Genomic DNA, 144,179 nt, shown 5'->3' with positions numbered 1-144,179 from the left:
TATGCAGGCTGCTGCAGGTAGGATTTTGGGGCTTCTGCTTAAATTTGTAATTGTGGTGGACGATAGCTATGTTTTAAGTTGAGATTTTGATTTGGGACTGGAGGTCTTTAATTTACTGTTGGCTCCCACAAAGGTAGGAGCTGATTTAGGCACTTTCAAATAACTTTCAGTTAACTAATATTTCAGTGCTAATCTTTGGCACTGGGCTATACTTAACACTGTATTTTGGATTCTGTTTAGGATTTCAGTACATATTACTGAGGAATGGAGGGATTGAAGGTTATGTTTACTGTTAGGATCTAGAAGGTTTATAGGTCTACAGTGGAATTAGCAGAGTGGCATGTTTAGTGTTTTGAGCTCTTCTGTGTGACAGGTGTATTGTGAAACTTTAGGTTAAGGTTGGGGGTCAGGGTTAAGCATAAGAAGAGAAGTGGTCAAGGAGCTTGTTTTACTCTTCCAAAGAGTATTCACACAGGATGAGGACTGCTGGTCAGAGTGTTACATACCTCATACTATGCTTTGACTCCGCTCTTTAGATTCTTCAAGGTCTGCATCTTTATGAATAGCTGTTGTGATTTAATTTTAGTATCTGGTTCTGGTGCTTTTATGTGTAATATCACATTAATACTAGGATTAGGGACCTGTTTAAAAAAGATCAGAGTTCAAGATGGGAAGGGATTTAAGTGTTTGGTATATTTATATGTTCTTCAGGGCTGGAGCACTGATTCCTGCTGCTTTTTTTGGCTTATGTTAGTTTTGGTGCAGTTGTTTGTCACTGAGCTCTGTTTGTCACTAAGCTCTGCTTCAGATACCGGATCTGGTGATGTGATATCTGAAGCTCTGCTTCTTTTTGTACCCTGCAGTGGGGGGACAATGTGTTGAAGGTTCTGAGAGGGTGTTTCATGTCATCTGACATGTATGGTCTTCCTTGGCCATAGCTCTGCCACAGAGGGGGCATGGGCCACTGTTTTTAAAGGCTGTACAGAGCATGCTTTCCTGGTTTAGGATCATTGTTGTTTGAATCTAAAAAACACCTTAAGATTTAATCTTTCATTATGATGGGAGATTACCTTAAGCATTTGCAGATGTTAAGCAACAGTATTTTATTTGATAATAAGGAGGTGAAGTAAGTTTCCTTTTAAGTGTTGTACCTTTACTCCTGATTTCCATTCTCCTCTCTTGAGTCATTATTTCCTGCACAATGTTTTCTTTGATGATATGCCATGGAACATTGAGTAAGGACAAAATGGTGAGTAGGAAGGTAATCGAATTTATTGAGACGTGCCCCATAAGAATCCATTTAATTTTTTTCAAAAATTTCAGACTTCATAGATATGGTATTGTTTGGAAAGAGCAAACCTTAACAGCATCCAATAAAACATATATGTATTTAATTTTACCTGAGGTACATAGCTGTCCTATACAAGAATTACAATTCTAACTTGAATAATTTTGTACCAGTGACCATATTTCATACCTCAGACCACATCAAGAAATGGGATTCTGAGATTACCTGTCACTTTGGTCTTCAATATTTCATGAAGTTCCAAGGCCAAAAATTGTTAAAACAACTCACTGAGCAGTGGAAAAAAGAAAATATGCATGATCTGATTTGTTCTGTTTAAATCCTAAAAATACTACGTGCAGACTGCAGATGTTACTGGAAGGAGTTAGATGGCCATATGTTGATGTAAGAAATGCTGTAACTATTAGCAATGTTGTTGTGTTTCTCTGTCTCAATTCAGGTGCTCACTGGACAAAAGGGATGCACGACATCTCTCTCATTCTCAGCTCTTCCTTGTGCCCTTTTGAAGGGAATAAATAGCTAAGTCTTCCCCTTGCTTGCTTGGAGAACAAAGCACTGGTGGGCTATAGCATAGGCCTCTTCCTGAGCTCTTGCTTAGGGTATTCTGCCCAAAGGCAAGGAAGTGGCTATGCTTCCCTCACCAAGTTTCTAGCCCCTCTATTCATGTCATGGATCTGTGCCTGTTGTGTAGATTGCTTCCAACTGCAGTAAATGCTCTTTAACACTGTGACATGTGCGAGTTCTTGTATTTCTTCATCGAAGCATCACATTTCAAATTGCTCCATTCATTCCTTTGATTTTGAACTTAACTGTGACTCAGCAAGCCATGCAGAAATGTGTGTTTAGATTGCAATGGATTTTGGGACCTAAGCTGTGAGAGGCTTTGTTGTGGGAGCCTTTGGTAGGTGAAGTGCTGCAGGGAACATCTGGCTGTTTCAAGTGCAGAAGCACTTAAGAACTTTCTACCTTCCTTTAAAATAAAACCTGTGACTTACAGGACTTCTGCACTCCAAAGCTTTGCTTTGCCAAAGTATGTAGTTTCAATAAGGATAAAATGAATTAAATAAGACAAGCAGTCACACTCTTCTAGTCTGTTTCAGAGTATTTTGTAATTCAGAAGGAAAAGTAAGTTTGCAAAGACAATCCAGTACAGGCTGATTTCAGCAGTCAGGATGACTCAAGTAGCAACTGGAAAGGAATAATTCCTGTCTGGCATGCATAGTTAAATCATAGACCAGTTCGTGGCTGCCTTCTCCTTGTAACTGCGGAAGAGAGTACAAAACTTATCTATTGCTCTCTGCCCCTCCACCACCCCCACCCCCTTCAGCTAATGAAACCAGGAAATCAGTTTCCATTCATTCGTTATGTCCATAAACAGACGCTCAGCTGTCCATGTGGTTGTATGTCTTTAATTTGGGGGAGAAGTCCTCTGAAATTTGTCTGTGAATCAGCAAAGGCCTTCTACTGTGGGCAAAGTGCTGGTGTCACTCTTAGCACTTCCCTTTATTTCAGCTGAGTTAGTATTCTTGAGATAATAATGTTGCTTATTGGAGAAGACCTCGCTGAAACTGCACTGGTGTTGCTCAGAGGGATTTGATTAGTAACTGGTTTCTGTAACTTGCACATATGGCCCTCTTGCATTAATGGGTAGAGAGGTTCACATTGCTTAGGCTTATCTTTCTGCACATCCCCGTTTGCTGGCTGGTTTGAGTTTAAAGTGTTAGTTTTAAAAGTAGGTTTGTTTTAGCTGGGAGAATTGTACGTGATCAGGAATGGGGCTAACAGCAAGGCTTAGTTAATTGCCTGCGCTTGCATGGCAGAGAAGATAAGCCTGTAAGAACTTGTAAGTGCATCTATCAGCACCCCCACATGTTGACCAGAGCAGTTATGTGATGAGGGATGTTTTTTGCACTAAAGTCTCCTGTAAGGAGAGAGCAGTAAAGTAAATCAAGAGTAAATTAACTAATTACTTTCTTTTTAACTTCCAGCTGTTTTTTCAGGAGATAGTCTATTGCAGAAGATAGAAAAAGAACAGAAACTGAAGTCGTTCACAGTGGTAAGGTAGCTTTTATATCTGTCTTTGCTAATCATTGTGACTGACATGTGACTGGGTAAGTTCAGAAACTTGTAAGTCACACTTGAAATCATAGCACCACATTCCACAGTGATCATGGGTGTGGGGGCCAGACAAAATGGACAGAAAATTGCAACAACTAGTGAAATGGTGCTTTCAGAATTCCTTACTGTGTAGCTTTGACTTCTTACAAAGACACAGATTAGTGGCTAAGCACATCTGCTTTCACATTGTGCATCTGCTTGATGGGTAACAAATAGGAAGGTACTTTATTTATAGGTCTGTCAGTTTGGGGACAAGAAGCCAGGAATTTTGGGGGCTCCTTTCACCAGGGCAGTGGAGTCTATCTGAATGTCTTGGAAGCTGCTTTGGTTCCCTTTTTGCTTGCAGTCTTTTATCTTTCATCACTGCTGATAAATTTGTTTCCTTTATCTTCTTTCTCTGTGTCACTAAGTTGACCAGCTCATAGTATATTGTCCTACAGTTTCTCCTCATCCTTTTTTAATTGTGTGACCTGCTGTAAAAATGTATCATGGTTTGCAGCTGAAAGTCCTGCTGAACTGGTGTTCTGAAATCATCTCTCACTTAGTCCAAGGTGATGTTCAGGTAGGAAAGGGCAGTTTCATAGTAATAGAAAAAATTAAATTGGATAAACCTCCAGACTAAAAAACTGAGAAATGTGGTCTCTGCAATTGCCTCAGTTCAGAGATTGTCTGAACCAACTGCTTTTGTTCTGAAGAAAATACTTGTTTAAACATAACAAGCGTTCCTTTTGCTGTTGTGTCTGAAAGTAGGCATTTTCTGTCTGTCCAGCATATTACAAAAGCAGAAGTCTGTTTCAAACCCGAATCTAACAAGTGGGCTCATGACCTCATCATTCTGTGTAATTCTAGTGGGAATGACCATTTTTTCCGAATGTCTTCAAGGTTCTCCAGTTTTCTTGCAGCTTAGGACATCTGGATTGTGTTCCCTATGAACAGTTTCCTGAGAAATCTTCAGTGAATCGCTTCATGCCTCATTTTTAAATCTGTAAAATGAGATAACAGTACTCCTGCACTTGAGTATGGGTGTCAAGATGATAAATAGGTTATGTACTGAGGTTCATAAAATACTCAGACTTTATAATAACCAGGCAGGAGGGGGACTCATTTGCACATTACTCACTGCACGCACACTGTTTCTTTAGTGGAGGGCACTTACACTGTTTCTTAAGGATTTCCTTTCTGCTTGAATTTTATTTTCTTTAACAGTTGCTACATGGCAAAATTCCAAAGCTTTTGGTAATGGGAGGCTTGCAGGGCAGGGAGTGGCTGCCTAGAATCAATCTGTTGGTTAATAGTTCAGTGTGCTGAACTCAGTAGTGTTTTCTACTGAAACAGTGTGCGACTTCCTCAAAGGAAAGAATAAAAAAAGATATGGATGCCCAGAGTAGTCCTTGCACATCTGCTGATCCCAAGTGTGGCCAAGTGCGTGATGAAATATTACTTGTCTGGCTATGAGCTTTATTTACTACAGCTAAGTGAATCATCGGGTCAGTTCCTGACCAGACCCTGAGCTTTCAGAAACAGATGGCCTGCCTAGAGAGCAAGATACCTTGGAAGCATCTCCACCCTTGTCAGCAGTGTTACGCAGCACAGGGATTTCTCAGAAGAGCAGTGCTGGCGTTCAATGATTGCAGTGAAAAGAGGGTAGTTTTTCAGCTATTCTTGGTCTTCTACATCAGAATAGTGTCTTGTGGCTCTGAAAATAAGGAGATTGTTGCTGGCTTGTTAGTGAAGATCCACATTTGTGAACCAGGTCGTGTACTTGCCGGGGCAGTAGTAGGGAGGTCAATGAAGCCTTCTTGTTTTCCGGTTCTGAGAAACCTTCAGGTTGCTGTTAAAAGGTGGCTGGTGCGTATGAATGTTCTTCCTGGAAATGAGGCCAAACTTCTAATCAACTCTGAAAATCTTTTTCCATAGACTATCTTGACCTCTCTACCCATCAGTAAAGTGATGTTAATAATAAATGCTTCCCCAGGCTGTAGAGTTGTGCTGAAGATTACACTCAGCTCAGATACTTGGATGTGAAGTGCCGCACAAATACCTACAGAATTAATAGAATATTGTAGACAGTGAATACTGAGGCAAGTTCTACATCAACCTGAGAACAGTGTTGTACACCAATCTGGAGTGGGTTTCCTGTATGTGATGGGTTTACCCTGGCCAGCAGCCAGGCACCCACATAGCTCCTTGCTCATTCCTCACCAGCTCTCCACAGTGGGACAAGGGGAGAAAACAGGAAGAACAAAAATCAAGAAAAGACTTGAGTTTTGAGTGGAAAACAGTCAAAAAACAAACAAACAAAAAAACTCCACCACAACAACAACAAAAAAAAACCAGTTAAATAAGTGAAGAAAATGGGGATGTGAGGGACATGGAAGGACAACACACACAAGCGGAGCAAAGGAGATCAAATACTGTCTCTCATAGGCAGACCAATACCCAAGCAGTCTCTAAACAGCCACTTTGGAAGCAAACCCCCATCTTTTCCTTCCTCTACCCCAGTTTATATTCTATTTCTGAGGATGCATGGTATGGAATGTCCCTTTGGCCAGTCTGGTCCAGCTGTCCCAGCCGTATGCCCTGCCAGCCTCTTGCCCACCCTCAGCCTACTTTCTGTGGGGTAGTGGGAAGCAGAGAAGGCCTTGGCAGTGCAAGCACAGCTCAGCAATAGCCACAACACTGGTGTGTTATCAGCGCTGTTGTAGCACAGCACCACTTGGGCTACTGTGGAGGAAGTTAACTTCATCTCAGCCAGACTCAGTATGCTTACTTAATTTTTAATGTATTTAAATTTTAATGTATTCTAAATGAAGAATTATTAGAAGAACAAAAACCTATTGTAAGATCATAAAAACAGTTTTCTTGATTAAAAACATTTTCTAGTATGTGCGTATGTGACATTTTCAGTAGTATCATGGGTACTTCTGAAACAGTTCAAAAAGTAGTTGTTGAAGCTCATTTTTCTCTGAAAAATGTCTCAAAAGATCTGTTTAAATTTAATGGAATGTCATGGAATTCAGTAGCACTTAAGTGCTTTTCTGAATAGAGGCTGTATGTCCAAGCTGGCTGTCCTGCAAAATCAATTCTGAAGAAAGGTCCAGTGTTCACACTGAGCAAGTTATCTCAGAAGTGGGTAGTTCTGTAATTAAACTATAGATGCATCTTGTTCATATAAATCTGAGTTTTCTGCCTTTTGATTATGTATGCTGCTGTCAATAAAGAAAAACTGGCAGCTGTGTGGCATAGAGAGCTCAAGAAATAATTCAGATTATATTTCAGTGATCGCTTCGATCAATATCAAAGTGTGAAACTGAAGGTTGAGCTTTCACAGCATTTTCTGAGGAAATCATCGAGGTTGAAGGAGGCTCTTGAGATTCTTTATTTTTAGCAGCTTGGACTGCTCTGTTGTTACTGCTGTCCCCTTTTTGTTCCACTTCTGTTAATGTTAAGATGGATAAAGCATTTGTTCCTATGGTGAAAACATTGCAAAGGCTTTGGTAAATGTATAGCAGTGTGACCAGTCTGAAAGTAAGACTTTGAAGTGGCCATCTTCAAATCTCTTACTGGATTTGTCAGTTAATGCTGTTCAATTCCGGGAGAGAGATGATGTGAGATTTGGTTGGTCACGTGGTGAAACTGGAATTTCAATGTCTTCATAAAAGGTGGTATGTAATTTCTCATGGCTTGTCAATACTGAAGCACTGACTTGAATGAAGGTTTCCTTGAATGATGGGGAAGAGTGAAATGATAAAAAAGCATCCTACAGTGAAGGCAGGGCAGAACTGCTCCTCTCCGTTATGTTCGGAAATAGTTCATACTATAAGGGTTCATAATCGGAGCAAATAGTTTTTCTTTGCCAGTGGTAGCTTGTGTTTTTGTCTTCTTTATGGAGCAGGCAGGATTAGGTTGGAAGACCTGTGCATACCTTTATCCTCAGCAGCAGATGAACAAACACCTTCTCTGAGGGTGGTAGGATGGAGTGTGCGTTCTGCTAGAATGGAGGACCAAGACAGTGATTTGTGCCCTGTCCAAAAGCAGGGTGTATGTGGGGATAAACTGGTGAAAGAGTTCTTGTATTTTTCCTCCAACTGCAGTTGGAGGAAAGTTCAGGCAGTTTTAGAAAGAGCCAGAGCATTCTCTATTTGCTGTGCTGTGATTGTGAGCAAGGTTGCTAGACTGTCTGGTCTCAGTTAATGAGCAGAACCCCTGGAAAAAATAATGATGGATAAAGTTCAGCTCTTGGAACAGCTCTACCTCTGTCAATATTATTGGGAACTTGCACAGTTTAAGGAAGACAGCCAGTGAGGCTGAGTCTCATCCTGTGTGAATTGCTTCTCACAGTCCTCTGTAAATTGCTTCTCATACATGGGTCTTTTTTTCCTTTACTTTCTTCTTTCTTCCCACCTCCCTGCTCACTGTTGGGGAGGAGAGTCCAAATATTGAGCAGTTATAAAGCTAACTCTCTCCAGCTGAAATCCTTGGTTCTGTGGATGCCAGTGATAGAGCTCTGTTAACCACGGAATCTGGTTGCAGCTCACATCTGCTGAGCGCAGAGCCAGCCCTGTGTGTTTTGGTATGTGGCTAAATGTGAATCTGTGGAGGTTCTGACTACGTGGTTCTGCTTGCAGTAAGAAATGAGTGCGAGTGACTGCCAGCGACTGATGCTGTGTGTGAATGAAGATAACTTAGTGCATGGCCTCATGAAAATATAGTCAGGCACTTAAAAGACTAGCTGTTCAGGAATAATTACCTTTGCCTTTACTTTGAATGGCTCTTGAAGGGTGGAGGAAAGGCATAACTGATGTAAGGCCTTATTTGACAATAATGACTGGTCAGCTCTTCTGCTTCTGACTTGAATGCACAAGCCACAGTAACTTCCTGCTTTGATAAGTTGAACTTCACTTATCCCAAGTTTTTCTGTGGGATCCGGAGAAGGATAACTGGCTCATAGGGAATTTGATTAGGTTTTTTGGAGAAGCCTTGTTCAGCAGATGTTTGAGAAATGTTTCAGTTATGATGAAGTAACTCCACTCCCCCCATCAAAACCCCGGTTTGATTGCAAAATTTCTGGCCAGCCCGTTTATTGTCTGCCAGTTCTTACTGCTTACAGGATGGTTAGGGCAAGTTGAGATCCTGAGCTTAGTGTGGTAACTCTGTTAACTGCCACTGTTTCTTTGATAGTGCCTGCATCAATATATAGGAGCTTGTAAGTGCTATTCTAATGTCGCTAATTAACAGTGGTGGGAAGAGGCATTTAGCAGTTAGGGCAACCTTGAAGTTCCATACAAAACATGCTTTTCTGTGCACTTCTGGTGAGTTGATCCTGACTGGATGCCAGGTGCCTGCCAAAGCTGCTTTATCATTCCCTCTCCTTAACTGGACAAGTGGAGAGTTAAAACAGCAAAACACTCATGGGTCAAGATGAGCACAGGGAGATCACTGAGCAATTAGCATCACGGGCAAAGCAGACCAATCGAATCAGAGCAGGATATTGAGAAATAAACCCTAAATCTTAAAACACCTTCCCCCCACCCCTCCCTTCTTCAAGGGCTTAACTTTACTCCTGAGTTCTCTATCTTCTTTCTGCCAGGCAGCATAGGGGGATGGGGAATGGGGGTTGCGGTCATTTCATCACATATTATCTGCCTCTTCAAGGGGAGGACTCTTCATGCTCTTCCCCTGCTCCAGCATGGGGTTCATGCCATGGGAGGTGGGTCCCTTCCATGGGTGCAGTCCTTCAGGAGCAGGTTGCTTCATGGGGTCACAAGTCCTGCCAGCAAACCTGTCCCAGCATGGGCTTCTCTCAGCATGGGTCCACAGGTCCTCCCAAGAGCTTACTTCAGTGCAGGCTTCACACACTTGCTGCAGCATGGGGTCTTCCATGGGCTTCAGGTGGATATCTGCTCTCCCATTATCCTCCATGGGCTGCATGGGCACAGCCTGCCTCACCACAGTCTTTCCCCAGGGGCTGCAGAGGAGTCTTGGCTCTGGTGCCTGGAGAACCTCCTCGCCTCCCTCTGCACTGATCTTGAAGTGTGCAGAGCTGTTACTCTTGCATATTCTCATTCCTCTCTCCAATTGCAATCGCTGCTGCTCAGTAGCTCTTTTCCCTTCTTAAATATGCTATCATGGTAATGCTACCACCATTGCAGGTGGGTCTGTCTTGGAGCCAGCTGGCATTGGTTCTATTGGACATAGGGGATGCTTCTAGCAGCTTCTCACAGAAGCCACTCCTGTAGCCCCCCACTACCAAAACCTTGCCACACAAACCCAATACAGCACTTACTGAAATGTGCTGCTGTTCATTTTTGCCTAAGAAAAGTGGAAATGGTATCCTTTAGCACGCTGACAGTTTCAACAGGTAGGGCCTTGCTGGTAACTGCAAAAGAGAGCTTAATTTGATGCTTTTGAACAATGGATTCTGTGGAGGAAATGGTATGTTATTCATCCTAGAAAGCTATGCTAAATATTCCTTTGCAGAAATTCTGGAAAGATGCAAAGTAAAGATCTGTTTAATGTGCCACAGATTTTATCAGTTCATGGGTTCTGGCATGCCAAAGATTGCCTCCAGTGAACGGGCAAAAACAGAGGAGCTGAGAAATGCCCAAGAGTTATGTATCTATGCTGTATAGTGTAACTGATCTTACCTGTCTTCAAAATAAAGCATACATTATTCTCTTTAAAATGTTCCTCAACAGATGAACAAAATACCTTCTTTTTATTCCATTGATAAAATGACTCCATTTGCTGCCCATATGTTCATTCCCATGGCTAGTCAAACAGCTTTTTGTATCAGGATTGCCTTTGCCAAGTTAAGAAATGTGTAGTTTTTTCTTCTTGAAAGCCCCTCATGCCTGGCTAAACAAGGGCCTCAGTTCATGCGTATCAGGCAACACTGCATGTGCTGCTGACCTCCAGAAGCAGGCAAGTTTTCTGGCATTGTCTTCTGACTGTTGGGGTGGGTGTGGGAGGAGAGCCTGGTTGAGGTGCCTTTGCGTATCTTTGGCAGTACCCAGTCTGCATTGAGTGACTGTACTTTTACAATTAATTTTGATGTGCCTGGGTAGTGTGGGTTTCAGCTGGAAAGAATAACACATTTCCTTTTTGCTCTAAGAAAAGGGCAGTTCAAAGTCCAGTAAATACTGTAAAAGACACTTATTTCAATGTGTAATAGTAATTAGGTTGGAGGGCTGTCTGAACAATAAGTAATTATAGGTTAATTTGTTTATATGCTGCTGTTGTTGTTTCCAGGAATAGCTTTTGTTAACATAGAAAATCACCATTTTCCTTGGGAGTAGGAAGGTAGGGGAGGAGAAGGCATCTAGCATTTGTTGTAAATCTGGGACTACCAAAATGTCAGAGGTATTGTTTCCAGTGTAGTCTGTGACTCCCTATGGGTGCTGTTAACATGGGAATACTGCTGGGCCTGTGTCTCATTATCGCGGACATACGTTGGGTCATTTTAATAGAGGAACTTGTAAGCATTTTTAAGAGTTTATGTACATGCATTTTGTGTGTGTGTATATATATATAAAATAACACAGAATATTGTTCAAGGAAAACTTTGCATCTTCTTCAAAGGACCTATGTGGAGTGACTTGGTCTTAGAAAATTAAAGGCTGCATTTAATTTTAGTGTTCAGTTTTGGAACGTTCAGACTGCTCTGACACATTTAAATCAAATACTTACCTTCAAGCATATGCATAAACTCAGTGAATCATAGAGTATGCTTATATAGACTTTGAACATACGTTAGTCACCTGGGGCTGGCTGCATTAGGGCCTTCAGTTGAGTGTCTGGCTTTATCAGTTTTCATCAAAGGCACTTTATTTCAGGGAGCTCTCTCAGAGCTCTGGTAAAGTTCTTCCCCAAGCTCACCATAAACTTGCCAACCCATCATCATGAGTGTGGTGCTTCCATGTGTGCTTGGCCAGCCCAGCTCTGCCAACTGTGCTCAAAATGCCACTGTCCAGAGGCTCTTCCTCTGTGTCTGCAGCCAGGGCTGGGGTGGGTGGTGTTCTACTGTTTTGTCCTGTGGGACTAGCAAGAAGCTGGTTCAAGTCCATGTAGCTCCTTGAACTGAAAAGGAGTTGCTCCAGTCTGCCTTTGCTGAGAAATCAGCCCTGTGCATCTAACAATGGTAAACTGGCTCTTCAGAGAAGTCTGAGCAAGAAGGAATGGTGGTGAGGACTTGGAAGACTTAATAGAAAGAAGCCCGAAATGTGAATAGCTCCAGGACTTTCTTTGAACCTGATATTTATTCCAAGATTGAGAATTTACTATAACACACTGTACCAGGCTGCTGGTAGAAGTTTAATTCCTTGTGGTAATTTTATTTCTTAACATCTAAAGTGTAAATTTGAACTTCTGGCATTCACTTTTGTCCCTTTGCTCTTACTGTTTAGGGAAACCACTGTGATTGAGGCAAGGTATACTACTCCATTACTGTTAGTGTTCACATGCCATATGCTTCTAGCAGTCCATGTTTGGGCAACTGCAGAAGCAAATTAACTGGCACTGTCTCTTGGCATGCTGTTCTGAGCTGAAATAGGAGCCAACATAAATGACTTGTAATGATTTGAGCACCTGGCAAGAATGACTTGGACGATACTACCTAGTAGGTAAAAATTGAAAGCTAACCTTCTGTATTGTCTTTTGGTTTTGCAGGGAGTTCATGCAAATGTAGAATTTGAGTAGATCGTATTTGACTATTTCACCGTTCCTTATCAGTACATTTGGCAAGCTTCCTTCAGGTGCTTAAAGAAGAACAAGATGCTGATGTTTATCTTGGCAAGCACTGCTGTAGAAAGAGAATTTTCTCGGTCAGAAGCTTTCTTTCCATATCTTCCATCCTTCCTGCGTACCAGAGAGGACCATTTTGCTGGTTGTGTAGCTGAATCCAGATATTCTGAATTGGGCTCAGCCCTGCTAGTGAGATATATGTAGTAAATGCACGAATTTTTGCCATCTTAAGTTTATGCTAAATCAAAGTGATGCTCCTCTAGGATGCCAGCCAGCAGAACATAGGCTCTAGGTCCCCAGCAGTGATTCTGTGGCTGAATGGGGAGGGTATTAAAGCCCATGGGTGCCGTCCCTAGAGTGGAGAGCATTGGGAGCCAAGCAAGTTGCTACTTTATCCTGAGCACCCACTGGTAGATGTGGTATTGATGGAGTGATGCTGGGATTTTTGCCTTTGGACCTCTGGAGTGGGGAAATGCCTTTGCTGGCTCTTTACTGGTTCTAGGAAACTAGTAAATGGGTTTGAGGAGATGATGAAAAATATTTAGAGAAATTCCCCTTAAGAATGGCCCCGGGGTTAAGCACAATTCTAGTGCAGCAGGAGACTTGTTTGGAACATGTACCTAGATCTTCAGTATTTGTAGGCTAGAGACATTGTCTTGTCACTGGGCTGCTGGGATGATTTTTTTTTTTTTTTAAGTCTCTTCTGTTTGAACTGTTTCATTTTGGTTAAATATCAGATGGATTTATAGGACAGGACTCCTCATTCTTTCTGAAGTTCTTATTTTAATGAACTGATGATTTCCTACTCCGAAATGAAAAATCGTTGGGAGATCTCCTGACTCATCATATTTCAGTGTTTCTGTATTTTTGTAGTTCAGTATAGCTTCTTAATGTGGAGTAGAGTTTTGGTGCCACTGCTGAGTGTTTCCTTGTTAGGTAAAAGGCTGGTATAAATTGTATGGGTCAAAAAGAATGGGAAACACTGTCACCTCAGTTTTGAACTGGAAGTGCATTCAACCACTCGCATCCTGTCAGTGACATACTTGATAGTTATTCAGATCAAATCAGATCATGTACCTCAGCAAGGACACAAAACCAAATGGATAGGGAGTTCAGACACATGATGAGATCTATACCAGTCGAGGTGGGAAACTTGGCTTTCAGCTTTCTGGCACTCCGCTTCAAATGACAAGTTGTGCAGCTTTCGAGAGGGTCTGGCTCGAAATTTTTGGCTACTGATCAGTGTGATAAAGAGGTCGGGAGAAATTTTCAGCTTTTAAGTCACTTGGTTGTTCACTAGGAAACAGCTCTTACATCGTGTAAATACCCTTTCATAGAAAGGCCTGGTATTGTGCAACAAGACTCCCAGGAATTTTACCTTTTTTGAATCTGAATTACTAGTTTACTTTAAGAAATATACTGTTACATATGTTTTGGGAATGTTTTTTAGTGTTTAGAATGCCTTTTTTTTTTAATAACTGTACTTATTTTCAAATTTATTTTACTTAAAGTATGCTTGTTTCATAAAACATTTTATTACATTCATAGTTTCCGAACACTGAACTACAACTGAACTCTCTAGAATGTGTTCCTAGAATGCGCCAAGTAAACTTCTAATATCCAGTCTTTAACAAAGACTTGATTAGCTTTTTTTATAGCAGAATATGGCTTCATGAAATCTGAACGCCTCTTCATCCGTATTATCTCATCTGAACAAAGATGGAGGGTGGGAGATTCATCTGCAGCTTATCTCTGATTTTGCCAACAGCATGACATAATCTTTTGGTTTTAACTCATAACATCATTAGAACTGCCATGATTGAATGAAATGCAATTTAATACAAGTTTGTCAAATAGCAGAAAAGAGAAAGTGGGCAGTAATGAACTTCACAGGTCTCAGGACTTGTAATTGCTTGCCCACCATGCAAAGAGATTGGGGATCGCTCATCCTAAGTTCATTTCCACCCTGGAATACTTGATGCCATCCTCTAGGCTCAGTGAATGGATCATAATAGGCCACACAGAATCAGTCTTGGATATTTGTACTATGTGGATTTTTAATGCACAGATGCAGAATCTGAGGTAATGAATCAAAGACCCTTTTTATGGATGGGAGCCAAATAGCCATCAAAGGAAGCAGTACTGTTCCCATCGCATGGAAGCAAATTGTTTACTAACTGTGTTAAGTACAGAAGGTGACTGCTGGTGTAAGAATGTATGTGTATTCCTATGGAATATATGTATACCCTCATAAGAGGGTTGCTGGACAGGGGAAGTAAATGTTTTTTTCCTAGTGAAACTTAGATGCTGTGATGACTCTTTGTCAGACAGTAAAAAATAGGTGCATATATATGTATGTGTACACACACATGCACCATATTATATACCTTGGCTCATGGGTTATCACAGAATAACTTAGTGGAAGTAGCACTTCCGAACGTGCATATGTATCTGCCTACATACATGTCAGCAGTCACAGGGTATCTACTTTGTACTGGTACCTGTCTGTTGCAGTATGGTACTTGCTCTGCACAGAACATACATGTCCCTTTCTGTCGCCCAGTTCTTCATTCCAGTAACTTGCTGTAATTAATGCAGAGCTGGCCTTTCTCTCCACTTAGCGGTGGGGTGGGTTTTTTTGTGTTTTGTTTTACTTTTTTTTTTTTTTACAAAAAAAGTATTTCTGTTGCTCAGATGCAAGATGGTGTTTAATGACCTAAATGAAAGCAACTGGTTTGAATCCTTCTCAGCCCAAGGTATAGTCTACAAAGTTAACAGATTCTGATACTTACACATATCTGGGATGGTAACTCACATGGTGTCAGTCACTTGGCACAAATGAACATTTTAGTTCATTTTAGCTTAGTACAGTGACAGTCACTGATCTCTTGCAGAAGCCACACTGAAACTTGTGTTAAAGAAGAGCTTAGCTTGGATAAGACAGATCCAGCATTTGAAGACTGTACAACAAGAGAATTTGCAAGCAGCCTTTGCTGTAGTAACAAGGGTGTGTTGTGGACCAATGATAGGAAAAAACCAGACAATCTTTTTTGATATATTAAGATATGGTCATACCACTGAATACTTTTGAATTGTTTGGATGAAATAGTAATGGAGCTTGGGAAAGATGCCAGTCAAATACTTTTTTCTCAGACCCTCTCTCAAACTGACCTTTATAAGGGTTGGAACGTTCCTCTGCAGAAGTCTCACAGTGAGGGCAGCAGCACCAGGTGTTTAGAGGACCTGAGCATCCATCACAGCACATTGTGCTCTCTCCAGCATGAAAGCATAGATGCCTGTAGTGCCCACATATGTAGTGGCCTGGTTTTGCAAAGTGTTATATCAGAGTGAGGTACAGGACTTGTGGGTGCCTGACCATTTTGTTGTGACACTGGTTGGACATCACAGTGTTACCGCTATAGCTGCTGCTTTCTCGGATTGTAATGTTAGTCATTCCAGAAATCGTTGGGGAGGAGGCGATAAGTCATGGGAGAGCATAAGCCTCTTTTCTGTAGGAATTCAGATCTACATGTGGAATCAGTGAGACGTTTTATCTCCTGCATCCTGTTTCCGGCTCTGCCGCCAGGAGGTTTCAGTCAGAGTGTGGTGACCATCAGGGGAATTGGACTGCATTAGCTGAGCAGAGGGGAGAATGCAGAAGCAACAGCTGCATTTTGTGGTTCAAACAAGCATGACAATGGGGTGGTAGTGGGTCTGGGCTCTGCAGATGGGGAATATTCTGGAATGTTTATGCATGCCTTTAAAGAGAAGGATACTAAAGGGCTCAGATATAATCAGACATACCCAGAGGCACTTAACTAGCCTGAAGTGGCTAATTTAAAACTTTTGAAAACCTGGAAATACAAAATGGTAGTGTGCCATTTCTGGATACAGTCTTTAAAAAGGCTATAAAACAGCACTGGAAAAATAGCAGTTTTGTATTAATTATACTTTACATTGGTTTTAGTAAGTGCATTCATTTATCATGACACAGAAGGCTAAAAGGACAGCTTGGGAGGACACTCAGTAATACGTCCTACATGCTTTTGATGCTGGTTATGTTTATGCTTTCTTTTCTCGTATGTATCTTTAGTCATTAGACTACAGCAAATAAAAAATTACACCCATTGCTAACCTGAAGTCAGTGAAGATGTGTCTAAATCTCATGCTGTCTCTTGCAGCATTGCAACCACAATGGCGGGGCTTTGTGCGCAGCTAATGGCACTAATTCTTGTAACTTACAATCATATGCACTCTAATGTTTGGCCTTTGACCTCATGAGGTCATTTTTTCTTCTCCTATTTAAATAAAATCTGAAGATGAGAAGAATGCCTTTCAGAAATACTTGAGTTTTGGAATCACACTCTTGCACTTTTGTTAGTCTTTCTGATACAATAATGTTAACTTAAAACTGCATTAGAAAAAGTGTCTTCATCCCAGCCTTCAGCTGCAATTCTTCAGTGGCAGCTCTTTATAATAAAAGACAAAGTAAAATGTGGAATGGAGGACATGTGTCTCTGATTTTGCTGGTTTTGTCTTTACCTCTGCAAGCAAAGGAGTGTAATATAATACATGTAGGTAATTAGGAATCCCATTTAAAAATGAGATTTAATTCTGTAGAGGCAGTAGAAGTGCAGGCAATGAAAGTAAAGTTCAGGCTGCTACAATCTGATTAGATACTGGCATGGTTTAACTGCAGCTGGCAACTAAGCCGCACACAGCCACTTGCTCACTTCCCCCTAATGGGAGGGGGGGGAGAATTGGAAGGGTAAAAGTGAGAAAACTCACGGGTTGGGATAGAGACAGTTTAATAGATGAAGCAAAAGCTGTGTGCACAAGCAAAGCCAGCAATTCATTCACTCTTTTCCATGGTCAGGCAGGTGTTCAGCCATCTCCAGGAACTCAGGGCTCCATCACACGTAACAGTTACCTGGGAAGATTAAACAGCATCACTCCATCCCCCCAGCTCTTTCTTCCCCCAGCTTTATAGGCTGAGCTGTGTCCCCTCCCAGCTCCTTGTGCACCCCCAGCTTACTTGCTGCGGGGTGATGTGAGAAGCAGAAAAGGCCTTGACTCTGTGCAAGCGCTGCTCAAGCAGTAACTAAAACATCCCTGTGTTATCAACTCAGTTTCTCTCACAAATCCAAAACATAGCCCCATACTGGCTTCTATGAAGAAAAATAACTGTTCCATCCAAAACCAGCACAAATACTTAACATTTACATGTTTGGGTTTTTTTAATTGTCTCCAAAATTGTGATTGCTTTGTTCCACCAATACCTTGCATGCTGACTCTTTGGAGCTGGGGGATTTTGACTGAACTATTTGGAATTGAGTAAATGATCCTTAATTAAAAATAAAAGATCCGTATTCTAGCACTGATCTATTTTATGAACGTATTTGAGTGACAAAATTGTAAACTCCAGTTGCTCTGTTAACAGTGAAAGCTTATTCAGTGACTGAGTGTGCATAGCCTTGCTTGGTAGGGCTCATAAATGGATCCCTGGCCCTACCACTGGTAAACTTACCTCATGCTTTGTGGTGTTGTGATTTCACTCAAAGCATCTGTAGTTATGGAATTGCTGGACTTGGAAGAGGAGGGCAGTGCAGAAGAGCCTGGCAGTGGGTTTTTAGGCAGTGCTGTGTGTAACTTTGAAAAGGTTAGCCATGGGACATCTGAAAGAAATTGGCACAGGGTGCAGCAGGTGAATGCAGAAGCAGATAGGGACTAAAGAAGCCTTGACAAGAGTTAAGTCAGACCTGGCATTCCTGTTGTGCTGTCATGGAGGGAGGCATTAAAGGAGATGGTTGCAGTGGGCGGATGAGCAAATATGTTATCTCCGGGGTGTAGGAGATTTCATCCATAAACATACAGGTGGGAAACACTCCTAACACTGAATTATTCTGTGCTCTTTCATGGGGAATTTTCCGTTTGCTGTTTCCAAAGTTAAATTGTATTTCAGGTGCTGGAAATGGTGGAACAGGTGTCACACAATCTCCTCCACTCTGTCTGAACTTACTGCTGAGGCATTTTCACAAATCCTATCCTTCTGGCAACATTTATGTTTTCATAAACATCTCCCCTCTGTGTATTTTTGCTTTGTTGGAGAGGAGCACATTTCCTCTTTTTCTGATACTGTTTCTAAGTCTGAAAATGGAATGTGGCAGGTGGTCATTGCCAGGGTTTGCAGGTGGGGCAGGGCACAGACTTGGTCTTGTGATTCTCTGATGCTTGAGATGCAGGCAATCCCAGCTGTGCAGAGTGTAGTATAAAATGGAGTGTTTGTCAGCTGTACCTGGAAGCCTGTCTAGCTGGAAGGTGTCTGTGAGCCAAACAGCTCCAAAGGTGGTACTAGTGGAAAGGTGGCAGGTGTTCTTTGGAAGTTGAACACAGCAGCAGGGGGATATCAGAGCTGTTTGAAGAGAGAAAGGAAACTTCTGTAAAGGCTGGGTGAGCAGTCATGTACTTAAGGCTGTGACAGGTGAGCTCTGGCATATTTTGCTGCAGTGCTTAAAGGCTGTTCCTAGCTGTCTGCCTTGCTGGATATTCCTGCTTGCAGTAAAGGCAGAAGGACAGAGCATGTGCCAGTGCCATAGCAGCCCTGGTTCTGTTTCATGTTAGCTTAAACCTGTGCAGAATAATATGAACTGCTTCATTTGACAGAGGGGAGAAGTAAGGTTGTGCCAAACTTAATCCAGTCTTCTCTGCGATATTCCCTTGAATACTGTAGAAATGCTTCATTTTACAAGGCAAGTAAATGTGTGTAATAAGTATAGAAATAACACCTTTCCGCCAGTATTTGAGGTCAGGGTGTGGCAAGCAACTGAGAGTGATCTCCTGTTCCATGTAACACATTTGGGAATTGGTGTCAGAAATTAAGGACCCATTTATATAAAGGGTTCTGTAGTATGTCTTGCATTCCTTTTTTGTGGAAGTCGTGTTGGTGTGACAGGCAGTGACATTTCAGGAAGCAGAAATGCAAGCAAGAGATGTGGAGAAAGACAAAGCATGTAAGCTGCAATTCGAGCCGAGAACCTCTTGTATAGAGGATGTTTTGGGCATTATAAATGTAGGAAGCCTGGAGCTAGAGCTTCTAAATGTCAGTGGGACTGTTTTGTTCATAGATATTTTCATGTGCTATAATCTCTTGTCACAGGATTAGAAATGAAGTGATTGTTCAATGCAGAGATTAAATATATCAGAGGAAAAATAACAGTTAATCAATTTGTGTTACAATGAGAAAATTAAATTGATTAGCTATTAAGTATAACTAAAGGTTATTTTTAATAATTAGTGCTACACTGACGTTTTCTTTTTAATGTATCATTTGTATTTTATGTAACAAGCAGTGCTGGACTGAGTTATGTAAATGAGCAAGTGTTTTATGCAGGTTATTTCAATTATCTGTCCTTGAAGAAGGTGAATGAAAAATAGCGCCAACTCAGTTTTAGCGTCTTCATTTTGACTGCTGTAATATGCATATTAATGGAGAGTCTGAAGTGTAGAGGCATGAGTCCATTTGTAAAAGCTGACGTCCTCTTAGTTCTTATCTTAGAAGGAAGAAGAAATAAAAAAAAGAGGAAGAAAGAAAGAAACCAAGGGTATGTTTTTGTGACTTGCCAAGTCTTCTTGAAAGAGCTTCAGTTGCAAGCTGTCTAGGTCAACACCACATTCATCAGTGGAAGACTATAATCATGGTAATACCTGGAGCATTACAGCAAGGAAGAGACAAGTCAAATCTGGCAAAGCGTTGCATGGAGTTTTTATGTCTTGTTTTAAACTGAGTCAGAGCATTGCTACAAAGAGTAAATTTGGCTAAGTGCTGTAGTAGGGTTTAATCAGTGAATTCAATTTGAATTTGAGGAATTAGTTAATATCTTTGAAGCAACATCAGTTGAGAGGTGTGGAGCTTTCACAAAGTATGGTTATTAGGATTAATTTGCTTCATACAAGATGCAGTTTTAAAATGTATGGTTTTGGTATGAAATTAGTAAAATATCTGGTGAAAAAGCAGAACCTGAAGATTTCAGGTGGCAAGTATCTCTTCCCATTATTCATTGGGGTTTTTTTTGTAGATATTTTTTAATATACTTTTAAAGCTAGAAGCATTTGTTAGCTATAATCTGTATTGTACTTGTTTCTGTGATGTGTGTTGGTTCCTCAAGAACAGTTTTTTCCTTTGTTAATGTTGTTATAAGGTGTTGGATCAGATTAGGTGTATTTAAATTTGGTATGCAAGAGGCAGCCTTTCGTCAGGTGTCTGTAACATCACAGAAGCTGCTAGATAGGAGATAGGGCGAACCAGTCAAATTCCTTAACATAGGATTATTTATTAAAGAACAGTATCAGTCCAGCATGGTTCTGATGTCGCTGTGCAGAAGGTATGCTTTTTTGAAAAGCAGTAAGGGAGATTAAGACTTACGGAGTAATCTTAGGGCTAAGTTTTCCAGTCTGCATGGGAAATGTGATGACCTGTATCTCGTGTTCTGTGCCCATTTGGCATGAGAAGTAGCTGAGAGCCATAGACAAGAAGTACATAAAAAAAGTTACATAGGGACTACAGACTACAATAATTTTTCAATGCTTTCCTTTAGTTGTTGGAACACACTAAATACGGGGAATAGAGTTGCGCCAAACTCATACTCTGTGTGATCTTCCTGCCTGCTCTCTCCAGATATTTTATAACTCTGCTTTTAGCTATTGGGTGGGTTTGTCTCAGAAACTAATTTGAGCTCTTTCATCCTTGATTTAAGGAGGGACAGGGAGGGGAAGGTTCTGATCTGAGATACTAGCAGACAGGAAGGCGTTCAGAGTCACATTGTGGCCCAGTTGCCAGGAAGAAGACTTATTGGACAGAATGGGATTCCAGTTCAGTGCCTTGACAATGAGGTTGAGCCACTGACTAAAGGCAGGTATGAGGTATGTGAGTTTTAATAGAGAGTTTCTTTTCATGGTGAAGTAAAATAGAGATGGAAGGAGGAACCTTATTCATTTCAAGCACTTTTTTTTAGTAACTGGCAATAGAAAGGGTTTATTTTTTTCTCCTGGCACCTTATTTTTGATTGTTTCTATAATTTGGGGTCTGCTTTTTGTCAGACCAAAACTCAAAAATTCATTCGTTTTTCTTCTTCCTATCTTCTTTCTTCATTTACCACAAAGTCACATTTCTGAAAATGTGCTTTCTTGAATTTCATCTCTTCAATTAGAAAATGGATGCACACAAAAACTAATAACAAGATTTAAATGCTATCAGGGGATACTGTGATAGAAGCACTAGTTCCTGGAGTTGGAACTCCACTGAAGTGCTGTGTTTTAAAGCAGGAGTTAAGGGAGGATTGTTTAAGTGCATTGAAAGAGATTTAGAAGAATTATGGAAACTCTTGGATCAGCCCACATAGCAAAGGCTCTCAAATGTGGACAAGGAAGAAGTGTTTCAATTTGAAAACTTGAACTAGATTTCATTCTCATTTATGTACATCTACATCTTCTTATCAATGTACAATAGAGTTAAATTTGGTGACCAAACCAACCTTTTATTCCATTTGACTTAGTCTTTGCTGTAATTCTTTGCGTGTGACTTAATTTTAAAACATTAAGATTTCAAGCCTGTTCCTTACTGAAGTTGGTTTTGATGGAATCAGAATTAAGCAACTGGACTCCCTTTCATGTGTTAACTCTTCATTGTGTGGTACAGTTTCTGTCACCCAGCCACATAACTGGAAATAGAAAGCATATTGTAGGATTTTTAATCACATGCAAATTCCATTCATGTGCCCAAGTTTTCAGAACAGACTTGGAGATTTAACTGTATGGACACTGTTAGTTTCAATAGGAGCTGTATGGCTACATCCTCTGAATTACTTTTGAGAAAACAAGAAAACCACCAAAACAAACAACAACAAAGCCTCACAAAACCAAATGAAACAAACAAACAAGCAAAGGAAAAAATCACCAAAACCACCAGCCGTGCAGCGCTCGTCAGTCTAACCTCCTGGCACATTTAGTTGCTTTTTTAAGACGGGATCTTCAGACAAATTCCCTGGCAAAATTTAAGGTTGCTGGTGAATGAAGAAAAAGGAGCTGTTGAGTTCATCTAAGGTGTTCCTCCTCTTTAAAACCTCAAAGTAACCAGGTAATAAGTGAATAGAGTCCAAGAGACATGGCTGGAAGAAGTGTGATGCCTTTCTATCCAGATTCATATCTATGAGGCATTTTAAAAATGTGTTTAGAGAACTAATCTGGGGAAAGTATGAAATTTGGACTAGCTTTCCTTTTTGGCAAGATTGAGCACTGTGTTCATTAAGTGTTCTCATGTTTCTCTAATGCTTAGAGGTAAGCATATGCAATTAGTCTTTACAAGTATTGCTTTTCTAGGTTGGGATTAAAACCTCCAAATTAATCTCTTTGGGTTTTTTCTCCTTTCACAGACAATATTCTCACCTGAAGAGAGATGGCAGAAATCAATTCTCCTGTAAATATCAAGGAAAAGGTAGGTTCAAGTCACAGTACAGTGCAAACCGAAATGGTATTTGCATACATATTTTATCCCTGCCCCATCAGACACTGCTCACATATGTAACTTTAATATGCATTGACTCTGTGCATAAAGTTAAGTACTCAAGCAGGTTTTGATGAGATTAGTATATTAATCTTGGTTCATGAGAAACATTTTTGCTTTTCTGTGAAGAGACAGTGTTTTGTCAGACAGACTTCTCTTCCTCTGTGATTCCTGTGCACGCTGATGCTGTGGAGAATTGCACTCTGCGGTGATTGCTGCTGTACAAAATATGACCTCTGGATAAACGCACCCTTTAGAAAATAATTTTTCTGGCCAAAAATGTGACACCTCTACTACTGAAAAGACAATTCCTCAAATTACAGGGTCTGAAAACAGTAGATTTTTCTTTTTTCCTTTTTTTTTCTTTTTCTTCACCTATGTGAGTAGCTCTATATTCTATGTACTTGCATATATCCTCTCCATGTCCTGGCTATTGCTAGAGCTTTACCACCCTTTCAAGAGCAGTAAAGGACCTAAAGCTTATTAGTATACAAATACAAGGTAGGTCAGGAGATCTTTTGTGATTCTCAACAGGAAGGTTATGAAGAGACAATTTAACCTTAAAATACTCCTCACCAACATAAACAGGAAACCTGAACATCTCATAAAGAGCGAGACGGAAGTGGGAATATAACACAATAGGGTTGTATTTTAAAATAAGCCAAGATTTTGAGAATTCACCTGAATTGTCTTTTGTAAGATCAGGTTTTGTTCTACTTCACGTTTGGTAAGAAAAAGGGAGCTTTGCATTTAGGTAGTCCAGAGAAGGCTAATGGGCTCCTTGATTTACAGCTTTATTAAGCCTAAGGTAGCATAATAAAGATGCAGTTTTTAAGGCAGTGTGATAAATGCTAAAGGCCAGAATGCAGCTCTGTCAGTGAGCCCAGGTTTGTTCAGGTATCAGTGAAAATTTGATTTCATTCACTTCATGAAAGATGTGCAAACAGAAAGGATCAAGAAAAATAAATTAATTAATTACCATTAATTACCAAGATTAAATACCAAGAAAACACAGTGAGGGCAATGTGAAACTGAGAAATGTAGTCATCTTGCACTGTAGCATAAGACCTTTCTGTGGCAGATTACCCATTTTGCAGGGCAGTAGGAATGTGAAATACTCTCTTCTCTCTAAGCCTGTTAATGGAAAGGAAAATAATAAAAATTTATGTGATTCCTTGGAACAACTCTTTTCCTGAGCTGACAGAAGGTTAGCAGAAAAAGATTTGTCTGCCTTCAATTTTGCAGTTCATAACTTCAGTTTTGCAGTTAGGTGGACTGATAACAAGGAAAAAGATGCTATTTGGCCTGGGGAGTGTGTGCAGGGTACTGTAAATGTGACTTTCCAATCTGGAAAAGTTTGAAGAAATGATAGTTGACACAGCAGGACAGGAAAAAGAAATAACCTTGGGGTCAGTATTCAGTTTTTTAGTTAACTTCCTGGTTTGCTTCTGAGTTCACAAATAATGAACTTTTGAGTTGGGTAATGTATTTCTCAGCACTGATTGTGACTAGTAGTTAACAGACATTGCATTTGTTTTGTAAGAGTTGATAAGCCATGGCACCTACTGAGCCTGAAACTAAGTTTCCTCAAGTTCCAGTTTCCTAATGACGTTTCCTGAGAGAATAGTCACAAACTATTACCTGCCTACCAATATGTGAATGAAGCTGCAGAGGCAACAGCATAGCAAGTGATGATTTATACCAAGTAGTTCAGGTGGGAATGAGTTCCTATTTGAACTGTTGTATCCATCTTTCACTGCTTATTCACTTTCTTTGCTTTCAGAAGGCAGTAGACTTTTTTTGCTTCATGTCCCTGATAGGAATCGGTCTCCTACCTATTGCACTGCCCAGGTGCCTGCTTTTTGAGTTTTTCTTTTTATATGTTGTAAACTACTGAGTCTCTCATTGTGCTCAAGGACAGATGTGTCAACTTGAATCTGTATTTTGGTGATGAGTATATTCCTTAGTCCTCAATAGCAGCACAGGGTTTAAGTATTGAGTAGCATGATGGATTTTGCAACAGAAAGTAATGTCATCGCATTCTTTCCCGTAGTGCCAGAGTGCTGGAACGTAAATTAAAGTAACTCTCAAAATGCAACTCAGTAAATCAATTGAAGTTCTACTGATTCACTCTGAAGCCTGATTTTATTTTATTTTTTAATTATTAGTCAGTTTTCCAAGTGGAGGATTTTAAACAGCATCTGCTAGTTCAAGAATAAAGATCTGCAAAGGGACTTTATTTTCACTAGATATCTGCTATTCCAAGTATGATATCTGCTGGGAGTATCTTAAAAATCAAATGTTTACAAGCATATACATTTTAAGGCAGGAAAATAATTGGATCAGTATACTCTGTTACAAATAGTTCCTTTCTTTTTTCTTGTATCTTCTGTCAGTATTTGGTGCCACTTGATCTTTATGCCAAACAGCAATTAATATTTTATTGCAAAATCACTGGGTTTTGTTCTGTAAGATACAGGCTAATAACTTACTAAATAGGCTTAGTGACTGAACAGCACAAATCTCGTGAACTCTACATACATCGACTGAGAAGCTAGCATGCTCAGTTTGCCATTTCACTTGGACAAGCCTGTCTTGTTTTAAAATGAGATTGTGGTAGCACAACACCATTTGACATTTTGTATTTGGTTTACAGTATGGTGGCTCTTTCTGTCAGCAACAGAGTAACTCTAAAGCAACTGTAGCTTTAGAACCCTCTCAGTAATGTGCTAGAAATACGAGGAAGGGGTTGAACAGATATGTCCTGCAGAGTTGGCTTTAATTATATTTGCACATAGACTGCTGAAATGTAAGGGCCTCATTTGTATGTTTGAAACGCAGACTTATTTACACTGTCCTGGTAAAAGAGTCAAAACCAAATCCCTTTCTCACTTAAAAAACCAGCAGAGCAAGATGTGGTCATGCTACACAACACTGAAGCAGCGAGTTTAGTGTTTACTTTTACCCACCTTTTGGGCATGAGTATTTCTGGGAAACAAAATGAAGATTTATAAATTTAGTTACTTTTGCTGAGCTCAGAAAAAATCCGTTGCTGTCAACACAAATGTGAAGAGGCCTTGTTAAAAGCAGCAGAATAGAATACAGTTCCTTCCCACTTCTTTCTCTTCTACCTCAGTGCTTGCAGATCATAATACATTTAGGACTTTGATCCTGCTAAGACCTGAACGAAGCCAAAGGAGCTGTACATTTGTACACAAATGCTTATTCTTGCAAGTTTCTGCAAAAGTAGAACACAAGTTTCCCCTTATATTGAACGTTGTTTCTCTGACAAAAATGTAGTACTGAGCCCATGCAGTTTTTTCATGACATTTGTTGTTTTGGTTTGTGGCTGGGTTTCTTTGTTGGTTTTCTTTTTCGGGGGGTGGGGAAGAGAGGGAGGTGTCTTGGGGGTTTTCTTAAATGATGGCTTTTCCTCATGTTCTCTCCATGATCAGCTAGTCATTCAAGGAATTAAGACCTCTGCCACTGTTTTAAGTGATATGTGTCTGAGGGGGACATTCTGGATACTATGCTTACAGCCTCTGTAAGACCCTACTCTGAATTTGAGTCATAAAAGAATGCTACTCTAGTGCTGATACTTGTGTAATTCATTCTTGGCATTTTAGCTGAAACAGATCATAAAGTCAATAGGTTAAACATTCTCCCTCCCCTCCCCCCCGAGAGTTTTATATGAATGTTGGCGTGTGATGTCAGGAAGGCTAATGGAAGTTTCCATAGTTCACAGAGGCTCCTGCAGCTGTGTTACTCTATGTGGGGAGCCAGGACTGTTCCGATTACCATATTTTCATGCATATAACCCACAGATTTTCAGGAATAACACAAGTTCAGCATTTCAGCAGCCACAAGGTTCATTACGTGCCTCCATAGCTAGTACAAGGAGTTTAACATCAGGATCTCTCTCAGAATAATTCCCTCTGCCCTGACCCTTGCAATAGTCTTCCTGCACTATGCCACTCTCCCTCTCGCCTCTGATTATATTAATGTCTGTGCCTGAAAATACAGTATAAATAAGAACTTACGTTGTAGTATCGAGGTTTTCAGAGGCTGGGTTTTACATAGTTTAAATCATATGGACAAAAGTTCACTGGATTAAGGAATAAAATGGCCAAATTCATTGGTCTTAAATCCAAAATAATTCCATAAAATTAATGGAGGTATTAATGCATTAACTTAGTATATCACCAGAAGAGGTGCTGAGATTCTGAATGAGAAGGCCTCCAAAGAAGCAACTGAAGTGAGGAATTCAAGCAATGTGTTGTCTCCTTTAACCATTAGACCCTCTTAGTTTAACAAGAGAAGAGTATCAGGCGATCCCCAGGGTAACCATTCAGCTCTAGCACAAGGTTTTGGGATTACTCCAAAGAAATACTGGGACTTGCATTATGCCTCTTCCCCCGCCACCTCCCACCCTCCCATCCCCCTCCCAATTATTGTGTATCTAAACATGTTTGAACAAGTGAGATTTGTGTCAGCTGGAATTGGCAAAATACCCATTCAGATTAAGATCCTTCTCTTGGGATTCTGTTAGGAGTGAGGTTTTGTTGAAGTTCTGAAAGGCTTGCTTTCTCATTTGCCATTTCAAGTGTCAGAGCTGTAGGAACAGATGGGCAGGTTTGTTCCATAAACTTCAAGAAGGAAACTTTATTCATATGTGGTTTTGGTGGCTTCACAGTTTTGTTTACATTATACCATAACTTAAGCGATAGCATGCAAGGACAGAGTAGGGTTCATAGTGGAAGGAATGGAATAATATATAAATTTAAAATCACCCATTACAAAAGCAGATAGCTTCCAATCTGTAATTTCACTAGGCTTTCTTAAAATTGTCCTTTGCAGCTGTTCCTTGCCCATGTGTTGAACTAGATGGACAAAGTTGATCAAAATGCACTTGTGTCACTTGATGAGCCATTTAACTTGGGTTAAGAATATTATAGATTCACGTCTGCAAGTGTCTGCTGTCATTACTCAAGCAGAAGAGTTCTTACTGAGCCAAACTTTTTAATATGTTCTTTCAGGATTCCTTAAATGTCTGGGTTTTCCGTTTAATTAGTTTACAAATAGGGGGGACAGGGGTGACATAATAAATCCATGATGACTGCCTAAGTACTTTACTGCAGCAAGTAAATTGTTTTGTGCTTTATGGAGATAAATAATCCAAAGGCATCAGTGTGATAAATGGGTCAGGTAGTGGAAAGAGACATGCAGACCTGATCAAAGCTGTTATTTTGCTCAAACAGGATGTTAACAACACTTGGTCAGTGTTGTGATGAACTGTTAGTGAAGTTTCTGGAAAATTTCTCTGACGTAACAAACGGGCTCTTAATGCAGCAAAGTCAAATTGTATTTATGAAATACGTTTGTGTGGGAGTTTTCAAAACCTCAAACAGTTTTTAAATGCATTTTCCTGCTTAATGTAACCAGGACATACGCTAATGTCCTAGATTATAGAAACCAGCAGAGTTCTGCAGACAGCCCTCCTTGCCTGTTCCTCGTGCAGGATTTGGGTCAACTTCAGCTGGAGGTGTAATGTAGTTGAGCATGGCATACACTGCTGCTTGTCCTCAGTTGCAGTGGGTATATACAATGTCTGTGTGTACATAAAGATTTGCTGCTGACACGCAGTAAACATAAAGTAGGAATATGTGTATTTGTTGATAACCATACTTCCAAATGAATTTGGCTCCTCACTTTACAGAAAATCCGTTTATCTTAATGTTTAGTATAAAGGGAAGGTGGACCTGCATTTAGTGTTCCTAACCAAGCATAAGTAAGAATATTTCTAAGTAAGTGGCCACGGTAGTAACTTACTGCAAGGGAATTAGAACAGCTGTGTTCACGGGTTTCAGAACAGCCGTGAGCTTTCAGCAAAGAAGTTTAATTTGTCACTATGTCAGAGATACATAAACAAATTCTCTGAACCCCGGATATGTTACTTACTCAGGAGAAACATCCTCTTTGAGATGATGCCAAGGGGGAGCAGATGGAGGAGAGCAGCAAACAGGCAGCAATTGATTTCATGTTGTTACAGTTGCCTGGGAACCATTTGGAATTTGACAGAGAACCTAAAGGACTCACAGGAATACACAGCAACATCAGCTTGATTCTGGGTGTGGAGTAAGTAATCTGCTGCCACAATTTTCAGACAGGCTGTATTTCTTTTCGAGCTTGACTTTTCAGGAAGGTCTCATGAGACGGGTGTTCATAAGAACTTTGAGTAGGACACCATGAGAGATTAGAATTTCAGTGCCCTCTCCTGTGTGCTGTGGAGGACCACAGAAGTAAACTGATTTTTTTGTTTCAGGAGAGCCAAAAATTTGCCCCAAGTAAGATTGCTTATAGTTTAACAGTAATTCTCAGAAAAATAGTCACTTAGTCTGATCAGGCTTTGGGGATTTTATTTTAGGGTAGAAACAGCTTATCTGAGGGCACTTGGAGCCTTTTTCAGTTTTTATATCACTTCTGGGCAGACCTCAGCAATTTGTGTAAGAGACAGATAAAAACAACCTCATGACTGTGGAATTTTGGTCTTGATGAGACGCAACCCAGCTCAAATTGCAGCAGCTTTAACTGTGCTTGAGCAAGCATTTCAAGCTAACTCTGTACTTAAGATTTCAGCTCAGAAAAGTGGTTAAAAATCTTCTAAACTTTGAACTAACTTTAGCCTTATCCAGAAGAGAGTAGGTAGGTCTGCTGGAATTAAATGCATGCTTAAAACGTAGGTCTCTGGATGGTGAGTTTAAGTAGAGGTGAACATGGGTTCTGCCTTCTGTGTGCTTGAGCGTACACAGTTGGTTTTGAGATTACAGCTCTGCAGTTTAGATCTGTAATTGCTTTAAAGTAGCTTTTGTAAGCTGAAATTCTGAGCAAGTTGTCTTAGTAGTAAAGAAATAAATGTGCTTTCCAGTCAGGGTACAGGAGGGAAAGCCCAGGAATTTAACTACTGTCAGTGACACCTTCTCAACTGATGCTAACAGTAACAGCACAATTAACTGTGGTTCAGAAGGTATGTTACTGAATTATCTTAGTGTCCTGGAATGCTTGTCCAGCATCCAAATGATGACAGAAGTTCACTGGGAATCTACACTGGATAAAGACGGGATGATTCACAAAATCGTTAGAATAATTGACTTCCCTGTAGTCTGTCTGGTAATGTTCTTCCTATGATCAGGTTTCAGTGAGTAGGAAAAAACTCTGTTCTCCCACAAACACAGAAGTAAATCTAATAAAGTAGGCTGCTGTTGGCTTGTTCTTGCAGACATCTAAGTATTAATGAAGAATCGCTGTATGTTAGGGGATTGTTTGGCTCTTGTACTTTTTTCATCCTTTAGGATGTTAAATATTTTTTCAAAGGAATTTGTTGGTGAGAAGTTTTCACCATTAGATTATTCTAGATCTGTAATCTGTTGCTTACTTGTTGAGAAGATGGGTGTTCTTGGTAAGTTTGAGGACTGTAAGCTTAGAGAGATGAAGATGGGAATTACCTCCTGCCCTGGTATCACCCTATCACACCTTTAATAAAAATAACTTTATAGTTTTCTGGACTGCTCTCAAAGCTGGAGACTTGTAAGCAGTTGAAGTATATAGCTGTGCTAGCAAAAGGCCTGCTTTATCACCTGAACTAGCAGGTGAACCAGAGAGGAGCCAGCATACGTAGGCTGTCGAGATCCAGCTCAAATCCAATCCTTTTAATATATCTCCCACTTGTCATCTCGTATTTCCTGGAGCTTTGTGGCTCCATTCATCACGGTCTGTGATATGTCTCTTAAGACCTTCAGCTGTAGAAGTGCATTTGTTAAGTTTACATGGTCAAGAAGGTTGTCTACCCCTCCCTTTAGCTTTTCCTTCTGTATTGCTGTGTCCCTTTCCAGAAATAGATGGGACATATTTTGCGTATGGGGATAGACCTGAGCTTCAAGCATAGAAATCTGTGCATGTTTCTGAAACCAGGGTGGAAGGACTAAGAGGTGAATATCAGGGACCTAGATATTTGCATTTCTAGGCTAAGGCTGTCGTATGGCCTGGTCTCCCTCAACACACCTTGTCCTTCCCTAGATACACTGTCATGTCACAATTCGAGAATTGTGACCATTTGTCAATCATTTCTGAACGTCCAGAAATCACTGACTTTTTTTGATGTCTTGTGTACAATAATTGCAGTGTATTCTGGCTGCAAACGTCATTCAAACAGTGCACATGTTGGAGATCTGGTGCCCGACACACAAATCTGTATGTCTTGGAAATTGAAAAAATTTCTGATAACATTATTCGATTTTGTTCCTAAAAGTTTTTAAGGCAAAATATTTTATTTTGGAACAAAACCTTTTGGGATTTCTCCTCTGTTGGAATTCTGGGTTTATATTGGCTTTTGTTATTTCTGAACAGAGTAGTACATATATATATATGTGTGTATTTTTTTTTTCCTTAATGTCGACATATCATTCTGGTCGCAAATTTTAGTTTTCATCTGTCTTATCCCATGTAAGTCACTGAAGAAATCTGGAAAGCAGAAACACAACTTGTAGGTATTGTGGGTGTACGTACACAAGAGAAGCCTATTAAAAAGCATACGTACACAAGAGAAGCCTATTAAAAAAGTGTAAGCGACTTCTGATTTAGTGTTTCCTAAGCCCTGGATGCTCTTCTTTGCAATCTGATGTTCTTTTCTGAGGAAAGTTTTGTGATGAAACTTCACAAGATAGAGAACTTCTACATGGAAAGATAAACAAATGTATATTTTGTACAATGGTCAACAAAGGATTTTGTTGGGGTTTGGCAGTAAAATTGTTGAGCTCTGCAGTACATTAATGTTGCCTAAATCGTATTTTTACATAGTCCAACTAAAACAGGACTGTGTCCACAGTGTTGGTCATATGCTTAATTTCCTTTCTGTGTATTGGCAAGTACTCTTCCTGAGATCATCATCTTGCTTTTTTTGGGTTATCTCCACAACTGTAATGTTCCCACAACCTTTTTGTGTTTAATCATAGTACTAGTCATATGAAACATAGTTTAGCTTTGAATTCTGGTTTTTCTATTGATCAGAAATTTCTTAACAAAGACCACACAGTGCAAACAGTCTGCAGTAGGTTCTGTAGTCTAAAACATAGTCTGTCTGGTCAATTTCATGCGTCTCGGTGTTCTCCACCCCACAGATGTTCTTCTTAATGTCTTTAAGAAGTTTCCTAGCTGCAGTGTGTGGCACGTTGCCTGATCCATCCTGTGGTCTTGGCCTCACTTTGTTGTTTCCAGATGCTTCTTGAGGCTTCCAGGCCTTTCATAGCAGAGAAGGACCTAGAAGCCTTATGATATTCCCATGCTTATATTTAAAGATGGTTAGAATACACTAGATATTTCCTTTACTTTTTTCTTGTAAGAAGTTGCCACAAGGAGATTATGCAATTTTGAGTAGGCAGAGATGATCCACGTGATTGTGAAAGAAGATGGTAGGTTTTTGTGAGAATATGAAGATGTAGTCCACGTGATGGAAACCTTTGGCATCTACCACCATAGAACATAAAATACACTGCAGTTTGCAGCCTAATCTACCCTAGGGTCTTTGCCAACTTTTATTGTTCATATTTGTTGCATCTTTATCAGTAAATAGCATGCCTGTGCCCACAATGAGATGAATAAAACTCCTTTTTCCAGGGCTTTCTCTGCACCTCCTGTTGATCTGAGTTAGTTTTCACTTGAATGCCTGCAGCGCACAGAGAGCTATACTCTCTACTTCCCTCCCCATGCGCCCAAATCAGCTGAAGAGATAAGCTTGAGCAGAGATTTTCTGGGTAGTTTCTGGCAACAACAGCCAGTTGACAACCTAGCCTGTCTGAACTTCCAACAGTCACCTGTGTTTAGTAGAGTCTCCAAAGCAACTAGTTGTTGAGTTGAGAACTAGCTTGTGAGCATAGGGCAGCAACATTAGACAAGTTATTAGATAGGCCTTTGGAAAAGGTCCTTGGGAAGTAGAGAAGCAATTTAACTCCACTGCCCTCTATGCCTGTGGCCTGAGTTATCCAAGGCTAGCCTTGCTACTTGAAATGTATTGTAGGCAAATGTGAAGCTGCAAAGAGATGAGATGATGATAGGATGACAAACAGCAACAGGGTAAATTGTACAAAGTAGACATACTAAAGTTCTGTGCTAAAGTCAAAAAATGACCTTTCTTACACAGTGAAAGAGATGAGCTAATGTGGAAAGCATCCCGCAGAAAGTTTGATCCCGTGTAGATTTAGCTGAAGTAAGTATCAAGTTTTTGTGGTGCTGAAGCTATATCCAGCAGGTGTCACGAATCGGAGCTCTCAGTCGCTGTGCATTAACAGAGCTTGAAATGACTCATGGCTTCTGTTAGTACATGGGACAGGGAAATACAGTGGTTGAGGAGTGGGGTGAGCATATAACAGCAAAATAAGGTTCTTGGTCATAAATCCGAGCACTTAAGTGTTCTGAATCAACTTCTGGTGCCTCCACTGATGGAGACTCCACAAAGGAAATCTGGAAAGACTGGTCTTCAGTGTCTAAATGATCAGCTAAGACAAGGTAGTGTGAATTTTCTTACCATGTAACCCAGCCTAGTTCACTTAAAGAGGTCTATCTTCATGTATTATTTTTTCACGATTATTTTACAGTACAATAAAAAGACCACCAGTACTTCACAGTCAGAAATTAGCATGATGGCACTGTAATGCAGTAAATAAAGTACACCCTAATCAAGGATGTGTCCCACAGAAAGAAGGCCATCCACAGGGGTGCTGGATGACCATTTGCATTGTAAATACATGGTGGATAGCTTGACACAGTACTCAAAAAGCTGATTTGGAACAACTAGATTGGTTTTGGCATTGATTCTCTTGTCTTTTCAGAGTACTACCTTAGCCTTTTGTTAGTTTTGCTAATTATATTTAAGTATTTTTATTTTGGTACTACCTAGTAAAGCTTGTCTGCGTTAAAACAATATAGCACTTAAGTTTCGTGTAACTATTTACTTTCAACTATGTTACATGGGCAAGAGAAAGTAAATCATCAACATGATTCCAGTAGGAACATTTTATTTAAAGCATAATGGGTTGAATTACCATTTGGTGTAAATGGATACTGAAGACAATACAGCAGTGGCAAATGCTGTGAAATAGAAGCATGGTGTGCCAGAATCATGGATGGGTGTAACACCTCATCCATCAGCAGAGTTTCCTGAAGGAAGCATTTGGCTTCCAATGTCCTTTGTTCAGGATTTTGTTACACAAGCTTCCTGGTCACATATGTATGGAACAGAAAACTGAAATTATGCCAAGCAGCCACTAGAGCTTTTAAAACTTATACTGTTTTCTCTTTAGCCTGTGACTGTTTTCATGCATATGACTGTTTTCCAGATGTCAAAAAAATACTGATCATAACTAACGTAGCAAGGCCATGCAATAGCCTTGTCAAAGTACCTGTGTACTCCTTAAGTTTGTATAGGTGATGTGTCTTGTCAAGTTGCATGGGAGCAAATAGAACATTTAAGAAAAAAGCATAAGATCAGATTCTGTCAGTTTGGATAAACTAGTTCTGCTGTGATTGGGGTAGGATTTGGTTCCAGGCTTACTGGCTACCAATTCTGTGATTTGGTCTCTTAGAATCATAGAATCATAGAATAGTTAGGGTTGGAGAGGACCTTAAGATCATCCAGTTCCAAACCCCTGCCATGGGCAGGGACACCCCACACTAAACCATGCCACCCAAGGCCTCATCCAACCTGGCCTTGAACACCCCCACGGATGGAGCATTCACAACCTCCCTGGGCAACCCATTCCAGTGCCTCACCACCCTCACAGTAAAGAATTTCTTCCTTATATCCAATCTAAACTTCCCCCGTTTAAGTTTTAACCCGTTACCCCTTGTCCTATCACTACAGTCCCTGATGAAGAGTCCCTCCCCAGCATCCTTGTAGGCCCCCTTCAGATACTGGAAGCTGCTATGAGGTCTCCACGCAGCCTTCTCTTCTCCAGGCTGAACAGCCCCAACTTTCTCAGCCTGTCTTCATATGGGAGGTGCTCCAGTCCCCTGATCATCCTCGTGGCCCTCCTCTGGACTTGTTCCAACAGTTCCATGTCCTTTTTATGTTGAGGACACCAGAACTGCACACAATACTCCAAGTGAGGTCTCACGAGAGCAGAGCAGAGTAGAGGGGCAGGATCACCTCCTTCAACCTGCTGGTCATGCTCCTCTTGATGCAGCCCAGGATACGGTTGGCTTTCTGGGCTGCGAGCGCATGCTGTCGGCTCATGTTCATTTTCTCATTGACCAAGTCCTTCTCTGCAGGGCTGCTCTGAATCTCTTCTCTGCCCAACCTGTAGCTGTGCCTGGGATTGCTCCGACCCAGGTGTAGGACCTTGCACTTGGCATGGTTAAACTTCATCAGGTTGGCATCAGCCCACCTCACAAGCGTGTCAAGGTCCCTCTGGATGGCATCCCTTCCCTCCGGCGTATCAACCGAACAACACAGCTTGGTGTCATCGGCAAACTTGCTGAGGGCGCGCTCAATCCCACTGTCCATGTCACTGACAAAGATGTTGAACAAGACCGGTCCCAACACCCATCCCTGAGGGGCACCACTCGTTACCGGTCTCCAGCCGGACATCGAGCCATTGACCACAACTCTTTGCGTGCGGCCATCCAGCCAGCTCTTTATCCACCGAGTGGTCCACCCATCACATTGATGTCTCTCCAATTTAGAGACAAGGATGTCATGTGGGACAGTGTCGAACGCTTTGCACAAGTCCAGGTAGATGACGTCAACTGCTTTGCCCCTGTCCATCAGTTTCGTAGCCCCATCATAGAAGGCCACCAAATTGGTCAGGCAGGATTTCCCCTTAGTGAAGCCATGCTGGCTGTCACCAGCCACCTCCTTGTTTTTCATGTGCCTTAGCATGCCTCCCAGGAGAATCTGCTCCAAGAGTTTGCCAGGCACAGAGGTGAGACTGACTGGTCTGTAATTCCCCGGGTCATCCATTTTCCCCTTCTTGAAAATGGGGGTTATATTTCCCTTCTTCCAGTCATCAGGAACTTCACCTGACTGCCATGATTTTTCAAATATGATGGCCAGTGGCTTAGCAACTTCATTCGCCAGCTCCTTCAGGACCCGCGGATGGATGTTGTCAGGTCCCATGGACTTGTGTACGTTTAGGTTTTTAAGATGGTCTCTAACCAGATCCTCTCCTACAGTGGGCCTAGGGCCCTCATTCTCACAGTCCCTGCGTTCGCCTTCCAAGACTTGGGTGGTGTGGTCAGAGCCTTTGCCAGTGAAGACTGAGGCGAAGAAGTCATTCAGAACCTCAGCCTTCTCCAAATCCTGGGTAGCCAGTTCTCCCGATATCTTCCGAAGGGGGCCTACGTTGTCCCTAGTCTGTCTTTTACTCGCTACGTACCTATAGAATCCCTTCCTGCTATCCTTAACATCCCTAACCAAGTTCAATTCTAACTGGGCCTTAGCCGTCCTCACCTGGTCCCTAGCTTCCCGGACAGCATCCCTGTATTCTTCCCAGGCCGCCTGTCCCTGCTTCCACCTTCTGTAAGCCTCCTTTTTTCCTTTGAATTTTCCTGAGCAGCTCCTTATCCATCCAAGGAGGTCTCCTGGTCCTCTTGCTGCACTTCCTTCTAGTTTGGATGCAATACTCCTGAGCTTGGAGCAGGTGATCCTTGAATAACAACCAAAAGTCTTGGGCCCCCCTGCCCTTTAGGGCTATATCCCATGGAACCTTACTAAGCAGGCTCCTGAAGAGGCCAGAGTCTGCTCTCCTGAAGTCCAGGGCAGTGAGCTTGCTGCACACTCTTCTCACTGTCCCAAGGATCTCGAATTTGACCATCTCGTGGTCACTGCAACCAAGGCTGCCCTGGAGCGTCACATTTCCAACCAGCCCTTCCCTGTTGGTGAGCATGAGCTCAAGCATGGCACCTCTCCTTGTCGGCTCCTCTATTACTTGCAGAAGGAATTTGTCTTCCACACAATCGAGGAACCTCCTGGATTGCTTGTGCCGGGCCGTACCGTCACTCCAACAGATGTCAGGGTGGTTGAAGTCTCCCGTGAGAACAAGGGCCTGTGAGCGTGAGGCTGTTCCTATCTGCCTATAGAGCACTTCATCCACAGATTCCTCTTGATCAGGCAGTCTGTAACAGATCCCCACAGTAATGTCCCCCATCGCTGTTCTCCCTTTAACCCTGACCCACAGACTCTCTGTCGACTGCTCACCCGTCCCCGGACAGAGTTCCATACTCTCCAGCTTATCCCTAACATAAATAGCAACTCCCCCTTCCCGCCTGCCAGGCCTGTCTTTTCTAAAGAGCCTCTTGAAGAAATTGTTTTCATTATTTTCATGGGTCAGTTAAGGAGAGGAAGGGTATTATTTCATACAGATACATTGTTGTGTACCTGTCAGCATGTCATGTATAACAGGCATATATATAAAAATCTCTTGGCACAGAAGTACCTTGCTGTCTAAAGGAGTATGATGAACTCATGTGTTACTGTATTCCTGTTTTTTCCTTCCAGATCAATGCAATCCGATCAGTTGTTCCAAACAAAAGCAATAATGAGATAGTTCTGGTGTTGCAGCAGTTTGATAACAATGTAGACAAGGCTGTTCAAGCTTTCATGGATGGTGAGTATAGCATACCTTTTTCACTAAGGCATGAGACGTTCAATTGCGTACTGAAGTATTCATTGCCTTTAGTGGCTTAAAAGTTGTTCTGATAAAATACTGATGATTGTGACACTTGGAAAGCTCATTAGTTATAATTGATACTTCTGTCTGCATCGTTACTTCTTCACAGTACAAGTTTGCCATGGCTGTTTATTTGTTCTTCCTAACTTTGACATTTTTTGGTGCCATTCTTTTGCAGGCCTTTTTTATTCTGCATTAAAGTTAATGCTTTTTAAAGTGAATATGTCAGAATATGATTCACTGTTGAAGATACAGTAACTAATAAGAAGTTGGAATAATTCTGAAGCAGATAACCAGGCCTCTGAACCCCTGAACCTGATGCATACATTGACATTCAAACCTCAATCTGAATTTTGCAAATAGCCTTGACATTTATAATGGCTGAACCAAAACTCCATTGAAAGTTTGAGCCATTCTAAATCTGGATCTGTTTGTATTTTACATTGTGAGACCATCTCTAATGAAAGGTCACTTGTGTTTAAATAACACTTCTGATAAATGTATAATAGCAACTATTTTGAACTTTCACCAGACTGTGGGAAACCCTTTGCAGAAATAACAACGTATCAGGAGCACATCCTCTCAAAATCTTTGTCATTTGGGGCTGCTTAAAAGATACTGGAAGTTCAGTGGTTTTAAAAGCCCTGTATATCTGTCATGGTTTAAGCCCAGCCAGCAACTCAGAACCACAAAACTGCTTGCTCACTCCCCTCCTTTCTTCCTCCCTCAACTCCCAGAGGGATGGGGAGGAGAATTGAAAGAATGTAACTCCCACGGGTTGAGATAAGAACAGTCCAGTAACTAAGGTATAACACAAATCACTACTGCTGACACCAATAATGATAATGATAAGGGAAATAACAAGGGAAGAGAATACAACCGCTCACCATCTGCTGACCGATACCCAGCCCAACCCAAGCCATGATCTAGCCCTTCCAGGTAACTGCCCCCAGTTTATATATTGGGCATGATGTGCTGTGGTATGGAATACCCCTTTGGCTAGTTTGGGTCAGATGTTCTGTCTCTGCTTTCTCCTGACTTCCCCTCCTCCCTGGCACAGCATGAGACTCAGAAAGTCCTTGGTCAGAGTAAACATTACCGAGCAACAACTGAAAACATCGGTGTTATCAGCGCTGTTCCCAGGCTGAAAGTCAAAAATGCAGCACTGCACCAGCTACTAAGAAGGAGAAAAATGACTGCTATTGCTGAACCCAGGGCAGTATCTTAAAAAATGCCTCATAGTGTTGATGTGCCATCTCAAATTTGCTTATTTCATATCTATTTTACTTGAGAATAGCTTGGGGTTTGAATTAATTTACTAAAAAGTATCAGCCAGAAAGCTCATGATGTACTAGGAATTACTCACCAATATGCAAAAGCAAATGCAGACAAACCAGACTATTTATAAATACATCAGAATTCTTCCATCCCGTCTATATGATGCCTCTTGATTCAGGTATATGCATCAGTCAGATTCTGCTGGAAAGAGGAGTCTGTTTATTCACACACAGAGAAAGGAAAATGTGATGCATCAATAACTTTTGTTCTCCTGTAACACATGACTTGGGAAAAGTAGTGGAGAGGTTGCTCCCTAATCATTCACTAAGTTCCTTTCATGCAATTTATTTTGTCTTAAGTTACTACTGCTCGCTTGAGTTGTTTCCAGTGATTCTTTCAAAGGGGAAGTGCTTTCATAGCCATGTGTTGTCATCTGCTAGGAAAAAGAAACAGGGCAAAAGCAAGTGCAAGAATGCAACAAAGTCTTGCAAAAATCAAGCTGTTATAACCTGAGTTCAAATCATCTTTGAGCTTCACCAATTTATGATCACTGTGCCTTGAGTTCAGAAGTCTTTGCAAGTGAGCATTTGAAAACAGACAATATTTGTAACTGTCTGGAAATGGCATGAAAAAAGTCATGTCCTTTCAGCTACCAGTGTGGATAGAATGACTCTAGCACTTTGAGTGCCTTTTCACATGGATGAAAAACTTTGCTAAGATTGAAATACCACAATCACAGAGAACATATTGCTACACACAGTGAAAAACACGGGGATAGCCATGCTGAGTGAAAAGGCTGAGCACCTCCCTTCACTGTTTCTCTCAGAGGTGCTGCATGCTGAACCAAGAAATGTTCAAGTTTAGTTTCCTGAGATGAGCTCCTATCTTGCTTCGTATCTGGAGTGGTGTATAGGTAATGTCTGTTTTATAAATTTACTTCTATATTTGAATTATGAGTTGAGTTAAATAAAATAGTGGTTCAAATTTGTTATTTGCAATGTTTTTACCTAATTAAGCATAATCAGAAGGGCTGCTCAGTGGCTTTCTAGATCTAGTCAAGAAAATATGCTGGTGGGTTTAAATGAGGGCTTTGGGACTTGCAGTTAGTGCATTTCCAACAAGAAGAAACTAGGCTTAGGTGGGTGAATCCCTAAAATAACCCTCACCCTGCATAGTATTTGCAGGGAATCTGAGGGAAGGAAAGCTAAGACATCACCAGCCAACACAAAAAGAGTGTTTGATGATACTGTGAAAACAGTTAACAAAGCTGTCAAGTAAAATCTCATATTTTCAGCAACACAGAATAAAATGGGCAGCAAGTGTCTGGGTTTGTTTCTTTGTAGTGAAACGTGTCTGTTGAAAGACAGCATATCCCTAGGAGAAGGGATTGTATTTGTATGTACATTAGTATGTATCTGTGTAACTAAATATAGTTATATGTGTAGTTACACACATAAGTTTTCTTAGCCTTTGGTCTGCATTGTAATGGAAACAAAATATGGCTTTGATGGATTCATAGAATCATAGGATGGTTTGCGTTGGAAGGGACCTTAAAGACCATCCAGTTCCAACCCCCTGCCACAGGCAGGGATGCCTTCCACTAGACCTGGTTGCTCAAAGCCGCTTCCAACCTGGCATTGAACACTGCCAGGGATGGGGCAGCCACAGCTAGTGTGGGCAGCCTGTGCCAGCGCCTCGCCACCCTCACAGGGAGGACTTTTTTTTCCCAATACCTTATCTAAATTTACCCTAAATTCCATCCCTTTTTTTTTTCACAGTGTAACAAATTTGGCTTAGCACTTCTAATGTGCATGGTAGACTTGCCAGATAATTTTGGATCTGTATTATTGTGATAGAAAAATAATTTGAATACATTTGAAAATCTCACATGTCTTTGGCTGAATCCAAATTGATGACTCATGGTTGTCTGAAAAGAGTATTATTTCTTAATACTAATATTGTCAAGAGTTCACCAAAATGAGTGAGAAGAGTATGAGATCCATTTGGAAAGGATAATAAACAAATATTTACTAGAATTATGCAGTGATGACAAAGTGATTCCTCAAGCAGAAGACCTTTAACCTGGTGGCGATTAAAAGGATTATTGTGGCAGATACTGCCATAGTAGTTTGAATGATGATTCAGACTGCATGCTTACCATTGTCCTGGGTTCAGCAATAGCAGTCATTTTTTCTCCTTCTTAGTAGCTGGTGCAGTGCTGCATTTTTGACTTTCAGCCTGGGAACAGTGCTGATCACACCAATGTTTTTAGTTGTTGCTCAGTAATGTTTATTCTGACCAAGGACTTTCTGAGTCTCATGCTCTGCCAGGGAGGAGGGGAAGTCGGGAGGAAGCAGAGACAGGACACCTGACCCAAACTGACCAGGGGTTATTCCATACCACAGCACGTCATGCCCAATATATAAACTGGGGACAGTTACCTGGAAGGGCTAGATCATGGCTTGGGTTGGGCTGGGTATCGGTCAGCAGATGGTGAGCGGTTGTATTCTCTTCCCTTGCTATTTCCCTTATCATTATTATTCTTGGTGGTAGCAGCAGTGATTTGTGTTATACCTTAGTTACTGGACTGTTCTTACCTCAACCCGTGGGAATTACTTTCTTTCCATTCTCTTCTCCATCCCTCTGGGAATGGGGAGAGGAAGAAAGGAGTGGGGAGTGAGTGAATGGCTGCGTGGTTCTGAGTTACCGGTTGGGCTTAAACCACGACACCATGAGCACCTGTTTTCAGCTTCAGAGTCCAGGAGAACAAAATAATGATTAATGTTAACTGAGTGCAGAAGAGTTTTCTTCTAGTATGGCAGCTAGCATTTGTCTAAAACAAGGCTCTGCTTGCTTTGTTCCATAGATTTCCCTAACCAGCTCATTAGGGCTGGTAGACAGAATTTCAAGTATATAAAATTCTAATAATTTTTCAAAAGTCATTTTTATGTTCTTATGTCTTTTGACTATAACAGATGACACATAGGAAGTATATGATAAAAATGCCAGAAGATTTAAAAACTGTGGGAAGCTCTAGGGCCAGGGTAGTCTATATATTTTGCACAGTATTTATACTAGCATGCTGAGATACTTCTCTTTTTCAGGCAAGAAATTAAAGTGTTAATTTTTCTAGGGCTTATGCTAGTGCTTTAAGTTAGACACCCACTTAATCACTTTGTGGAATGAAGACCAGTAAAAGCAGTAGTGCCAGATAACCCAGGTAGCGTAATCAAATAAAATGGTAACTGAAAAGGAGAAACGCAGCAATACCCACTTTGTTCTCCCCATATAAGCAAGTTCACAACAACAATAGAAATGCTGCCCCGGCTAGGAGAGTAGAAACTGCTCTTGAACACACTTGTTCTTTTTCATAGCTGAACTTTTCTTGAAATGTTTGATCTTCCCTTTCTCTAGGCAGCGCAGCTCAGGTTCTAAAGGAATGGAATATGACAGGGAAAAAGAAGGTAAGAACATGCTCTTGAGAATAAAGGCATTCAGACCATTTATCAGCTGTCTGTAGTTTAATGTAGTGCTTTTATTTTGGCCAGTGCTCGCTCTGCATTTGCTAACATAGGTGACTTCATTCACACCTGTAGTCAGAAAACTTGAAAGCAAATATGTGTGTTATTTCTAATCTGTTTGTCTGTTGTCTCTTCAGCCCAGTGTTCTGAGAGAATTTCTGGGACAGCACATGTGTATACATGTATGTGAAACCCAGACCCTGGACAAGTACAGAATGAATTCTAAAACAGCCCATGTTCAGAAACACTTAATAAGCAATTGTATCCTGGATAATCACAGCCAATTATAGTGCTAGGGATTTTGCTGACAACTGTAAAAATAACATAAGCATAGGAGTCATCCATTAGGAGTCACACATTAGTGACACCATCAAGTCAGGTACTTCAAGTATATATTTGGGATGTGATCTTCATGCATATGTATTTCCAAGCTGGAGCTGTACCAGGAAGCTGCCCTGAAAGTCAGTGTCATGGAGGCTCCTTTTTAAGGTTGGAAGAGCTACAGTAGCAGTGGCCAACCTGTGTTCTCTGTGATTCCCTGCCCATGGCAGGGGGTTGGAACTAGATGGTCTTAAGGTCCTTTCCAACCCTAACTATTCTATCATTCTTTTACTTTCTACCTGATCAGAGTGGTGCCTCAAGTGTTTGTCACTGTTACTGTGTGGATGTCCCCTGGATGGTTAAGAACTGCTTGTCCTAAGTAACTGCAAACAGTTTGAGCAGCTTCTCAGCAAATGTTTTATTGTCATTTGCAATGCAAGTATTTTGTGTGGAAGGAAAGGGAAAACCAGTTTGGGGCTTCAGGTTTTGTTTGAAACAGTTTATATGTTCAGCTGAACAGATGCACTGTGTTTGTATAGCACAGCACGGCCTGTGAATTGCATTACTCTGATGTCACTAGCATAGCATTTTAAAAGCATGGGCGTTTTACTGATTGTATTTTGAGTTTATGAGTTGCACTGAGTGATGTCTCTGTTCTTGCACTATTTCTCCATTTAGAACAATAGGAGAAAAAGAAGCAAATTTAAACAGCACCCAGGCAATAAAGATCCTAAAACCAAGAATGGTGGACCCGAGAAGGCATCTCACGAGCCCCAGGGAATATATGATTGCCATCTGAATGGATGCTCCCAGGACAACTCTTGCTGGGCTTCTGCCAGTCAGAAACTGGAAGGTGCTTCTCTTGAGAGCAAAGGCTCAGGATTTGTAGACTCAGCGCTGGTCTGTCCAGAAATCACAGGTCAGTTCATCTGGCACAAGGCACCTTTAACTGGCAATAGCTAAGCCCCCATTTACATAAAGAACATGGTATTTATATTGCCACGAAGCAGAATATAATAAAAACAATAAATTGGAGGGAGCTATTTATACAAAATAATGCACCTAGCTATTAAAGCCATGCAAGTAGATCTATATCTGGGCACAGTCCACCTTGCAGTACGTTCCCTTGCAAAATATCTTCTTTTCTTTTCTAGAGACAAAATGATCAAAAATATAATTAAAAGCTCAGCTGATACAGAATATTACAGATATAAATATACAAGAATGCAGGGTTAGAAAATGGCTTGAGTATAAAATGTCTCCTCATCTGGAACAAAGATATCAGGGTAGTATGAGCTTGAGGCGTATCACAGGATTTCTTCATTACCTGGTTCAGACTAGTCCATTTATTTTTTTTTCTCGTCTCCCCCTAATAGGCTAGTGGCAGTAGATCTCCATTGGCTTTCTCTGAGAGGGAGGGGCCTTTCTGTTGAGGGAAGGCAGTCTGATAGCCTCTTAGTACATACATGTTTCTGCTAGGGTATACGTTCTGATTCTGGAACTCTGGAGAACAGTAATAAAGAAAGGTCTTCCCTACTGGGTTGTAGTAGGTACAGAGTTATGGTTATAGCAACATCAATGACAACAAACTTTCTCCTCTGGGGAAGAAACTATGTGAAAGCTTTCGCCTTCAAGTACCCTTTCATAAAGCTCATATTTAATTGCTGTCAATACTGGCAATGATTTTTCAGCTCTTCGTATTTCAAACTTCTGACAGCCCTAGACTCTTGCTGCTGCTAGTATTTTCTTCCTGTGTTTTAAGCAGTAGGTAAGACTGCATTAAAAAACTTTACTTGAAATCCCTTTTTCCGTGGTTGCAAATACAGCTCTCAAACCTCATTTTAAAGGAATGTGCCAAATGGATAATTGTCCTGAAATGAATTCTCTGCTGCTTCCAGATAATTTTGGTGGTGCTAACCTCTGAAATGAAAACTCTGCAACCTGTATCAGCCAAATAGACAACTACTTACCAAGAAATTTTGTCCTAAGTATTTGGTGCCTTACAAAGTATCAGAGATACTCTTCCTACCCGTGCCAAAGACTCCCACTTAGTTTGGATAGAATATGCCATAAACCAGAAAATTCTGCATTTCCATAATACTAAATCATTTTTGGCACTTACTCTGCAAGATGTAAATATTTGTGGTATAAATATATGTTATGTCAAGCTCTCATGTCAAACTTCTTAGAGTTGCTGGTTTTGAAATGATACATGTGTGAATAAAGATACATAGACTGAATCTGTCCGTGCATGGAGAAGAGTTCTTTCTAGGGAGTAACAGACCTAAACACAAGAGTACCCGTGCTTTTAGTGATCTTTTTCTGTGGCATTAGGATTGAGTCCTTTCTTTTTCTCTTTGACATGATAACAGTGAAGTTTTACATACTGAGGGCAAAAAGTATCACAGAATTTTACTTTGTTTTTACAAGTGACAAATGAGGTATTACCACAGCTTTACAATGTTTATAGACGTTTACACATATCCCCTGTTTCAGAAATAATGGGAGAGTGGGATAAAAGTGAAAGAAAAAGGTGGAAAAAGAAAGGAAAGGTAATGGAGAGAAAGGAAAACCTGAAACTTTTCCATTCAGGTTTCCCTTGCACAGTAAAATAAGTTCCTGGCAATTTGTTTAATACAGAGAAGAAATAGCTGCTGCTTCACTTTGAGTTGCACTAAATTCCTTGTCTTTACAGCCACTGTAATAGCTACTTTCTTAAGGTCAAAAGCCACCTATGTACATATTGCTAAATTGGTGCTGAAGTGCATGCTGCTAAATAGAAGGGTGATGAGAATTCCTCAGGGGCCAGCAGCTCAGCCCTTGTGGTTTCTGAGCAAGTCACACAGACTTGCAGTTTGAAATGCTAAAGTCAGTCCAAAGTGCACCTGTTTCATATTGCTCCCTCTTGTGTTGTAATCTCCTTTGTTTTGTCCTTGTCTGTCTTGTTCGTTTTGGTTCCTTCACTATCAAATTAATGCTACTGCAGTCATTTCACCATCACCTTCAAACAGCTCACAACGTAGAATGATCATAGTCAGGTGTCTGCTGACAGACCCCTATTCTTTCCTCCCCATGAGGAACATGAGATTGAAGCTTTGCTTATACCAGCTCACAGTCTGTGAGATTAGGTCTTTGCGAGCCATAAATTCCTGGCTGCCTGGAAGCGACTTCAGGGACTAGAAGTGAGGATGCAGTGTGTCTGGTGTTTCTCCATGATGTGTCCCATGCTAGAAAATGACAGGGGAGAACATGTGGCTATTACCTTTAGTTCATATCTGCTTATTTTTTGTCATTATTCCATCTTTTTTTTTCTCAGAGGTACTTGGTTGTTGCTTTTTTTGTGTTATGGCTTCCTACAGGGAGTTAAGACCTGCTAGAGAAAATGAAGCACACAATTCAAGGCCCTGGAAAGCCAAATTGCCTCATCATGGAGGGCCACGGGGAGTGTTTCGGTTAGTTATGAATCAGTTCAAGGGCTCTCCTCAGTATCTTGAAGGGGAAAAGGCCTTCAATAAACCAGATTACTTCAAAATGATGACCATAACAAACTTTCCAACTTTCTTTCTTGTCCTTGACAACACAGGATCTGAAGGACTTACGGCTGCCTTTTCTGTGCATGCCCTTGTAAAGAAGGGGCATGCATGTGCTGAAAGAATATTTAATGCTGCCTTACCATGCTTTTTGCAGGCACTTGGGTAAAACCAGATACAAATCAAATACTGATTTCTCGCCTGCCTTTATAAGTTGTTTTTCATGTAGGATGATTTTCAGTGAATTCCTTGAACTTCCTGTTTATATCTCAAGGGGTTTTTTTAGTTCTTTCAGCCAAAGAATCCACAAGGTTCACTTTGTTTAAAAGGTGTTAAATGGCAAGCTGTTACAGAAAGATAAACCGCTTGTTTTGAAGAGAGTAGCTCAGCAGATTTCAAAGCAAGTTTATTTGGGCTGCCGCCACTACGGGCTGGTCTGGTAATACTTGGTGGCTAATATAGAGAAGGTCACACATTAGACTAGTGCTGAAATTCTAAGCCACCACCTACTGAACTATGCAGCAGTTTACTTGTAGATATTATGACCCAGAGGTTTGACTTGTCTTTCAAGTATTTGAGAGAAACAGAGTTCGTTATATATGTTGCTTAGCTGGCCCAAGTCTTCAGGGATTTGATGCAGGCTTTCTCGATCTGTTGTTGATTGTCCTCAATCAAATTTGCAAGTTCAGTAGCAGCATACTAAAGTATTGTTTGCTAGGTGATATTGATCATTGTGCTGCTGGGTTTCACAATAGCTCATGTGTCATTTGGAAGAAACGATGCCGAAACATTGCAGAGAAAAGATTTTAGAGTATAACCATTCTTCTAGATGACTTTCTTTAAGAAGCTGTCAGTTTGCCATTTGTCTTGGCAAGAATACCAAAGCTTCTGGTTAAATGGAGTCAATAACAATTTTGCACTATAACGATAAATTTCAAAAGGTCTTGAGGACAGTAGGCCTGGCCTTTCTCTATAGCTTAGCTGATAGAGTGTTTATTTCTAACTATCTTTCGGAGTTATTTAGTAAGGCCAATCTCAACTGGCAGGGGCCTTACCTGTCAGTTTTCATAGTCATTCTTTGGCTGCTTGGCCCTCTGTCATGATGCTGGTGTCTCAAATCCCTTTGGAGTCTTGGAAAGAGTAAACCATGTTGCCTTGTGGCAGCAAACAGGCTCAGGCACTGTTATTTTAGCCCTCTCAAGCTGTTGAACCCAAGAGCCTAGTCTTAGACGTTGTTTCATTTCCTGCCTGGTCCCTCTTAGCAACTGCTTTTGATAGAAAGCTATAGTCAGGCACGGTAAGTATTTCAGATAGGAATGTTTAATTGGTGCTTTTAAAATGCTGGTTAAATGGTGAAAACGGTTTTGTGTGAGGTAGATACAAACAGAAAGATATCAGTATTAGAGTTTCATGCTTTCCATAGCAGACTTCCTCTCTAGTTCTGTTCTCTAATACTTGGGCAAAGATTACGATTGGTAATATGCTTTCTATGTTATGAGGTATTTTTTCAAGTCAGCATGGAAGAGTTGATTTTTTTTTAATGGGTTTTTCTTTTTAGACTGTTGAAACATAGATGTGTTCAGATCAGTGTTTAATAACCAAACCCTTTTGTTTCTGTTCTGTTACTGCTTTCCAAGTTTCTATAGAATGCCTGCCAGTGGGAGGTGGGGGGAAAATCCACAAAACAACTTGATTTTTCCATTGTATTAAGTAGTTCAGACTAAACAATATGTCTTCATAGCTTTCTTAATATTCTAACTCCCTGTTTTCTGCCTTAATGCTTTCTTGCAGACAAAGAACGAGAACGCCAGAGAGTATCCACGGAATTAAACCCAAAGACTATGAATGGAGTAGAACAGCATGAGTCTCCTCAGGCATCAGTTCAACTCCAGTGTAACCTAGGCAGGCCAAAGTCAAAATCTTCCTCAGTTAAGTCACCCAATGCTACAACCCAACTTGAAACAAAGACAGACGATTCAGTCAAAAAAAGAGGTAAATTGGGTCCCTGGTTGCTGTGTGCTGAGATGATCAGACAGTTGAGGCCTCAGGGGGTGGGGGGAAGCACCTGTGTGAAGAAGAGATAAGTTGGAAAGTGAGAGCAGACTCATACTCAGCATAACAAAAGTGAATAGAACAATTTATAATTATTTAACTTTATAGTGAATGAAATTAAAAATAAATAATTTGAATCAATAGTGCTGTTTTAACACTCACTTGCGTTGAAGAATGAATTTGAGCAGCGTGTTTAGAAACTGAAAAGCACCATGGAAGGACTGACTGTGGAAAAGTTGGGTTTTTGGACTTCAGTAGGATAACCACTTTGTCCTAATGTGGGCAAATAACATATTGAACTATTCCTGCTCCCTCATTCAGAAAAACAAAAAACAGATTTCTGACTTTTGTGCAATGTTTGTTATCTATTTTAGGGCCAAACATTGAAAAATCAGTAAAAGACTTGCAGCGTTGCACTGTTTCTCTAACCAGATACCGTATGATGATTAAAGAGGAAGTGGATAATTCAGTGAAGAAGATTAAAGCTGCTTTTGCAGAATTACACAGCTGGTAGGTAAATCAGCTGGAGCGATCCATCAGCACCACCTGAGAAGAGGTGCTAATGAGACCACTGGCATTGGTGGGGAGGGGTCACTGACACCCTGTGCATTTGCAGCATTTTGGTTTCATCAAAAAAAGCCACGTGGTGCCATTAAGTAACTCCTCACCAACCATGAAGTAATATATGCATAAGTGTATATTTACGTACATAAAAGGGGACGAAACTACACTTCTTTGGGAAAAAAAAAAGTATCTCATTATGTTGTTCGGTGTTTTTTTCCCCCCAAGTGATCCATCTTGACTTAATTGTTTTGTATCAAGTTCAGTGGCAGCATATCTGATCTGAAGCTTTTCTAAAAATCCTGTCTATGGGGTTTTCTGGAGTCTCTTTACCTTCTTTAAATCTCTTCTTTCTATACTACTGCTTTGATCTTATCTTCTTTGGCAAACAGTCCTTTTCTGTCTCTTCTTTTCCTATTATCTTTGCTAGTTATCCCACCATTCTTTGATTTTTCTTTCCCTCATAGTTTCTTCCCCCATCCATCACTTCATTTACAGTTCTCATCTCTAATTCATTCTTCTTCCTCATTCTTTTATCTCTTCGTTTTCTCTAATTCTTTTATATTATAATTTTGGCTATTCCTGATCCTTGGCGATGTCTACACCCTTTGAAATTTTGTAGCTGAAATAATTGCTGTAGTAGCGAGCTGTATATTTTGAATATACTTCTCATAGAAAAATATTTTCTAGTTTGAGTTTTACTTGGCCTTTCATTAAGCATAGATGCTATATAAAACCCATGTATTATACAGCGTTGCAGTAAACAAGGAAGTCATATTAAAATATACAGGATTTGGTTACAAATCACAGAAAAGTACAAAATCCTTTCACCCTTAATTCATCCGTAATATTTGTCAGTATTTTCATGCGCATACTTTGTATTATAAGCATACTACAAAAGTGCTGTAGTATTAGCAGAATTTTAACTCTGGACTTCAGTGGTGCATTCGTTATCCTCAGTGATACATCTGAAGTGACTTGTGTGCCACTGGGGCTCCAATTCCGTATGGGCAGAAAGTCGAAGCACTACTGAGCTGATTAGTGGAAGATTCTGTTGCACTGAGCCAGCAGTGCATCTGGCTGTCTAGCAAAGAGAGTTTTGTTTCTGTCTCTGTACTCCAATGAACGTAGGCTGTGATCATCAGTTGTACTAAACTCTATTGTTGTCAGGAGTGCTCTGGAGCCAGCATAGCAGTGGTTGCTTACAAACTAAAGTGCAGTAATTATATAGTAATTATAGAAAAATTAAGTAGAATTCATCAATCCTATGCACCTTTTTATGGTAGTTCTCAGAGGTGGTTTTGTATGGCTTTGGAAAATTTATGAAACATTTATGGTTTCTGTTAAGAAGGCTGTGACCTTTTCTCTGAGTAAACTCATAGTTTGGTCTCATTTGCTGTGTAGTTCTCACTTACTATTTTTTGTAGCAGTGTTAAAAATACATAATGGCCCTTGTATCTAATCTTGTTTCCAGGCAGTCATGGTCAATTACGTCTTTAAACAGTAGTCACTCTGGGCATGGAACAGGCTTAAAACTCTAGTGTAATCTAAGACTGTGGGGTGAGGTGCTATATTACTAACTTCAAAACTGAAATTCTTCATTATTCATGTTTTAACTTGAAAAACACTGAAGTTGCATTGCCTAATCTATAATACGTTTTTTAATAGGTGAGCTTAATAGGGGAAACGACAGAATGTCCACAAAACAGTGTGTAAATCCAAGGAGACTTTAAATGATGAAAAATAGCCTGGAAAACTTTTGAACATTCTTCATTTTAATTTTTCCTCCTACCAGCTTCAGGGCATAAATTATTGGAATCTACCAGAAGCTCTAGAATGTAACAGACCTGAATATTCAGGCCTCACAAAGCAATTTCATGCATGTAATATTGCAACATAATATTGCAACAAGGACAGTATAATGTCAGGACATGTTTATGAAAATCTCAGTGTGGGCTACATTGCTTTTGGCAGCTCATAACCTAATATTTACGGGTTTTTTCTTCAAATGAATGAAGAGAAAATCTGGTTTAAATACTAAAATGAATGACTTAACACCTTCTTTGCTAAAATGAAAAGCAGGTTTGAGATCTGTTACGTGACCTTGTGGCTTAAACTCTGAAAAAGATGGGAAGAGCTGTCTTTAGTATCTCATTTATAAGAAGTTGCTGCCAACTGCTCTATATTAACTGGATTTGAGTAAAAAGTCACCAGGGCCAGTGATGCATATACAGCTTCAGACCTCATAGAGTCAAAAGATCACATTCCTGGGCTGAACAGTTTAGTTTGTGTTATTTACTGGCAGTTTCCTTGCTTCAGAGTTGAACAAAGCATCACTAGTGGTAGCAGGAGGATAGGGTAGCTAGGCATGCAGACTCTTGCATATTTATCACCCTCCTTGGGCATTGGAATTCCGCTGTGGCAGTCAACTTGTTTATCATGGGAAAAATTATAGAATCGTAGAAGTGTTTGGGTTGGAAGGGACCTTAAAGATTATCTAGTTCCAATCCACAGCTGAACTATTGTTCCCAGGATGCTATGGAGTAACCAAAAGCAAGGGCATGAAAATGATATCTGGTCGTCTTTGTGATAGTGATTCTAAAGCTTTTTGCAAGTTGTTTTTCCAGTTGCTGCTGGAGTGTGGATTGATTGAGGTGTAAAACAGATAAATACGCAACAGCAGCTAAGTGCTGTCTGTGGTCAGAACTGCAGGGAATGCTTGAATGGGATGAATACAGTAACCTAGATGGGAGCTTAACCGGTTCATGTTACACACAGCTGTCACCACCCAAGAGGTTTTAGCGAAGCTAAATGAAGTCGGAAGCTTTAATCTTGCATTGCAGCTGAATGCTGAAGCACATACTACTTTCTGTTGTTGCTCTTTGGTTTTCTTCCTTTGGCAGTAGGATAAAAGACCCTTTTTGTACCTTATTTTTGCATTTACTGTCAAGATCAGAATCAAAACTGCATTTGAGGAGGCAGTAATCTTCTGGACTTCCTCATAAGCTTTTTTTAATCTTTTCATGATTTTACCAATCACAGAAAGGACGAAGAAGTGAAAAGATAATGTCATGTATCTTCCTCCTACCTCCAGATAGTACAGGAAACCATGATCATGGAGATAAGCGAATAGCATGTGTGGCCTAAGATGTCCTGAAAGCTTCAGCAGAAAAAATCACAAGCATTTTCCCTTTTAACAGCAGAAACTTCTGAGTGAGTTATCAGTAGAAGTCCATGTCTCTGTCTTGCTCAGTATTTCACAGCTTGTCCTAACCGATGAAGGAAGTTACTCCTGAGCACTCTCAGTCAGCACTGTACTGCAATTTAAAAGTCACATATCTGGCAAAACAGTGCATACCACTGTCCCACAATTTAAAAGAGGAGTGGGATGGAGCAGGCATGCTGTGGACACCTGTAAATGCTTGGAAAAGCAAATACAAAGCTTGCTTCCAGTTTTAACATTTTAATGAAATGGGGCCAAAAACCAATCCCATAAAGATGTTTATTTAATAATGCTGCAGTGAGCTCACTTTCTCTTTCAGGAGTGTCCCAGTTGGAGTTCCTGCCAACTGGAGTAATTCTCTGCATGCTCAGAACAAGTGGTAACAACTTGCTTTTACACAATGCTTTTCATGCCAGAAGTCACCAGAGCATTTTACAGGCCATGGGCTGGACCACACAAGGCACTTTGCCCTACTCTGTGAGAATTCTTTTGCAGTCTCATGTAGATTGTGTTTCTGGTACGATCTGGCACTCTTGTCACCCCTGCTCGTGCAGGGCTTTCTATCACATTGCTTTCTCCAAGGCTGTGAGAGCGCAAGGCAGAGCAAGCTGAAGGGCACCATTTCTCTGATGTGCATCTGAAAATTATGAGGAAGATTCTTCTAACAGTGCTTTTTGAGCCAGTATTTCTCTTCATTGCATCTTAGTTTGGTGTATGGTTCTCAGGAATACTTCTGTGTGAGTAAGAACATAAGCTGCTCCACTTACTGCTTGATGTAAAACATGTCGAAGCATAGCCATGTCTCGCAGTAGTGTAGGACAAGAAAAATACTGAATAGTGCTTAAGTTGCAGGAAGAGGTCAGAAAAGCTAGGTGAACTCTCCTCTCAATAGAGTGCGCTTGAGGCATTTGTTGCCGAGGTTAAAACCCATGTGATATAATTGTGCTCTCACTTTTCTACCAAGAGACTGAATAATAACCTTTGGGGTAAAAAGAGAGCCCCAGGAATCTGAGTGAAATGTGTAGAGCACAAAAGAAGCCACAGTTCCACGTAACACCTCTTGCCAGAAAATCATTTTCACATACTGGGCATCCACACAGTCATATGGAGCACTAAAAGGAAACATCTGCCACTTGCCCATACAGTCTGCTTCCAACCACAAATGGAAAAATACTCTGTAGAAAATAGTAAGGCCAAGTTTAATTACACTGCACGCAGAACTGGACCGAAGACAGACAAGCTTCCTTTACTCTTTGCATCTCAAACACATCGGTATGCTTTATAAAGAGCATGAAAACCAACACAGTTGATTTTTTGAACAAACGAAAAGCCCTTGAAAGCTTCACCATAGGCTGGATAAAAAATTGCCTCTGACATAATACTGGGGAAATGGAATTTGGTAATGCAAACAATTTTTAAATTTATTTTAATGTATGTTTTATATTTTTATATGATATTTTAATATATATTTTTATGCATTTAAGGAACAACTGGAAAGCAAGTACTGTATGTTTTGGGAAGATAAAGCAGTTTTTCTGTTGCTTTCTAAGTTAAAATCAAAGCAGAAGAAAAGGGGGGGAAGAAGTCATTTATAAGAACATAATTGTGTCTGTACTAACTCAGTGCTGGACGATCAGCAATGTTGCCAGTGCTCACAGGCTCACAGTTGCAGAGCAGTGAGTGAATACAGTCATCCTTTTTCTGGGACCCTTACTTGGCAACCAGTAAAAGATGATGGTTTTCTGTTGCCCAGAATCAGTGGCACCAGATGAAGAACTGCCTGTTTGTGTTAGTGATGTGGCAGTATAGAGCATGGGCAGATGGCTGGAAAGGCCAGAACTGGTATTGCTTTACAGTGAACAGAGTTCCTATGCTGTTTCTTTGTGTTTCCAGGCAGTCCTCATTAGCTTTCTGTCTCTCTCTGCCTGCCAGCTGACCTGTGGTAGTCTTTATGCCTCTGAAGTATGGATTTTCAAATCCTCTCACTGTTTGTTCTGATATTTGTTTGCATGTCAGTCACGCAATACAGTCTGTAACCTTGCAAGTGCAGAGAAGGAAAAAATGGTCTCCCAGGCATTTAGGTTTCCTTGAGCACAGGTGGGTTTTCAGGTACCTTCAAAGACCAGTGCTTTTACCAAAGCCCCTGGACCCTGCTTCTACTGCCTGGGGGTCTGGGGATCTGATGTAACAGCTCTGGCCTCAGGCTCACTACTGCCTGCAGAGCTGCAGCACTGGGAGAGGGATTTGTGCTTGCTCTCTTCTCACGACCTCCAGCAGTCTGGGATTACTCTTGCTGTGTATTGGTGGAGAGAACAGACAGAGCTCATGAAATTGGAGGAGTTGGGTTTCAGTGAGGTATATCATGTCCCCCTTCTGGCCCCTTTACTTGTTTTATCCCTGTATTTTTTACTACACTTGTGAAGACAGATTACAGAGGTGAAATCCAAAGGTGAATTATGCTCTCTCTCAGTACGTTGTTCATACTTCATGGCTTCATGTCTCTCTCTTTCCTCCCAGTCATTCATAGGTATTTGTTGTCCTCAGCAAAACATAAGCACGTGTAGTTTTTGGGGTCCTGCGTGTAGATTGTTGCTTTTTGTGCACATCATTGTGGATGTAAAGTGAATATATCCTTTTTGATCTCATCAGACTAAGGAGAAATCTAACTTATTAAACATACGTAGGGAGTAACTATCTCAACAAATTTCAACAGGTGTTAGCCCAAAGAGCCAGACTCTTTCTTTCTTCATGGCCACTTTCCAGGGTGCTTTTGGGAAAGTTACATCTCCTTTGTAGCAGGAGCCCAACAAGGACCACAGTCTTCTGCCTTGCCAGAGTGTATTTGGGCTAAAATATATAAAACCAGTAAGATATTCTGGTACTGCAGTAGCCGTATCAGAACTGAGGGTCAGATAAGGAAATAAATATTTACACAAATTTATGTCAAAATGTGCAGGATGCTATTGAGCCATGGTGCAACTCGCACTCAGTTGTTAAAACTCTGCCAAATCCAAAGTGATGCCTTCACTTCTAAATAAATAAAATTTGGAAGCATTCTTTCAGGAAAAGGTTTTCCATGTCAGTTTTTGGCTTAAACAAGTATTTATGATCAAGCAATAAAGTTCTAACTGTTTGTAAAGAGATCTTTAAAATGCAAAGAAACCTTCAATTATGATGGCTTTGCAGGGCCCCACTGTGCTAGCTGGCTGCAAAAAAATTAGTGAAGGTAGATAAAGAATAACACAAAATCATGTGAATAACTGAAAGCCTTTCAGTATTTTTACTTCTACCAGATGGTACACTGCAGAGGGAAGGATTTCACTGAAATTGATTTATTCTGTCTTTTGTTTGTCTGCTTATTGTCAGGCTGTATTTGTGGTCAGAATGAAAATTCATGTAATCTGGTTTGCTGTGTAAACATCCTGTGTGTGCTAATCAAATAACTATTTTCAAGCACCATGAACATTTAAATACCGTTGAGCTAATACTGGAAGAATTTAATTTCTTGAAACATTGCAAAATATGTAATGTAACAATTGCTTTTCCTACAGGTTTATTAATATAAGGAAAACCTGAAGTATCATTTCTCCAGTTACAATATAGCACAGCTGTTCCGTAATCCTATACTATCCTATAAATCCTTTTTAATCCTATAAAACTTGTAGTCACCCATTACAGGTGATTGGGCTTTATACTTAACGTTCTCATCACATCATTATAGCTCCTTGTGTCAAAAGTCTGACAGAGACCGTTCTGGTGTTTTGGATTCAGGTGGGTGATTCATTGTGAAATACACAATTGGTTTAGTGGTTCTTATCAGTTGTCTTTTCACCCCACCTTTGGGTCAAGTATGTTCATGCTAGAAGGGAAATGTGTACAGGAAATAAGGCATAATACTTAAAAGACCAACACTGATCTTGTCAGGACTATCCCATGAATTTGTATGTAATCTCAGTTCAAATAGTGCAGGGACAGTGACTACTGACATCCCTCAAACTTGCTTGAGTTTGACAGCAGGTTGTTAACTAGCACAACTTTAAGGAGCTACTGGGGTCTGTTCCAAAGCCCACTAGCCCACTAACAGAAAAAGTGGCTGGAGAATGATGTGTTGTTTGGGGGTTTGTTTGTTTTGAAGCTTAAGCTGGCAGACTCTGGCCATGTCCCACAAATAAGTCCCTAATGAAAAAAGGACTTGAGTCGTACCTCAGTGTTCTGGGGTCTCACCTGCTGAAGCAGACCCCAGAGGATGACCATGAAAAAAAAGCACTTTTCCCCTTCCAGATGAAAAGCCCTACTGCAGTTGTTCAGAATGCCGCACCTAGCTGCTGACTGTGTCTTCCTCAGTCTCCAACATTGATTTCCACTGATACATAAAGCTGGTTCAGGGCAGAGCAAAGCTTATTAAACACCTCAAGGAGAAAATTGGCATTTTGGGGAGTTTAAAAGGGTTTTGAAAGAACTCATTTGAATTACACTCTTAACAATAACCTCTGTGTCATGCAGCTGTGGCTTACCTTTGTGATTTGTGTCAGCATGTGTGCCTCCATGTCAGCTTGGTCTCTTTATTTCCCCATCTTTTCAGATGCAATAGGTTTATCATTATCAGACGGAAAGGAGATTCTGGTCATCTGGAACCCTTGTGACTCTCATCAGTAAAGCTGTAATTCAGCCAGCCTGGCAATTGAAGCAGCTTTTCTGAAGAGGCACTAATAACTTTAATCATTTTAGTGGGATTTTGAGGTATTGCAGCTGACTGAAAATTTCTTTTTCACTGTGCAAGCACCAAGTTTCATGCAGTAAACTAGAGGAAGATTAATTGGTTTCCAGTAATGTCAGAACAAATTCAGAATTTGTTCTGAGTGTGAAACTGTGAAATGAGGCAGCTGTCAGCATAATTTACCCCTGTCATTGCTGTGCCAGCAGCTCACTGCAGTCTGGCATTTGCAGCTCTTTTGCCATTGTATGCTAGTGTGAATTCTGCCAGCCTGGGTAAGTCCAAGGCACAAGTACTGTCCATTTGACTGGGAACACGACACACTCTTGTCTTCAGAATCAGTTCAGCAAAATGAATCCTCAAGAGCTGCTATCTCTACTGCTGCATCTCATATCTCTACAGCACTAGCACTGGCTGTTCCCTGGCCCCATTTGCATGTTCTCTATATTAAGCCTCTGCCTTGCTGTGTTCCTTCAACAAAATTGTCTCCTTCCTGAACCCCATCTCAAAATTTCATCTGGTTATTAAATAGTGCTGAGTCCTATGCTGCAAACTACAGATACTCACCTGCGATGAACAATGATACAGTGCTGATAGCTTGAGCTTGGAGTCCTGATCCTGAAAAAGTGAGGGGTGAGAGAAGAACAGAATCAGTCCTTTCAGAAGAGGGGTGTGGCAAAGGCAAACAGAAAAGAAAGAGGTATTTCTGTTTTGGCTTAACCGTCAGTCATGGATTATAAGACTTGCTTGATTCAGATCTGTCCTTGAGCCTGGTCAATGGGAGATGGGATTTGAGTCCTGGCATTTGTTCCAGCGTGTATTATAAATGTGTGTTATTAATAAAAACCTGAACATCTGTAGCAGAACTGACAAATAGAGTACAGCAAGGGATACTACAGACTGATGATGAGGGCATGGATTCAGGTACATGCAGAGAGGGAAGTGGTGGAACCAAGTTCTGCATTTGTTGCAGGAGTCTCAAATGGTATATGGAATATGCTCAAGTGCTGATATAGGGAAGGAGAAGAGACAGCTGAAGCCTGATAGAATGTTAGTGCAAGAGTACTCAGAGAAAATTGACAGTGCAGCTTTTTGCAGACCTTTGCAGAACCTCAGCTGAAGGAGCATCTTCGTGATTTTAACCCTGGCTTGTAACAGGGTCATAGAAGACCCAAGAGAAGCTGCATAACTAGAGAGGAAGCAATTAGCAGAATGTTCTTGAGATGTCTTTATATCTGAAATGCACTCTGTTCCTTGCACTGCTAGAGTATGAATCTGATGATACACGAGTGCAGAAGATTCCAATAGCATCCAGTATCCAGTTCTTCTCCACAGCACACCAGCGGCTGCAGGCTGTGCCCTGGAGTGTACCAGCTTGATGTAACATGTTGATATCAAGTGGACACTAAGAAACAAAATGCATTCCCAGGAGGTATTGCTGAAACAAGCTTTGAGCGGTTTTCAGTGATAGTCAATGATGGGCACTGTGGTCTGATCATGATCATCCTATTGAGCCTGAGTAGGGCATTATTCCGGAAAATACATTAAAACCAGTTAAACTTCTCATGAATTAAGAAGCTGTTCAGCTTAAGTGGCTCTCTGAGCTTCAAGGGAAAACAGTGGGATCTTAGCAGGAGCAAGAGACAAGATTTGAATTGTTGATTTTTCCATAGTGTTCTTGTCCTTTCTCCTATATCTGTTAGCATTTAGTTTTCTCTTTGTTTTGTCTTTTGTCCTTTTTTCATCCAGTTTTCCAGCTTGCTTTGTTACTTTCATTTGTTCCTAACTTTGCCAGGTTCCTGATGAATAGTTGGTCATTTTTGCACTGAAGTTCTCTTATGTGACTAGAAAGGAATCAAATTGATTCCTACTCCGTTTCCTAAATAATTGAGCCTTAAGCAAACCAAGAAGAAAACAGCATTTCCTCGTGCTAGTTGGCCTATGACATTTCTAAAGAAATATTAACTTACCCCATTATTCTGTGATAGTAGTTCTTGATTTCCAGGCTGAGAAATGTGCCTATATGCTTCCAGATGAGAAATGAGTGTGTTTCTTTCCTTTTGTTGAAAGGGAGTTCATTTTTTCAGCTGGTATAAGTTAGGGAAGGGCAACCCCATGAAGATCTGTCCGTTAAAGAAACTAGTCTCATGTTGGCAAAGGCACCAAATGCTCTTTCTCTTGTTTCATTCTTCAGTTTTCCCAATGTTAGTTTGTGTCTACAAGGGTATCTACTCAGGTGCTTGTTCTTCAAATTCATCAGAGTCCTGGCATCTACTACTACAACATCCAAATGCTTTCCTGAAATGTTCATCAGAGACCACACAAAAACCTTAGGAGTGGAAAACTGTCTTATAACAGATGAGATATAAAATATGATGAATACAGGACTGTTGTGTTAAAAGTGTTTTTATTTGGCATCAAAATAAGATATTAGGGGCCAAGCAGTTTAGCAAGAATCTGTTGTTGGAGAGGGCAGAGAGCAGTTGTGGAATGAAGTGGGACAAAACACGAGCTCTGCTGTTGTGAACTTGCTGCATGAGTATTTTTGCAGCCAAAAATTTATGCTTGTATAACCTGTGTAGTACGCTAGGGAGGTGCTTTTGTGACAAAGACAGCTAAAGAGAAAACATGCAGACTCTCTAAATTTAGGAGAAAGTACTAAAGACCATTAAAATCTTGTATTTGTAGAGGGTAGAAACAGGTGAGAACTTAAAAGACTCATTTCAGCCACCTGCTGTGAAAACCAAGAAACTTTATTACACAACGTAGTTACAAAACCTAATTGAAAACAGATTAATTCTCAAAAGCTATTGCTATTTAGATTAGCAAGATGGAATCATCACCTGACTGTTTGGAATCTAAGCTTAATGCTTATACCTGGAGAATATTGAGGGCCAACTGGAACAAGCTTGTCTTTTCATTCTAAGTGTATGCTTCTTAACTGATTTGTTCTACCATAGAAAAGCCTGATGGTTTATTTCCTCTGGTGTGTTGGTCACACTAAATTGATCAGGCAGTCTGAAACAATGTTTTTAGTTCTGTTTATATGTATGAAACAGAAAAATGTGTTATGTTCAGTTTTATTGTATTGCTGCATGCTTTGCCATCACCCAACCTGCTTCTGTCCCTCTTGTTGGCTATTGGGAGGGAATGTAAAGGTAGTAGCCTCTCCTCCTCCAAGTGTCATGTTTGACTGGTAAAACCCAAGGGTAAAACTTTGCAGAACTTCTGTTGCAAACCTCCTGTATGAGCTTGGTTAATTTATGTGAAGATTTCAAGGAAAACTGCACGGCATTTGAAGATATCCTGGCTGGTAAATTTCTGGTTAAGTCAGCTGTATATCTGCCATGTGTTCGCCACACTGCGTGCTCCCTAATCTTTCCCTGGTTTAGTTAACCCATCAGTCCTTCTCCCTTCTGTAAGTCTTCTATCTTTGACTGCTGCCCACTGAACTCTATAGGATCCTTCCTTTCTTCCTAAGGGCATTCTGGACAAATGTTTTGTTCTTGAGTTTTCTGTAATGTCTTCCTTCTCATGAAAGCTAGTTCAAATACAGCTCAGTGTCTCCACTGGGTACAAAAGTTTATGTTTAACGATTATTTTAGTGCAAGGGTTGAGAGCTCCACTCTTCCCTTGAGTGTGTGCCTGGCATTTACTCCTGATATTTGACCTACTTGTTGCAATTTTCCCCCAGCTGCTTGAGTTTACTCACTTATGCAAACATAAACGTTAGCATTGGTGGTGCTTATTAAACGTGAGCATGCCTAAGAATAACCCAGTGAGGGGAAAATGGGGTGGCACACCAGAGCACTGTCCACTGGAGAGCATTCTGCAGTGGTGGTGTTTCACTGAACAATGTCTCTGCGTTGATGATGTGAACAATTTACCAGACCTGCTGTCTGTTCTCAGCAGACCCAACTGATCACTTAACACTTTGATAGCTTAAAAGCACTATCAGTGATGGCACACTGGAGATTTGTGAAAGGGGAGTCACATGAGACCTTGGGGAAAGCCAGGTAAAAGTGGAACCTCACCTTCCCAGTCCTGGAGAGAATTGCGGGGGGGGGGGGGGAGGGAGCATGAAAACTGACCTCTGTTATAGAGCCATATTAATGCTTATTTACATCACAAACAATTTTTTTGTTTACCCTGTCATATTTTGCAAGAATATCTTTATTTAAGGAAGAGAAGAACTTCTTTCCACACAGCTCTCATTTTGTTTTATTCTTAATATTGTGCCAAGAGCTAAGATGGATAAATCTGAGTGGATATTCTGCAATGGAATATCTAACTTAATTAGGAAACAGGCTGTTTAGTCATTTGAGGACTGCTGTGCCCAGGCAGTGCTGAAGAGGTAAAGCCAAGTGACTTCCACATCAGTGCAGACACATGGAGAGGCCAGTGAGATGGTTGTGTAAATCAGCATACACTGATGATCACTAATTTTTTGTAGCCAGCTTGCCTAGCTGTTTCTTCAGTTTCCATTAAGTCATATTAACTTCAAAACTGCCCATAACTAAGGTCTGAAGACTTTGTGTAGTTATGTCTTTTGATACTGATGGAGTTCTAGCATGGATTAAATTATGGGTTTTTTTCTTTTTTTCCCTTTTCTAGCATCGTAGACAAAGAAGTGTCATTAATGGCAGAAATTGATAAAGTTAAAGAAGAAGCCAGTAAGTAAAAATATACACAGGGAACTTTTGGTAGAGTCATGGAAACATTTGTTCTGTTTGGCAGAAAATCGCAGTGTGTAAGTGTTGGTTAGCAGCTTTCCAGTGTCTTTCATATAAGGATTGTGCATCAAAATTTCAGTATTACGAAATTAAGATAAACCAAAAGTTCATCTGAAGTTAGGTCTAAATCATTTATTATTACTGACTGCTCCTTTTTTTCCTCTGGTTTGTCAATTACTTTGTTTCTATTTCTTAATCACTGTTTGTTTGCTTATATTAGATATATGAGTTAAATACTGAAACCTGCTAGGGAGTATGTTACTGTGTGGCCTTGCATAACTTTAAGAGATAGTGAGCAAGCATATGTATTAGAACAACAAATAAAAATTAAAACCCCCAGATGTTTACTGGAGCCTGTTTTCTTAACCATCTGTGGGAGCTGATCTGGTTCTTGGCTTCCCTCTTGTCTCTGGTTTTTGCACAGGTAAGATATATTCTGGTTTGGGGGAGGAAAAAAGAAAGAAAAGGGAAGATGAGCCATGTGTCAGAATACCACAAGATTTGGCTTATGCTCCATCTGAGACATGGTAGTTGTGGCCCAGTAATCCAGGGGATGTGTTTCAATAGAGAGTACTAAGCAAGAAACTTAACACTAACTGAATTATTATTAGAATGATACCTTGCCTGGCAGATGGAAATATCACTGCTGTGTATGCATACAATCCGTTCATTGATTTGTGAATTTAAGGCTCTTCCAAGGATGGTGACAGATATACGTAACATTCTTGAGTGCTTCACTTGCATTTAGACCTCTCACTTATCTCACAAATGTATACTAGTTAAATACTTGTTTAAAAAACATCTAAATCTGCCATTGCTAGGCAAGTGTCTTGCAATTGTATATGCGTGGAAGCTAAAAGGTATGAGATTGCCAATAGTTTCGGTTTGGAATTTTGTATTCTAACTTTTCTAGTACTAACATTAAGTAGATGTGGATTTAGAGGTCTCTGTTATTCTCGGGAGGAGTTCTGGATGAAAATACACCAGTAGCCTTTTGGTTATGTGCAGAGAACAGGTAGCCATAATCAGCTACAGAGCATCTGCTCACTCCTAGGAAAACCAGTGGTAAAATTCCCATTGATATCAGCAGACATGAATTTAATCCCTAACTGCATGAACAAACACGTTCTGGAAATCCACATGGGTTGATGGTATCCTAGAGCCCCGTCATTAATTTTGGCCAGATATAGTAGTAGTTTTTGTGGAAAGTAAACCTAATTCATATCTAGAATCAGGCATGTGAAGTGCTGTGTTTGCAAATGGCAGGTTCTGTTTCCCTGCTTTCATGCCAGCTCCACATGTGACACTGAATGGCCCCTGTACTTGTCTAACAGTGTAGTTTCTGCTCTCTCAAGATTTGTAGGCTTATAAAGTGCCTTCACAACCTTAGGCAGAAAGTTGTTTTAGGACTGTAATATGCTAACTGAGATTTACATTATTGTTTATTTTCACATCTCTTTGCTGCACTGGAGGACTGTTTTACAGTGGGTAATCTTATTCTTACTGTCGATGCTAGGAAAATTCCAAATATGATAATTTCAGGGGTTTTAAGAAAATGAGTATTTGGCTGGCATTTCATGTGGAGATAAGTGCCAGTATGAAATGACATTATATGGTTTGGGCAGTCACTTCAGCAAAGGGGATGCTGACCTTGGGGGGAAGCAATATTAGCATTACCTAAAATAAAGCAAAATTAATGAACAGAGGAAAACAGCTAACAGTAAACTGTTCTTTTAATCTGATAAAAGTTTTTCAGACTTGTAGACTGTATTCCACAAAATGAAATTAAAGTATCAGCTAGAAACACAGATACACACCTGTTGGTAGCATAAGTGATAACGTAGGCACAGATTTATCAACAGGGCTAAAGGAACTGTAGCCACCCTCTGCCTTCCCTGCCCTGTGAGACACACGCTTCTCTATCGTATGGTTTGGTTGCTCGCACACAGCTGTACAGCCACAGCTCTGTCTCCTTGTGCCTGCAGTAGGATAGGTTGCCCATAGTGGTAATAGATGCCCCATCCCAGGAAACATTCAAGGTCAGGCTGGATGTGGTTCTGAGCAACCTTATCTAGTTGAAGATGTCCCTGCTGATTGCTGAGGGATTGGACTAGGTGACCTCTGCAGATCCCTTCCAACTAAAACTATTCTATGATTCTATGATACTTTCAAAAGAAGGTGATTAAATAAATGATAATGGGTTAAGAATCAAAGTCTCTGTAAAATATCATTAACTCTCACCTAAAAAAATGACATTATGAAATATGAGCTAGTTAGGTGACTTTCCAAGTCTGCTCTGGAAATCTGTGGCAAAAGAAGGCAAAGAATCCAAGGTCTCCACAGCTGTAACGGAGTCTGTGATCTCAGGGTAGTTTACAACTACCACTCACCCTGGCTGTAAGCATAAGCTCTAGACAAAAGGCTGTGATTATTATTATTTTACATTTAGATGCTGTCTTTCCTCTCTGCCATAAGTGCTGATCCCAGCAGCCTTAAAAAAGTCAGTTGTTGCTTTTACAATAAGTCACCATGTAGGTAATGGAGTTTGCATATATTAAATTTTCCACCAAAATTATAATGTCATATTATCCTGCATGTAAGTAGACTGTTGCTTTGTGGTTTGTGATTTATCTTTTCCTATAAGAATGCAACTATTCACCCTTTCCTTATACAAAATACGCAGGATAGGAAGTAGTGAATATTTAGTATTTTTCATAGAGACTGTTGGCCTTTGCAATACTGCTTTGCTGTAGAAACAGCAACCGTGTATACTCTGTACTTAAAAGCAAAATTGCAATACGGGTGATTTTAAAGTCAGCTATATATGAGCAGACTTTTTTTCAGAGGAACTGAAATGCCCCTTTGTAAATAAATACAGTATGTCTTCAGAAACAAGCTGTTGACTCAAGGTAATGCTGCTTTCCATGTCTCCATGGAAGGCTCCTTGATCTCGTGCTTAAAAATAAAGCACTGGAAAACTCAAAACAACATGTCTCTGCCCTGTTTATCTAAACGTTGAAAGATTGGTTTTACTTTGATTTTCTGAGAACTAACCCATTTCCAGATCTTTTTTTACCATCAGGCAGTTCAGTTAAATATGCTGATTTATGTATGTGATATATGCATGTGCAAGCAGCATATTGGAAGTCCAGTTGAAGTCAGAGGTCAGAGATGTGTGTTTTCATCTCACTTGTGATGTAGTGTTAATGCCCAAAGAGTAATGAATTACAGTGCACTTTACCTTCCTGGCATTAATTATTGACTCTTGGTATTTGGCAGTGGAAATCCTGACTGCTCGGCAGAAGAAAGCTGAGGAGCTGAAGAGACTGACAGACCTAGCCAGTCAGATGGCTGAAGCACAACTGTCTGAACTCAGGGCTGAAATTAAGGTCAGGCATTGACTTCTGCTTGGGTATTTCTTCACATAAATGCCAAGAAAGAGCTGTCATGTTGACATGCTCAGGCTGTTCATTCCTGCTATGGGCCAAAGGGTAGCTAGTGAGTAACTAGTGTTACATGGGGAAAGCATAGCTTCTTAAAGCAGCATAGCACCTCTGAGCAGTGTACAGCCACTATCAGAGAAATGTAAGCTATCCCTTCATAAGTGGAGAGTTTTGCTGTTTGAGTATCATTTATCAGACTCGGTTAACAAGTAAACATGTAAGCGTCAGCTTCAGTGATCAAACACATATACTCCATTGAAATGACCCTATCCACCCATCACTGGGCTGTGAGACATGTAATTTGGTAAGGATGGGAAAATACTTGGTTCTGCATAGAGATCCTGTGTACAGGGCAGGGTCAAGAGCTTGCTGAGCCTTGAAGTGAACTTAGATAGAACTTAGGCAATCCCAAGCACAAATACAGGCTGAACGGAGATGGGATTGAGAACAACCCTGAGGAGAAGGACTTGGGAGTGTTGGTTGACAAAAAGCTCAACATGACCTGGCAGTGTGCGCTCGCAGCCAAGGAACCAACCACGTCCCAGGCTGCATCAAAAGGAGGGAGACCAGCAGATCAAAGGAGGTGATCCTGCCCTTCTACTCTGCTCTCATGACACCCAACCTAGAGTACTGCATCCAGCTTTTGGGGCCCCCAACACAAGAGGGACATAGACCTGCTCAAGTGAGTCCAGAGGAGGCCATGAAGATGATCTGAGGGCTGGAGCACCTCGTCTTTGGAGACAGGCTGAGAGAGCTGGGGTTGTTCAGCCTGGAGAAGGCTCAGGGGAGACCTGATAGCAGCCTTCCAATAGCTAAAGGGGGCCTACAAGAAATCTGGAGGGGACTTCTTACAAGGGCGTGTAGAAATAGGACAAGGGGGAATGGCTTTAAGCTGACTGATTAGATATTGGGAAGGAGTTCTTTACTGTGAGGTTGGTGAGGCATGGGGACAAGTTGCCGAGAGAAGTTGTGGCTGCCCCATCCCTGGAACTGTTCAAGGTCAGGTTGGACGTGGGTTTGAGCAACTTGGTCTAGTGGAAAGTATCTGTGGAGATGGCAGGCAGATTGGACTAGATGATCTTTTAAGGTCCTTTCCAGCTCAAACCATGCTATGATTCTATGATTGGTTTTCTGTACCATCCATGTAGTCTTAGAATGCAAAATCACTGTTAACTTGTCTGTATTTTTGCAGCACTTTGTGAGTGAACGGAAATATGATGAAGAGCTCGGCAGGTCTGCACGATTTTCCTGTGATACAGAACAGCTGAAGACCCAAATTCAGCTCTGTGGAGAGAGTAAGTGCTGGTGATTTCTCCCACCAAAATTCTCACAAGATAGTGTTCCACATACCTGTTCAGGAAATGCTGGCAGAAATAGTGGCATGTGTACTGCCAGTGTGTGTGTGTGCAGCAAGCCTGACGTGAATATCTGGATGCAGCAGTCTTGCTGATCATTCACAAGTCAGATTTACAATATACAATATGCTAGACTCACTGTACATGTGCTGCACAGTCAGTCCATCTGCATGTGCACAGTGCCCTCCTTGTCAGAGATTTCTAGGCATTACTCAGAAGGAAAACAGTTTCAGGAAGAGAAATAATGTTTTCAAGCAGTTACTAGAAATAGAAAAAAGATAAAATATCCCACAGTTTGCCAGTGATCCTGTGAGTGCACAGCTGCAGAACTGTCGACTTGAGGCATAACCAGCGTAACTCATTAGACCATAAGAATTGCTTTTCCAGAACACTTTGAAGATCCATCTAACCCCGTATCCTGTCCCTCACTGAAGCCCACTCAGGATGTGTTGAAGGAAGGCATAAGCTTCCCAGTAATATATCTAATTGTTCACAGTCACCGCATAGACCCCTATATCATACCTTGAAGCTTAAGAGATTGAAAATTCTACCAAGATTATCCTGCCTACTATAACCACAGCTGCTGTTGATACAGCCATGGATGATTTTTTTTAACTCACTGAACTATTTGCCTAAATAACCTCCAGCTGCAGTTAATTCTGCAAGTTAATTATTTATACTTCATTTCAGTAAAGCATTACATAAGCATAGTTTGATGCCAACCTGTTGAAATCAGGTCAGTAAAGTCAAAAGAACAGCTATTGCAGGGAAGCAGTGCAGTCTTACAGATGACTGATAGTGCACTGGCTTTCTGAAGAATTTAACTGTAATCTGCTCTTTGTGACCTTAGATAAGCAACTCATGCTGTTGGCATGTCTTTGATAAGAGCTGCTGGGTGCAAAGCGTATTTTGGTTTGGAGCATCGCACAATGAGGCCCATGCCCAGTGGTGGGATGTACCCTTTCTTTTTACATCTTTTTTGTTAAAGTACATTTTTATGGCAAGCACCTGGATTTTATTATGTGGGCTTCCCTGTGCAGCAGTCTGGTTTAGACAGGAGACAGCAATACTATTCAGTGACATCTGCCCTCACTGAGCTTAGGACAGAAAGTTCAGTTCTTCGTGCAGATCGTTGCATTGTTTTTCTGAAGAGGACACCTAGTGGGAGAAATAGCTGATGTTGACGTGAGTAAGAGCCTCAAAAAACCTAACAGATGATGTCAGTAGCTAAAATTATTCCACATCTTTTTTTTCTCTGTACTAAAAGTGGAAAAATAGAAGTACCTTTTAGATAGAATGAGAGGTGTCTCACTGAAGAGAGCCTCTGGTTTGTCATCTGTGCCACAAGGAAATGGAAAAATTTCATAATCAGAAAAATCAGAACAGCAAATTAAGATCAAGAACTTACTTCAATATCCTCAGAGTCCTCTTTGAGACTGCTTAGGGACCATTGCACAGAAGCAGGCAGCTTGGAAGAGCTTGTGGAAATGCAGAGAGGTAGGAATGAAGTATTTGGTGCGTTTCACATCCAGACATAGAAGTGGCTAAAAAATCAGGCAGTCTCAAAATACTAAGAATTGGGAAGCAGGAATGTACAGAGCAGAGGTGAGCAGTACTGGTTCCTGATGGTGCTTACATTGCATTCAGTTCCAGTTTTTATAGATATACATGGCTCAGAAGAACCTTTGTTAACCACCTCCTGGAGAGGAATGAGCCTAACTAGCTAACTAGCTAACACTAGTTATCTGGCTTACTTCATTATTTAAAGTCAGGCTGAAACAATACTACTAAAATGAACTGTAAGCAGGGTAAGAATAGAGCCTTGTGTTTAGATGTTGGTCGTTTAACTGATAATATGGAATGCTTGGGTTTTTTATAGTTTCTCATCCAAAGAACAACTATTCCTCAAGAACACCATGTAGTTTGGTGCTGTCTTCAATGACTTCGCATGCAACAACTGGCAAGCAGAATGCGCACACCCGGAAGTTCTCTAGTAATGCCAAGAACTCTGATCATAAACCAGCCAGCGCTAAAGTACAAAGTCATCTTTCTCCCAATCCTACAGAAGCTGCTTCCCAAGGAATCCCAGCAAATAAGCAGGTAAGAAACAAGTTATGAACTAAACCAAATTATTCTTAAAAGATCAGAAAACAGGCAGCATTGACAGCTGTTAATACAAAATCAAATACTGGTTTGCAGTTTGTGTATTTAATGCCTAATTTTTGAAAATATGCAAGTATTTATTTTCCAGCTTCACTTTCAATGCAATGTGAACATATAAGATGGAAATGCCAGAAATGCCATAGCAGCAAAGACCACTGTCTGGTTTTCAGAAGTGACTAGTAGCAGTTAATAAGTGAAAAACAAAACCCATCCATAATACTTGCTAATTGCCCTACGTGCTACAATGGAGAAACATCTATTCCTGATGCTTGACAAATGTTAAAGCATGATTATTAGATAGGCTTCGAAAGTGGAATCCTGCCAGGTTTAAAAGCGTGTTATTTCAGAAGCTTTATGATACAGCTTTTAATACAGCTATTGTGGTATATTAGTAGCTATTTCATTATAACAGCACCTTAGAATGTCCTTGTACTGTTGTGCTTAGGTAAAGCTGCCACTGAAGTGTCTCTGAATTTTGTCCCAGTAAGGATTTTAGGCTCAAGTAGGTGCTTGAAGGGAATTGTAGGAGCATTACATAATGTCAGTGCATGTATGGTATCAGCTGCCCTTGCAGTCATGCAAGTAAAGCAATTCAGCCGCTCCCACTAAGGATCAAAGCTTCCTCTGAGCAAGGTACCACAATGAACATCTCTCCCACCATGTGGATTTTTAACTTGACTTTAATTTACATGGGAATTTCTGTTCTTCCTGCTGTCTTACTGTAGTTTTGACACAGTACTAGCAGAGGTATTTTTGTGATTTTGGAAAAAACCAGCATTAAGTTCTTCAATGCTTCTTAGCTGCTGTTGTTGAGCTGTCCAGTATTTCATTCCCTTCTCTGTATTCTCTTGAATCATGGCATATTTTAATTCAGCATCGGTAGTAAACCTGCCATCTCTATTTCCAGGCTACTCAGATGTAGCATGTTACTCACAGTTCAGTTTTCAAGTGTTATAAATAGAGAGCTCTAGCAACAATCGAAACCGTATAGCGTTTTCCCTCTCCTAGTTATGCTGTAGATTTTATTCTGCAATTTTTGGTAATTCTGATTGCTGTATTTCTTGTCCTGTTGGAAGGATTCACATAACCTAAAAGTTATCGATTTCTTTCTGGGTAGAATGGGCCTTCTAGCCAGAGACGAAGATTCAACCCACAGCACCAAAACATACGGCTTAACGGATCTCTAAAGTCACAAGGTGCCAGCAGTGAGGCAGATCAAAATAATATAAAGAGTGGTTCCAGGTCTGAACACAGAAGACAGCAGCATAACAGCTTCAGATCAAAAAACAAAGGAGCTACGAAAAATCAAGAGCAGTCTACAACTACAAGGACCACAGAGAATCCAACACATTCAGAAAAGACCCGACGAAAGCATCATACACCAGACACCGCGGATCACAGGCCTTTCCAAGGCAGTGTGGGCAGGGCGTCTCAATGCAATTTATGTCCTGCAAGGATGGAGGTCTCTACTGATAACACTGTTCTTTCAGTACCAGCTGTGACTTTGGTGGCTTAAAATGTCACCATGATGGCAGGCAGAGAAATCTAATCTCTCCGTTTTAGTTTCTTGCTCAAGATGCCTGTTGGTGAGGAAAATAAGTCAGAATATAGTAATTTTAAATCTGTTGCTGCTTAAAACTTGTTGGTATTTTTATTATTTGCTAATTATCAGAATTAATTCATACTTTCAGGGCTTTCCCCAATATGTTCACAGTTATTTTCTCATGACAGTATAGAATCTTAGCAGCATTTACTACTTAGAAAAATGAAATCTAGATTGGAAAAATAAATTGATAATTAAATTCATAATAGTGAAAACCTGTTGTAGATACGTGGTTATACCAGTCAACATTATTGGTTTTTAGAGCAGCCTGTGTTAGAAGGATCCCAGGAAGTCTGTCTGCTGTGGTCTGCAATGAAATCAGATAACCTTGTAGAATTTTTCAGCAAATCTCTATACACCTCTTTCTTTCTGTGCGTGTATACACGTACATGCATGCACACTGTATACACAGAGTATTGGTATATACGAGAACATTTGCAAAAGCACTACATTTGATTTTAGCTTATTATTCCATAATCTGAGATCTTTAAATTCAAGTATAAATTGTATTGAATGTCTTACGTATCGGTATTTTTCATTGACAAACTATTTTTATGAGGCTGAGGAAAATCATTCATTTCTTGAGTTTGGAATGTATATAGTCATGGCTATTCAGATGCACAACCCTATTCTCCATCCTTATCAGCCACTTTTCTATGACTAGTTGGATTTATTTTTTTGCATATGAAAGCTGCAGGTCTTCTAGACTTGAATCCAGATTATTTTTCTATATTTTTGCTGTAGGAACCATCTGTCCATAACGAGAGCTATGACTAATAAATTTGTTACAGCAACATGCGCCAGAATGTGGAGGTACATATTTGAGCAGATGCTACATCCGTCTGAGTTTTTTATTGAAATAAAAATCTTACTTTAATGTTCTGATTCTGTATTTCAGAAAACCTGTTTCTTCAGAAAATTAAAATCTTCTTTCTAAAATGCTCTGGTGTTTGCTGCTTTGCAGTGTCTAACCTTTGTGATCTTATTCAAACGATAATTGCTTAATACAATTGGTATAAGTGGAAGGCTTTCAGATGAGTTTGGATTAAGACCAGGCTTTTGCTTTTAGCTACATTCTAATACCACAAGTGCATGGAACAGAACCTTCACATGAGAGCCACTCCATCCTGGACATACTTCTAATACTTGTTATTATTTAACACAGTAAGGTGCCAGAATCCAGACCTGGCATCAAGTGAACTAGTGGCCTAAGTGTCAGAATGAGAACGGTGTAAAAGATCAGTAGGATGGATCTCCCACTGAGGTTGGGAAGAGTGGGGCACTTGTGGACCATGGCAGAGGGTTGGAAGAACATGATCTTTAAAGTCCCTTCCAACCCAAACCATTCTGTGATCTTTAAAAGTTTATTCCTGGGTTATTGTCTGCATAATTTCTGTTAGCTGACTGCATGCTTCCTCAGGACTCACTGGTTTATTTGTCCTCTGTGGCCCGTGAAAAACGGTCTCAAAGTGTAGAGTGAGGCACATTCATTATGAGGGCTTATTAATTTATTTGATTATTTCTCTTGATATGTGTATACAGTTTTCCACCTGATTCTAAAAGGCAAATAACTCATCTTCATCTGGAAGAGTGCTGAAAGAGAAATAAACATGCATAGGTAAACACTGGCTTTCTTAGCATTCTAAGCACTGCTTCTATCCTAGTTGATTACCTACCCTGCTTTAAAGCTGAATGTTTTGAGTACATGGAACTGAAATTCAGAAACCTGTGTGATGCACATCCATCAGATAGGCAGCTTTTCAAAATCTATCTTCTGCCTTACAGTTTGACCTGTAACCTCACTTTAAGAGATGTAATCGTAATTTCTGTGCAGATATTACCCAGGAATTTTATTATATTGTCCTTGCATAATTTGTGAAATCTATTTGTCTTCTAACTCCTCCTAAGATAAGATAATCTAATGTATATATAATGATGCTTACTCCTTCCTTATAGCTTCGCCACTTGACACGATTATTGAAAGTTATTTTATTCCATAAATCGGCTTTTCACAAGCAGGCTTCTGCCAGTAAATAAAATCTGTAACGTAAGTCATAACTCAGCACAACAGGACCACCTTGCACTCTTCAGTCCCAGCTAGCCTTTGATGCACTGGAGGGTCAGTATGTGACAGACCCAGGACTAACAGGTGAGAGACAGCATTTTCCTTCAAGCTGTGATACAAACACATTTTTCTTTGAGAGATAAAAGTGTGGGTTTGATTGGGCTGGGGAGCGGGCTGGTTCTGGGAACACTGCAGTCCTTGCACCCCAGGTGTGGGTTAGTATTGCAGTTATGTTTTAACAGCATTCCATGGCTGTGCCCTGAAGTGTAGCTGTGTCAGAATGGCGTCTCTTCAGTTTTCATTTCTTGTGTCTCTGTATGCTTGGAATGAGATCTGCCAGTTTCTGGGAGGTTTATTTTACTGTTCACAATACTTGTAATTAATCGGATGCTCTTGGGCCCATCTTCAGTAGAACTCTCTATCTCCCAATTACACAGCTAGCTATATGTGATACTGCTTTAAACACAAGGATTTGTACAGGGGTCAGTGAGGGACTTAAGGGCAGGTCAAGGCTTGACTTTCAAGCCAGCCGTCTTTTAAAAAAGGATCCTCAATTTCCAAAGCAAATGCAGCTGTTTGGCATCACTCAAACCAAACATTGGAGTTCTCACTGCACTTTGTATGCTCTTTCAAAAGTGGAAACACAACTTAAAGAGTAGTATTTTAAAGCAGATCTGTCTATCTTCTGTGTAAGATTAAACTCAGAGTAAGAGCAGAACTCAGCAAACTAAAGGACCAAGTACACAGTTGGAAAATTAGAAAAAATAAGGTAACTTAAACAGCTATTTGGAAAAAAATAGGTTATTTAGGCATGTTTGGGGAAAAAGACAAGAAGGAAGTATGACACAGTGTGTCTGAAAATGTGACCCTGAAAGAGAACCTCGTAATTCAGGAGGAGAAACATCATCTTGTAGTGCTTTCCTGGACACTCTTGTTGTAGGGGAGCACCTGGTCTGAGCTTGTACAAGAGGCAGTTCTTACTGTGAGTAATGACTGGGCTGCATCAAGATTTGCTGACATCCTTCCTGTTCATGTACTTGTGACTACAGCAGAGGCACCACAGGATCCAGAGATCTCAGGTTCCAGTACCACTACCAATTACCCATGTGAGGATAGAATAGAAACTTGCTGGAAATTTGAGACAGTACAGCTGTTTTATTATGGAAAACTACTAAAACTGTACTAAAATGATCATGTATGTTGTACCAGAGACTAGAATGAGTGAAGATAGATATATATATATATATATATATATATATATGTATGCATGTGTGTAGGAAGGGGGCAACTTTGAAAAAGGCCAAATTCTGATCCAAACTCTGGGTACGCTACACAGCTGATTATGTGACGCATGAATTTGAAAAGTAATTTTCAGCCAGGAATGATCAATTCTGGTATAAACAGCCAGATGTTTTTTGGCATGAAGAAAATTCTGTGAAAAGAGATAGCCAAAAAGCTCAGAAAGCAGCAAAGGTCTGTAACACTGGCCTTACTGTTTGTACTGCTTAACATCCTTTATTAAAAGCTGTTGCCCAAAATGAATCTCAGGTTTTGTGGGGCTTTATTACCACAGAGTGTTTACACGGTTTTACCACACGTTGGGTCTGTAACTGCAGGTAAAGAACAGACAGCTTCACTCCCAAGTTTCTGATGGCACAACTGGCCTCCTGTTTCTATCGTGAGAATTTGTTCTTCATGGATTGGGAAGAAGTAGATGAAATCTGCTTACTCCTGGGTAATGTTAGTATTTCTTTTTAGCCATAGTAAGATTTGAACTACATGTTTATTATCTAAGTGATTTAATGTAATTCTATTTTACTTCCACATTTTAAAAGGCTTTGGGTAGATAAGGGCAAAGCTATTTTTATAGTGAAAGTCACTATGAAGGTTAATGCTGCTCAGCTGTCATAAAACTGTTTCATATCAGTCCATCAATTAAGAGAAACTTGGCAAGATTCACAGGTATAAAAAACACACCGAAAGTGCCTACTCTGATCTAAGATACAAGGTCACGTTTGCACCTCATCCAATTAAAAATAAGGAAATAAAATCAAGCCCCTCAAAAAGTAATCTTGCTCTGCTTCCCCACCGCAGCCACCTTCCTGTTTCATCTATTGAAAGGCAAGTGAGTTCTTTCTTCCCTTTTTTTTCTGTCTTTCAAACATAAGCCAGTATGTCTAGGATAATGAGAAGACTCATTAAAGCAACTCTAATCAAATAACGCAAATGTTACTCAAAAAATACTCTGCTACCAGAATAATCAAATAACCACTGGGCTAGGGCAAACTCAGGAAGTCCTGTAGGATTATTCTCAAAGCTTTTTTGTCTTGTACACATGCAAAATTCCATACTTTTTGTGAGATGTAGCATGTTGTTGGATTTGATGATCTTTGTGAGCTTTAGTGCTGGTTGAACTCAGTGATCTTATGGGGTCTTGTCCAACCTACGTTATTCAATGATTCTATGCTTATAGAAGCCTTCTAAATTCATCAAAAGTTGAAGAGGAAGGAGATCTGCTTAAGGAAGCACTGTAGATAAGAGTTAAAGGTGCATGGTAAAGTGCTCAGCTATTCAATAAGTAGTGAAGTGGAAGTCCCACAGAAGGTAAGTATTAAAAACTGCTTTTTGGTCAGATTATTATGAAAAGCAAGTATCACAAACTTGACATCAGTGATGAACTGCATGCTCAAAGAATAGGACATTTATGTTAGTATCTTTCCATAATTTTTGCCTTGTCCTTCAGTGAAACCTTATTTTGTTGGGATAGGAAGAGCCTTGAGATTGGTGCTCATTAGGTTTATTTTATAAGAAAAAGCACTACCTTAAAGATTCTAAAGGTAAGCCGGTCTTCAGTATACACACGGATAGCAAAAAAGCACAGTACTGTGCACCTCTGCAGTGACTTCTGTTCATGAAAAAGTGTCTCCTTAAATCTATGTTAGTACATAAAAAATAGGGATTTTTACTTTTGCAAATGATGTCCTTGTGGTTAGGAGAAAAGCCTGAAAATGGCTTCAAAATGATCTCGAGAATAAAACGTTTAAAGAATCTTTCTGTAACTGTACTAGTCTCAGGAATGTTAAGAATGTTGCATTTTGGCAGTGTGATAGGACTTCTCAGTGTGTAGGGACAGCTGTATTTACTGGGCTGGAAAAGCAAATGCAGTAGCAAAACCAACAAAAGACATGAGCACCCAGCTGTAAGCGAGGAGAGGCACAAAACAAAGCCAAGGTTTCCTTCACCAATTCAAACAACTCAAAGGGCTTTTTAAAATCATCAAGCTGAATTCAGCTTTCCTCTGCTGATAGACACATACAGCTACTCTTCAGTGTCATTACTCAAAATTCACCCTGGCACAAGGTGGTCTCCTCTGTTTCTCTCTGGGGGAAGGAGGGGTTCTCCTTCTTCAAACCAGGGCACCTCTGTTAATGGCTTTGCTGCACAGAAGTAGAGGTTGTCCCCTCCTCATTTGGAAGGACCGGGGAAGACCTGTAACTCAGACCTGTGAGCTTCCCTGCAGCTGCAGTAAACACACCCCACACTGGTGCAATATAAAATGTGAAGGCTGCACCAGCTGCCTGCAGCAGCCTCAGCCCAGTGGTAGATCACACCACATCAGGACAGTAGTACGCACATGCCTCAGGTCTATGGGAAAAAATGTCCTGTTACTCCCTAGGTATGCTTCTTCCCTCCCTGAATTTTCTCACAGCACACAAGCCAAGGTGGTCCCTTTCATTGCTGTTAATAACACAGTGACTTATCCACATGGAAAATACCAGTAAACGCATTCAATTTCTGGAATCTTCCCAGTACTCAGTATGTTGCACACTTGCGACAAACTTGTTCCTAATGAAAGCTATTGTTATCTATTTTTCCCCACTTTAAAGATACAAATTAAGGAAATCGCGACTCTAGTTAACTGTGGTTGAAGTTGATAAAAAGATCTTCTTTTATGCTGTGCAAATACACCCTGCAGAAGGTCAGTTGTACTAGTACAACCTAACAAATACAAATGTGAGATACTGGAACATACGACTGCACTGTGTTTGAGAGGGGTTTTAATCCATTTTAATTCCTCCCTTTCCAGCATCTAAAATATATTTAGAAGTAAAGCAGAAAATACACTTCAGTGCTCACTTAAAAGGGTTTCTTCCTATGCTTCTCACAAACTTTTTCATCACAATTTTCTACCAAATCTTTGACTAAATAACCACGTGAGTTGATGATGAGCCTCTTTGACCAGATGATGCAAAGCTATCCAGTCTATCAGGCTGAGTCAAGCATTATCCATCCACTTTATCATTCTTACGCTTAACACTCTTTGCTAATACAGCTGGTTCGTTCATGTTTGCTGCCATAGAAGTAGTAGGAGTTTCAACAGCAGCACTGTCCTGTTTGCTTGTTTTACTGGACATAGAAGAAGATGTCTGAGATGGTGTCACAAGAAAAAGGGGAGGTCGCTTCAGCTTTACTACACGGTTGCTTACGGGCTTCTTAGACACTGCGATCTTGAATGTCGCTTGATGTGGTGTCCCATTGTCAGCACTCCGCCTTCCGCAGGGTGCCTGGGAATTGCTGGGCACTGCTGGGCATGCTGTGGATACAGTTTCAGAAGCTACTCTGTGCAGTGTCACATTTTCACTGTTGCGTTGTTTCAGAGTCACTGCAGAACACGAAACATGGCAAGCAGCTACCTTTAATGAGGCTGAATTCTTGACTTTGATATGGGTACTTGTTGAGGGACCTGAGAATTTAATTGGCTTGGGCCCCACTTTACATGGTAAATAGCCTTCCTCTTCAGTAAAGTCGATTAATTGTCTGTAAAACAAAGAACTTCAGTGAAAGAAACAAATTATGTACAGAAATTATTTTTTTTATAACACTGCTATAAAACAGCCAAATGCAACAGCCATCCACAAACCTGAAGTGCTTTTAATTTCTGCATGTTACAATATCATTTATGGTTCCCAACTGTTCATTGCTGCAATCAGTGATGAATACTACCATGATAAGTAATGTTACTTATGTAATATTTACCAGTATAAGTAATATTACACATTAAAAACTGCAAGAGATACAGTTTGTATCTGAGTGAAATCAGTGAAAATCTGAGTTTTCTGAGTGAAAATCAATGAGAAAAAGTTGGAGGAGTTAAAGAAAAGATTAAAAAGCTACAGATTCCATCAGATACAAAATCCACTAAATACTGATCTCATGTGGTGTAAGTTATCTACAAAAATGTAAGACCCACTTGCACATAAAGACAAGATGCAGCATTCCACATTATGCAATTTGAGAAAATAAGAAAGATGATGCTGCTTTCTCCCTCCCACATTTCTTTTCAATGCAAATGATTATGGATAATCCTTCAAGAGAAAATGTTTATATACAAAACAAAGCACCTACATAAGAAAGCCTATGGAGTCTCATGGCAACTCTAATTGGCAGCATTTTTAAAGTATTATACATACGCTTTTTCTCAGTGTTGGCAAAGAAAAATGGACAGATACCTGGAAGATTTTAATTCCTCATGGAAATAATAAATGATGCCACAGAAATTCAGGTCATGCTAAAACAGCTGAACCGGATGTTAGAAAACCAGCGAAACAAAAACTAGACCAGGCCAAGTCAGAGGGATGATCAGTAAATACCAATAAAAATAATTTTTTGAGAGATGAAGAAGAAGGGGGGAAGGAAAGAACACAGAGACCAGTTTAAACCTGAATGCATTTAAAAATAAAACAAAAGCTTTCAAACTGTGGCTATATTGATGGCTCCTACTTGGGGCAAAGCTACTAAAGCCCTGAAGCAGAAGAACGAACATGTGTGAATCGGATCATATCTACATTTTCAGCTGACAAAGAAAAGCTGTAATTTTAATTGACCTGATTGTTAGGAATGAAGAAACATTTAGCTGGCAGGTCAGTACTGTAAACAGGCTAGGAGCTGTGAGAGCCACTGAAGAACAGCTTAAAAGATACTCTACAAAAGCACTGATACTCTTCAGGGTACTTGCATTTTGGACTTTGAAAGATCTGCGAAATGTCACAGGGTTTCATACAAAAGAATAAACAGTATCTGAGGGTAATACTTCTTATTCCTCTTACAAAACTCTTACTTGGTGACACTGTTCAAACAGAAAGCCTGCAAATACCCCAGTACTTATTACAAGGATTCTGGGGAGTTCTTCCTCAGAGCCACAAGGTGAGAATGGATTCTCAATATCTGCATATTACAGACCAAAAGAACCACTAAAATGAAAAGGTAAGGTTAAACGTTCAAAGATTTTGTTCTTTAATAATAGCGATGAGGTACAGGTAAAACAGAATCAGTAACTAGGTTTATTTACAGTATTTCAAGACAGTGTATGGTCTCACCAGGACCACTGCTGTACATCAGGAGTTTTAGCTGAAACCTAAACACAGCATTTTGGGAGGGAAGAAATCGTGCTATATATCTGCTCTATTTTAAGCCACCTGTGCAAATCAGTGTACCTTTTGCGAACTGGAGGCATATGATGCAAACTGGCTTTCAAAGGGCGTTCTTCAAGAGTCCAACATTCTACCAGCTCCTGAGGCACTCTCCAGTAGCTGACACCTGCATTTTAAAGGGACATTCTATTGATTAGCTGAGGGAACATAGTGTTATCCGTACATACACCTGACTAAATGAACGTATATATTTTATTATGTAGGATTTCAGCTTTGAAACTCTGCTGACATGAGTGGTATTTACAGCCAGCGTGGTTCCAGGGCTTCCACCAGAGTACCCAATGCTAGCAGGCTATCAGCCCTTGCATGTGGTAGCTCTTACTACATCTATTCATTCATGTCAATTCATTCAAGTCACCTTGGAACAACCCTTAAGACCTTCCCACTGTCCCCAAATAGCCACTACTATGGAATATTTTACAACATATCACTTACTGAATGAGTGAAAACATATGCAGAATTTTTATTACAGTAAATTGGCAAATATTTTTATCTTTATATAAAAAAAGTAATACTACTGAAATTCAAAAAAAAAGTAATACTCTACCTCTCCCTTCCCAGGCATTGAAAGCATCCATCATCTTTCTTAAGTCAGGTACTGAATAATAGCTCCAGATATATTGGATGTTATTTCCAGCTTCTCTAGAAATATTGTTTTAAAGGTAATAGTGATGTGATAAATCTGGCTAAGTCCTTACAAATATGCACTGGTGAAATGCAGAAGTCTTTTTACCAAATCCTAACTATAGCAACTTAATAGTAAATGTTTTGTAAAGTAAATATTACTTAAGTTTCATTCATACAAAAGGTTCCAAACAGCCATCCTCCTATGATCTGCATGCCTCTATACACTGATTGCTGAAAATGGGTATTCATGAAAGAATAGATGTTCATAAAAGAATAATTACAGAATTAATGGTGTAACATTTATTCTTCTGCATCGCAATCATTTATTCAAAGGGAAAACACAGCAGGAGGACAGATACCTGATGCTATGTGTTCACATACTCTTGGAATAAATATTTATGTTCCCAGCCTGAATTTAGGAAAATATGCATCTTAATTATACAGATGAAACATCAAAAGCTCTATCGTAATCATGTTTCAAAAGATACACAGTGAAGCACACTAAGTGGGACTAAGAGAAAGGCAAACTGCTTCCAGACACTCGTAAGTACAGGTCTACCAATAACTTAAAATTACTGTCATAAAAATACATTAATAGTGTAGTAGAGAGACACATGTTCTAGAAAGAATTAAACCCATTTTCCTTCATCTTCAGTTCTTTTTGGTGTTAAGTATTTCTTCCAGCTGCCTAAAAAGACTGTAAAATACAATTACATGAATCATGACCAACATGGTGAATATTTCTGGAACTTTTTCTGGATGGACATTCATTCACTGTATTTAGTGTAAATATCATCCTAAATTAGAAAGTCATTTTAAATGGTTGAGACATTTTAAAAAATAGCAAGTAAAACATAAGGAGAACTTAAAGCAACAGCATGCTAGCCACCTTCTGTGGACTCTCAAATTCTTGTACTCCATGCTTAATTGTTAATCTTTGTTTGTTTGTTTAATGTGATCACTGTATTGGGCATCTCATTTTGAAGCTGGAAAGAATCTGATTCCTTTCACAGATTTATAGTACATTAATGCTGTATTATGCTACATATAATAGTATTTAGATATTATGTGAGTGTTCATTCTCACTTCATACTGCTTTCATGTGTTTGACAGTCATCTTACCTTTTGAAAATGCTTTTATGATTAATTTTTGTTCCCAGCTCCTTATTAATTGCATCAGTCCCATCAGCTTTTGTGGCATACACACCAATAATTTTACTTTCACAGCTTGCTCCAGAAGTGTTGAGATAGTGCAGGACCCAAACCGTGGGCTTGGTACAAACTAAATCGTAAGAGTGGCAGAAATCTAACAAAGCCTGGGGGAAAAAAGAAAGAAGAAAAAATAAAAAATACCAAATATTAATAAGAATAAAAATTAAAAAAATAAAAAATACCAAATATTAATAAGAATAAAAAAAAATATTAATAAAATAAGAACAATTAGTTGAATAAGCTTTCATATTTAAGTTTTCTTAACTGACTGGTGGAATGTGTTATGTAAATTACAGAGGTAGTTTATCCAGAATAATGTCTGCAGTTTTTCTCATCTGATGTTACAAAGAATATTGTAAAACTAGGAGAAAGTCACAGAAAGGCAACAGAAATACTTAAAGGCATGGCAGATCCCTAATATGGAGAAAAACTTAAAAGACCTGGAAGTATTTTATACTTTTCAAAAGGAAATGAGTAAGGGAGAATGTGAAATATATGGAACAGTAGCTTACTAAGAGAACACAGATGACTGTCATGACTAACACAGACCTGGTAATATGAGTTAATTTCTGATCAGCAAATTAGAATTAGCTTTTAAGTTACAATACTTTAAAACAGACAAACCCTAGGGTTTTAAATTATACATTCACTTATTTCTTGTTCTAAAAAAACCGGCAAAGTACATTTGTCTTTTGAGTTTCAGGATGAATTTGTAAAACTGAAAAAAGGCCAAACCCTCAAACATCCTGAAGGGATCAAATCTAATCACAACTAAAATTTGAAGGCATACAGGGAGCTAAACAATGTTGTTCCTACTGCGCGAGTTCTCCAGCAGACTTGCACGTAGACAGAGTCAATTTAAACTGTTGCTGTATTGCAATGATGGGAAAAGCTTAACATGTCCTTAACTACTATGACTGCATTATAAACTCTTAAGTTTCCTTAACCTAAACCTTTGAATTTACTGATGATTAAACATGGTAATTAAAAAGTGCTAACTTGCATATACTATAGTTTTAGTATCTGATGCTAACGAATGGTGTGGATTACAGAGTAGATCTTTAAAAATGTAAGAAACGTCAAGACCTTTTTAAGCTCTATATTTGCCGTTAAAGAATACATCTCCATTTCATTGGCCAAATGGTCAGACAGACTGTATGGATAAGGGATGCCAAAATAATCTGCTTCCTCCTGCAGTGCAATTCGAGTTTGTTCATCTTCAGGAATCCGAACTTCTCCATGAAGATAATCCAAAAGATATTTAAACAGTCTTCCATCTCGGTCAATTACACATGCTCCTGAAAACATAAATTATTTGAAATACTGCTTCCAGCAAGAGAAGACGGACTATCAAATTATCAAGTAAAGCCTTTATATAAAGTTTCTGTACTAGTTTTACCTACTTAGGAGGAGTAAGTTTACTGTCTCTGTTCTTTTAAAAAACTACTATTTCATTTCCCTGGAATATTTGTTATTTGAAGATAAGATTTTCAGTGCAGTAAACATTTCTTTGGAATTTCAGTGAAATCACTGATCTGCATAGGACCATGCCAACATACAACCTCAGCTGTACTGCACTTTACTTAAAATGCTGAAATCTAATTCTGGATGCATTTCTAATTTTAACTGCAGATACATCTTTTCTTGCTATTGCCGAGTTTGGGGTTTTTTTTTCCAGTTTTGGACCTAGGCAATTACAAGAGTTAAAATTAGCGTCAGCTCCAGCACACATCTGGTCTAACCTTCTCTCAATATTGCTTTTTCTTTTTCTCTCCTTTGCCTGCTAGGCTCAAGGACCACAACGGAAACTGACCAGACTACATGCAGATGCATACAGGAGGCTGTTTACTGCAACTGAAAGATGGCAGCAAAACCCTGCCCAGAAAAATGTTAAACATTTCAGATATTTTAAACAGTCAAAAGCATACAACAAGGAATTACTGTATCTATCATATCTTTAAGCTGGACATATTTTGGCAGGATTTCCAAGTCACAAACAAGCGTGAAATCTGACCCATGAATAGTTTATTCAAGCTTTCCTATTAAGCCATGGTAGTGAAAAATGCAATGTTTACCAGGTAAGGAAGTATTCTGAATCAAAGATTGGACCCAAATCTCCTTATGTAATGAACAGAGCAAGGTGTCTCTGGAGAATATAGGGGTTCATAAACTTCAGTTTCATCTATTTTCATATTCTTACTGAAGAAATACATTCCAAAGCCCCAGTCTGGTCTGGGACAAGGCACAGTAAGCACTGTACAAACATGAGTAGTGTTGTGGAATCCAGATTAATTACCCCTAAATCACGCACACTTAATTGTTTTACATCCTGGAATTAAAGAAGCCAACTGACACCCAGAAGATTGGAAAAGAGATATACCATAAAATGCACAAGTATATACAAAAGCATGTATTTGCCACAGAGTTCTCTGATCAGAATCATATTTACAGCTTGAACATATTTACCTGACTCATCCACTTTTAGAGGAAAGCGTCCACTAAACATAGAAGCTAGCATTGAATCCTTAAAACGGCATAAAGACTCACGCCTGGCTGTGTACGAACATCCCCGCACACTAAGTTGTAGAATACCCTGGCCATCTTCAGTCTTGTTCCCTTCCATTGCATTTTCAAATGATGATGTTAATTGTGAGCTATTCAAACCTGAAACAAATATAAACAAAAGAAAACCTAATGCCACTTAAGACTGGACGTGTATGAGCTCAGCCCTTAGATGTTTTTACGCAGCAATATAGTAAATGAGCTTTGAAAACAGTTCAGGAGATATATTGGTGTAAACAGCCAAATATTGTACACCTTTACTGTAAAAAACTATGGCATTTTACTTATCTAGGAAACGCAAAGGTTGCTTCTGACACAAATGGGTAAGCAAAATTACATGGTCAGAACATGTGAGCAGAGCACTGGAAGGACGTTCTGGGAAATCTTGCTTCGAGTATAGTTCACAGCACTGAACATGCAGTAATTCTGGACGAAAACCAACTTCTTCAAAATCCAACCTTTAATTAGGGCTACTTTAACTAGTTGTTGAAGCTGTCACATCATTAATGCCACATTGCCAATAAATACTCGTGTCTGCTCTGAGCTCCCTGCAGAGGGGGGCCCCGTTAGGGCAGAAAACAATGGCACAAGAAGCAGAAGAAAATATATTAAACTTTTTAATTTTTTGAGGTTTTTTTGGGGAGGACGGGGGCTGTTTCGGTTTGTTTGTGGGTTTGGTTTCTTTTTGGAGGGGCGGGGCAGAGCACGCCCCTTAAGGGTTACCGACTTGCTACGCACCTTTCACCCGGGCATCTGCTTTGCCCTGAGGTGCAGCCCCCTGCTGGTCCGGCCCTGCTCCGCCAAAGCAGGGGGAAGCCCACCTCGCCCTTCCCCGAGGCGCGGGCGGCCGCCATCCCGCGTTACCTGTGCCACCGCCTTCCGTGGCAGGGCCGCCTTGCTGGGTCGCCTCCCCGGGCCTGGAGCGGGCATGGCTGCCTGAGAGGCCGCCGCGGCTCCGCAAAATGGCGGCTGGGCGGCAGGGAGGGCCGGAGCCGGGCGGGGAGAGGAGAGGAGCTTCCCTGCCCGCGGTCTGGCGGGTCAGCCGGGTGCAAGGGCGCCCACGGCCCTGCTGGCCCTGCCTCCCCCGCTTTGCTTGGAGGAGTCCCTCAGGCACGGCGTTGGTGTTGGTGTCCTCTGAAGTGAGGCTGACCCACGGAAACTCGGCAACTGTGGAAGGTGGAAACCTTTTCTATTAATCTTACTATTTTTTATTTATTACAAGTAAATGTTTACTCGAGTGGGTTTGACTCAATTGCATTTCCTGTAGTTTCAATAATATCACAGATTGAGCTATTCTAACCCATAGTATTCCCGGTTTACTTCACAGTGGTCTCAAACCCTTTCTGCTCAGCTCGGGCTGGGACACCACCCTCGGCCGGAGGTGGAAGCCCAGACGTGGGCGCTGGTTTCTCTTGATGCTGTGCATCTCGAGTTGTAGCGCTGAGAGGGATGATTTCAGAAGGGTGATGTGCTGGTACATGCTCCGAGTTAAGATGGAAAAGTCTGCTTTGGTTAAAATAGGAAGCAACGGCAGAAAAAAGGTAGCCTCAGGTCAGCTGGTGTTTTCTGGCCTACTTTGACATGACTGCTCATCCCTTTGAGCAGACCAGCTTGCTGGCTGTGTGCCAGTAGCAGTCTCTTTAGTTCCGATATATGCAAATGCAGGCGTTGCAGCTTCTAACTTGCTTTCCTGCTGCTTGCCTGTGAAACGTGGGGGCGGTTCTGCTGCAGACTTCTATATGTTTTTCAGAGCAAACTCTTCATGCATTAAAACAGGACAGATAAATGGAGTCAAAGTGTTTCACCCTAACAGCCATTTCACAAAGACCTGCAGAAGCAGTGTCCAGTTAAATTGTGTCTGACATATGGTTGACTTGCTCACCAAAATGCATGCACAAACAATGGAAAGGTAAACAAATTAGATTCTCATTACGCTTTTGTCTCAGACTCATTATGCCAGGTTTCTGTACCGGTGATGCAGCTGTATTTCCTAAAAATAAATTAAAAAAGAAAAAACCAACCTCAAACTAACAAAAAGTTTGGAACATTATGTGTGATTCCTGCTTAACTTTGTAATCAGGTAGAGAAAAACTTTTTTGTCATAACATACCCGTGTGGATACAACTGCCAAATAACAAGTAGTTTCTGCAAGCTTTCTGGAAGGCATAAGCTATTACATGTTTAGAAGATACAGTAAGAAGTAACTAAATCCCAAATGTCAGCAATATATTTTAATTGCTGTCTGAAGTCCACTAAAAATCCAGTTATTTAGCTGTACACTGCACATATAAGAAATGTACCTATGTTAAATAGTTTATCTGTATTTAGATAGCAAATAGCTCAGTCATAGCTGTAATTCATGTTGATTTTCATCCCGTATTGTCCTGGGTTTTTACTCATTGACATTTTGTTGCCACATTTAAGGTATTTAAAATGTCAACTGCAAGTTCATTTGCTACAGGGTCAAATTAAAGGATGAGTAGCAGTCACAGAACAGCTGCTGTTCTAACTCTGCAGCTTGCTGTATTCTGGTCTATTACTACATTTTGATTTTCAGAATACATAAATATTTATAAGCTACTGTGGTTTCAGTTAATAATTAGGAGCATAGACTTGTAATTCAAGACTTCAGTCGAGTGAAGGACATTGAAGGGAAGAGCCGTCTAAATCATACTGCATCTGGTATGATTTAGATGGCTCATTAAAACGGAGAGGAGAATTTATCTTTGAAATTGTGTACTCTGAGTGATCTCTTGCTACTTAGAACTCACTTTTTATCTTAATGCTGATTTGTATTGGTATGGCAGTTAAAGCTACAGTAAATACTCTATATACTTCACTTTTTTTAGCAACTAACCATGCTACAGTTGCAGAGCGTAAGTAGCCTGCCAAGCACCCTGGCTCTCCTGTGCTCTCTGAACAGTTCTTGGCTAAGAATGTACCCAGAAGTCAGGTCTTTAATGCTTAATATCTGATTAATTAAATAAGCACACAAGTTACAAGATGCCACTGAGTGTGATACAGATTGATAATTCATGGATGTTGGATTTACTATAATGTAAGTAAAAATAGGTATAATAGATTATTTTTGTGGAATAATGCTGTCTGGTTTAGCTATATCTTAGTAAGGATATAATGTGTGTCATCCCTACTCTCTGTGAATAGTTCATAAACAGCAGTTGCAACTTAAATGTGGTCATTGTTGTCATGTTACAATGTGCTGTAAGTTTAACCTCCAATCTTTCTCACTGTAAAACATTCACTTAATGAAGTTGCAGCTTCCTGTGCTTGTTTTCTGCTTCTGTTAGTCAGTATATGTACACAAACAATGCAGTATATTTTGGACCTCAGATTTAACTATGTGAAATATCATTACTATTCAAGGTCGGTACAGCATGTATTTGGTATAGAAGCATGCAGCATAACAAGCCTGTGTGAGCAAACTGCCTTTTCAGCTGCATGTTCTTGGGAACTGAACATGGGGACTTTGTTTTGTTTTTCGCTAATTTCCAAAGAAAGCCAGGCTTACACACATCCTCTGTATATTTGTGTTTCAATTTGCTAATTTCAGTCAGATCTGACAGAGGGGAAGAGGCATTAAGAAATGGATTTTCATTAAGCTTCTGCAAAAAAAAGGGTGTAATTAGAGTAAGGTATGGTCTTAATACTGTACTTAAGGAAAAACTGTAGCACAAGCTCAAGTCTTGTTGGACATGGGAGAATCTGCAGAGAGAGAAGCTGTTCTACATAATCTACCCAGCAGAAGTGCTTTAGTAATAACTCATGCTTTATTAGACCCTACGGAATGAATTCTTCCACCAGGATTCTTCTCAGAGATGGATTTGCAGGTATGTAGTAAGATACAAATTCAATACAACACTTCCCACATGGTTAGGGCTTTTGCAGCAGGTCTGTCTCTGTATGTCTGTCTGTCCTTGACTCCATCTCATTTCTATTTATTTTAAAGACCAGTCACAGGATCCTAAATGCCCAAAAGCCAGACTTCCGCTCTTAATACATGTTTAAGATATACAGGCTGTGAAACTTGGCCGTGCTTTAAGCTCTTCCCCATTTTGAGCAGCTGGCAATTAACTAGAGATTTTTACATGTGAAATGTTACAGTATGGGGGTTCCTCAGTGTAGTGTAAAGGAAAGTATGACCACAGGTGGAAACACAGTAATTCACATTTTGCTTTAAATTTATTGCCCACAGTAGCAACATAAACATTAAATGGAAGCAAATTGGCCATTGCCCCTTCAGGACTTGGGACTGTTGTAAAACTGGAGGAAATGAAAACTCACGATTGGCTCTGGAGGAAAACACTGCTTTCTGGAAAGAATAAGGAGGTAAAGCTTTATTTGATTGGTTTTCTATTTTTAAAGTTATGTAAGGTTATTTGCTCTTTTATTTGGCCAGACTTTTACAGTGGCTACAGTCTCTTCCAAGTTGCCTTGTAAGGGGAAGTGTACCAAAGGTGTATAAGGGTGTGCTGGATCAAATCTGTGTTTTAAAGGGATTGCATGGAAGTACAGGGTTTGCAGCTTCAGGGCTACACTGGGAAACCATGCCATGTATCATATAATTAAAGAATATATATTAAAGAATATATATAAAGAATAATAAATTAAGAAAAGGAAGAAAAGAGAGACTCTCCAGAGGCTGTTTGTAGCAGATTGTGAAAATCATAAGTTGATAAAGATACATTCTCAAATAATGCCGCTGATGCTTATGTACACTTCCTTTGACTTACTTTATAGCATGTTGTAATGTTAGCATGTGGAAAGGTAAGATTTTAATGATGGTTACTGCATTATGGAACATAATGCTTTATTTCAACCTTCCACATCTATAAATCATCAAGTAAATTAAAACTCTGACTCTCTTGAGATTTCCACAAACCCATTTACTATTAATTTGCAGATTTCTGGATCAGTATTAAGAATTAATGTCCACCTGAGCTAATGGGAGGACTGGGCCACTAGAAATGAATGTATGTGAAGGGAGTGTTAAAGAAAAAAGGCCTTTGGGCTCAGAACGCATTTTGAGGAAAGGCATTTTATTAGACTGAAATACTTCCTTGCAATTCCCAGTCCTAATATTACCTGAATCAAACTAAAAATGGGCTTGCTCACATTCTAACATCAGAGACTCCTACCCTTGCAAGTTGGTAAGTATGCAGGCAGCCTGCATACTTGCTGTAATATATTGGTTTTTAAATTTAGCGCTGTTGTTTTCATAGCTGTCTTGATGTCTGTCTGTTCATTTTTTGTCATTTCATCTATTACTAATAGCTAAAGATCAGCCCGAAGTTTTAACTTTCCACTGGGAAGGAATTACGTGGCTTTCTCCTTTTAACCTAAAGGAACTCTTTGAACTGAAAGCATAATACCTTCAAAATCTGACAAGTGGACTATTCATAGTTCCCTACTCCCTTCATCACAGCATACTGAGATTGATGCTAAGTGTTTATGCAATTAATACTTAGTTTTTATTTTTAACATTACTAATGGTTGGTATTTAAAATGGCTTTGCAAAGACACGTAGTTGAAGAGTTACACACATCCCACTCCTTTTTAAAAATCACTAAAAGAACTGGAACCATGGACTAAAGGTTAATAACTTAGCATATCCCATTTCTGAAGAGAAATGACTGTAACCATATGTATGTAAGAGTCCCATGAACATGAACATGTTCTAACATGGGTGATTATGCATGTATGCGACAAAACCACTACAGCACCTTTCCTGTTTTATCAACAAAGCATCAGGAAAGGTGAATGCTGGTTGTGGTATAAATCCAGCTGTAGATACGGGGTTGGGTTTGTATCCATCCTAGCTGAGTGTTTTACCTTCGAATCATGAAGCACGGAGTGTTACTGATTCTCGGGTAGTTTTGTCATCTCTTCTGGCTTTCCCGTGTCGTTTTATTAAGACGTTGCTCGGTGACTTAATTCTGAGCAGCCAACATGAAACGCGGGCACGGTCAGTTTGCGGGTGCAGGGCCGCGCTCTGTCCGCTCTGGACTCCACTCGGGGACTGTTTGCGCCCCCGCCGGCCGCGAGGCCCGTCAGCAGCGGCTCGGCCCAACGGAGCGGCTGCCGCCCAACGGCCGTTGGCGGGCGCGCAGCCGTTGGCGGCCACTGCGGCGAGGCGGGAGGTGGCGCCCTCGAGCTGGGTCTCGCCTGTGGGGCCGGGAGGTACTCGAGGACCGGCGGGCGGCGGGAGCGGGCTCCGTTTAACTCCTGTGCCTGCTGTTTGCTTAAATTTGTAGCATTTTCAATGAGCTTTGTTTAAATGCTTCGAATTAAAATTGGTCCTGACGAAGAACAAGCTGGTATGGTCATATTGTGAAGTGATAGAATCTTGTGGGTTTTCCCTTTTAAGTGTGAACTCCAGTAGATAACTTGAGGGAATGGACAAGCTCAAAAATCCGTGATCCTTTTAGTCTTCATGATTATTAAATATTTTGCCACTCTGTCATAATGTAACTTAAGTCTCGAGCAATTCATTAACCTGATTGAATTGATTGAACAGAGGTAAAGACTGAAGCAATTTTCTCAGCTTCAGAGATGACAAATCCTGGTAAGAGATAATGGAACTTAAATTTTTAAAGTGTGAGAAAGATCATGTATTATTTGGACATTCCCTTTGACAATGTACAGGTTCATTCTGATGATGGATAAAAAAGCGAATGCTAAATCATCTATCATTTTCACCTCGGATGTTGTTAAAGGACACATGAAGAAGAGGGATGGAACATTACGCGCTGCAAAATGGAATGCTTCCTTAGCAGCTAAAATTAAGACTAAGTTAATAAGTAAGTCCTATTAAAATAAAACCAAAGCCGTTTACTGTACTTAGAGTGTATGACTTCAAGAGGAATAGCAGTTGTATTTAACATGATCTGCTGAATTCCTGCCTGTTAAAGACATTAATGTAGAGAATTTTAGAAGAGTCTGACACAACACATGATTGTAAGTTGTTTATTTATCCAATTCTCTGATCATTTTATCATAGAATCATAGAATGGTTTGATTGGAAGGGACCTTAAAGATAATCCACTTCCAACCCCCTGCCACACACAGGGACACCTTCCACAAGACCAGGCTGCTCCAAGCCCTGTTCAACCTGGCCTTGAACGCTGCCAGGGATGGGGCAGCCACAGCTTCTCTGGGCACCCTGTGCCCGCGCCTCAGCACCCTCACTGTAAATATTTTCTTCCTAATGTCTAATTTTCAGTGCTTGCTCTTTGGCACTTACTATCTTGGTAATATGCAGTGTCACTGGGGGTAAAAAATAAAATATGAGCATGCAGGTTTTCATTAGAATAATGGAGGGTATATTTCTGATTTTAATGATTTTTCTTTCTGTTGTCAAAACTCATGTTTATGCTCAAAATGTTTGAACTGTTTCATTTGTAAAATGCGTATTTGGTTTTTAGAAATTTGGAAACATTTTCACACCTGTGAAACTATCAATTTTTAAACACCTTCTTCTTAAAATAACCTTATTAAAAAAATATCCAGATTAGAGCAGAATACTTGCGTGAAATAAACCAGAACATGAAGCTGACAGAGTTGTCAGCAGAAACAGTTTTATATTAGGAAGTACTAATATATTAATAAACACCAAAACCTACAGATGAAAATGTCATTATACAGTGATAATTAATGCAGAGAGGCCCTGGCACTGAAGCTGTTGAAAATAATTATTTTGTCTCCTTTAGATAACTCATCTGTGTTAAAAGTATCTTTGAAACAAAATAATAAAGCATTAGCTGTGGCTTTGAGCGTGGAGAAAGAAAATTCTCGGAAGCTAAAGAATGAGAACATCCTTATTCAGAAGGAAGTAGAAAAGCTGCAGCTTCATAATATCTTGCTTCGTCGAAAACTAAGTTGTTTGGTATGCTGCAAATAATGTGATTTAAACTTAGATCAGCTAAACCAAGCTTTTATCTTTTTTTTGAAACTTAATATTGTTTCTTAAAATGGTGATTTAAAAAATACACACCTCAGATCTGTGTTGTCTCATCTGGTAGCATTCATGTTTGATTATGCTTTCATGGAATTTTTTGGTACTTACTGTTTTGTCCATCAATGTTTATGTCTATCCATAGCTATTTTAGTGTCAGTGTCTCCTTTATATTTACAGATATTGAGATGGTATTAAAAATGAGTTTGTGCTCAACTGAGTGTTGAAAATAATACATCGATTCACCTCTAGATCTTGACTTAAGTTAGAAACTACTTAAAATACATCTATTTAAAATTACTTTTTCTTTTACATGCAGAATACAACTCTTACAGAAATAGAAGCATTTTTGAATTATAAGCTCTTAAATGCAATAGAAATAAGCAGTCTTTCTGAGGTAAGATGTTTTTCGCACTATTACCATATTGAACTCACTTTTCAGGATAATACATTCAAAGGATCTAAATGAGTGCAATGTTCAAAATATTTAAGTATTTTAAAACATTTACCCCAATTCCTTAAAACTTGGGATGAAACCCCAGTCTAGTGAAATCAGAAATCAATTAAATTTTGCTGTTGCTTGCAGTAAAAAATTAGGATTTAATCTTGTTTACAAAGTTAACAAAGTTAACAAAAAGTTAAATACCAGTTTGCCCTGATGAAGTCATGTGGTTAAAAAAAAACCCCAAAGCATAGCACTTCAGTATGTGGCATTCTTCACCAGTGAGCGAGCTTTCTTTGCTTAGTGCTACAATTAATATGTTGCATGTGGAAACTTCTCTAGAAAACATAATCCATGTTATTCCTTGTGTCATGGCAAAATTACAGTTGATTTTAAAAAATACACTAATTTTATAGTCTGTTCTGCAGTTGTTTAGTGTTGCTCTGTATTTCTATATGTATAATACAGTTAGTTACAGCTAAATTTTAAAAAGTCTTTACATTGTTTGGGATGCAGGTAGGTTACAGGTTTTGATAAGTTTTGCTACGAAGTATTTTGTTTAAAATGACTCTCTGTGTTTGAATATCATGCATCTCCCATCAGTACTCCTATTTTTTGGCCTTTTTTTTTTTTTTTTCTCGTGTGAATATTACTGATATTTAAAACATAAGAGAATATTCAACTGTTTCTGTTCCCCACTGTTCTTCTTTTGGTTCTTCAGAGTTACCTTCTGTCAACTGGTCCAAGTAGCCCTACTGATGACCAGTTCAAGGGTACCTATCAGTCTGCTAGGTAGGTGGTTGTATTAAATACGGGAGTTGGTAAGTGACTGTGGGGTTTTTTTACAACTAATCTTTGTATATTGTCCTAAAATTTTTTGAGGTAATGGGAAACAATTTCCAATCTAATTCAGAAATTACCTATTTGCAACTTGGAATTTATATAGAGAGTGGTAGACAAAACTTGGGTTTTAATAGCTTACTGCTTTCATCATGGGATCTCACCAGCACAAAGCAGGATTCTCTATCACTAAAAAATATACATTTGCCCCTGACTTAGAACCGGATTGCATACTAGAGTTCTTTGTTTTCTGCTTTTATATATTATTAAGGGAATATTTTAAACGATTGAATGTTACGACATAAACTGTAATAAAATTCTTCAAAGTAAAATTTCCTCTTTTCAGATCTCTAGAACTGCCAGTGAAGCTTCCTTTACTTGCCACAGCTAATGCAAAACAGCAAGATAGACCTTCTGTGTGTGAATTACCAAATTCTCATAAGTGTACCACTATTTTGCCAAAGGAAATGCATTCAGATCAAGTCAAGTTTGCATTATCATTGCCTTCTGGTACAAATAATCAAAAGTTAATTGAAATAGACTCAGTGGAAACAACCATTGACAAAAATATATTTCTTAAAGGTATGTTGTATTTCTGTACAGCTGATTGATTTTTCAGAGCTATCTGAGAATTAGTATTTAATAATTCATTACTTGAAGTGTGATGCAGAAGGTATAGTAAGATTCTTAAACTGTAATAAACTAACAAAAAATTAAATTCTCACCTGTAAGTAAAGGTGTGCTGACAGTCACTTGTAGAAGAATGTTCATTGAAATAACACAGCTGAAATGCAACAAAATTGATGTGAACAGAATAAATTTAGTAAGATAACCAAAGATGAACTTGTATTTGTTATAGAAAAAATACCTTTTTATTTACAGACAATTTCAAAAGTCTGACACTGGTAAAATAGAAAGTTAGCTCTAGTTAATGAAATTTTTAAGGACCAACCGCAGAATGTGTGTATTCAGTTTAAAAAAAAAAAAAAAGTTTGTAATTTTCCATGCTTCTGGTCCCACTTTCAGTAATCTTGTTCTGATAACTATACTCCAGTCTTTCAAGTTAGGGTGGTGAGGCACTGGAATAGGTTGCCCAGGGAGGTTGTGAACATTGCATCCCTGGCAGTGTTCAAGGCCAGGTTGGACAAAGCCTTGGGTGGCATGATTTAGTGTGAGGTGTCCCTGCCCATGGTAGGGGGGTTGGAACTAGATGATCTTAAGGTCCTTTCCAACCCTAACTATTCTATGATTCTATGATTTCTTTCCCCCAGCTGCTAAAATTTTTCTCTTTGCAGAAAATCAATTACACACCAAACTAACTTGCGATAGTGCCTTCCTGACTCCTGTCAAAAATACACAATCTCTAAGACACCCTGAGGAGCTTACAAAACAACACGATGATAGTTCATTGCCACTCAGTGGAAATGTGACTGAAAGGAAGAAAGATAAAGAACTTCAAAAGTCAAAAACTAAACCTAATATAAAGGATTTTGATAAAAAATGTGGCTCAGATCATCTGCCTTACCATGGTATCAATAGCAGCAGCAACACTAATGATAGGAATTTGCAGGAAAGTTCAAGTGACTTGTCTCGCATTATTCCTTCAGCTCTTAAATTTAACAATGAAAGTAGGACAGATTTTAAGAACCTGCTTTTGACTGATAAGATGAAGCGTGAAGAAACTGTTTATGGTGCAGATATGGAGTTGACTGCCAGTGATGCAGGAGAACTACTTGCAGTTACAGTGAAAGATAAAGATAAGTTACACCAAAATAAAAATAATAATGCCAATCTTAATGATAAAATATTAGCAAATTTCAGAAAAGTAAAATATTCTAAGAAGGATAAAGAGAAAATTAAAAGCAAGACTGAAGTCTATTCAGATTTGTATGCAGAAGAAAAGCACACAAGGGCTGACAACAGTGAAGTTTCAAAAACTACTGAGTCACAAACTCAACTATTCCAAAATCAGACAGAACAGCTACCTACAAGAAATCTTGTAGGGAAGCTTAGTTTGCCAAATACCAGCAAAGATTGTCAAGCACAAAATTGCCTGAGTAAAGCTAAATATACTCGGAGGACAGACCAAGTGAACTTAAGGAGTCCAAGAAAACAGGAGACAGATAAAGAAACTTGCCCAGAAACATTGAAAGACATGGAAAGCAAAATACAAAAAGCAGACTCAAACTCATCTATTAAGCAGATTGCACCAGAAGTTTACTGTGCTGAAAATTTACCATTCCAAGGTAACACTTCTAATGTATTGCCTTTACAGTTGGACTTTCTGCATGCAAATGAAAAACATAGCAGCCCAAAAATAAACAGGAAGACTTTTCAAACCCCTTCTAAAATCAACACAGCAAAATACTGTAGAAAGGAAAATGGGCAATGTGGAGAATATATTTCAAAAAAGTCTCAAACAGAAATAGACCAACATGACAGCGAGAGAAAACAAGACCAGAAGAACCTTATAAAGAGAAAATACAACAAAAAAAGAAGTTACAGCCAAAGTGAAGAAACTGAAAGTGACAGCATTCATAAAATTACTCAGAAAGCAGATCAAAAGCTTAGACATTTTTCACCAAGCAGATTAAAGCATACACTGGCAAAGGCTAGCCGAAAAGCATATATAATACCAAAAGAAAATCTTACACAGTTCTCACTTCGTAAAAATGAAGAGTTAAAAAATCATTTGCATGCAGAGGCTGTTCGTGAAAATAAAATAACTGAAACTCCGCAAATGGAAGCAGCTTTAGTTACTCAGAATGGTGTAGCTATGAATACACCACAAAATAAAGAACTAGTTGATGGTGATGCTAGTAAGTTAAAGAAAGTAGATTCCTCATCAGCGGCGCATAAACAGCCTCACATTAGTAATTTCCCTGATAATTGGGTAAAGTGCAAACAGAGGTTTAGTTCTGATACTACTGAGACCAGACCAGAAAGAAATTATTCCAAGCATCTTGATCAGGGGCCGCAGAATATCTTGGATGACCAGGAAGTCCCTCATAGGATAGATTCCTTTATGATCAAGTTAAAGGCCACAGCTCAAAAATCAGAAGTTTTTGAATTCTTACCTGTCAAGTGTTCTAGGAATATGCCATTAAATGTAGATAGCTTTTTCCAGGAAGGTCTTTCCAGTGTGGAGCTCCCAGTTCTTGATAACCACAGTGGTTCCATGAACTTATCAATACTGAAAAACTCTGAAATCAGTGGGGAAAATGATCATAATAAAGCACTGGATGCTGGAAAAGCAGAACAAAAAATGGATCAAATTTCTAAAGAGACTCACAAAAAGACTTTGACACCTTGTCATGGTATGTGAATGGGTGGGAAAAAGAAGTAGCATTTTGAATTAGGTAGTGCCTGAAATAGTGGTAAGTTATCTTCTTTTAATTCTGTCCTACTCTTACTGCTTGCTTAGAGTGGATAAAAGAGGAGTTTAAAAAGGTAGGACTGAAAATTACAAAAAATATTCATATTTTTTTAATTTCATATTTTTAATTTCATATTAATTACCAGTCATTGTGGGAACTAATATCCTTGTTACTTTTCAGTATATTCCAAGATGACATTTAGTTGTGCAGATGTAAGTAGTCTGCATTCTTGAAGAGCAATCATAGTTGGAGCATGTATTAATTTTCAAAGATGTGATGGAATTCAGAAAGTTTGAGATAGAAAGATGCAATAGATGGAGCTTTTGTACAAAGGAAGTAAGAGTGAACTTTACACTCTTCCCTTCATAAACAGAGAACATAGCTGGACTTAAAGAGTTTATTTGTATTTCTTCAAAAACATTGCAATTCACCAGGAATTCTGAGATCTAGTACTTTAAGCAGGTTTTCTTTAGAATCTACCCATGCGCAAACTCTCATGAGACAACCTCTTTTTTTAAGTAAGATATGTTGAGAAAAGAAACTTCAGTGTAGTCTGAATGATAGGTTTAGATTCTTCTGTAATACAACAAAATTACTGTAAAGGAGCTAAAAGAATATATGTCTAAACATCTATGCTAGAGTTTAAACATGCTTTAGAATGTAGCTTTGAAGTTTCCTGTCATGAGTGGTCTATTTTGTAAACATTTATTCCCAACAAGTTCATGTTTACTTCATTGTCTCTGAAAATGTCCCAATACCTAGACTGTTTCCTGGCTCAAAATTAATAGTTTGAATCCCAAACTATCAAGCAAATACTGTCTTGGCTTCTTTTGAATACTAGGACACAATGGCCAAAAAAACCCCAAACCTACTGTTTTACATGACCACAGAATAGGAATACCAGCAGAATTAGACCATTGTGCAAGGTATTAGACCTGGTAATTTGTAGTTGCATCTTCTCATCTTTGATTCCTTCTTTGGAAAGTAGAAGAAGGATCCTATAATGGCATTAACTTTACAGATAAATTAGTAAAACCTTGTGATCAGCAGTATCAAAGACTACTGTCATAAAAAGCAAGCCAATCATTTGACCTTCATCCATTTAAGCATAGTTCAAAAACCAGTTCATTTTTCATTCTATATCCAAATCTGTATCTTGAATGAAAAGAAAGCCAGGAAATGCAGACTTTCTGATGATTCCAGCTCTTCTGATCACTAACCTGATCTGTACTTAGAAATATACCCTGAAAGTCTCCTGTGATGAAAGTCTCTATGTAATTAGATGTATATGGACATAAATATTCACATAGGCATTCTGCTTTCCTAAATAATGCAGACTTACAGATGTCTCAAAACTTTTAGTGCTTGAAAGAATCTGAACTGATCTCTAACCTTAAGCTTTAGGAAAAGCTTGGAGTAACAGTTTACTTTCACTTTAAAACCAGTACAAATCAAGATCTTAAAGCCAAACTTGGGAGGTTTTTCATCAGAGAGCCCTCTTGTTTACACCAAATGAGCATTGCTCTTCTTTAACAAACTCCTTCAAAGACAGTGCTTTTTCTTTTGCCTTCATAAATCAGGTGGGATTTGCTGCAAGCTGCCCAAAGTCACCTTAATACGTCTCTCAGAAGTTAGTAGAAATACTCTGACTTGATGTCTCTGCTTAACACGTTTCAGAAAACTGTTGGTGAAATGATCACCCACTGAGATATTTTACTTGACCTCAGTACAGAATTCTACTACAGGGTAGTAGGGTAGTAGAATTCAGCTTTATCATCTTGAGCATCAGTTAAGAGTCTGTATGCTAGGTTGGACAAAGCCTTTAGATGCTATAATGAAGTCTTCACTTTTTGACAGGTATATAAATATACATTTTATTAGTCTGAAGATAAGCACAACAAAAAGTTCATCTCTTATCCCATATGTTTGTGAATTTATTCTATGAGATAAATAGCATTCATTTGCTGCCACGAGAATTTAAGGTAAAGCATTCAAACTTGAGAAGTGAAGAGTGTTTTAAGTTTAGTTCCTTTGAAAAACTATATTCCAAACATTCCTATATGGATGCAGTAAATCTAAACCTTGACCTGTATCAGTGAGGAATGTACACTCTTGAAAGAACTTTGAAGGAATAAACCAATTAAGATTATTTATTTCATCTTGGATTGCTGTCTGCATTAAATCTTAGTGTTTTTCATAGACTATGATCAATAAATGGGTTAGAACTATTTGAAATGTGGGCTAACGAATAATTTCAGTATTTGTCCCAAGTTATTAAAATACTTGTCTTGTTTAGTCTGGCATTCTGAATTGTCTTTAAGGGATTACAGAAAGCTGAAACAAATAGTACTACTTCTACCAAGGCTGGTTACTCTGTTTCAAGGAGTATTTCTCTTGGGCATGTTCAGTGGCTCAGAAATGAGGCATTGTAAACAGTTTGGTAGTAGTTTTGAAGATAAGGAGGCCCACTTAATCACCTTGCTATGTTCTTTTTTATGCATATGTACCCCAAGAGCAGGCTTAAAATTGGAAAATGCAGGACTAGAGAACACTTATACAGGTTGCATCTTTATATTGTACATGTATGCCCCCTGTCCTGCATTCAAGGTCATGAGCTGTGTGCAGTTCTATGTTTTTAAATGCAATAACTCTTGGGAGTTCTAAGCCATTGGCTGCAAATAATGGTGCTTATGGGGCTTAAAATGTGCGAAGAGCCATAGCAGACAAGCTCCAAATCTGGGTAGACTGAAAGCTGTTGTAGTTGCCTTTCCTTTGATCATCTATCCATTTTTCATTGAGCATCTTCAGAGTAAGACCAGTAACCAAAGTACCTGAATTAATAAATACATTAAAATTAAAAGTTTACTCAATTCTGAAAGTACTTAAAGTGAGGTATATACACTTCTGTATCCACAGGGAGAAAGGTCTTGCAAGATGTTACAAATACTAGTATACAATCTCACACTTCTTCACCTAAATCCTGCAAAACCTTAGAAGAAAATTCAGCAGCATCTAGACGAACAAGAGCCAGTATTTGCTACAAAGAACCCCGACTAAACAGGTGGGTTTATGTAAATTAGGGCTTTTGTGCTTTTGGTTTTTTTGACTACCTACCTATCTGAAATAACGATTTGCTATTAAAACCCCCACATAAACAGTTGAGCTATTTCTTTCACATATCTCTTTTGGAAAGACTCTTCAGTGTTGATACAAAACACTACCTGTTAGTGTGGCAGGATCTCCAAGTGCTGAAGTAAGACACCAACATATAAAATAGCATATAATGTAACATTTAAGTATAGCATACAATCTAACATTTAATACTAGTAGTGAATAAGTGAATTCTTAATACATAATACATGATATAAACCCCTTTACAGGTGGATAATGTAAATGTTATACTTAAATGTACGCTTGTACCACAATAACGTCCTTGTAATATTGTCAAGTGGCAAGATAATTTATGCACTAATAATATATAATGCAGTGTCGCGGAAAGGACTCAGTCGGAGATCAATGTGATCAGACAAAAGCCATTTATTATAGAAAACTAACTCTTTATATACTATTTCTTAAAGTTGTTTACACTAACTTGGCCCATTGTGATTGGATACATATCTTTAAGGCCCTTAACAACTAACATATAATTGGTTAAGCACAGGTGTGAGAACCTGACCTTCAAAGTTTTCCAACAGTCCTCAATTTAGCAACTCAGTAAATTCCAGCTCCTTCTTATCTTTCTGGGATTCTCACTCCCAGTGCCTCACTCCCATTCTCCTTCACCTTTAGTTGTCCCTCGGTTCATGTTGAACTCCACGTAGGCACTTGCTGATCTGGGTATGTGGCTGTTCTTTGCCAGAAAATCATCCACAATGCAGTTATTTTGCTTTAACTTGCTGTGTCTAATATAAGAAATACTTTCGAGTTTAAGATATTTTAATTCCATAATTAGTTACTTAACTCTCAGTGTTCTTAGCATATTTAGTGGCACAGGATTTACAAGACTGTTAAAAGATAACATAGATTTTGTAATAACTATTAAAATTTAAAGCAGGATTTTAAAGCTAAGCTTCCATTAGGAAAACAAATATATTTGCATTTACAGGAATACATCTAAATCCCAGTGGACCTTCAGGTTGATTATTTCTGAAAATGATTTGAGAGTTTCTTGCCACTGAGTAGGCTGGGGTTTTTTATTTGGTTTGGTTGATTTGGTTCGGGGTTTTTGTTTAAGTAAAATATTAATTTAAGGAAAAATTAAGCTGTGTTTTGTGTGTATTAGCAGAATGCATATTCAAGAGGTAAAGACAGTATTAAGATTTCCCCATAATAGTGTTGAGACTGCAAGGATTATAGCAACTTTATGACAAAGGTTTAAAAGGAGGATGTCTTCCTTTTTTTTTTTTTTTTGAAAAAAATTAGCATATGTTCTTGTACACGCTCAAAATATTTTTGTTTACTTCTGTAAGGAAGCAATAAACTGCAGCCATGAGACTGAGGACAAATAGGAGCTGAAAGTAACATAGGAAGTGTCTTTTCACTTTACTGCTGGCTTTTCAGAAATATTTATGCCACATAGCTTGTAAAAGAAATGCACAGGGATTAGAGTTATGGTTTTGTTTCATCAATTGAATTGAATACTAAATGCTGTAATATTACGATATTTATACAGTCTCCTCTCATACCCAACAATGGTAAGGTTCTGTACTTCTGGAGAGAGTCAGTACCTAACAACAGAAAAAAAATGTGGATGTCACTCAAGATTTTAGATTCCTGTCTCCTATTTGTATTTTGATTTTCAGGTATACTGTCCTGAATGGATGTTGTTAAGCTTTTGGTATAAATAATTTTTTAGTTTTTTGTTCTAGGGAACGGAGTTACAATTACATATTAATATGATACAGGACACATAAAAAGACTAGCATTCGTTTGGACAATAGTTACCTGGGCCTTGCTATTTCAGACACATTTCCATAAATTTAATTTCTTTAGTTTATCAAGCTTTCACTGAGAGTATTTACCCTTTGGAATTGGTATCATAATTGTAGTTACATAGGTGCTTTGTGGTATTCATACACTGTCTTTTATTTCTTTTGTTTACAGCAAATTAAGGCGTGGGGATCAGTTTACAGATACACAGTTCCTGAATTCTCCAGTCTATAAAGTAAAAAAAAGAAGCTTTAAAAGTAAATCCAAATTGATTTGAAGAAAAGCAAATTGCCTTTAATGAACAATTCTTCTAAAATGGGTACAATTTTTGAACTACATATGTATGGTTAGCTGTATAGAGTGTTTATTGTCCTTTGATTAGTGAAAGTCTTCGGGTATGGAATTTCCTGGAAAGGAGTCTATATAAGGGACACAGAATACTTTACTGAGGAAGGCAAACACAGGTTAGGCTTCACTTTATATTTTGCATTTCTGATCACTAGTTTATAATTCTGTTCAAAGGGTTTGCAGCACTTCTTAATTTGTGAGAAAATTGTACATTTTAATGAGAATCAAAAATAAATCACCTTTGGGAATTTTAGTGTGAGTTTTTCATACTTATCATGAGTAAATGCTAGTTGGAACAGACACAAGCATCCCAGATTTTGATTAATATACTGAAATAGTTGGAGACAGTCCCTTTTTGTGTGTGTATGTGTGTGTGTGTGATAGATAGTTGACTTTTGGATTTGACAAAATCACACTGAAATTTGAATGAGGAAGTCTCATCTTGAGGAACAGCAGAGAGAAGTCTTGTGTCCAGACTATGTGCTGGAGGCAGCCAGAAAGAAAAGAGCCCTGCAGTAGAAATTTTTATACTTTTTCCAAAGGCATTCAGTGTTGAAATTTCCAGAGACCAGATCTTTGGTTAGCTATTCCTTTTGTGTGTTATGGTACACCTCTTTCTAAGAGGTGTAACTAATATTCTTAAATGCATAATATATTCTTAAAAATACCAAACCAAACTGTACTCTTTGTACTTCGTTGTAGCTTCTGTTGTACCCTGGGAAGCTACTGGAGAAAATGGTCCTGGAAACTGTTTCCACATGTTAAAGACAAGAAGGTGATTGGCAGTAGCTGGCATTGATTTACAAAGGGGAAATGATGCTTTATTAACCCATTGGTGTTCTGCTGTGAGAAAACTAGGCTGGTGGGTGAGAGCAGTAGATGTTGTTTGTCTCAACTTTAGTAAGGCTTTTGACATTGTCTCTGACAAAACTCCGGAGACAAGCTGACAAAGTATCTGTTAAGTGCAATGTGAGGTGGATTGAAAACTGGATGAACCACTGATCCCAAAGGGTTGTGATCAGCAGCATCCAGTTTGCCTCCAGCTGGAGGCAAAACTCTAGAGCTCCCTTGAGTTTCACACTGCGGCCAGTACTGTTTAGTATAATCATTAACAACCTGTATAATGAAACAGAGTTCAGACTATACAGATTTACAGTGGATACAAAAATGGGTGGAGTGGCTGAAACACTGGATGGTGCCATTGCCATTCAAATGCACCTGGACGGCCTGGAGAAATGGGCCAAGAGGAATCTCATGAAATTCAACAAGAGGAACTGATGTCCTTCTCCTGTGAGATGCCAGGATTTCGGCTGCATATTTTGACAGAAAAATCAAGTCATAGATGGAAAGCTAGATAGAACTTTCAGGTGCGTCCCTTCTACGTGTAGTCCTTTAACCATAAGCAGTAAAGGGGCACAAAAGCATTATTTACAGTTGTTTGTTGTGGGTTTTGTTTTGTTTTAAATGAGAGTCTACAGCTCCAAGGCAGTTTCCCAAAGATCCTGTAGAACATTCCATATATGAATTTGGAGTTAAATATTCCACTAGCAAGGTAGTTTACAAAGGGGACCTTATCGCCTAAACAGAGCTTGTCTAGCTATGGTCACCAGTTCCAGAGACCATGCAAAGATTGTAAATGTACAGCAACAAGGACAAGAAGAACCTCATGGGAAAAAGTATTCCACCAATATGGAAATTCGATGTTATTTTAAAAATAATTACACATAGAATATTTTTTATACATTTTTTGTATTTTTTACCAAGTTTGTAATTAATTGCTTGGGGTTTTTTAACTGAAATGTTCTTGCTAGCTTTCACTTTATCAGCATCACCAGCTGTGCCATTAGAAATGCAAAAGAAGTATCTGTTACCACTTGTGCTCCCTATTCTTGCACTGCAGAAGCAAAACACAGTGATTTTTAAAAAGCACTTGTTTTTCTCTATTGGCCATGGTTTGAAAGCTGGAAATAGAAGCACACACTTCATTTTCTCAGAAAAAAAATCCCAATCTTTTTAGAAATGGTCTTAATTATTTTCTTAGTGAAGGTCCTGTTGTTCCATGCAGCCTCAGGTGTTACCAGCTAGGCTGCTACAGTGTTCCAAATAAAAGCATGTCATTTTCAATGGAATTATAAGGCCTAGGGCTTTATGCCTTAGTTTCTTCTGTTCCGTTTAGTATAAATATCTTTCCAAGTAGCAAAGGATAAAGAAAATGACCTGAAGCTGTGCAAAGTTATTTTCAGTAACTCTGAAATGATGTTACTGTTGCTACTGCCCTTCTTCCCTTGTTTTCTCCATCCTTACTTTTGTTGCTCAAATTGATGTTCTATATACACAGAGAAAATGGACTTTGTTTTCTAGGATGCAGTTCTTTTAATTGTTCTGCAAAATGGTTGCTTACTTTAGGTACTGCGTGAATAATGAGACATTGCCTGTTGAATCTTCACCAAATGTGCTTTATTTTACCGGATCAGTTGATACATTAGAAGCTCTTGCCAGGAAAACGATGTAAAAACAGCTCTGTTGAGATAAAAATTAATCTGCAGCTGCTGCAGGGATTAAGGCTATTTTTCTGAGGATAAGGTAATTTGAACTTTTTTTTATCGCTTCAAAGTTGCTTTTTCTCATATTCATTCAATCAATTTTTATTTTTACCCATTTTTTACATTTAATATTTTAGTTTACTACTACCAACGACTTCAATCGTTTTAAAATTTGTAGGAAAATTAATTCTATGTATTTAGATTAAACAGGAAGAGGAAAATACTTATGATTTTATAAACCTTTGCTTGCACAAGTAGCCCTTACAAATGCTTATAATACCTGGACGTTACTGTGATTATTTTGTGAGTGCAGGTATATACAAAATTCCCACTAGGATCATCACCACTACATTGCTGGATTTTACAACAATTTAAAATTACCTTTGGAGATTTTACTGTTAGTGTCACAACAGTTAACAACGCTCACGTTGCCGTTTTGCTCTGGAGGAACGAACATATCCTTTGGAAAGCGCGAGGTTTGAATATATCTTAAAAGGATCCAGCATATAGACTGTATGATTGGCTGTCGATGTCAGGAGCAGTTGACGGGTCACGTTGTGAGGCACGGCTGCTCAGCCTCCGGCGGCGGGGGCGGTGTAGCGCCGCTCGGGCCGCCCCTCTCCCACCCCCGGCGACCTTGGCCCCGCCCGGCTCCGCCTGCTGCGGAGAGTCCTCCAGCTGCTGCTGGTTCAGGCCTGGGACGCAATGTCTGTTCGAGGAGCGGCTGCCGACGACCTGATTTTCTATGTGAATGGGAGGAAGGTAAGTGTTGCCCGGAGAGAGTGTGGAGAAAGGGTGGCTGCTGATCCAAAAGTAACCCTGAGGAGTGTGGGCATGGATTTGGTTTCCTCAGACTTAACTGAATGCTCACACAAGCTTCCAGAAGCACTCGTTCCCATCTCCTTGCTGATAGGAAGTGAATCCACCCCCACATATTACTATGCTCTTCTGCTTACAGCAAGTGCTGTTAGAAGGGGAGAAGCAGCAGAAGAAGACAAATACAACATCCTGTTTTAGCTAGCTCTGCTGTGTTTGAGGGGAAAAAACACATTAAAAGGAAATGAATTTTCAGTTGGGTATCAGATTTGGCTGGCAAGCAAACTAGTTTTTCATGTGTAAATGCCTGGCTTCTCATCTTCAGTGGTATTGGAGAAGTATGAGATTGTATTAGAGTTTCAGAGGCACAACAGAAAGCAAGACTCAGGTGCCAAAATATGGGTGATTGGCCAACATACTGGCCAAAGATAATATTGCAAGAATTAAACTGGCTGTTGATTCAATGTAACTGGAACGGACTAGCTGATTCTAAGCAATGGAATTAGAAATACTGTAATCAGTCAAGAATTTGGGCGTTTCTGTTGCTCTCTGTTGCTAGTCTGTTACGGCAAGTGAAAGTTTATATAAAGCTAGAAGAAAACTGGATCCTGCTGATAATCTTACAGGCTTCTCTAGTGTTCATCCCAGTAGGTTAAAGTGTCAGGGGCACTCTAAAAATCTGCAAAACATTCTTTATGTTATGTTGCCTCTATCGTAACAAAATTCTCCTGCATTTTTACTTCTAGTGTGGCCTCAGTATGACCTTTCGCTGAGCAGCAGTTATTTTTAGTAGTTGCAAAGTGCCCTGGCACTTCTTCTCTGGAAAACATGCCTGTCTGAGAAGAAATTTCCAGAAGGAGCCCAAACTGTTCCGTGATCTTTGCAATTAGTCTAGTTCTAAGAAAGGGAACTAGAGAAGGATTCTCTCCTGGCTTTGTGGGAATATAGTCTGTGCCCTGTATTTTGAAAATTCTTGGTTTCTTTGTTAAACCTTGTTTGTCATTTCTTACTGCAGGTAGTAGAGAAAAATGCTGATCCTGAACAAATGCTGTTATCTTACCTGCGAAGGAGACGTATCCTTTTCTTGTCTGTTCCCTTATTTGAAAGTCGTTTCTAATAAATCACTCTTTTGAAAGCCTTATCAGAACAAAATTCTCAGAAATTATAATTAAAAGGTGATTTTCCAGGTTAAGGAAGTTGTGACTCCCTTAAGATAAAAAACAACCATATTAAATTATGTGTCTTTCTTAAGCCAAATACTCTTCCTTGCACTGCTGTATTTTTAGCCTAGTTTCCTAAACAAAGTTATGTCGGCAGGCATGACACGTATGTGTGTACCTCTCTGCCCATAAAGAAACCTAAGAACCTTTTGGCTGGTACATGTACAGCTTGATAGAGTAGGAGTTCTGTAGAGGTCTCTCTTCCAGCTGGATTAGGGTCTCAGCTGCCAAGTAGCCAGTTCATCATTAGCTAGTTCATGGAAGAGACAGGTGCGAAAAAGAGTGCAAGAGATCTTGGATTTTGGAGCATGAAGAGGAAGGACAGAAGAAATAGGGAGTAAATCATCTTCCTTTTGGTGGCTGTAGAACATCAGATTAGCTGTTTGTCAGTTCACAGCTTCAGACTGGCCGCTGTTACAGATTCATAGAAATGAGTATCTCTCATAAGTGTGATTTTTTTCAGATGGGAGGCAAGGTTAATATCATGACTATAAATGAGCCCTCTGAGAAAAGAAGGGATATTGGTTTTAGTGTTCCATTGGAACTTCAGGAATATAGCTGTTTTGCCTATTACATATTTCTTTCATATTTTCAATTGGGAAACTATTTATCACTTCCTCTTTCTATCCCAACTTGCTCCTCTTCCAAAAGAAGTTGAAATCAAGTTTTCTGTTTTCTTGAGACCAGGATTTTGGTCATGTCATTCCTTAGATTCAATCTTACTTTCACTGAAAATTTTAATCCAACGTAGAAAGGAGTCTGATGCACATGCAGTCATACCAAACCAATTCTGTGTTCCTTAGTGGTTCAGCAAAAAGGTGGCCTCAAGCTTTTGTGCAGAATAAAGGCCAGAATGCAACCCGATTTATTTTTTTTCCCTAACGACAGTGTTTTCAGTCCATCTTACAGGAACCAAGTATGGCTGTGGAGGAGGTGGCTGTGGTGCCTGCACGGTGATGATATCAACTTATGAGCCAGCTTCAAAGAAAATACAGTATCCTTAACAGAAAATTTGGAAAACCACACAATTTTATGGCTGTAGATACCATTTCCAGATATGAAACTGTATAAATAAATTTGTAGAATCTGTACTTAACAGTGAAAGAATCCAAAGGATCACTTTAATCCAGAAGAGACTGCTGTAAAAAAAATACTATTGATTCTGCTATGTTGCAAATTTGCTAATATATAATTCTCAAGTACTTAATTTGCTCATGTATGCTAATAGCTCCTGTGAGGGGTTTTCTTTTCGGGAGGCATACATTTAACACCCTTTTTATTGACGACTAGAATGTGGTGGCTTCTATCTGCATCTCTCTGTCATGGTTTAACCGCAGTTCGCAACTAGGTCTCACACAGCCACTCACTCACTCACTCCCCCATGGTGGGAGAGGGGAGAGAGTTGGATAGTGAAAGTGAGAAAACTCCTGAGATAAAGACAATTTAACAGATGAAGCAAAAGGTGTGTGAACAAGCAAATTAAAACAAGGAATTAAATTCACCACGTTGATAGGCAGGTGTTCAGCCATTTCCAGGAAAGCAGGGCTCCGTCACACATAGCAGTTCCTTGGGAAGACAGACACCATCACTCTGAACTTCCCCCACTTCCTTCTCCCAGCTTTATATGCTGGGCTGTGTCCCCTCCTAACTCCTTGTGCACCCCCAGCCTACTCGCTGATGGGGTGGGGTGAGAAGCAGAAAAGGCCATGACTCTGTGTAAGCACTGCTCAGCAGTAACTAAAACATCCCTGGGTTATCAATTCAGTTTTTAGCACAAATCCAAAGCATGGCTCCCCATGGCTACTGTGAAAAAAGGTAATTCTATCCCAGACAAAACCAGCAGTGTCATATGACTGGTGGGAAGACAGGGCAGACAGAAGTTTGAGTATTACCAGCCCTTTAGCTCCATTCCTACAGCCCACCCACAGAAAGGACTTTGATACTCAAGAGCTTCATTAAGTAAAAACTGGAATGAATTACTTATAAATTGAGAAAACACCAGTCAAATTGTTAAACAGTAACATGTCATTGTCAGTTGAATATTGTTTTAGGTGGGGAAAAAGTCAAAATGTTCCAGTTGCTCGTTTTGGCAATTGCATTATATTGGAATTCAATGCAAATTAAAATGTTTACATTTATTCTAAGAGTTGAAATAGAAGCAGTCAGAATGACACTTGACAAGAAACATTTTAATTATAGTAAACCAAAGCATTATATTGCTGTATTGCTGATGCTGAAAAGCTTTGAGGAATTTTCATTTTTAGTATATAGTTGCTATTCAGAATTATATTTATTTTACATAAGAATTTCCTTTGAGTCAGAAATTTTATTATAAATTTGCAGCAGTAGTCCTTTACTACACCAGCCCTCCCTTCCTCATCTTCCTGCTCCAAAATGCACTTAACAAGTTGCTTGTGAGCAGGAGAGACAAGAGGGCAATTAGAAAAGACTGAAGTATTCAGAAAATACAAATTCTGCAGAACTGTCCTCACAGATGTGGGTTTTATAGTGGGGACAAGAGACACAGCTAGTAAGTGATCCCTTCGATCCCTTCCATAAAGTTTATTCTCTTCTCATTCCCAATGATGATAATGACCGCTTTGTAAGCATAGACTATGCCTTGATTGACTGCAAAATAATATTAATGAATATTATAATAAAATAATATTCATGTTATTTATTCTCCTATATGTTTCAAAGACATTACTCAGCAAATGCATGTTTGCTTCCCATTTGCTCCTTGTATGGTGCCGCAGTGACCACAGTGGAAGGTGTTGGAAGTACAAAAACCAGGGTTCACCCAGTTCAGGTGAGAGTACAGTATCACTGTTTAAGAGGATTATTGATTTCTTCCTTTGTATGGGCTGGCTTGAGTGTCAGTGCTTTTAGGGCATGGGAATTTCAGATGGTGATTATTCTCCCTGCTAAATGATAACAGATGACAGCGCAAGTTTCTCATGGTTGGTCAAGGCTGGTGAGATATGCTTCATGATGGGTCTTGCCTGATCAAGCCTGATCAAATAGTATCTAAGAATTGTTGGGGTGGATAGGGCTTGTGCTCTGTTTCAGATAATGACGCATCTTGGACAGTACCCCTTCAAGCTGATGTTTTAGTATGAAGGCAAAAAAGATAGAAGTCCATTGAAGGTTAATTAGCTTCCTTAGTAAGATATGCTTGGGCATCACACCCAAAATAATTATTCTTATTTGAGATTGCTTAAATTGTTTTATTTTAAAAGTCTGATTTACTATGAAGACCACATTTGGTATGGTGTCATTTAGGAGTTCATTAGACTGGTGATGTACGCTGAAAGGAGTGCTAGTTATGGTCTTTCATTTTAGGAGAGGCTTGCCAAGTGCCATGGCTCCCAGTGTGGTTTCTGCTCCCCCGGAATGGTGATGTCCATATACACTTTGCTAAGAAACTACCCAGAACCAACGCCAGAACAGATGATTGCAGCTCTGGCTGGTAAATATTGCCACTTCTTAATTTGTAAATATGTCCTCAAACCATTTTCTTCAGATATTTTGTGTGAGTGCATGTCTTTTTTCAGTACATGTGCGTGCATGTATGTATGCACTTCATGCAAATAGTGCTCCCAAGCAGAGTTCCTACTGGATACAGGACTTGTATTCCCTGTCATTCTTCATGAAAATGAAGCACGGAGCTGTGGCTCATTTCACGGACAGGTGTTCAAAACATCCCCATATATATCTTTTGAAGTGCTTTAAATCAGATGTGCAAAAATTATGTCATATTGGAGTAGTTGCATCTGAACATCTCTGAAATCCTGTTACATCTGGAGTTAGAGTGTCATAAATCTCACAGGAGAGCCCTTTGTGGTAGGAATAAAACAGTCAAGGTAGAGAGATGCTCACCATCTTCAGTAAGGGAGAGTGAGCATTTATTGCAGAGTGCAGGTAAAATAGCCTTCTGTCATCTGTTGTGCTCTAGAGTCAAAGTGGAGCCAAAAGCATTTCTTGTTATTGTGAGATGAACTTAGATGGAAGTATCATGCTGACTTCCTTCACTATTTGAAATAAGGGGAAGGAGAAAAACATTTTGAGTGGGTGAAGAATATTATACACTTTCTTATTCTCCTGCATACTAAGCTGTAGATGGCATTCCCTCTAGTGCAACTATCAAGTATGCCATACTCACCTTGAAACAGCAGCTTTTTTCCTTGGGGTCTGCAGGGTCCCAGGTCTTGTGACACTGATCTTTTCTATCTTTTGGAGAGCTAAGCTTCAAACCCACAAATCTCATATAAAGACATTTTAAAGCCACGTACTTTAGAACAAAGCTTTTTCTTACTGATTTTTTTTGTCAGGAAACTTGTGCCGCTGCACTGGGTATAGGCCAATCCTAGATGCCTGTAAAACCTTCTGTAAGGTAAGAAGTAGTGATAATAGGAATACTAGATTGTGCCTATTAGTGCATATCTGTATACAAACCATCAAGATTTTCGTCAAGATCATCTCTTTTCTCTGTTAAGAGATGTAGATCTCAGTAAAGATTTATAGTGGCCTAACACATGACAAAAATTGATTAACACGTGAACTTGGTGTCTAGCCTAGGTTATGAAGAGGAATCTGAAATAACTGTGCGTGTTTTACTGTGGTTCAGTACTGGCATAAATGAAAGCAGAATTTGCATTAATGTTCTTAGTAATTTATCGTATAATGCAACATTTCAGAAACCTACAGTGAAAGATGAGAGAGTGAACAGTGAGTAAAATTAATAATACAAGCCATCTACGTGTGCTCTCACAAGGTCAATTGAATTTCACATAGTATGAATTATTTTGTATTAGGGACTTCAACATCTGATGATTTTAAGTTGTTTTTGAATATTACTACTTTAAAATACAATTCTTCCAATTTAGCTTATTATTAAACTTCATCTAGAATTTTATTGAAATAGAAAGAGACACTTTTACTTGCTTAAGCAGACTTTGATTGACATTCTGGGCAGTGTTTCACTAATGGAATATTCCTGCTTTAGGAATCCATTTGTTGTCAAAGGAAAGCAAATGGGAAGTGTTACTGTGATCAGGAAGATGATTTGTTTGACAAGAAAGAGAAGGTAGGGGTTTAAGTATTTTACCTGTCCTATTTAAATATAAAACTTAATAGAATATTGCTTGGCTTTTTTCTTGTGATTAAAGAAAATGCAGTATAGTCTGTCATTTAATCCTCTACCTTATTCACATAATATTAGTTGTAAAATAAGATACATTATTCCTTGCAAGATATTTGGAGATATTTCTAAAAATTAAGGATTCTCTATGTATATTTGTATGAGGTGGTGATGATGTGACAGGTAGTTGGTATAAGGTAGATTGGACCTCCAGAGCTGAGATTTGAGTAGTTCTTCAAATTCAGGAATATCATTAATCTCAGCTCTGATGAGATCACCTACAGTGTGAGAAATCAGGACATACGTGAAATTGTCTGAAATCACTGATCAGTGATGATCTGAATGTAAGCACCAGTCTCTTAGGAATCTAACCACTGGCTTGAGTCTGAGGAACTATTTTGGTCTTAAAATCCAGAGTTACGATTGTAATTTTATATGAAATCTCTTACCCATACGAATATTTGACTTTGTTCTCAATTTTCTGTACTTAAGTCTTTCAGTTGCTTGCCTCTGCACTATCATTTGTGTTAGCAGTCAACTTAGAGAAACTGTTACAAACATTTCCTTCACCTCAGCAGCTCCAAATGGTGCATGGCAGTTTAGCACCAAATCCAAATAATAATGGAATGACTAATTTTCTACTGACTTCAGTGGGCCCATCATGGTTTGGTTTTGGGGTTGCCTTATTTTTTATTTGTGGAATTAATGATGACAGCAAATTATTTGCCTTTGCTTGTTTTCTTTCTTTTTAAGGTTTCCACCAGACTGTTTTCAGCAGATGAATTCCAGCTGTTAGATCCCACCCAGGAGCTTATATTTCCTCCAGAACTAATGGTAATTTTTGCTGCTTATAAGCTATTATTTGACTCTGTCTTTTCCTTAGTAGTCCATAGTTCAGAACTTGTTCTGAAGGCCTGTTTAGCAGTAATTTAGCAGAAAAAATGTCATCGCATTTTAATATAAATCCTTTTTTCTTTTTCTCAGTGATCTTATTGAACATTCACATTAAAAAATAATCATAATCAGAAAATGCAGTTGCAGAGTTAGATATTAGGTGAGAAGTCAAAGAAGTAACCTAAACTAGGTTTTCAGTGCAGCATCTGAGAATACAAATGCTTCTCAGCAAACTGAACAGCAAATGCATTTTAACATTGGCAAAAAAAAAAAAAGCATTTTCTCCATTTTGTGGCTTAATAGGTTTTTTTGTCTTTTCTGTCAAAGTGTCAGCCTCAGGTAACCACCCAGACTGGGTAGTGTTTAACCCCAGTGATTAAAGTATGACAAAGGTATAACCAGCTGAAACAAGGGCACTGAAATGGAAAGTGTCAGGCATCCTTAATTATTGGTATTTGCCCGAGAAAAAACTAAAGCTACTTGCTTTGCATTATTATCAATCTATAGATTCAAAGTCAAATTCTCTGTAAGTAGCTGGTGGCTTATGGAGAAAGGTTGATTAACTGTGGGACAGGGGTTCTTGACCATGTATTTGTACCACCACCAGTTCTCAAGCTATTTCCAAATGATCAGTGAACAGTGCTAGAACAGCCAGACATCCACATGCATGCTTAATCTAGAAGGGGATGCTGCTTCCGGTGTCCTTGGTTACCTCCAAGCAAGCTAAGTGTGCAGACACCTCCCTAAGTATTTTTTACCACTTTTATAATAATTTCAGCAATTGGAGGATCTATTCCTACATTTTTGCTTGGGGGCTATTTATTATCAATCTGGATTATTAGCCCATTGTAATTAGTTGAAGTCATTTCACTCATGTAGTCATGTAGTCTTGAAATTCACCACTGTGTAAAGAGTCAGCATAACAGCCCCATTTCTGTCCAATTGTGAGGGATTAAGTAGAACTGCCATTGTTTAAGAATTTTGCTTAACTTGAAGTCTAGTGTCTGTTAGACCTTGCACCTATCTACATGTCTTAAATATTTAAATCTACCATATTTCCCCATCAGAGAATGGCTGAAAATCAACCAAAAAGAACTCTTCTTTTTCATGGGGAGCGAATGACGTGGATTTCTCCCGTAAGCTTAGATGAATTACTGGATCTGAAAGTTGCCCATCCCAAAGCACCTCTTGTGGTTGGGAACACCAGTGTGGGTATGTATACAGCCAGAATGGCTCTTGTTACCATAGTTCCAGTGTGCCTGGGGGGGGTGGGGCTACACATATAATTCTTCTTACATTTTCATTCTTAAGCTCATTCTTGACTAAGTTAGAGTTGGCATTATGGAAAATGTCTTTTGTCTAAGTCTATTCCTATCCGGCAGGCCCTGAGATGAAATTCAGAGGCGTGTTCCATCCAGTTGTTATTGCTCCTGCAAGGATCCCAGATCTGAATGTGGTGAAATGCACGGAAGATGGTCAGTAGACTTTATTTTGTTCAGATGTAGGAGATTCTTATGCAGTAAGGCACACTGCATCATTCCGAAGTGCTGAAGATATGAAGCACTGTGCAACTTATTCCTAAGCTTGCTTGCTTCTTTCCCAGGTCAAGATGGCTGTGGCCACTGTCCCAGTGCATGGTACAGTTTTGTCTTCATAACACAGTGCAGTACTGACCAGCAATATTGTCTTGGGCCCCTATAGTCATAATAGTGCAAGGGTAATTATTCTCGTAACACTGGTTATGGTGCTAAGTCATGCAATATTTGCTTTGTGATCTCTGTACCACACTGTGCTATATAGCAGAGAAACACTAATACAGAACCACAGAGAGCAACATTGCATGCTTGTCTGCACTAGAAAAAACGCTGTGATTAAACTGGCATAGCTAATCTTATTCTCAATCGTATCAGCATTAATTATGGTACATTAAAAATTTTGTACCTCAATTTATATATTTAAGAGAAGCACAGAGATTTGTTTTTAGTTAAAGTTACGCTAGGTTTTAGTTTTTATATAAGGAAATTCTATTGAAATTAAAAATAGGAACTAGAAATGGCTTTGAACTTACTATAGTAGCCTGAATTAATAACATATAAATTATATCGTGGAAGTTTACTGCCAAAATTTTAAGGAAAGTGAATCTTTATATCTGATGAAAATGACTTGCTATATGGCTGAAGCCACTTTTTGCTCATAGAGTATCTTTTTAATTTCAGATCAGTCATGCAGTTCTAGTAAATTACTAGTTTGTTCTTAACTGAAGAGTAGTTAGGAATTGGAAAGAAGCAGGGAGAATGCTTACTGGGGTTTTAAATCTGTAAGTAAAACCTAGTTATGAGAAGGTGAGACTTACTAGTTCTAAAATGAGAGAGGTAGTTTAGTTTGTCAGACAGAAATAATATTTCTTCTCTGTAATCAGACTTAAATGCAAAACCTGTTTGATTATATTTTTGTCTTAAATATACAAAATTTAGTATTGCTTTACTTGATTAATAAAAAGCCATTTAAAATGATGTATCTTTTGATTTATAGTTTTTATTAAATTCCCATGTTCATTCAGAACATTCATACATTATTTGAAATGTGTTAATAATTTTTAATAGAAAGGTGCTGTTTACCTTTTTACAATACTGATATTTTTTAAAAGAATAAACTTTAAAAATATAACTACTTAAATAAATGCATATAGTTATCAGTTGTCTTCTTCTAGCGGGAAAAAGAGCACTGTATTCAGTGTTAAGGACTATTTGGGTTATTTTGCAAAAGCCACCTACCCATACTGTAGGATAATATCTAGAATGTACATATGCAAAGCAAGATCAAATTATGATGAAAATCGTGTTTAAAAATAGGAAGAGCCTGTTGAAAGCATTTTGAAGCTGACTTGCTTTTGGGTGAAATGTCACCTAAACATCTACTCAGTCAAAGTTGGTGCAAGATAAGCAGTTACAATGGGCAGCTGGAAGCAGAAAAAAGATTGCCCTTATAGTAGAATCGGTGAGCTATAAGTTCAATTTCATTATTTCATGAAATTTTATCCTCAGTCTCCTGAAATGAAAGGTCACAGTCCCTGTAATATGCAAAGGCCTCTCCCCTTTTATCTCCCTGTATTCTACATGAGCAGGCCTTCCTCTAGTCTGCTGAAACAGACCAGAATGTAGCTTAAAACCTAGGCAACAAAACAAATATGCACATCACACTTTCGTAATCTTTTGTTTACAGGTTTAACTCTGGGAGCTGCCTGCAGCCTGTCTGTAGTGAAAGATGTTTTGACAAATGCAATCTCGGAGTTCCCTAAAGAGAAGACAAAGGCTTTCTGTGCTGTCTTGCAACAGCTAAGAACTCTGGGCGGAGAACAGATAAGAAATGTTGCTGTATGTTGTGCGTTACTTGCAGTAATGTTTGTAACAAATGTGATATTGCTCCTGAGTGCATGTAAAACTTGCATTTTTATGTCTGTTGATAGCAGTGAATTTTTTATCAATGCATCTTTTTTTGAGCTTCAGTATGTATAAATTTATATATTATCTGCATGTTAACATAAAAATGTGAAGGTGATGGAGTAAGGCTACATAAATTTCTTTTTTTCAAGTCCTTAGGTGGAAACATCGTAAGTAGAAAATCAACCTCAGACTTGAATCCTATTCTGGCAGCTAGCAATTGTATGCTCAGTCTGGTTTCAAGAGGTAAGAGGACATAGCCTGTCTCTTTAGTAGTGCTGGAGGTACAGGATGCTATTTCATGGAGGGAGGGGAAATAACAACAAGTGGGAATTTTTTAAGGAACCCTTTTCCCACTCTCATCTGCAAGAGAAGCAGTTTGCAAAAGAAGAACATGTCAAAGCTTCTCATGTCAGGGGTAAGCACTCAGACCAACCAGATCACACGTACTTCTGTAGGCAGCGAATTACTATAAGCACTCCTAAAACCTCACAATTTGAGTAGCTGTATATTACCACCCCACCCCCCTGGTATTTTTTTTTTCTGTAATTGATCCTTTGCCACTGGTTTAAAATCACCCTCTGGCCCTGATGAGATCTCTGGCTTTTTGTTCCTCACAGTTACTTCTGATACAGGAGTTCCTAGTCAAGCACCTTTTTCTATGTTCATTTCCACAGTTTCCTTTCATTGCTGTATATATACTCCTGTCTACCTATTCTTTTTCTTGTCCTCCACCTTACCAGTGGAAGGTTGATGAAACTATTAGTAAACAGGAGCTATCTGGTATGATGGAATTACATGCTCTCTCTTCCAAATGGCTTGTGTTCTCTTTGCCATTGATCTAGACAGAGTGGATGTTGCCATGTCAGACCACCTAATACTCTGAAATATATGTTCTATAAGGGGTTATTTCTGAGCCAGGATTTATTGGAATAGATACTTAAAAACTTATGTTGTATGATTTCAATGAATTCTTCCTTCATAGTTTGACATTGAGAGGAAAAATAGCTGTCAGACAGGTTATCTTTACCAAACAGTAGTCAGTGAAACACAGGAAAAGTGGATTGCTCAAGAAAAGGAGGTGCAGAAGCGCTATTATTTTTAGCATTTATCTTAGATCACAGCGTAAGAGAAAATGCACCTTCCTAGGGTGTATTATTGCCCAATCACAGGTGGAATTATACAATAATCTTGATGTATATAGACCAAGAACATTGTGGATGGAGCTGCAAAAGCAAAACTCCAGAAACAGCAGTGCTGCTATTCTTAACAATGCTATTTTTCAGATTCAAATTTTAGCAAAATGAAACTCCTTTACTAAAGTTTTGCTGTCACACTAGTTATATCTGAGAAATGCAATTTTAATCCTGAATTATATTCTAGGATGAACAGGTTACAGTGTCATCATCACATAGCATGAAAAATATGAAGAAAATAATCTTGCTGTAAAGTTCATTGTCATGAATGTGATTAACAATGTTCATTGGATGTGATGGGAGTATTTTAATATATGAACCTTTAAAAAATGATACAGAAAATTATCTTGTTATAGAAAGTCTTGTGATAGGTCAGGGCTACTGCAAGATAAATAGTGTCTAGTAATAAGAAATCATTTACTTAAAAAATGCATTGAACCCCTTAGGCAGCATGTGAAAAGTACAAAGGACACAGAATACTAGTAAAAAATACACTTTGACTTCATCTGCCAAACACATGGTTAAATTCCACCCTGGTGAATCACTGTGAATTTCCTGTACAATGGTCATGCCTCTGTTCTTGCAGAACAGATGCTACTTGGCAATTGTGTTACTAGTACAGTTACAGTTCTACCAACAAAACTCTTCGGGCCAATTAATAGCATCAATTATATGTGTTAAAATGCCATGTTTCCAGAAGGCTTGCTAGCTTAGCTGAGTAGTGGTATTGGCAAACCTGATGTAGCATAGATGTATTCAATTGGCTTTTACAGATTCAGGTTCCTTGCAGAATTTTGTCCTCTTTCCTTTTGAAAATTCCATCTTTAATAGTACATATCATAGAATATCACTTTTAGAATAATCTACCAAAAAGAGAAGGGAAAAGGCAATAGCGTTTATTCTCTTCTGGACTCCTAGAAATGTTCAAAATCTCAGAACAACGAAAACAAACACACGAAAAACCCCACAAACACAAAAATGATTTTTTGTTTTTCAACTATTGCAACAGTTCTCTCCCATTCAGTTTCCTTCCTAATTATTTATGTTTTAGAAAGAAAGGTAACAATGACAGCAGCTGAGGAGATTTGGAACAGATTAACAGAAGTGGGAATGGGATGACTGTGGCAGTATCAGAAGGGAGGATTATAGAATGAGGATTGGTATCTGGGCACTTTCTTAGGACTGGTGTGATGAAACTATGGAAGACTAAATACTCATTTGTATTTATAGAGCATGCCACTAATAATTTGTTAGGAAAACTGCAGTTATTATCTTTCATCAGATTCAGAGAGGCTGCAGGTATTTCTTGCCAATTAAAATATGATTGATAAATGTTGATTGCACAATTGTACAGAGGTTTCTGGATTATTTATTTATTTCTTTTTTTAGGAAAAAACCGACAGATTCCTTTGAGTGATATTTTTGCAGAAGGAACTGGTAACAATACCATTACACCAGAAGAGATCTTAGTCTCTGTCCATATTCCCCATTCTAAGATGGTAAGGTACTAGTTTGTTTAGGTTTGCTTTATACAGAGTTAAAGACTATTAAATCAAGAGCAGGTGGGGGCATAATCCATGTGTTTAAAGGAACACTATTACTGCTAACTTTCTGAATTCCCTTCATTTGACCATGTCAGTGCCGTACTGTTTCCCAGTTTCAGCCAAAGTACATAACTTAGCAGGTAGCTGGTGATATATAAAGAGTGATATTCAGACAGAAGTTTACCCTAAAATGATGAGGGCATCAAGCAGGTATAGCATTGTCATCTCTGGAGGATTTTTCTTAAAATAAGGTAATATTGGACATGTGTATGGTCCTTCCATAAATGTTGCTGAACTGAGTAACAGGATCTTAGAATTATGGATCATGTTATCTAAGTACTGAAGTTTGGCAATCCTTGGAAGCCTCTAAGCTTTTGGTCACGTTATAAATGCAGCTCCACTCCACAAGATCCCTGTCTTCCAGCTATCTACCATGAAAAAGTCTTAAGTCATGTGAACTGTGTAGATGATGGAGGATTGGTATGGGCTGCTAGAAAAATCAAAGATAGTAAAGCTACTGAAAGGTGAAGAAAAGGAAGTGTATGGTCTTGAATGCTCAGGAAGTTTAGTTTGTGCTCTTCATTATTTATTCTCTTGCTTCACTTAGTGCAATAACAAATTTTACTTTCATATGTACATGTCTGCACTTCTGTCTGATCTTCCCTAGGGGGAGTATGTCTGTGCATTTCGACAAGCACCAAGACGGGAAAATGCTCTCGCAATAACCAATGCTGGGATGAGAGTGCTTTTTGAAGAAGGTACAGACATAATAAAGGATTTAAGCATTTTCTATGGAGGTGCTGCCTCGACCACAGTCTGTGCAAAACAAACCTGTTCGGCACTTACTGGAAGGTACAATTTCTCTGCCTTCTCTGTATCTCTGAGGGAAGAGACTTTGAGAGCTTGGATGTACTTCTTTAGAGCATGAAAGGTTTCTCTTGCCTGGCTGATACATTCAAGTGAATGATCTGTTCAAGCCTTATCAATGACTTTTCAGAATGGTTACACTTTGGAGTCTGCACACTGGTGCAACTCCACTGTGAAGTATTCAGAGAGATGAGAGACATGAGCTGTGAGATACGTGAATGGGGTATACATAGTCAGTTGTGCACTTAGACCCAAGCAGTGGTAAATGATGCTGATTCCCATAAGTTTGATAATCTCCTGGTATCAGTGTTCTTTAGTCCTTCGATTTGGCTCCAGTAGATACAATGTTTGAGAACTGCACATGTGCCCAATGAATTTAGGGGCACAGGTCACACCTTAGCCTTTTTAGTATCTCTACGCCCACAAGATCATAATAATCTCTGGACTTAATCCCTGACATTCCCTCCCAGTTTGCACCATCTTTCCAAATTTTGGAGGAAAAAAATTGCAAATAATTCAAGCAATATAAAACCATTTATCTAAACGGAGCCATGCTGGACTGTTTTACCATTTAATGTGCATCTATTTCAGGAGTTGAAGTACTCATTACTTTTTGCTGCTCTAAATGATTAAATTTATTCTAACAGATTTATGTTTGGATATCCAAGGTTGTGTGGAAAATTAGCTGTGTTGAGATGCCTCAAGGAGACAGCCATTCAGAAAATGTTGCAACTATCCATCACTAATCAGGTCCTTTGAAGGCCTCTATAGTTTGAGTCACTATCGTTATCCACTTGTCTTCAAATATAGGACAGTATCTGCAGAATAGTAGGACTGTTAAATCAGCCTTCAGGCTGTAAGAGATTTTAGTTATTTATTATACAAACATTGGCATGGCAGTCAATTCCGTAGACCCAAGGAACCTCACTTCAGTGAGGAACATTAACCAACACTTTTCAAAATTGCAGACCATTATTAAAATCAATATTTTGGCTTCATTGTGAGCAGGATTATGCCTATGGTCCATGGTGCAAATGTATTACTGCAATTTGTAGTATTTTTTTTGAGTCCTGGTCTGACTGTATCTGTTATTCTTCCTGACAGACACTGGAATGAACAAATGTTGGATGAAGCTTGCAGACTAATTCTTAAAGAAATTGCTATTCCAAACTCAGCCAGTGGTGAAAAAGTAGGCTATAAGAAAACTTTGATAGTCAGTTTCTTCTACAGATTTTTCCTGGAAGTGTTGCAGTCATTAAACATAATGGTAAATTAGTTCTCCATGTCTGCTTTTGTAGAAGCAAATGAAAGGGGTTTTTATTACCTGTTGGTGCTTGCAGTTTGTACAACGTGCTAAATATTGTCTTTAACGTTCAGATCTACAGAAGATGTAAGTGCTTAACTCCGGAGAGATGCTCATTTAACTTTCAGGTGCTCAGATATCTTTACCTTGGACATTAGGCTTTAAAAAAATTGAGTAACATTAATGCAGCAATACGTCAGTATTGAGCTGCAGGCCCAAAAAAACCATACATAAGGTCTTACTCTATCTGGCTGTACTTCAAATCATAAATAAACAGAATAGAAATAAAGGCTTTGGAAAGCAGCTTCAGGTGTTAAACCAGCCCTCCTTCTTGGATGAGTTGTTGACTGAGAGAGGAGGGCTCTAAAATTTCACTTCCTGATACATTCTAGGTGTAATTTACTTATTTTTGTCTTAAATCTGTTCCTATGAGAAAAAATACTGCTTTTTCCTTTTTCTTCTGAGTTACCTTGAGCTCTTTCCTAGGTAATTTACTATTACCAGGAGTGGTTCAGTGCCAGTTTTGATCAGACCCCAGAATAAAGCTCTTCTGGCTATCTCTGCATTATGTTGCTTACTTTCAACAAGCATAATTGCTGAATCCAGTAGACTTTTAAATATTAATTAGTAAAATCTCAAAGTTCTACATTGTTTTAAAATGGTTATTTTAGAGCCCTTCTAGCTTACGAGAGTCTTGAAGGAATTTCCTGTATAAAGAGTTTGTATTTAGTGGTTTTGTTTGTTAGCATTTTTAATTGGAATGTTCAAAATGTTTTAATAGTAGTTCACTTCCTTTTCAGGATCCTTGTCACTATCCTGGCATACCTATGGAATATAGGAGTGTTCTACAAGATTTCAAAACCAAGATGTCCCAGAGTATCCAAATATACCAGGCAAGTGATTATTCTACAATTCTTCAGTGCTTTATAAGGCTTTCTAAAAAGCATGGTTCAAACATGACCCTTGCTGTGAAGCTCAAGTACAGATTTTCCAAAAGAATGAAGGCATCAGGCTCTTAGTGTGGTTGATTTTAACTGTATCTCAATTAGAAAAATCTTGCATGTAAAAATAGCCTCGTATTGCTGTACTCACTTCTTCTAAACAGTTCTCAAAAGGTAAATATGCTGAACAAACTCCATTGTTGGACTGTTTAAATGTGGTATAGAAAATAAGATTGAAAAACCTAAGTCTGTAGCTATCACTCTAGTATTCTTGTCTCAAGATACACTTTCCTTCGGATTTCAGAGGGCTCTTAGGGCTTACTGTAGATTTAGGAATCAAGAGTTTATGATTTCTCTCTGATCAAATTAACTTATTCAAGGAGAAGTCAGCAGTAGAGGGCAGCAAAGAACACCTTTTGGATTTTCTGATCTCACCCTTGTGTCTAGATCACGGTGGGAACTCCTACACAAGTAAAAATCTCTAGTTTTTGAAAACCTGAAGAAAATTAAAATGAAACATAGGTAAATATCTCTCTTTTTTCATTTTTAGATATTATTTAGAATAACATTTTAGCTTTAAATACTTTAAATTTGTTCAAGTTGTTATCTTCAGCTTTCTTCAGAGCTATCATCAAAAGAAAGACACTACAGACTAATGAAAGGGGCCAGGATAAAAGGAACTGGTTCTTTATGACTTCCAGCAATTTATTCCCCAACTTCAGAAAAGTGACTAAACAACAGAAATGGAAACAATTTGGTTTTCAGATCTGTTGGCACTGAGCAACAGAAATTTAGAAACCCAGAAAAATCTTTTTTCACTTTAAAATTTCTAACTTTTGCAAGTCTGTATCTTTTGTCTGGATTTCTTCATCTGAACATTATTAAACTTTTTAAATTGGAAGTGTAGGGGGGAAGAATTTTAAATACCTGGTGATTCTGTTAGTAGAAAAGTTGAGATGGTTTGTCTGAGGCAGCCATTTGAAGAACATTAGGCAGTCAAGTAAACAATGTCTGTTCTTGGCCTTGTGCTGACAGTGCAGGAAGTAGAAGTGTGTAGCCAGAACACTTGTATACTGGAAGCTATGGAAGAAAAAAGGTTTTGAGTTGTGAGCAATTGACTAGTTCTAAATGTAGAAGAGGAAAAAGTTAGTGTGAACACTGATCCAGAAATTGGAAAAGTGTTCTGGAAGTTGGCAACAATTAGTTGGTGTGGCAGAATTAACTGGCAACACTGAAATAACTTTCAGGAAAGATTTAGCAAAACAATAAGACATGAAATTCATCCACAGGTGCAAGGTAATAAAATTGGGAAGGAAATATTTAAGCAATTTCTCACTGATTTACATTGATAACTTACAGTCTTTCAGCAAGGAAGACAAATCCTAGAAATTGCTGCAAACAGCTCACCGTACAACAACAGGGCCTGGTAAAATACAGAGCAGAATCTTGCAAGAATAATTCAGAACTTTATCAAAGCTTCATAGCACCAATCAGTAAGAGAGGAGACTGTCCTTCTGAAAAAGAAGTGCTGTTTGTATCACTTTGCTGTAAATATTTAAGGAAAAAATCCAAATAGACAAACCTGTGCAAGGGGGTTGGAAGGCTCCTTAAAAGCAGAAATTGAAGAAATCCCCAGGAGCAGCAGACAGGTCCTGCACCATATCTGTTTTTGATATTGAACCAGAAGTTGGTAATATGAACAGCTGTTCCCTCATCTGACTTTGATTGCTATAAGAATAACATGACTATTCTTTTTTTAACTCTTTGGGGGAAATGGGGGGGTATATTTTTGACTGTACAGGACATAAAGCCGAATCAGTCTCCCCAGGATCCTGTAGGACGGCCCATTATGCACCAATCTGGAATTAAGCATGCCACTGGTGAAGCAGTTTACATTGATGACCTTCCTTCTGTGGATGGGGAGCTCTTCCTGGCTGTTGTCACTAGTTCCAGAGCTCATGCTAAGATTGTGTAAGTGTATGTGAAGTGTATCTGAGGAAAGCTCATATGAGACTATAGGAGAGGAATAGGAAGATTGGAAAAGATTTTATTTTGAAAGAAAACTGTTTTCATTTATGTTTTTTGGCTGCAAAGTTACACCTGTTCTAGCAGTTCATTCAACAGTCACCAAAATGAACACATCCAAGTTGTCTGCCCAGCATTCACGCATGAAAACATATCCATGTGGTCTGGTCAGAACTGATTGTGATGACAGAGAGGACTGGGGCTTCTAGCTATAGTCTGGGTCATACTTCCTAGCTTACTCTTAGGTTGGAGATAGTATGCTGGGTTTGGATCCGCATTTTTTTGGTACCATCAAGGAGCTAACATTACCCCCGTCTCTGAGTCAGTAGAATTTATTCACTCTCCTTTGTCTTCTGATGTGGGTATCCAGAGAAGATTCCTTTAGATGTGGTGTGAGTGTGCTGACCTGCTAAAACATGCCATTCTTACAGACCTTCTGCTGTTTTTTTCTGATCCTTCTACACCCATACATTCCCATTCATTCTTCATTTATATTGGTCTTGCCATTTCTTTTTTAATTCTTTACATGAACCCTCCATTTGCAGGTGGTTATTTGTATCTGTGTAGGCTGTGGTGTCTTAGAAAGTTGCAATTGTAGTATCATAATTGCGCAGAGATTTTTATTAAATCAATGCAGTTCAGGCAGTCTAATGGGCCAGTTATTTTCCTGTTGCATCTAGAGTATTTCCTAGAAATGAAGCAGGCTAGTAGAATTTTAAATTCTACTAAATTTTAACCTGTACTTCTTTGCGTAGCAGAGATAGAAGGAAAAGACATGTCTAAACCTATAAGCAGATCCTGGCAGCACAAGAAACATACATCTGTATTTGTTCTTTTCCTCTGTGCATTGCTTTGTAAGACTAATGAATTACATTTCTCTCTTCCCATATCCCAATCAGATCTATAGATACCTCAGAGGCTCTAAAAGTACCAGGTGTGTTCGATATAATATCAGCTCATGATGTACCAGCTACAAACGAGTTCTACTATTCTGATGATCCAGAGATTATATTTGCAAGAAACAAGGTATAACTATAATATTTTTTTAAACTTAATTTCTTCATTTTTACTATTTTTCTTCAGCCTTTTATAATGAAGTTTTACTTCATATGTTTTATGTTCTGCCTAGAGAAAAAATATATATCAGAAGAATACAGAGTAAACTTCACAAAACCATCTATGTTGTTGGGATAGTATGTTTCATTGAAAGTCAGGCTCCTGTTACCCATTTTTGAATACTGTATTTTCCTTGATTCCCCAGTTATACCAATGCCTATAATTTCTAAGAATTTATTTACTTCATGGATGGTCTAAAAAATAAAAACAGTCCTACATCAAAGCAAAATTCTAAAAGGGAAACATGAACAGTGGTTACACAAAAGAAGAGTATCAGCATCACATATGGTAATCCTTTGAATCTTCTGTTCTATTAAGTGATGTGTATTTTACAGGTGATTTGTGTTGGTCAGATTGTCTGTGCTGTGGTTGCAGATTCAGATGTTCATTCTAAGCAAGCAGCTGCAAAAGTGAAGATAGAGTATGAAGTGCTGGAACCAGTGATCTTAACAATTGAGGTACTAGTAATTTCTTTTCTCTTGCTTTTTTATTATTTTATCTACTTAATTAGTGGAGGCAGCAGTTCACACTTTTCACTTGCTTTTTAAACATGATTTTCTAAGGGAAAAGGGTGAATATGAATATACAATTAACCAGTCTGTCTCTCTATAAAAAAAATTTCAACCTTTTGGCTGATTTTGACCACTGGTGGTGGATAGGCAACAGTCTCAGAAGTATTAAGGTCCCACAGATTTCATAATAACAAACGTAAGTGTATGAAAGAAGAACTCTTCTAATGTTTCTGGTGAGGAAAGTCAGTGAGCATGCTGGTTGTTTGTAATTTTTTTGGTAGCTGTCCACTGATCAATCACCATGTGTATATTGGCTGAATCATCATCTCCTGATCATCTATAGCATTTTTATCTGTTGTCCAGCTAGCAAGACAACAAATTTAGGCTGGAGATGTAGGAAGTGTTGGGGGAATGTGAGGGGAAAGATGTTAAGGATATAGAACATAGTACTAATTTGATGTGGGAGTTGTAGGGGAAATGGACTTATGCTGTGTGTTAGATGTATGAGAAGGAAGAGCAGGTTGAATAAACTAAAAGCATTTTCTTCAGAAACTGCTATCATCACTAACACAAGATACAGCAGGAAAGAATTGCTGGAACTGAATGTACAAACTTACCAAAAATGACAGTAAGGCAATGAAATACAGTTGTTCATTGAATCTTTAAAATACTTTGAAAAACTATTTCTCTTTTTCTTCACTGCAGGAAGCCATAAAGCACAACTCATTCTTTGAGCCCCAGAGAAAACTAGAACAAGGGAATGTTGATCAGGCATTTGAAACTGTTGATAATATAATTGAAGGTAAACTGCAGAATATATTTGGTGAGAAGTTGTTGCCAGTATTTGGGTTTGTCTGTCTGTTCAAGTCCCAGTTCTACCTTTTTTCCATATAGCCTTTCGGCCTGAGAAAAGTCAGCTAGAAGAAAGTGTGATTAAACCTAGTGGTCTTGTGGTCCTGCTACTGCATTCAAGCTTTCTGCATCCTCTGTCCTTGAAACAGAATCACAGAATGATTAGGTTGGAAGGGGGTCATAGACTCCAACCTCCTGCTTAAAGCAGGTCCAGTTAGATCAGGTTTCTAAGGGCTATGTCCAGTCATGTTTTGAGTATCATCAGAGATGGAGATTCCACAACCTCTATAGGGACCTCTTCTAATGTTTGAGCACTTCATGGTGTTTTGGTTTGTTGTTGTTTTTTTTTCTTATATCAATTTGGAATTGCTTGTGTTCATTGCTTTCTGTCCTTCCACTGTACATCTCTGAGAATAGTCTGGTTTGGTCTTCTCTATACCCTCCCATTACGTAGTTGTAGACTTAGATCTCCCTTTAAAGCTTTTCTTCTTATGGATGAATAAATCACAGATCCTAAATCCAGTTCTCTCAGCCTCTTCTCATACATTCTGTAGTCCAGCTCCCTGACAATCTTGGTAACCGCCTTCTTCACCTGATCCAGTGTGTCTATGCTTTAATTTACTTGTTTTATTTAATGTTGACACCACGTGTAGGTGTGTCAACATTAAATGTGTCAACATTAGGTGTGTCATTCTGCTCTTGTTACTCTCTTGTTATTCTCCTCTTATTATTCTCAGGTTATGTTGATGCCACTAGAAGAAGATCAATTTAATCCTTCAAGGAGTTTAATCTGTGTTTTTATTTTAGATGTTGCTCCTTCATAAAAGAATGTCAGATTTTACATGACTTACATGATGATAGGCTGTTAATTCTTCCCTGGTTCATTTCTTCTGTCTTTTTCTCTTAGTAACACTTGTGGTTTTCTTTTTTTGGATCAGGGGAGATTCACATTGGGGGGCAGGAACACTTCTACATGGAGACTCAGAGTGTGCTTGCTGTTCCAAAAGGAGAGGATAAAGAAATGGATGTGTATGTGTCAACACAGCATCCAGCATTTATTCAGGTAATACAGAGCATTCTCAGAGAAAGTGGTTGACCCTGTGACAACAGAGCTTTTTAAGTTTGATTTACAAATCCGTCTTAACAATTTAGAAGCAGTAGGAACATGAAATTGTACATCTGGATTATACAACAACAGCTGCTTTGAAGTACTGCTATATCCTGATAAAGGATAAACACTTGACCACTACACTACTACTTCCACTAAGGAGGAAGTACACATCTCTTATTTACCTTTGATCAATGCCCCACTACTGTAGGCATGAAAATCTCTGTAGAGTGCTGAGGCACCTCCATCTCCCTTAGCTTTCCATTGAGGTGAGGAGCAATCAGCACCCTGTGAAGTCTGAGCCTGCTGTGGGATTGATCAGCTCTAATAGATGTAGGTGAGACTGCTGCTCCATATCATAATGGAATAGTTTGGGTTTAAATGAACCTTTAAAGATCATCTAATCCAATCCCCCTGCCATGGATAGGGTTATCTTTCACTACATCTCAAAGTTTCTGAAAGCCCTGTCTAACTTGACCTTGAACACTTCCAATGATGTGGCGTCCACAACTTCTCTGGGCAACCTGTTCCTGTGTCTCACCACCCTCGCTGTAAGAAATTTCTTCCTTATGTCCAGTTTAAATCTCCCCTCTTTCATTTTCAGTACAGGCCTTTGTAAAAAGTCTTTCTCTGTTTCTTATAAGCCCCCTTTATATATTGAAAGGCCACAATAAGGTTTTACTGAAGCTTTCTCTTCTCCAGTGTGAACAACTGCAACTTTCTCAGTCTTTCTTCACAGGAGAGATATTCCAGCTCTCTTTATAATTTTCATGATGGTAAATGTTGCAAGGCTTACATAGCATATAGTCTGCATAGCAATAGCTGTGGTGCAGGAAACTGACAGTATATCAGACTCAGTACTGGCATTTGTGTTTAAAAACCACTTCGGCTGTTTGTATAATTTCCATTATTAGTAGTATATTGCCAATAGCCAAGAAGTGTGATGAACTTTGTGCTTGAGGAAATGATTTGAAGCAAGAACATTCCTGACACTAGCAGGCCATTAGACTGTTAAAAAGAAAATGGTTTTATTTGAATTAAAATTATTACCTTAGTAAGAAAAAGAGTTTCTAATCCCTTTTTCTTATATCTAAAGCTTCTTACTGTTTAGGTAATGAAATCCAGGAGTAGTATTCTTCACTTTTGTCCATGGCCCTTTCACAGTCTCCATGGTAGAGATTTTGTTATCTTTTTCTCGGTTTTTAACCTCAGGTAAAGAAAAAATTATTTTCATAATTTAAAAAAAAAAAAAAAACAAAAAAACGGAAAAGAAACATCTATGGAACCCTTTTCTAAGAAAAGGTTTTATAACCTCACTTTTAGGCTTAGTTTGAGTTGGCATAAAAGTTTAAAACTATTTTTACAGGAGATGGTAGCTGCAAGTTTAGGCGTTCCAGCCAACAGGATCATGTGCCATGTTAAACGAGTTGGTGGAGCTTTTGGTGGGAAACTCCTGAAATCTGGCTTACTGGCATCAGTTGCTGCAGTGGCAGCAAACAAGTAAGTGCAGTATGTGTGTATGGGCATATGAAGAGAAAATGGGGTGAACAAGTTTTGCATTTTGGCTAAAATGCTTTCTCCTTTCCCAAAGCTGCTAGCCAAAACGTCGTAAAATCCTGACTGTTCACATTTTGTAAGGCTGTTAGTGCATTTATTTGTTTTGTTACACTACTTACGTTAAGCAGCTCTAGCCTCAACTGAAGTATTGGGAATTGAAGAAATGGGTGTTAGCATAAGCTAGAAATATTCTTGAAATGATTTTGAATTTCAAAAGGACCAGTCTCTAACTACTGAGACTTTGTATGTAGATTCAAAGCGTGATATTAACCACCCAGATGTGAACTTCTCTGCACAGCAGGCTGCAGAGGGAGGAGTTCATGAGTGGAATTGCTTCTAAGAACAAATAGTTCTGGTTCAGTCCCCAACATCTTTTAGTCAAAATTAGCTTAAATCTATTAGGTGGGGTTTTTTTGCTAATACTACCTGAATTAGTCTAGGAACCTTAATAAAGCTCTGTTCCCCACCCTCCAAATTTGGCCAGACAATAGTGGCAATTAGCTGCCAGGGCATAACCTCTTCTATAAGCATAACTGACTTGCTGCAGAATGCACATCAGGCTACATCCTGTCTTAGCCAAAATGACCTTGTAATCTGAGTGATTAGTTCAATACATTTCTATTATTACTATTGTAATTGTTGTACAAACTGCTTTTGATTATTTTTGGCCTTGTTATCTGTGTTTTGGATTAATCAGGCCATGCTAAAAATAATCTTTAATATAATTTAAACAATTACTTTTTTTTTATTGTTATAACTTTATTTTACATCGTATGTCCATTTTTTCAAAAGTAACTTTTAAATGGTATTTGCATTTGTAGACCAATTTTTTATCTGTGTTTTGGTTTTATTCAAAGCACCCGTTTTCAGTATGATTCTGAACAGCTAAGAAGCAATTATATCTTGCTTAAAATGAAATGCTAACTGCTGGTAGCTCACTTAACACAGCTCAGTCTTAACACTAAAATAACAATTTCTTGAGAAGAAGTTTGCACTGGGTTATCTTGTTGGCTTTCAAGAGATGAAATTAAAATTCAGACATGATTGTAAATGCAAAAAATATGAACTCTGAACATAGATTTAAGCGTAAGTTTAAGCCTATTAAGTTTAATCTAAATGCATGTTTATATGCATGGCTAGATCTGGATACATGATACATGATCAATAGCTATTTTGTTAACAACATCTCATTGTCACTGAAATTTGACTTTATTTTTGATTTAGAACCAGCAAAGCAGTCCGCCTTATTCTAAGCCGAGGGGATGATATGTTAATCACTGGTGGTCGACATCCTTTTATTGGTAAATATAAAGTAAGTGCCATAAGAATTCAGTGAAAAAATGCCTGCTCATATTCTGTGAAGAAGTATTTTAGTGTTACTGTATAATGTGTCCTGTTAATAAAGATGAGTATAATTGGTTCAGTTTTAAAACAAAACTAGCCAGGAAACCAGAAGATTGTGTTGCTGTGCAGTCTTTTCTCTGCTTTTGCCTGTATCTCTGCAGGATTTTGTTTTGTTTTATTTTCTAGTCCCTTCATGTCCTTTTCCTCTTCTAGCTCTTTCTGTCTTTCCTTCTGGGAACAGGAAGCTAAACTAGCTGAGGCTTCTCTAGAGGTTTATTTTAAACCGTCCATATGGTTTGGTTCACACAAAGGAGCAGCTTGTTTTTCACAGAAACAGTGTCATACAGGAAAGCTCACCCTATGGAGGAAATTAATCTCTTCCCTGCTCATGCACTGTCTTCAGTCATAATTACTCATTAGGACAATTTCTGCCTTCCTTTACATTTCTACTTGTCTTAGAAATTACATATGTCAGCCACCAGAAGAGGGTTCAGCTCCAGGTTTCCCTCAAATCGATAAGCCTATCCAGCTGTGTCCAAAGAGGGACTCTGAACTAAGAAATCCCTGGGCTTACAATCTAAGTTCTTCACGCCTCACGCAACAGTTCAGACCAATAGTAATATTAGTGTCTAGGATCTTCCTGTTCTTCATTGGGTCCTTTCATTGTCTCTTAGGCAGGCTGTTTCTTTTCTTATCTCTAAGGTTGCAGCTTCTGCTGGTGATTGTAGCTTCCTTATCTTCTGGCTTGAACCAGCTCTGAGGCCTTGTTTTATTTAACTAGTTAAAAAGTTCAACATATCTAGGTGACAGTTCACAGCTAGCAGCCTAAGCCTTCATCAAATTCAGCTATTAATGCTAAACAAGTTATGCTAAACAAGTTCTATGTAAATAGTATACCGAATCTCGCAACCATCTACATAGGTAAAGTAAGGGAAATTTTATAAGATGTTTCCCCAAAGTTGAAAACAAAACGTAGCTCATGTTGAGAGTTCAGGAACCATTAGTGGCCACAGGTGAAAGAGAGATGTGAGATAAAGATAACATTTTGTCAAAAATTAAAACTAATACTATACTCCATCGGCCAGACAATATTTGTACAGTCAGAGTGGGATTTGACTTTATCTACGGTGAACACTCCTAGATAACACACTTATTAGCCATGTCAGGCAAGACACAGGAAGCTACTGGGCTTCCCTGCCTCTTCTTTTCCCAGTGGACTGATTTTGTTTGTTATGTGCTGTATCTATAGAGGTGGGAAAGCCATTATCTTAGGAAGATATTTTCTTTCTCTCTCGCCCTTCTATAATTTCAGTGAATGCTGCCCAGAAATTAATGGTGCAGTATAAGCCTAATTGTGTGGGTTACATTTATTTTCAAAATATACAAGCACTGAAGAAATAAATGAATGCCAAAGTCTAAATAGGTTATTGTTGTTCCTTGTAGGTTGGCTTCATGGATGATGGTAGGATCAGAGCTGTGGATGTTAAATATTATATTAACGGAGGATGCACCCCTGATGAATCTGTCCTGGTAAGGATTTTAGGAGCTGACAAATCTTATGGAGGAATTATTAGCTGGAAAATTATGAAGGCCAAATTCCCTTGCACATGTATTGTTAATCATATAGTCTTTTGATGTAGGGACTGTGAGTTGTTGGAAAATCTATACCTAGTCGTGTAACTCGTCGTTATTCAGTGCAGTGAACCACTATTATCCTTTTTGATATTTTCCCATGCGTTCTCTTCATGAATGGTTTCTCAGACTTATTTTCCCATGATGAACATGTCAACTATCAATGTATTCCTTTTAAAATACACAGTACCTGTATTTGTGCCTCCATAAAGCTCTATGTCTACAAGGCTTGAAGACCTTTCTTAGAATTCAGAAAGTTCATAGTGATAGTTGTCCTGTTATTATCTCTATGCAATTGTGTACTGGGTTTGCATTTATTGTGCTGTATACCTCAGTTCCTCACTTGTAGGTCTGTAAAGCATAAAATGTTGCTTGCTTTAATATCAGTCACTAGCTATTTGTGTTTGTATGGTCTATTCTAGCTGTAACTGGAATATTTATTGAGGTTACTACCCCTCATCTGCTTGTCATTGCTCCAGTTACTGGTATTTTCTGTGCTCTGAAATCTGTCAGTGTGACTGCCCATGCTGTTGCTGACTAACCAGGTTCTGAAAAATAACCTGGGTTAGAAAAAATCATTATTAAAAGCATGTACATTAATGTGAATCATATCAGAACCATCTTAAGATGAAGTTCTACAATGTTATAGTGAAGCTGGTGGACCTAGAACTGGGAGGCAGTGATAACTAACTGAGTAACCTTTCCACCCAGCTCAGCTGCAGCTGGAATAGTGCATAGGATAACAGCCCAATTCTCTAACATCACTCCTTAATTAATTGCATTGATTGCTGTGTGTGTCTCTTCCTATAGCATTACTAATTCAATACTTTTAAAAGGAGAAATAAGTTTACTGGAAATAAAATTACAAGCTTTACAGAACTTAAAGTCCATGTTTTTTGTGGTCAGCATGACTTATCCATGTGTTCCCAAGACAGTATTTTGGGATTTGTTCTGTCTTTAGAGAGGACCTTAGTTTATAGGAGCCCCACCCAAGAGAGCCAAGATACTTGATGCTCATTGTAATAGAGATTGGTCTTCAGCATGAGGGTTGAATACCAGTAATCTATGCTTAACTTACTTATTGTTTACTCAAGAATTAATAATATGTTTTAACTGTATAATTGCATCAAGATTAGAACAGGCATTTCTGGGAAGAAAATTTGCAATAGCTAAGAGATTTATTGTAATAATACATTGTATTCACTCTGGTTTATTAATAGCCTTCTTATGACTAGTTAGCTTCATATATGTACTTTCTCTGAAGTACATAGAAGTTGTAGTCATAATTAAAAAAAAAAAACACAAACTTTTTTTCTTGTATTCCACAAATAACTTTTCGACTTGCGTTTCCCAAGTGAAAAGGTAGCATTGTATGACGTTATTCATATGCACAGTTATTACAGGAAATCTATCTTCAGTTGTTTCTATGCAGAAATGTTTTAAAGTTTATTGTTTAAAGCTCAGTGGGAACAGTAAGAATACAGGCTTAAATTTGCCATTTTGAGAAATTGACTTACCGTTGAAGAGATACTGTGGCCTCTTCATGAGACATCAGAACTTTAAAAAACTTATCTTATACTGACTCCTAGAACCTAATTTGCGTTCTCTAATATAGGATTTTCCCTTTCTTGTGGTTTTGCGCAATGTGAAATCTCTAAAAGAAAAACGGAAGAACCAGAAGACAATGTAGACTGCAGTACATACGCTTTCTGATGGAACTAAACCTTAACTGTGAATTTCCATAGGATGTGATAATTCAGAATGTTTTCATCAGTTCCTTTCATAGCTCCAATTGCTTTAAATCTAATCTGCCTATTTTTAGTTCTATGTGGTTTTTGATATCAAAGTAGGAGCAAAATCAATCTCAAAATGAAGTAAGGGCTACATCCTTAACTAGTGACCAGCACTGAACTACTAGTACACCAGCTGTGTTCTATGAATATCAAAAAAGAACTGAAAACTAATATGCTACATGAGAAATATATTAATAAGGTCTGTACGTGTGCGTAAGAGTATTTTTACTACGAGTGATTGACAGAAACCCAATTTTAAAGCTAATTGTCTCAATTTAAGGTCTAAAGAAGATTTAAATGTGAATTTGAAAGAAGCACTGTTCTGACATTTAATAACTAGACCTGTTTGTCCCCTACCACAGGTAGCAGCAGTATCGTTATTAAAAATGGACAATGCATACAAGATTCCCCACTTGAGATGCTGGGCTTATGCCTGCAAAACAAACTTGCCATCAAATACAGCGTTTCGAGGGTTTGGCTTTCCCCAGTCAGCACTGGTGACAGAAACTTGGATAACAGGAGTTGCAGATAAAACTGGTTTATCACCAGAAAAGGTGAGAAAATGAAGGCATCTTCTCTCCTGAAATTAAGTCTACGCAATTGGAAAGTTAAAACCCTTTAGACTAGCTTAATTGTTTGAACAAATCTTCCCTAAGTCAGACAAAATTTATGCTAAAATTACTATTTTTTTATCAGTTTCTGGTTGTTGAATGAACAGCACGCTCTTACAAACTGAACCAAACTGGTAATGTTCAAAAAACATATGGTAATTTTCTTGTTGTCTAATAGTCCCCCCAAAAATTCAGTCTGCCTTTAACTGGATTGTATGATAGGTGTTATTGTTAGGTTTTTTATTTCAGATTAGGGAAATAAATATGTATAAGGAGAATGAGCAGACACACTTCAAACAAAAGCTTGATCCACAAAATTTAATACGGTGTTGGAATGAATGTATGGAGAAATCTGCATACTACAGTAGGAAAACAGCTGCCAATGAATTTAACAAACAAAATTACTGGAAGAAAAAAGGGATTGCCATTGTACCACTGAAGTTTCCGTTTGGACTAGGCACACGTTATCTTTCTCAGGTTAGTTTCTTTAACGAATAATTAAGCTAAGCTTTTTATCCGTAGAAGGTTACAGTTACTCTACCTTAGGATACAAAATGTCTTATATTTCAGGTCTGGAAATCTGTGGTCCTCCTAAAGGTAGTTAGGCTACAGTAGCTTCTAGCTCTCTTCAAGCTGTGATCAAAGTTGGTTGGCTTTCAGGATGCTAGCAGCTTGGACCCTGTCCAGTCCCATCTCTTGTGATGTGACATTGGTATAGATGAGTTGAACACCTTTATGAAAAGTTTTTGAGGAATGATGGCATTGCACTGAGCTTATTCTTTCTGACCATGGGGGTACTATGGGATGCTGTTCTTAAAGACTTAATGTTTTGATGTAATCAAAGATTAGGCTTAAGGAAGGAGGACAGTAGTATTTTTGGTCTTCATATTTTATTTTGTTTTAATGTTGGTGTATTCCACTGCTTCTGGAATAGGCAGCATTTTATAAATTGAAAATTAATTGACTGGCTTGTGTCATATCAAACTGACAGTCTCTGTTCAAGACTAAAGTCACAGGGTCCTTGTAGTCTAAAGTGCTACTTCCAGCTGAGTCCAGAAGGAAAAATCTCATTCAGAACACTACTGATGTGACTAATGTTACAGTCTGACCAACCTGTGCTGTTGAAAAACCTGTATCCAAAGGCTCTCAAACATCAATGAGAGAGAAAATGGAACTTAAAGCAATTTGCATGTACAACCACTAGTGAGTGAGGTCCACCAGCTAGTTTTGGAACCATTGAGATACTGTTGCCAGGTGTAGATGTATTTCAGGATTTTGCAACAGAAAAAGCAGACCTCCAAGGATTAGTGTCTTTTCAAGTTCGTTGTAGAGGAAGAGTAGGAACTAGCGTTCCAAATTTTGTCTTCTATTCAAAAGCATTAAACAGATAAATTGAAATACATTTCAAAACTGTGTCTGTCTTTTTTGGTTCATCAATTCATCACCATATACAACACATTTCTCACTAGTCTAATCTTATTTTTATTTTTTAGGCTTCTGCTCTGGTTCATATTTATACTGATGGGTCTGTGCTTCTGACACATGGTGGAATTGAAATGGGGCAGGGTATTCATACAAAAATGATTCAGGTAACAAGGGATCCAAACAAATGTTACCTTGTGCTTTTTCTCTCATGCAGGTAAACAGTGTGAAGGTTTTCTTCTTGGTTAGTTAGTGTACCAGTAGGACAGTTTCTCTATGAGCATAGCCACTGCTTCTTTGCATTAAGAGAGTTAGAAAGCAAAAATACCTTCATTAAGAGTGACAGAAACAGCAGAAAGAAAATACAGATTGTTTGCTTTTTATTCTTCCAATGGTATGAGTAGAGGCTTATTAAAAATTAGATTTTCAGGGGCTGATCCCATAAAACCCACAGTAAAAAGAAGACAGCATTCAGATTAATATACAGTTCAGACAATACTATCATGGTTGTATTTGTTTAATCTGTAAAGATATTTATCAACTTTATGAAAGCTTGGGATTTGGACCTGCATAATTTGCCCTAAGTCATACAGGATATAAGCGGCAAAGTCAGGAACCAAATGTTGGATTCCAGAGTCTCAGTGCAGAGTTGGAGTACAGGTGAAATCATTGCCCTTTTTTTATGTTTCTTTGTACTGACAAACTGATTTCAACTGGAGGTTGGAAGAGGACTTACTGGTCTTGGTGTTATTTCCTTTATTTCCTGGTATTGCTGACCAGCAAGTACAAGGGAACTGTTGAAGTGTTTAGAATGTTTCTAAAACAGAGAAGAATATGTTGTTCTTCCTGAAACAGGTTGCTAGTCGGGAATTGAACATCCCCATGTCACGTATTCACTTCTGTGAAACGAGCACAACAACTGTTCCCAATGCATGTGCCTCAGCAGGATCTGCCGGGACAGATGTCAATGGCATGGCTGTGAAGGTAAAGAATAGTATTAGTTTAACAAAGCACCTTATCCCTCAGGGTATTTAATGCCTGCCAAACTTCAAGCATTAGGGATTGTAGAAATCAAGTTTCAGATTACCAGTAATACCACTGGAGACTGGCAAGATGAAACAGGACTTGTGAACAGTTTCTCAGTAATGGTACTTAGGTGTTTTCAGAATATGATCTGAGCTTTCCCCGGAAGGGTTATGTTTTACAAAATCCTTGTTTTACATAACAAACTAACTAGTCCTGTGCAAATCTTGTACCTTGTTCCTGTTCTAAATCTGAGTCATGCAGATTCCAGCCTTCATAACTTAACCCTTTATAACGTTTGTGTGTATGCAGTTAAAATGACATGTCCTATCATACTTTTTCAAACCAAGATAATCAGTATAAAGACTATACTAACTAGAACATATCTTGGATAGTACCAAACTGTGTTAATTTTGGGTTATATTCTCCTGACTTCTCTCCAGGATGCTTGCCAAACTCTTCTGAACCGCCTGCAGCCTATCATCAACAAGAACCCAAAAGGGACCTGGAATGAATGGGTAAGACGTGAATCCTACTGAATTTGTTTGTGTGCTTGCAGAAACTCTGATTTATATATTGTAATCTATCAGTCTGCTCAGCCTAATAATCCTGAAGTTAAAAACTGTAGAATGAGGTTATTTCACAGAAAGATGGAGTGTGGGTTCTTGGTTTAGCTATGTGGGAAAAAATCCCCAGATTCTATCTAGTTGGAAAGGAGGGGAGGCTATCTGTGAAGACACATTTGGAGGCACTGAAGTTTTTAATATACAAAAATATCAGCTTGTGCAATAACACTGTGCACCCCAGCTTACCCTCAGACAAGCTGTTGCCAAAAGATTGACAGGAGGGTATATGTGTGCAGTGTCACTTTTCTTACATGGCTGTTCTTCGTTTTTACCAAATCAGTAAAGAGAAGCCTTCTCAAGTTCCTACCTCCATCTCTCTCCCATATGCAATATATTACAGAATTACATAAAAGGTAGCAGGAATCCTTGCTTCTGTTACTCTTTATTAATATGTAATTAGTTATAATATTAGTTACGTTTGCAGTAGAGCAGTAAGAAATAGTGCTAAAGCTATATTTAAATTATAGAAATGGCCCTTGTCTGGTGCCCACTTGAATAAAATTTTAGGGCTAGAAACTGAATTTTCTTAACTAAAAGCTTTCTCCTATAATAATAACTATTTTTGTGCAGATATGGCTGAGAATCTAGTACTCTGTATTGAGATGTTAAAAGAACATTTTGTTACGTTTTCTTGTCCAGTTTGTTACATTTTCTTGTCCAGTATTGCGTATTGTCTGCGGTTGAATGAAAAGGACATTCACAAATTCAGTACATCAGGATGTTTCTTCTCAAGTGATTAAATACTATAATGACTGTGAAGATGTAAGCTCTTGGCAGTAGTAATTCCTAGCAATAGCAAATAATGTTGGCATACATGTGCTAGCTTGACAGCTGACAGCTACGTATGCAAAGATAATCTCTAATGAATATCAAATTAATCAGACACACTGAAATTACTAGCAGAAATAGCTTACCGAAGAAAGACTGTTAATATATGCAGAGAGGTAATTTTCTATCTTGCAAAGCCAGTAAAATACAATTAATTAAAGATAATTTAAAAACTCTAAACACTTTTTAGACTTGTGAACTGAGGAAATCTAACATGAGAATGACTGAAAGGGAATAGATTTGGGACCTCATACTGTCATTCTTACCAGTGGCAGAAGAACACTGCAAAGAGCATTTCTCTTTCCAGCAGTCACTTTTGTGCAAATAAATCATGCAGATCTCTTACTCAGTGACTTACCAACCAGATCTGTTCAGCTGACAAAGAGAGACCCATTACTATTGAACTTGAACAGAAAAATTGAGCAGAGCCCTTTCTGACTATGGCACTGCCAGTAATAAAGATTTTGCAAGAACACCACTGTCGTCTAGTCTATTCTTTGTTGTATTGCCAAAAGAATTCAGATTGCCCATCTAAAGGGAGTTTAGTTGTACAATATTAGACCCCATGTGCAGCTAAACGTGCTTAACTCAGATGGTCTTCCTTTCTTTACAATTTGTTACAGTTTCTTTTATAAGTAAGTAAATAAATGTAAATTAAGCAAATATATGCATGCTGTGTTCCTTCCTGATTCCTTCCGTTGTTTACCACAAACATTGCTATATGTTACAGATTAAAGAAGCTTTTGAACAGAGTGTGAGTCTTTCAGCTACTGGCTACTTCAGGTAATACATTTTTGTTCCTAGAAAATACCTAGGCTAGACCAGGACTGATTTAAGAGAAACTCATGGTAAATTAAAAAAAAAAAAAAAAAAAAAAAAAACAACCAAAAACCAAAAAGCTAAACCAAACAACAACAACAACTAACCAAGCAAAAAACACAACAAAACTCAGGAACTGGATGCTATGATTCAGCACTGATTCAAAGCTAGGGGAGGACTTAGTGCTCACATGAGAATAGGGGTTGCTCACTGACCCTAGTTTTGGGGACATTGTTTTGACCTCTCTGTTTCTGGAGCCTCAGAAAATTCCCACCATGTGTACTCTTAGATTTGGATTTATTCACAGCAACATGCTACGGTAGGCCACAGTAATCTTAAACACAGTTCCCACTGCTCTTTCTCAGTGCAAGTCTAGTGACCCCTTCTCTTTGAATTCTTTCACAGTGTTTATAAGAATCGGAAAGCAAAAGTATCTCCAAAGCAATGAACAACAGTCATAGTTTGCCATTGACATTAAATGGTGTCCAAAACTATCTGCAGTTCCTTGAGCCTCAAATCCTATATTGATCTAGTTCTTATCCGGTCATATTCTTCACATCCAAGAATCTCAAAGACAGCTGAGCCAGATGAGATGTGGGAAGTTGAATATGTGGATTTTGTGTACCTCTTTTTCAATGCATGGTTCAGTGCTCTGAATTATAATATAATTGTTTTATGGAGTATAATTTTAAATATGCTCAACAAAGACATTTCAGTCACATATGGTCAGAAAATATGCCTTGGTCATACAGCTCCCATAGTTCAGAGATACCACACTTCACTGTCCTCTTGTGTCTGCTGCATTTACCCATCAGTCCTGACCACTATAGTCTCCTCAGTAAGTCCCACTCTCTTCTAAATAATTACACCTTTATTTCAATATTCCTGTTTTAACCCTCTCTCTCATTCTGTAGGCAGTTTCTGCAATTTTAACTCTTGAATTTCTCTCTTGTAAGTTATTCCTTCATAGGTCGTGACCAGTTTTTCTACCTTTTTCTGAATTCCCTTAAATTTGTATTGTGTACTTGATTACCATGTCTTTATTAGTGTATTTCTGGGATTATGCTGGTTATTGACTCTCCTGAACTGAAATAGCTTGTTTGTCTGCTAAATTTTATATAAACACCAGATCTATCTAACCTAAACTACTAGTGCTCCATAGGATTTCATGGAACTTAACTGATGGGGTCTGACCTTTTATTTGAGACTAAAAGTTAAAGTTATTTTGAACTTCTATATGCTCATCTGCTTTGTTATAATGCAAACATTAATCTTCTTCCATCAGGGGTTACAATGAAAACATGGATTGGGAGAAAGGGGAAGGACAGCCATTCACGTATTTTCTTTATGGAGCTGCTTGTTCAGAGGTTGAAATTAACTGCCTAACAGGAGATCACAAGGTAATGACTGAGTGTCATGGAAGTTTTGTAAATAATGTGAATGAGGTTTGTTTGTATCACTAGATGCTTCAACAGCCATTCAGGTTTTGTATTAGTAAATAACCTATCTTCACATGATAATATATTTAAAGTGTAAATGCAAATTACAGGTGGAGCAGAATGAAAGCTGTGCAGTGTTAAGAAGCTTTTGGCACATCTGTATTCATGTCACATGGGTTCACCTTTCGGGTTATGGCAGATGTCTGACATGTTCTTTGCTTGTTCTCTTACTGTTTGCCAGCAAACAAATTAACAGCAGAGCTAAATATTCTATTACCAGGTTTTTGACCATCTAGATTGCTAAATGTTATAGATAGCTGATCATATGCTCTCTATCTGTACTTATTTATATGAGGATTTCCTTGTGCAGTAGGAAAAATCTGGCAAGGCTGTCTCTGTCTAAACTTCTGATGAAGTTGAGACAAGCCTATTTTGCTTGTTGGGTATTAGAAATTACTTTGAAATTGTGTATATGGAGGGGCCTCTATTTTAGTGTCTATTATTCCAATGAATACTAGCTGTAACCCATATTATGTTCTAATGCTTCCACTCTATGCACCTGTCTCAGTAATATGCATTTGAATTTTATTGACAGAACCTCAGAACAGACATTGTTATGGACGTTGGATGCAGCATAAATCCAGCTGTGGATATAGGACAGGTATGTGCCAAGAAGTTCCTGTTTATTTCTTACACCAATAGCCTTATCTGAAATTAAGATTACCTCATTAATTCAGAAAACATTCATTTCTTACTAATGTTAAAGGTCATAGATCATATTAAAAAGTCCTTTACTTGTAGACTTGCCACATTTGAGTCAGTGTCAGAGCTTTTTTTATGTCAGTGAAGCTTGAATTTTACCCATGATGTCAACCTGAATTACTTCCTGTATGTATATATGCCCACTATTTGCTGTACTTAAATCCTGTTTGTGATCTACAGTCTCCAAATTCTCCTGTCATTTGATCTGCCTTCCCCATTTATAGCCTGCAATTAATGAAGGTGTTTCTCTGCTATCACTTCATCATGAAAGCATTTGTCTCTGCCTGGTATGAAATAGAGGTGTGAAAGCTTTTCACATCAAGGTAGCCCCAAAATTTTGAAGGCAAGCAGGAATGAAAATGATCTTTTAACAGCTAGTGATATAAATCAGTTCTTTACAAAATTTTACCCATTTCACCAAATATGAGAATGTAAATGCTATGTCTTTTCTTATTTAAAGATTGAAGGTGCCTTTGTTCAAGGCATTGGACTGTACACAATGGAAGAATTAAAGTATTCTCCAGAAGGAGTCCTCTATACTCGGGGTCCAGATCAGTATAAGATCCCTGCTGTTTGTGATATTCCAGAACAGTTTAGTGTTTCCCTGCTGTCATCTTCCCAAAATCCTTATGCCATCTATGCATCCAAGGTAAGCAAACCATTACAGGGCCTAATTCTTAAGTCCCAGGACAAACAGAGAAATTACTCTGATACAGAACATACAGAAGTTTTCATTTCCTCTTCTTTAGCATTTCAAACAAATGTCCATAGAATTGTTTTACTTACAACATTTAGGGTATGATATTGCAAGAAGGTATGATTCTTTCTTCATGCAGCATGCTTGGGGAAGATGTTTGGTTCTTGTACTTCAGCAAGGAGATAAGTAAGATACAGTTGCAATATCCCACTCCATTCCACATTAACATGTCCAATACCACAGCACTGAGAGGACTATGGAATAAGGGTGGATTTGACCTATGTTTGAGATAATGAACGAATGTGAGTCTTATGTCAGAACCAGTGAGAGGATGTCAAGCCCACTGAGGCCAGAGGTGTTTGCACACAGGGAATTACCATGAGTTCAGGCTTTGTTTCTTACTTGTTTCTGTACTTGGATTTGGATTGCTCTAATTTTATCTGCTAGTAATTCTAAATTTCAGTTTAGCAATGAGCGAAAGAGATTCTAAAATCAATAGCCAATGTTTGAATCAACATTTTTGGCTCCCAGGAAGCAGCTACTATCAGAAGACTTGGTGTGACCTAAGCTTGCTTCCACTAAATCTAAAATGAATTTCCTTACTGAAGGAGGAAACACTTTTTGAGTCACTGACTTTTAAGCTTTTTAGTTGATATTGACATGGCATATACTCCTCTCATTTGCTCTAAACCTACACCTATTTGGCTTCTTTTTATTTCTTCTCAAGGGCATAGGTGAGGCAGGACTTTTCTTGGGATGCTCTGTGTTCTTTGCTTTGAGAGATGCGGTAACTAGTGTGAGGAATGAAAGAGGACTGAAGACGAGCTTTGTGCTGAATAGCCCTCTGACCGCTGAACAAATACGGGCAAGCTGTGCAGATGACTTCACTGAGATGGTAATAGAAAGTTGGGGAAGGGTCTGTTCAAGTATGTCTGGGTAGAAGTGCATACTGCTTTTTGCACCCTTGAATGGTGGGGTGCCTAATGATGTCTCCAGTTGGTCATGCTTTGCATACAGCAGTATTATATGGCTCCTTGTAATTGAGATGTCTTGTACCAGGTCTCAGACGAGTGGCTCCAACAAATGCCATTCAAGCACTGTATTGGAATTCCCCTGGTTTGTTTTTTGGGGGATTTTTTCTTTGTTTTTTTTTTTTTAATTTACAATCCCTCTTTCTCTGAAGCCCTTCTCCTTTCTTTGGTATGTCAAATCCCATGCAGGATTAAATAGCTCCTCTTACAGACATGCAATGGATCAGCCTTCAGGTGTCTTCAGTCTCTTTCTGGTGTTTTTTCCCAGTGCCTTGCACTCTGGCAAGTCATTCCATCACCTCATTCTTATACTCCTTGCTACGCCCAGGAGTCTTTGTGAAAAAAGTAATTAACTCAGAGCTAACAAAAGGATACAGAAAAAAAACAGATGAGGCAATACACTACTAATAATGCTATCCTTTATATTCTATGTTTTCTGCAACTGTTCACTGTAGTCATATTCCCACTGCTATTACAATTCTATTTGTAAGTTTTTATTTAGCCTACAACATCTGTGAAGCAAGGTTCTTGTCAGCATGTAAATCCCTGCTGTGTCCTGAACTTCTGAGGCTCTGCCAAGGAAACTCTGCCATGGAAACTCTTGATCTCTCACTCGCAGATTACTTCCATAGTATTTCTCTGGTCATGGTGGGGCATCACTGGCCCCAAATCAATAGAATCGTGGGCTTACTGTCATCACAGGAGCTTATGGGTGGTGAGGTCCAGCATTGCAAAGACCATGCTTCTCTATACCTGTTTGGCCCTGACACCAGTTGTCACTGACCTACTTTCTAGCCATCTTCTGTAGATATCTCCTGTAGAACACTGCTGAATGACTTGAAAGCCGGATAAGGGCAATACTGGGAGCTTGCCATATACTAACAAGTAACTCTTCATTTCTTGCTTGTTCTCTTAGATGGCAAACAACGAATCTGCTTCCTTCAGTCCTTGAGCCATATCTGTGTGAATGACAACCCAGAGAGCACAAGACGGGAATGGAATGGAATAGAATGGAAAACTGATTTACAGTCCCAGTACACGCTTATCAACACACAAATATATTTTTTCATTTTCAGAATAGAATCAGCTACCAAAATTAAGCATATTACATCTTCTATCCTTATCTTCCTTTTCCATCTAGTATATTCATTACAATACTCTGCTTAAATTACTGCATTTAATTGCTAAAAATACATCTCCTGCATTTGAGTCATATGTATTCAACAAGAAAGATTCCCTGAACAGCTCAGTTCAAATGCTGCAGGAGAAGAAAGTTAGGATGAAGTATAAAGGTATGTTAGATAACTTACTGCCACTTACTACACTTAACAACTTAGTAGATAAATGATTTTTAATGGCTTCAGCTAATTTCCTAATTTACATTTGAGTCTTGAAGAGAAGTGTGAGTGCAGAGATAATTGTTGAAGAAACAGAACCTTGTTTGTTGGATTCAGTCCCTTTTTGATCAGAAGTGATGCTCATGCTCTGATTTGTAGTAAAGCTGCTTTAGATTCTTTTGGCACAGGTATCTTTGTGTTAAAAACATGCAAGAAACAAGTTAATATTTTCTTTTGCTACGCCAGGCAAATTGCTATGACTGACCTACATATTTAGGAGATCAATTTTATCCCAGAAGTTGGAAAGAGTCACTTAGTGACTCCACCAGAACCTTTCTTTTTCTCATGGAGAAAGCCGAAAGACTCCAAACAGCTTTTCTAATGGGAAGACTCTCCTGGAGTTCAGTGTACTTTGAATACAAGACTGGATGAACCTGTGTCTAGAAAGGACTTTTAAGCAGAGCTTAATCCTGTGCTCAAGACTATGTTGAGCCACGGAAGTACAGTTAAGAGCTTTCTCCCACATTCAGTCACTCCTGTGATAAAGACAAAAAAAACATAAAGGGGTTAAAAGCTCATCTGCAGAGATCAGTCCTCTGATGCTGCCTGTGGTGCAGCAGGATTAGACCAAACCCAAGTAGTAGCTGGTGGAGAAAACACGAAAATACAAAGCAGCACCGTATTAAATGGTAACAAATTCTGGTGTTACTAAATTTGAGTATGTATATATTTGTAACCAAAGATGAGACCAAGAAATAAGATAGAATATATCAAAGTTAATATATTATGAAAGTTCTGGCCACAATATTCAGATTTCAGCATCAGAATCTTCTTGAAGTGCAAAGTTGAGATTTCAGTTCTGAATGCACACACTCACAAATACACAAATCTCCATGGTTTTGAAGTTGGAGCTTTGATCTGGGGTACATCATAACACA

At 38.9% G+C, this 144,179-nt stretch overlaps 4 protein-coding genes across 7 annotated transcripts; 3 read left to right on the top strand and 1 right to left on the bottom strand.

Moving 5' to 3' along the window:
• Nucleotides 1–22,616: 22,616 nt before the first annotated feature.
• SPATS2L (spermatogenesis associated serine rich 2 like) lies at nucleotides 22,617–70,074 on the top strand (the record flags this gene model as incomplete). Its single annotated transcript, XM_080621807.1, has 11 exons — nucleotides 22,617–22,655; nucleotides 37,270–37,382; nucleotides 42,138–42,183; nucleotides 43,240–43,480; nucleotides 47,883–48,083; nucleotides 48,518–48,653; nucleotides 61,256–61,314; nucleotides 64,654–64,763; nucleotides 66,010–66,112; nucleotides 68,052–68,272; nucleotides 69,453–70,074. The coding sequence occupies 11 exons, from the start codon at nucleotides 22,617–22,619 to the stop codon at nucleotides 69,849–69,851; spliced, it is 1,668 nt and encodes a 555-aa protein (XP_080477933.1). The 3' UTR covers nucleotides 69,852–70,074.
• A 6,212-nt stretch (nucleotides 70,075–76,286) lies between these two features.
• On the bottom strand, nucleotides 76,287–82,956 carry KCTD18 (potassium channel tetramerization domain containing 18; the record flags this gene model as incomplete). The annotated part of the gene is made up of 6 exons (XM_080621694.1): nucleotides 76,287–76,821; nucleotides 78,498–78,600; nucleotides 79,042–79,136; nucleotides 80,244–80,437; nucleotides 81,420–81,631; nucleotides 82,800–82,956. The coding sequence occupies 6 exons, from the start codon at nucleotides 82,954–82,956 to the stop codon at nucleotides 76,287–76,289; spliced, it is 1,296 nt and encodes a 431-aa protein (XP_080477820.1).
• Nucleotides 82,957–83,717: 761 nt separating this feature from the next.
• On the top strand, nucleotides 83,718–100,983 carry SGO2 (shugoshin 2). Of its 4 annotated transcripts, XM_080621601.1 has the most exons (9): nucleotides 83,718–84,071; nucleotides 86,691–86,743; nucleotides 87,109–87,242; nucleotides 91,187–91,264; nucleotides 92,031–92,101; nucleotides 92,496–92,731; nucleotides 93,445–95,466; nucleotides 98,443–98,587; nucleotides 100,630–100,983. In XM_080621601.1, exons 3-9 carry the CDS (start codon nucleotides 87,186–87,188, stop codon nucleotides 100,730–100,732), a joined length of 2,712 nt encoding a protein of 903 aa, XP_080477727.1. In that variant the 5' UTR covers nucleotides 83,718–84,071; nucleotides 86,691–86,743; nucleotides 87,109–87,185; the 3' UTR covers nucleotides 100,733–100,983. The 4 variants fall into 4 exon arrangements, with proteins under 4 accessions (XP_080477727.1, XP_080477729.1, XP_080477726.1 ...); XM_080621603.1 differs by lacking the exon at nucleotides 86,691–86,743 and having other exon boundaries at nucleotides 93,445–94,395; XM_080621600.1 differs by lacking the exon at nucleotides 86,691–86,743.
• Nucleotides 100,984–104,045: 3,062 nt separating this feature from the next.
• On the top strand, nucleotides 104,046–142,582 carry LOC308222647 (aldehyde oxidase-like). The gene is made up of 34 exons (XM_080620920.1): nucleotides 104,046–104,108; nucleotides 105,178–105,235; nucleotides 106,280–106,376; nucleotides 108,083–108,191; nucleotides 108,725–108,851; nucleotides 109,714–109,775; nucleotides 110,388–110,468; nucleotides 111,276–111,356; nucleotides 112,484–112,628; nucleotides 112,799–112,891; nucleotides 114,639–114,790; nucleotides 115,009–115,102; nucleotides 117,442–117,551; nucleotides 118,264–118,448; nucleotides 119,568–119,730; nucleotides 120,567–120,659; nucleotides 122,509–122,678; nucleotides 123,632–123,758; nucleotides 124,184–124,306; nucleotides 125,066–125,162; nucleotides 126,151–126,275; nucleotides 127,687–127,820; nucleotides 129,102–129,189; nucleotides 130,665–130,751; nucleotides 133,009–133,200; nucleotides 133,507–133,734; nucleotides 134,751–134,846; nucleotides 135,535–135,663; nucleotides 136,146–136,220; nucleotides 137,887–137,939; nucleotides 139,261–139,375; nucleotides 140,010–140,075; nucleotides 140,637–140,825; nucleotides 141,601–142,582. The coding sequence occupies exons 1-34, from the start codon at nucleotides 104,052–104,054 to the stop codon at nucleotides 141,811–141,813; spliced, it is 4,014 nt and encodes a 1,337-aa protein (XP_080477046.1). The 5' UTR covers nucleotides 104,046–104,051; the 3' UTR covers nucleotides 141,814–142,582.
• The last annotated feature ends 1,597 nt before the right edge of the window (nucleotides 142,583–144,179 follow it).

The sequence above is a fragment of the Psittacula echo genome (assembly GCF_963264785.1).
Source record: "Psittacula echo genome assembly, chromosome: 6".
Taxonomy (NCBI): Eukaryota; Metazoa; Chordata; class Aves; order Psittaciformes; family Psittacidae; genus Psittacula; species Psittacula echo.
Note: the sequence above shows the minus strand (reverse complement) of the source record. Positions and strands in the feature narration are given on the sequence as shown.

What these genes read in the sequence shown, in the direction of transcription:
- SGO2 (XM_080621600.1), top strand. Translation starts at nt 87,186, where the DNA reads ATGAAAACTCACGATTGGCTCTGGAGGAAAACACTGCTTTCTGGAAAG. An exon ending in AAATAAGCAGTCTTTCTGAG is followed by an intron (nt 91,265 to 92,030) that starts GTAAGATGTTTT and finishes TTGGTTCTTCAG; the next exon opens with AGTTACCTTCTGTCAACTGG. An exon ending in AAAGAACCCCGACTAAACAG is followed by an intron (nt 98,588 to 100,629) that starts GTGGGTTTATGT and finishes TTTTGTTTACAG; the next exon opens with CAAATTAAGGCGTGGGGATC.
- LOC308222647 (XM_080620920.1), top strand. Translation starts at nt 104,052, where the DNA reads ATGTCTGTTCGAGGAGCGGCTGCCGACGACCTGATTTTCTATGTGAAT. An exon ending in AAGGGACCTGGAATGAATGG is followed by an intron (nt 136,221 to 137,886) that starts GTAAGACGTGAA and finishes TATATGTTACAG; the next exon opens with ATTAAAGAAGCTTTTGAACA. An exon ending in TCAGCTACTGGCTACTTCAG is followed by an intron (nt 137,940 to 139,260) that starts GTAATACATTTT and finishes TTCTTCCATCAG; the next exon opens with GGGTTACAATGAAAACATGG.